This window comes from Micrasema longulum, unplaced genomic scaffold, assembly GCF_059751315.1.
Source record: "Micrasema longulum isolate JH-2025_06_02 unplaced genomic scaffold, ASM5975131v1 h1tg001783l, whole genome shotgun sequence".
In the NCBI taxonomy this organism is placed as follows: Eukaryota; Metazoa; Arthropoda; class Insecta; order Trichoptera; family Brachycentridae; genus Micrasema; species Micrasema longulum.
The window spans coordinates 1-111623 of NW_028278958.1; the positions used below are offsets into that span (position 1 = coordinate 1).

Genomic DNA, 111623 nt, shown 5'->3' on the forward strand with positions numbered 1-111623 from the left:
ACGGAGGTTTGACTAAGCTACAAGCAGCCGCTTTCATGCATTTTGGAACAGCTCATGTACTTAGTCAGCTTCTAAGGTTATTCTTGAGAGATATTCAAGTAATGAGTAGCATAATACTCACTAAGCAATTGCTACGAATGTGCGCTTTTATTTGAGCCCTTCCGTACTTGATTTGCTAGGAAGTTTTATCAACCATTCCTAAGAAGCCAGTGCCCGAGCATAATCTTAACACCAGATGTTTGTCCCTTTGTCGAAGTCCGGTGCGCGGTCGTAAATCTTATCCATCAAGTGTAAACAGAATTCCGGTGATTCTCAATCAGTGAACCCCGCGAATGTCAAACTGTGTTAGTAATTATTTTTTGTGATTTAATTAGATCATCGCTGTTTTGCCGAATTACTGAACAATTAATTATCGAACCTATGTACAATTTTCTTAAATATAAAATAAACATTGAATGACAATTGTGTTTGCTCCATATGTGTTTTTAAAAATAAATCAATTTTACTAATGTAATGAAGCCTTTTTCTTTCATCAATTCAATTGAAAAATTGTAAAAATGAAATAACTTAAGGAAAGGGGTATTAAATACGCACACCAACCCATATTGTGAAAAAATATTACTAATAAATTGAATTTTAAGTAGTTGATAAAACGTAATTAAACCTTTGTTTAGAGCGTTTCATTTTGACATTTGAGATTTCATTTTTTTTTTTTTCGATTTATGGCTGTCGAGCTTCTTCTTCTTCTTAAGAAGAGATTTCATTTTTTTTTTTTGATTTATGGCTGTCGAGTTTGAGTTTTTTTTTTTTTTTGACAGACATTAGAGTGAAATGGCGCGAAAATGTAAGAAATAATGTCAGAGAAAAAACATTTTCATACAAAGATTATAATTTGTGGTCAGTTCTTCTCGAAAATTCGATCGCGCCGCACGCGTGTAAAAATACTTTGCAAAGGTTTTTTAACAAAAAGTTGGTGGTTTAGCTAATATTTTTTTTATTCATTTAATAATAATAAGCATATGGTTGCTGATGTTCGTATAAAAAGTGGTGTACTGGGGTGGCAATTTTTCTCTTTAAAAATAATTTTACTATTAAAATCCAGCGTAATAATCCTACGGTTTAAAAATGTTTTTTTTTTTGTGTTAGTAAGTGAAGTGAGAAGTGTCGTGTTAGTAAAAGAATCGGGAATCGAACCCCGAATACACAAACGTGAATGAGGCATCGTCTTGGCCGTTAGACCACGTTATCCGCCAAACCGGCGATTTTGTTATTTTATTTATTTATTTACGTACATAAGTATTGTACATTATTTGAGACATAAGTCCCAACTCCGCGGGACTAACAGTCCTGTGTCGAGATGGGCCGAATTGGAACTTGTCCAATATCGAGTGTAACAAAGTGTAATTAATAGTAAAACAAACTTAAATCGGTTTAATCAGTAAAAATAAAAATAATTGCCCCCTCGCGTTTTCTAAAAATGTGGTTTTAAAAATAGAGTACATTTATTTTCGGGAGCGGTTTGTAAATGCAAACACCCAGGCTTAAAGAAATGTAATTGTGACCTGGCTCGAAATCGGACCCGAAAATTCAGTACGTTAAGCAAACGTCTTAGCCATTCACCACATGGCCTGCCAAAGATAATTCTGGCGTTTTTTAAAAATTATTTTTGCATAATAATTATTTTTAAATCTCGGGAGTGTTCAAATTGAGTGTTGGTTGGATTTGATTGAAATTAAAAATCATAATGTCGGTCTAATAAAAGTGACGGTAAAAATAATTACCTATTGCTATTTTTGATTAATTTGTGTTATAAAAATAATTATTAATTTATTCCGGGCGCGATTTATTAAAAATAGTTACTAAAGAAAGTGAGTGGGTGCATCGCATCATCAGGGATGGCGAAATCAATTACAGACAAGCAGAAGGCAGCAGTATGTCAGAACTTTAAATTATTATTAGATTTAAGGGATTATTGACATTTTTTTTGTGCTTTTCTTGTCTTTTTTTTATGTGAATATTTTAAACAGTTTTTTCACGTTTTCGATAAATGCTTTATTTGATTCAACAATATACATCGTAAATCACTGATTAATTTGTCATTTTTTTTCATAGATTGTTTATTATTAAAAATAATTATTGAAAACTTGGAAAATAATTCATTTAGCAATATTTTATTTTCAATTAAAGTACATAAAATAATTAATAACTTTTGCACAACTCTGCGCAAGTTTTTAATACCAATTAAAAAGCAAGATTAGTGTAGAAGACCGCGTTTATTTTATTACCACGATTTTAAAACTCATAGCACAGCAACATAAATATTTGAACGCATTGAATATTCCAGGCAAAACTGACTTAAAGATCAGAACCTAAATTTATTCAAGATTACCAAGTTTATAATATATGTAAAAATAAAAATTACGTAGTGCAGTAAATAAAACATGATAGTTTCACAAAAAAACAGTTTCTTGTATGTTTCTTATATTCTTGTATATTCTTTGTGTATGTGTGTATATATTATTCTATAGTATTATTTTATTGCCCTTGTTTGTCTTTGCAACGTAGTTTAATGTTATTTTTGTTCAGTTTCTTGTATGTATGTTTGTTCATGTAAGTATTGTAATCGGCCCAGGCCAAATATATAACATTTGGGGTGATATACTCTGTGTTAACTATAGTCCTTAAAATAAAGCTTGATTAGAGTGACATTTGTCAGCAAAAGTGACGACATAACTTTGTAGCAACATCTAAGAAGTTATTTATATTGACATACCAATTAAAAAGCAAGATTAGTGTAGAAGACCGCGTTTATTTTATTACCACGATTTTAAAACTCATAGCACAGCAACATAAATATTTGAACGCATTGAATATTCCAGGCAAAACTGACTTAAAGATCAGAACCTAAATTTATTCAAGATTACCAAGTTTATAATATATGTAAAAATAAAAATTACGTAGTGCAGTAAATAAAACATGATAGTTTCACAAAAAAACAGTTTCTTGTATGTTTCTTATATTCTTGTATATTCTTTGTGTATGTGTGTATATATTATTCTATAGTATTATTTTATTGCCCTTGTTTGTCTTTGCAACGTAGTTTAATGTTATTTTTGTTCAGTTTCTTGTATGTATGTTTGTTCATGTAAGTATTGTAATCGGCCCAGGCCAAATATATAACATTTGGGGTGATATACTCTGTGTTAACTATAGTCCTTAAAATAAAGCTTGATTAGAGTGACATTTGTCAGCAAAAGTGACGACATAACTTTGTAGCAACATCTAAGAAGTTATTTATATTGACATACGAAAAATCATTCGTATCTGGCGTGTTAATATATATTTTTAATACAATGCTTGACACATAAATCAACATAAATGTATAAAATCAGCTTTAAAACTAAAATAAAACTAATTATTAACGACGTTCTTACAAGGTTACATCATTTTGCAAAAACGTTAGAGATGGACAAATTGATCGAATAAAAAAATAATTCATTTGACATTGTTGTTTATGAAATAAGTATAAATGTCTTATTGGTGAATAATTGTTTTAAATACACTATAATAGGCTTGTCTTTGCGTTTTTATATCAATTTTCGGAAACAGAGTTTCATGATTGCATGAAAAAACTGATAAAATTGATTTGATCGCTATACGATCAGTGATCAGTAATTTCCCATCACTATTGATATTAGTTTGGCAGCTGTCATTTTAATCAAGCTTTAAGGACATTAGGATATAATATCTAATTTTAAGGAATCTGTTAAAGAGAGTAAAAATTAAATATAGTACGATATATATTTGCATATAAATAAAAATAAAGGTAAAATGAACTCTTTCACTCTGAACACGAGTTTTCACTCTATTAGAGGTAGAAACGTTACCTATTATTGACTATGTATGTACAAACCATTTGTAATTTTATACTTGTTTTGTCAACAATTTTTTTCAATACATAAATGAATAAAGTGATTATTTTTATTCCAGTAAATAAATTAATTAAGTATGATTATTTCATCATTTAAATTTAATTGATTGGGAACGTTACATTTTTTTTTATATATTGTGTAGGGATATATTAATACATTTATTTTACATAAAATAAAATTACAAATTTACAGTTATAAAAAATTAAGATTAACAAATTACAACAGGGATGGAGAATACATTAAATAAGGGAATATGGAAGTCTAGGCATTTACAGGCCTTATGACCTGTCATTGGCTGGTTTAAGTGGCCACTTTACGCACTGTGTAACATTCACCATTTTGCCCTTATTTAATGTATTCTCCATCCCTGTTGTAATTTGTTAATCTTAATGACACCCGAGAGGGTGAAACCCAGTCTTTTGTCTATAAACATTTGGATAAATATTACAAACTCAAATATTGTGATAAATAATTAAGTTTTTAATTTTTTTTTTAATATTGAGCAGAGGTGAATTAACGAGATTCAACTTTTAAATAAAAAATTTCAAGCGTTGCCTAGTAGTATGTGGATGAGATAATTAAATCAAATGAATCTCACACGCATAAATAAAGTCATCAACGCTCTAACTTCACAAATATCAACAGATGAAAGAATTGAAGGAATATAGATGTTCAAATATGGGCAGAATGCTGAATGTTACACAGTGTGTAAAGCGGCAACTTAAACCAGCCTAGACCTCTATATTACCTTCTCTCAAATGTTTTTCATCTCTGTTGTGATATGTTGATAATAACATTTTTCTATACGCGGTTCGTCGAAAATATTTCGGTTTTCAAAACTCGGTCGCGGTTAATTTTATCGAAGGCGAACGATATTCGCGTTTTCTTATTCAACGCAACAGTGTACTACAAGAAATCAATATTGCTGAGCGCAATATGAGAGATACAGATCCAAGAGTATTTCTTTGAATACTGAATTTGTCGAGGATAACGCAAGGTAAGTTTTTTTTTATACTAATAAACATTAATTGCAGATATGATAAATAAATAAAAGGACACAGATTAAAGGAACCGACGAAAAAAAACTGTTTTAAAAAATAAGATAAACAAAAATATTATTTTTAAATGAGAAAGTATTATGTTGTGTGAGCGAGAAAATAATAAAGACTTGGTGATCAAAGTCAACCCTTTGGAGTGGGGTTACTTTGATACATCATGATTTTATGTGCCATTGGCTGGATTAAGTGGCCCTTTTACAGCAAACGACAGGTCATAAGCCGTGCGAATGCCTAGACGTACCGTGTTAACATTTTCTGCCCTTAAATGGCAGGTAGAAGCCCCGTAAATGCCTAGACTCACACATCCCTTGTCGAAAATGTTATTTATATCTGGTGCAATAAATTTAGATCTGTCGGTCTATAAACATTTGGACATGCTCAAATATTGTTGATGTTCGGTTGCGTCAATTTTTTTCCTAATTTAGAGAACGAGAGGTCAAATTACAAAAAAATAGTCCAGTGGTTCTAAACCTTTTTGATGTCAAGGAGCACTTTTGATCGTAAGGAAATTCACGGTACACCAAAACTAAAGATAACTTTTATTACCGGTGATGTATTCAAATTATTAGGTTTTGTCACTAAAATGTTTAAAGATATAAATACCCTAAAAATTTATAAAACACTTATGTATGGAAGTGAAACATGGAGCTGGCAGAGGAAGGATGAAAGCCGAGTGAACGCGGTTGAAATGCGATCTCTTAGACGAATGTGTGGGAAATCAATGTATGACAGGGTTACGAATTATGAAATCAGGCGAGAGTGTAAATCTTAGTCAAGTATAATTGATAAGATTAAGAAAGGGTCTCTGAGATTGTTTGGTCACGTAGAACGAATGGACGACGAAAGAATGGTAAAACAAGTATATATGGCGAAAACATTGATGGCGAGGCATTGAGGGGATCCTGAGGGGTGGGGACGACGTGTTGGCCTCTGTCCATACATCCTCCTCCCCCCTCCTCAATCTGCATAGAGTTTGTATTCCTTAGGAATATTTGTAACAACTTTCCTCTATGCGCAGCTGACAGAGTCCCCCAGGACTCTATAACAGCTGCGGGTGGATGGTGGGCTTAAGGATCTCAACGTGGCTCTCCATAAAGGCCAATGTTGGCAAAATTATCATACTTATTGAGTTGTTTGAAATAAATATGAGAAGTTTCAATTGATTTAACCCGTCATTTTCATAATTATGACCCTTTTAAGAAACCCTTCACAAAGCATACAATTTCACAAAAATGGGCCGGGCACAGGGTAAATTCTATGTGTATTCGGCCGGTGCTCAAAGTGTTAATATTTCTATTTAAGCTTTTAAATGGTTATACTGACTGCCCCAATTTACTAAGTTAAATTAATTTCCATCTCCCTTTTAAACGTACCCGTCACACCAAATTATTTTATTGCATCAATGTAAACACTAATGCAGCAAAAAAAAAATGCGTTTATAGAATACGAGCTGAACCCGGCAATGCTTTGCTATTGCTAGATTTGAGTTCTTGCTAAGTAGATTAAATGATCACAATCGAATGTTTGATATCAATTATTGTACAGTGAAACCTCTATCTATCGTTTTTAAAGGGACTTATTGAAATAAACTATGAATGCGGGAATCAGAGGTCAATACACAAGGAGATAAGATCGGGTAAAGATACCGCCCTGGCAATCTGCATTACCATTGGCAAGTTCAAATTCTAAAAAATATACAAGTTTCAGATGTATTTAAATAAAATTAGAAAGCAGAACTAAAACAAAAAAGTTTATTGCATTGGAAATAATCTTTCACTGAAGTTTGCTCTTTTACTGTTTTATTCCCGTAAGTCAACATTATATTTTCGGCTTTGCAAATAATATTTTTTTCGGCATCAGTTATTGAATGTGAGTAGCAAAAGGTTTTTAATCTTTCGAAGATAGTGCATGCTTCTGAAAATGAAGGTACAGGCGTCACACAAGCTTTCGATAGTTTCTATCCCATACGTTGGGATATTGTCGTCAAATGTAATAAAATTGTTGAAATTCGTCTGTGTATCAAGTCTTAGCCAATCATCTTCAGAAACATCTTTCTCTCTCGAATGTTCTGCGCACTAGAACATTTACAAAATATTAAAATATGTCAAATACGCATTGTAATTCAAACGATGAATGCGGTAAATTGGTGGATAGAGAAACGATCGATGCGATCAATTTTTGTATGTTTTATATGAAGTTATTTCAGAGTTGGAAGAAATAAATGACACGTCCGAGTAAACGATTATTCGAGGAACGATAGATGGAGGTTTCACTGTATTTGGTCCAAATTAGATATGTACGTTTTCATTATTATTTTTGTTTAAATAAATTGTAATAAACTGAGAAATTTTATAAATAGGTGTTCGAACATTGTTTTCCTGTCACTGTCTCGCAGATGCCTCCTCAATGCTGTGCGAAAAAGACAACTGCATGTCGGACTTTTTGTTAGAATAGACAAAAATCGACATTTCGCTGTACCGTTTTCCGCACCTCAAAACTGAACCGATTTTGTTATTTTTTATTTTCTGTTTCGGTATGTTTTGCGTTTTTCAAAAATAATTCTACTTGTATTCCGTGTGCCCGAAGACAGCAGACTGTGCTTTTAACGGGTTTTGATGGTTCGAGTTCCCATAGTAAACCATTTAAAAAAAAACAAAGTAATATAAGGACACGCCAATGGTAAATATCTATAATGTGTAAAAAAGAGCTCTGCGCTGGTTTGAACCCGTAGAGCGAATGGACAACAAAATAAAGGCTAAAAATATTTACAATGCAAATGTTTATGGATGCAGAAATAGAGGAAGACCGAGAAAGACATGGCATGACCAAATCCAAAAAATACATGGTTAAAGTCGTAATATTCGGCACGCGTTCATGAGAAGATCTATGAATGTAGAGGAAGCGAGATCGGAATGCAAAGATAGAGTGATGTGGCGTTCTATCCTCTCTTCCTATCCTTACGGGGAAACGGCGTGATAGTTTGTTGTTGTTGTTATTGAAAAAAAAAAACATTTCTCTAATGCCATTATTCAGAGAGAAATAATAGATCCTCTAATTACCGATGAAAGTAGTCGAATAAAAGTAGTCGACTACATTCGATGGGTAAATGTAGTCGACTGAAAGCCCGAATGCAGTAATGTAGTCGAATGAATTCACTCAGAATATTGGGTAGCCTCCTCCCAAGCCAAGGGTAAACATCTTTTCCAACTGAAACTAAATGTAACAGAAAAGCCTTGGTTTTCCAAAGTGATTCTGAACAAGTTTGAGACATCCTCCATATGCAGAATGCGCATTGGGCACTGCTGCATTTGTTCTCACCTGTTCAGAATCCATGTCCGGGACTCTGCCATGTGCTAATGTCAGCTTGAGGAGGAAGATCTAAATCATGTTTTGTTTGGATCCTCCATTAATGATTGTCATCCTGAGTTCCTATCCGACCTCTCCGATATCAACGACCCGTTCCCTATTCATATTCTTACTCTCCTTTTCCCTGCTCAATAAACGTGTATTTAAAATTGTATGTAAATATCTAGTTATAAATGGTGTTAAGCTGTAAATATGTTGTATTATTATATGTATACATTATATTAAATACTAACATACTAACTTGTACATAATATATTACTAACACATGTGTATATATGTAAAAAAAATAAAAAAATACTCGATACTGGCCAGAACACCCAAGTTGAGATGTGAAAAGGCCATGAAAATACGAAGAAGAAGAAGAATGAATTCACTCGACTACAAATAGACCAATGGGCGAGCTTTACGCCGACTATCGAATGAATTAGTAATTTCCAAACTAATGAATTCATTCGACTACAAATAGACCAAACGGCGTGCGTTAAATTCACGTCCCGGCTTTCAAGAAATAAAATCCGTATTAGAACGTGACTTCTGTTTTTCATATAATATTATTAGTTTAAGTAAAATGAAAATTCAAAACATTTGAAAATATTCTAGAATGTAACCAACTCTAAGTTTTCATACAATCTAGGTATCGTTTTTTGCTTGTGTTCATATTGTTATTCCTTTATATTTGTGTTGTTTTTAATTTTAATTTGTAAATCTATGTCACTTGTTTAAGGCCGATGTTATCACATTTTGGTAGAAGGCTCTTTTTCTTATAAAGGAAAAAAAAGTACCTAACATTCCCATGCACATTTCTCCCGAAAAACGGAGTTTGTCTTTGAATAAATTTGTGTCTATTGTCTATGGTATACCGGAAATAAATGATTCATTCGAATAATTAATTCGATTATTTCCTTCATTCGATTAGTCAATTTAGTCGATTATTTTCATCTAATTTTAACTCATTTTGAGTTTTTTTTTAGTCAAGCCGTTTTCGTCCTAAAGGTGCGTATATGAGCAAGTTATGGTCGCTGAGAGGATCATCATATTTGAGATAACGCCGGATACGTTTTTTGTATTTGATATAATGTGATCAATCAAAGAGGAGCAGTTTTGCGTTATTCTCGTGGGAAATGTCATGTTGCAAATACGAAAAACGTAGAATTGCAATGTGCATATGGAATTCCTTGCGCTTTTCGCATTTGTATCCGTTTTTTGTAGATTTTTTTCTATTAATTTTAAGGGGTACTGAGGGCCATAAAGAAAAGAAAGCTTAAGGACTCTGGGCATGCGATGAGAGGCGAAAAATATAACATTTTACAAGTCATTCTACAAGGAAGGATTGAAGAAAGACATAGTGTTGCAGTAACTCAGGCCTGAGTTACTGCAACACGAGTGCTAGTATAGAAGTCTTCAGGGTGCTATTCTGAACCGCTCTTGCGGCGCGAGAAAACAGTTTTTCTCGTGTATTGTGTGTGTTAATACGCGAGATAATACGGCGTCAGCGTTTGGAATACCACCCCAAGGCAGCTGCCAACAAAGTGATAATTATTGCGATGATTTCCAACCTCTATCGGTGAGAGGAAATAAATGTAAAGTTTGAGCACCAGACGATACATTGCTTTGAAAAGCAATTTATCAGGACTTGCATATCATATTTTTTATAAAAGTAAAACTCTGTAAATATGCTATTTTCAAACTCCGTAAAAAAATACTGAAACAAGTCTGTACAGTTTTCATCATATTTTACACGGTTTTTCAGGGCCAGACCACGAAACTTCAGAGAAATATTCCTCATGGTAACCTTTAAAAAATCCTGAGTCATAAAAAAAAAAAAATAGTAATCTCAAAATGTAGTAAATCCTCATTTCTCGGACAAGCAGTCCCTTCACAAACCCCTACCCCTCTCCTACCCAGCCACTTCCCTTGTCCGCGTCTGGTGATGCTTGTACGAGAAATGAACAATTTACTTTATTTTGAGATCATGAAAAAAAAAAAATTTTTTTTAATGACTTTTTGGAAAAAAATTATTAGGATTTTTTAAAAGCTTATCATGAGGAATGTTCCTTTAAAGTTTCGCGGTCTGGCCCTGAAAAAAGCGTATATATAACCTTTTGGCCAAGTATTTATACTTGAACAACTTCACTCTTGACTTGTATACAGTCCATTGATAAAATTGGTGGCACATGTGAGTTTATTTGACTGGAAAATGATTTGGACGTACTCAAAACATTGGCAGATATTTTTATTAAACATACAAATAAGTCTTAAGCAATAAAACAATTAAAATATTTACAAGTCAGCATTTTGGCTATGAGAATCAACATTTGAATTAAAATTAAATTTGAAAGTAGCTCCAGAGAATTCCAAAGGTTTATTCAATGTCTTAGTTTGGCTATTGAGACTTGGATTTAAATTGGATTTCAATGTATCTCCATTTGAATCCGAGGACCTGTCCAGTGTTCCGATGCTTGAAATATTCTCAGGATTTTCATTAGAGTCTCCGATGGTCATCTGGTTCAAGGAAGGCTTGAAATTAAACCTGAAAGAGTTATCGCCGGTGCTCAAGAAAACAGATTTCCTTAAAAACATTGACTTTTCGCTTGTTGAAGCTTTGTTTGTAAATGTTATTCTGCTGTTAACTGCAAATAAAATATTTTTTTAAATCATGACAATAAACACAAAATAAATAAAAAAACAACTGAATGGTTTGGGTAAGTAGGAAGAAATTGCCTTAAAGCAATATGCCACACTCACACCGTGGACTCTGAACTATGTTAATTTTAAACAAGTGGCTGTTAGCGCAGCAGTGTCCCATTCTTAACCTGCAAATGTTTGATACTAATCTTTTAGACAATTTTGCAGACTTAAACCAGGGTTGAGAAGGGATTTTTCTGATTCTCAAACCATCTGATAAAATAATAATAATTTAAATGCTACGCTTCCCACCCTTACAAGACAAAAATACTTAATTTATTAGCGCCATAAACATTATAAAATAAAATAGGATAATATTTGAGTTTATCCAAATGTTCGTAGACAAAAGACTGGATTTCACCCCCTCGGGAGTCATTAAGATTAAAAAATAACAACAGGGATGGAGAATACCTTAAATAAGGGAATATAGAAGTCTAGGCATTTACAGGGCTTATGACCTGTCATTGGCTGGTTTATTCCCTTATTTAAGGAATTCTCCATCCCTGTTGTTATTTGTTAATCTTAATGACTCCCGAGGGGGTGAAATCCAGTCTTTTGTCTACGAACATTTGGACAAACTCAAATATTGTAATGATATTGTAATCTTAATGACTCCCGAGGGGGTGAAATCCAGTATTTGGTCTACGAACATTTGGATAAACTCAATTATTATCCGATTTTATTTTCTTATGTGTATGGCGCTAATAAATTAAGTATTTTTGTCTTTTTATTATATAAATAAAACACGAGTGATACTTTAATCCACAAATTTGGAATATCTAGTGACCGGTTTCATCGCTTTCGCGACATCTTCGAGACTGGTATATTTATTAAAAAGTTAAATGTATTTATACATAACAGAGGTAAGGATACATATGTATTTATACATAACAGAGGTAAGGATACAGATGTCGCTAAAGCGATGAAACCGGTCACTGGATATTCCAAATTTGTGGATTAAAGTATCACTCGTGTTTTATTTATATAATAAATTACAATGAACTTCCATCAAGAATTTTCACTTACAAACTTAAATGTTTTATTTTTGTCTTGTAAGGGTGGGAAGCGTAGCATTAAAATTATGATTATTTTATCAGATAGTTTGCGAATCAGAAAAATTATTATTATTTAGACACCTTATATGTTCTCTTACTTTAATATTAAAGTTTATTTTAGTTTTTCCAATGTAAATTGATACATCTCATATTACGCTTATACCACAATCTTAACAATCATATTATTTGAATTTTTTTAATAACAAAAGACAAAATTACCTTTTTTAGCTTTCTTTTCTTCTGCAGCCATTTTTGAGCGATAGTCTCCAAAATGCGATCGCATCAATTGTCGCTTTCGAACAACGGGCTGAGAACTACTTTTCAGTATATTTAATGTCTTAACTGATTCCTCGACTGTAAAAGAAATAAACACATACCATTGTTTATTTATGCAGCATATTGACTTATTAAATACAGTCGGCTGTCGCTGACTGTTACATGCTAGAGAATTTGGCCCTTCAGACCTCATCGGTTTCACTGGCCCTCAGACCTTAGATGATCGGCCCTTTCGGCCTTGGTTGATTTGGTTCTCAGACACCTAGAATTATTGCCGCTTTGGGCCTCACAATTTACTGCTGTTCGGAGGAATCAAAATGTAATAAAGAAGAATCATTATTCATTATTCCCTTTCCGCATCTAATGGTGCATAGGGCACTGCATTGGTACACCAACCGCAGCGAATCTTAATCATTTTTGTTACATGATAGCAAGATGATCATACTTACGCTTCAGGTACCAGTCCAGGGACTATGAAATATTCTAGTGTAAAAACACCTTTTAAATAAATATTTCATGTCTAACATGTCGGGAATCGAACCCGAGACCTCTCTCGCGGTAGGCAAATGCGCTGACCCCTACACCACGAGGCCAACTGACTCCAATTTTTTATAGTGAGTTATTTATTTAAAAAGGCTAAAATATGCATAAAAAATGCTTTAAATATGCAATTGTGAAAATATGCAACATCAAATATAAAAAAGATTAAGGTAATTATTTTTTTTATTAGTGTACACAAATGCCTTTTACAAACATAAACATTAAGAAGGTTAAAATGATAATAGTAAAAACTAAAAATAAATTTATTTAAAAAATAAAGTTGCAAGAATCTAGAAAGATTATATGCAAATGCATATAATCTGGTCTCCACTAATGACACAACACGGGTGGCAACTTATGAGTTTGAGATGAGGATACTTTTAGATCGTGTTAAGAGAGAAAGTCGGGCACTCGGTTAGAGTATCAACCAAAGTAAGGCCAAATTAATGGTGATCGATAGAGCCCATAAACTTCCTTCATCAAACATACTAAACCATCTTAAAAATATTTATGCATACTTAATTAATCTTGCAAAAACCCATGTACTGTGTAACACTTCATGCCTTGATGCCCAAAATCCCTGACTGTCAAACCAAATCAAAAGGGGCGAGAGTTTCAAATACCTGGGAGTATATGTTAGGGAAAATGGCAGCTTTCAAAAATAACTGAGAGTGCGGTTAGGAATAGCAGGCGCTACATTCAACAGTACGAAGGCTGTCTGGAGATTGGATATTTACTCAGTGAAAACCAAATGCCGCCTATATAACGCCTGCATAACACCTATTCTCCTCTACGGATGCGAATCGTGGCACATCACTAGGGCCCAAAACAGCAAAATTCTGGGTTTTGAGAATAGGTGTCTCAGAAGAATCTTGGGGGTGCGGTGGTTTGACTTTATGCGGAATGCAGCAAACTCCGGTGACAACTGTTATCAAGCAGAGGCGATACGGTCGGCTTAGCCATGTGCTGCGGATGCCTCCTGAGAGCCTCAACCACGCTTGCCTACGTTACAAGGCATCAGGTTCTCGACGCCCTGGACGTCCACTGCTGACTTTTCGTAGGCAGTTTGTGTCAGAACTACGGGATGCGAACCTTACTTGGGAGGATTCACAGGCAGCCGACAGAGATGCTTGGAGGATCTTTGTGGACACCATATGCTCTAACCAGGGAGCGGACATGGAATAATGAATGAACTTACTCGTATACTTATTTGTTAACTTAGTGACGAGAAGGTCCAACACAAATTTTTAAGATTTATAAATTTCAAATTAAACATTCCAATTGAAGAGCTTAACTATAAATGTTTAATGAAGCAGTTAAAATTAATATGTATTAGTGATAAGAGGGAAAATTCACATTTAGGGCTGTTTTTCAAGTTATTAAATAATGTTCTTGACAGTCCCGAACTTTTAAATTGTGTGAATTTTTATTTGAGACAGCGTGGGACGAGACAAAATACTTCTTTTGCTGTTGATTTGCATAGTTCAAACTATGCTAAATACTCACCTATTCCACAGCTCCACATGTTAGCGAACAAACATGGAAACTTAGATATATTTCATTAATCTTTATACCAATTAAAATCATTACTTTTTAATCACTTCTTTTCTAAATTATAAAAATGTACTAAGTGTCATACTTGTTTTACTGTTTATGCTATGATACATCGCCTCTGTTACTTCAATACTTTTTTTATTTAAACACTTTATTTATTGTTAGTTTGCTATTGTTAGTACCTATGTTATAATTAAATATTTAATTTTTCTTTGTTATTTCCTTATTTTCTGCTGATTTTATTTAATGTATCTATATTTTTTATACTGTGTTCAGGTGTTTTGTTTTATTATAATTGTTTTTCAATATTATTTTATACTTTGTTAAAGGCGTAAGCCGTCGAAATAAATAAATAGGCAGTAGCCACTGTATTAAAAAAAACTCTTATAACGAGTATTCGGCATTCGTCGGTCCCGTCTTCTTTGTAATAACCAAGTTTTACTGTATTTGTATATTGTTTTTTTCTTACCGATTTTAGGATTCAAATTTCTGTTCTCTAGAGACAGCTCTAATTGCTGAACACACCAGCAAAGTTCCACTTCAAATTTTCTATCATTTTCTAAAGTAGTGTCGACTGTTGAGTTACTGGACGAAGCAGGTTGCTCGGGAATAGGAGTAACTATTTTCTTAGGAAAACTCTTCGTTTTTCCATTTCGACTGTGTAATTTAGCTTTGGGAGGCATTTGAAAAGGTTTCCAGATAATTTGATTATATTACTTTTAAAAAATTGAACGAAAGCAAAGTTTTTTAGCATAAAATTGATGATATTTTGAAAATTGACAATACTTCCGATTTCTGACTTTTGACAGGAGACAAAGAGAAGACATGTGTTATGTGTGCCATAGACCAAAAATATCATCACCATCATTATCTTTGCCGCACCCAGTGATGCATAGGGCACTGTATTGGTAAACCAAATGCAGCGTATTTCAATAATCTGTTGCAAGAAGTGAAGATGATCAGTCCTACGCTTCAGGTAGTAATAAAATATTGCAGTTTAAGCAACCTTTAATATCATTATTGAACATTCACCCTGTTAGGAATTGAACCCAGGATCTCAAGAATCGTAAACAAATTCACCAACCACTCCACCACGAGGCGGACTTACCTTTCTTTACTACTTTTTGGTTTTCTGTTTTCGCTATTATCAAGTAAAAATCATTTTCCAGGGATCCGGTTTTATTTTATTATTACAGTTATGAGTAACTTATAAAACAGCATTTAAGTATTATCATACCTTAAGGACACTGTACAACCTCATTACATGAATATTTATTTAACGGCAAGAAATATGGTACTCTAGGTATTTTCAAATCTTACGCCCAGTCATAAGCTTGTTTAAGTGGCCCACGAGAGGTCATAAGCCCTGTAAATGAGTTTCATATTTCCCTCTCTAAAATTATTCTATCTCCGTTGTAGTAATATGACTAACTAACTAACTAACCATCACGCCATTTCCCCGGAGGGGTAGGCAGAGAGGATAGAACGCCACAACACTCTGTCCTGGCACACTTCCTTTGCTTCCTTCACATTCATACATCTTCTCATGCACGCACGTCGATTATTCCGACTTTTCACATGACCACTTTCAAGAATTTGTTGTACTTGATCATGCCATGTCTTTCTCGGCCTTCCTCGACTTCTACAACCAGACACATTCGCATCATAAATCTTTTTAGCCGTTCTTTCATCGTTCATTCGCTCCACATGACCGAACCATCGCAAAAGACCTTTCTTAATTTTGTCGATAATGCTTAACTCAGCCTTGCATTCTGCTCTAATTTCGACATTAGTAATATGTTATCTCATAATTGGATTAAAACCCATCTTTGTTTGTAAACATTTGGACAAACTCAAAATATTTATTTTGTAATCATGTGCTATGGATTTATTAAAATGATTTGAAACACAGAACTGTATTTATCACCCGCTTGGACGCAGATACAAAAACTGAATATACATTTTTTTTCATTCTCTTAACCAAAAACCCTTAACACATTGCTTCTGGTACTAAATAAATCAGGTTAGGCAACTAGAAAAATAAGACGGAATTTAGCATTTAGTCTGTGACTGATTTCGAAATTCGACTGATCGGAGTACAATTTGTGACTGAACCTAACCTACAAATAATAAATAATATAGCGTTTTTGAATAGGACGTGCTCATGTTTATAATGTTTAATAAGTAGATGTAACAGTATGCAAAACTTTCAAAAGATTTGGATTTGTTGGTGGGTATAAAGTAGTAGAAAATACGCTAATATTACATCACTACGCTAGTTTGACATGTTTTGTGACGTGATGTAACAGCGCGCAGTTTGCCGTGGATTTTGAATTTTTAGGATTATCGATAAATATTTTATTTTAGGTCTGTTTTAACTGTGTTAGGAGTATCTGGATTCGCCTACACGAAGAATCAGGTTATCAGTAACCGAGCGGAGGCTATGAAAGTGAGGGAACGCATGCGTCAAAGTAATATCGGGGAATACGAGCCTAGCTACAGGAAATTTTAGGTAATTTCTTCATTTTACTCAATAATAATAATTTCATTTCCATCTATCGTCGGTATACTGATAGAACCCTCTTGAGAGGAAACGCGGTCTGACCTTTCTTCATACAACTACCATTAATTGATGCCGCCTTTCAATTGATAAATGCGTTTGTAGTATCTAGAGTCGATTATTGTAATGGTATCTACGCAGGTCTACCAATAAATATAATGACTCGCCTACAGTCTGTATTGAATGCCGCAGCGAGACTTATTTTTGGAATCTCTGAGTTCAGTCATATCACTCCTCTACTTCGGGAATTACACTGGCTACGTTTTCTACAGAGGGTGGAATACAAACTCAGTTGACTCATGTTCATATAAATCACTGCACAACTCTGCTCCAGAATATCTAAGGAAACTCTGCATTCCAGATAAACTAGCTGCTATCAGCCATACCTCTTATGCTTAGATCAGCTACATCTACGTCGAGAAAAAAAGTTAATATACCTCGACCCAAACACGCACAATTCAGCAAACCCGCATTTGCGGTCACAGGCCCTACTGCATGGAATGCTCTCCCAGCAGAGGTACGAAACTGTGAGAGTGAAGTGATGTTTTGGAAAAAACTTAAAACCCACTTGTTCTCCCAATCATTTAAATAAATCCGTAGCATGTGATAACAAAGTAAGAGATTTTTTCATCTGAAAAATCCAATCATATACGACTACTCACTGAACGATGAAATATTATCATCTGTGTCTAGTATACGAGATTTGGGTATTATACTTGACACTAAACTTTCTTTTACAATTCATATTGAACATGTTATCAATAAATCCTTAAAACTTCTTGGGTTTATTAACAGAAGCACAGCTGACTTCAAAAATATCAATACCCTTAAAACTCTCTTCTGTTCCCTAGTTCGCCGGCACCTAGAGTATTCCTCTGTTATCTGGTCTCCATATTATGATGTTCACATCAAGAATATTGAATCAGTTCAATATCGATTTTTAAGAAAGATAGGCTGGAGGTTGGGCTTATCCAGAGACCTATATACATATAATGAGTTAGAAACTACTTTGAATATATCTTCTCTTCAATACCGTCGAAATAAATCTGACCTTATAGTCCTATTTAAAATTCTCAGCTTATTCTTTGATGCGCCTGAACTACTGAGCTTAGTAAAATTAAATATCCCAACTAGAAACCTCAGACAAAACTTACTCTTTCATACCGATAACCATAGGACTAACTATGGTTTTCATTCCCCTATGCCCAGAATTCTTAGGTCTGCCAACAAACATACCAGTCTTGATTTATTTGATAACAAGTTGTCTTCTTTCAAACAATCACTGAATCAAATTCCATTATAAACACCTCTCTCCCGCTTTCACTCCCACAAAGTCTACTATAAACCATCGAGTCTTTCTAATTTTGTTATAATAATCTTCTATGTATAAATGCGTCCATAAAAATGCCCATTGGGCGTATATATAAATAAATAAATTACAAATTTAAAAACTTGAAATTAAATTTATATCTTTATATAATCACTTTGTAAAGCACCCTTGAGGTATTATATTACGAAAATGGCGCCATATAAGTTTTCCATAATAATAACAAAAACATGTTCCTTTTATTCCCTGGCTTATGACACTAGAGCAGTGATATTTTTACACACTATAGATATTTACCATTGGCGTATCCCCATAGTTTTGTTTTTTGATAAATGAGGAACAGCCCTACGAAAAATGTTATCTTAGGCGTGGTAAAAATAAAACCATTAAATCTGTACGTCAGAGGCAGACATGCAAATCCAGAATCTGATGTATTAAGATACTGAAAATACAAATGAACACTTTCCAGGCCATGCCCGGACACATTTCGGTATGAATTTCTCCCCCTGTTGGTCGGCCCTCATCCGCCGATCACGAACTGTGTTCGAGTTCGGTTTACATATTTTTCCTATCGAAATCATGTATCCTGTTTGTGATTTGATAAGTTTAGTCGAGTGGTATTCATAGGTATTATAGTCGGCCTTGTGGTGTAATGGTCAGCGCATTTGCCTACCATGCAAGATGTCTCAGGTTCGATTCCCGGCATGGTTGAAATGAAATATCATTTAAAAGGGTGTATTTACACTAGAATATTTCATAGTCTCTAGACTGGTACCTGAAGCATAAGACTGATCACCTTACTTTCATGTAACAAAAAATGATCAAGATACGCTGCGATTAATGTACCAATGCAGTGCCCTATGCACCATCAGGTGCGGAAAGGGAATGATGATGGAATAATGATGAATTTATAGAGTACACACACAATAATCTTGAGTTTAATAATTTTAACATTTTGAGAGGGAAGGATATATTAACATAAGTGCTTCAAATATGAAATTTTGTTTTGTATGGTAGAATTGGCTCTGGATTATGTAGCCATTTTACTGAATAGAAAAAAAAATATACAGCATTAAAATTGTAAAAATTCTCTCTTAATATTCAATGTATTTTTAACGTTATTCCTGATTTGTGAATATACCCTTTTAATGAAAATGATGCTATAAATTACTCGTTTAAAAATCCGTGCAATTATTTACAGACTAGACAGACTCAAGTGAAGAATCAAAACGAAGCTGATAATTATAAAGTAATTAATTTGGTAGCAGCGATATAAGTCAAGATGGCTGTTTCTCCCTTACTGGACCCCACCAAGTTGCAGCTGGTACAAGAGTTGGAGATAGAGATGATGTCAGACATGTACAATCGGCTCACTGCGGCCTGTCACAAGAAGTGCATACCACCCAAGTATGCGGAAGTCGAGTTAGGTAATTGGATTTATTTTTTTTATTTTTCATTCACACGATACCTAAAATATATTTATTTTAAGGATCCACTCAATTGACACTCTTTCCTCATAGGACCCACTTAGTGGACACTTTTTTTCTCACAGGACCCACTCAGTGAACTTGGACTTCTCACTTTTTTTATCATAGAAACCTGGCAGAGTAGACATGAAGTATTGTTTTTTTTCCACATCCACTCCTTGCTGAACCATGGGGACATCATTAGACGCCTCCAGGAGACCCTATTGCAAGTCGGCACTCTCGCCTCTTTCCGCATCCATTAGTTCCGCCGAATAAAGACGAAAGATCATCATCAGTGGCCTTCCAGGATGGTGGGAGCTCGAAGGTGTAAAACACTGGCAATTTGGGTTTAGGTTCTCTCGAGGCAAGCGCAGCACGTGTCAAAGAAAGGTCCACTGCCGCATCCTCAAAACGCTCGTTAATCGAGGGTGCTGCGTCCTTTCCCGGACTTAAATGTTATCTATAAATCTTCTCCTCGTTCTAAATATTTATTTATTTATTTTATTTACGGACATTGTCCGTTTATACAGTTCATAGGGATAAATATTACAAATGTTAACACACAATTAACAACAAATGTTAAGAAAATGATTCAACTTCTAGATATCATGACAATTGATCAAAGAATCAAATTCAATGTTGCCAATGAAATAAACAAAATTATTAAAGGAATAGTTCCGAGATATTTTCAAAATAAACTAAAAAATAATGAGTTCTTTCATAGAAACTATGCAACAAGAGGATCTAAAAATATAAGACTGGAAAAGAAATCAAAAGCAATTTCCCAGAACTGCCTTATGTACAAGGGAATAAAACTATTTGAAGAAATGCCAGAAAGCATAAAAAATTAAATTAATGTAAATATATTTAAAATTAAATGTAAAAAGTATATATGTGAAAAATATTAGGTAGTAAATAGTGAATATAATTAATGAAAATGTACATATGAAACAGTTAATATTATAAATTAGGATACTAATTGTATAATAGTGATAAATAATGTTAGAATAAGTATAGATGTAAATATGGTGTTGTAAATATATATTAAACTATGTAAATACATAGAACTAAATAAATAAATAATAAAAAAAAAATAAGAACAGTAAAAATCGATGATTTTACTTTTTAATAAAAAAGAAGAAAAGAAGCGTTGACAAACATAAGGGACATCGAGACAAGATATGGACTATTTATTTAGTGCTCGTTTAAATTGTTGTAAACATAAACCAAAACGTCCAGATCCTGTATCGAGTTAACAATACCACAAAGACAAATCATTGGAGAATTAAGGCCATAGTTTGTTCTATGCTGATCGATGAACGGTATTTCATTGTTTCTTAACCTACGAGTCGGAATATGGAATTTTACTTGTCCCAGTAATGATGGAACATCGATTATACCATTTAGTATGCCGAACATATATATGGAGTCAATATTAGTTCTACGTTTTTGTAGACTAGAAATATTGAACATTGACTATATATCAGCAAACGAATAATTACCTCTCTCTAGTCCAAGCACCCACGCTACTTTTTGAAGCAAGCGATGTTCTATATATTGTTTAAACTACAATATTTCATTGTTCCCGGTTTGGCATTTGAAGCGTAGGACTGATCATCTTACGTCCACATAACAGATGATCAAAATACGTCGCATAAGGTTTACAGATTCAGTTCCCTATGCACCATTGGATGTTGAAAGGGGATAATGGTGCAGTACCGTACTGAAAAAAAATGATAATCTTGTTTTTCTCTTTTTTAGGAAAAGGTGAATCAGTCTGCCTAGATCGGTGCGTAGCCAAATACCTGGACATCCACGAGAGAATAGGAAAGAAGTTGTCTTCAATGTCGATGCAGGACGCCGCGGAAACCGGGTTAAAGGCGACATAAAGGCCAACCGATAGTTTTATTAATGTTCGTCGTCTCGGTGGCAAAACAAACTGAGCCGTTATATTATCATAGTTTGCAAAAAATGATTTTATTAACAAAAATTACATCAAAACTGGTATCAAAATGAGAACAGCATATTTTCAAAGATCACACCCTTTTAAGTAAATATTTTATATCAACCATGTCGGGAATCGAACCCGAGACCTTTTGCACGGTAGGCAAATGCGCTGACCATTGCGCCACGAGGCCGATGTGCACATTGTTTTAATTTGAAAAAATCAGTAGTCCTAAATACGCTTTTTTAATATGTACCTTTATTATCAAAATAAACAATATTTTACATAGGAAGTTCTTTGTTACACTGAAATTATCTCATTTAGCACAATCACAAAATCTTGTGTCCTGAACATTTCATTCAATGTGACTCCGGAGTCCGGAGGTTTATCCATAAACTATCGCCAATTGAAATCTAATATCTAATTCCTCTTCAATAAATTAAGCAGTTTTTATCTCCGCCCTGTAAAAAGAACAAAAATACATTTGCGGTGTTGTTACATAAGGGACGACATATACCTTGGAACTAAATTTTCGAGAATGTCGTCGACCCATCTTTTTTGTGGCCTGCCGACACCTCTTTTCGATCGTTCTGGGCGGCCCACCTGTCGTCGTTTTGTCTCGCCGAGCGTCCTGCCCAGTGCCATTTTAATTTTGCCGAAGATCCATGTTATCTACGACTCCAGTTTGGCTCCTGATTTCTTCATGTCTCTTAGACATAAAAAAGCCTCAACAATGTTTCGAGTATGTCCAAATGCTTGCAGACTGGCTGGATTTTCTCCCTAAGGAGTTGTTCATATTTAAATTTGTTGCAACAGAGAGGGAAAACATTTTTGAGAAGGAGTCTAGGCATTACAGGGCTTACGATCTGTGATTGGCTGGTTTAAGTGGCCACGTTACACACTGCGTTACATTCACCATTTTGACTATGTTTGAACATCCACATTTCCTCAACTCTTCCATCTGTTGACTTTTGTGAAGTGAAAGAGCTGAAGCCTTTATCACGTGGGTGAGATTCATCCGGCTGAACCAATTCGCCTACTAGGTTAACGCCTGAAAATAATTTTCCAATTTTTTATACTTCTTCTTTTCATCATCATCATCGTTCCCTTTCCGCACCTAATGGCGCATAGGGCACTGCATTGGTACACCAATCGCAGTGTATCTTGATCATTTTTGTTACATGAAGGTAAGATGATCAGGCTTACGCTTCAGGTATCAGCCCAGGGTCTATGAAATATTCTGGTGTGAAAACACCCATTCAAATAAATATGTCACATCAACCGGGTCGTCGGGATTTGAACCTGAGACCTCTTGCATGGCAGACTAACGCACTGACCATTACACTACGAGGCCGACACGCTTCTTCTTTTACCAGGTAGTTAATTCAACAATGTTTTAAGTATGTCCAAATGCTTGCAGACTGGCTGGATTTTCTCCCTAAGGGGTTCCCTTCTCAAAAATGTGTTCTCTCTCCGTTGCAACAAATTAAAATAAAAATGTTTTTATAAGGATATCGAGTATTTTTCATTTGGGTTTTTTCTCCACTAAGATGACAAGTTATGAATGTTATTTGTAGATATTCTTAGTAAAAAAAAAAATTATGTATAATTTTGATGCAAGGTATCATTTAAAGTCTTTTGTTTTTTTTTATATTTTAATATTCATACGTACAGAATATAGTTAAATAGAAATGAAATCCTGGACGAGGTCTCAGGTTCAATTCCTGGTAACAAATGATATGATTTGAAATATTTACATACTTCAAAATACTCATATTCCAAAATACGTCTCCCATTCGGAATGTTTTGGAATGCACCCGAAGTGGCTTTATAAATAGCAGACGTGTCGGATGAAGACGCCTGACACGTTATCCACCCCAGTAATAACCGAAACACACCAAATTATTTTATGAGACATTTATGGCGTAGCAGAGATACTACAATGAAAATTAGAATTTACAAATTACAACAGGGATGGAGAACATTTTAGAGAAGGAAATATGGAAGTCTAGGCATTTACAGGGCCTATAACCTGTAATTGGCTGGTTTAAGTGGCCGCTTTACACACTGAAACATTTTCTATTTTGCCCATGTTTGAACATCCATATTTCTTCAATTCTTCCATCTGTTGATTTTAGTGAAGATAAAGAGCTGAAACCTTTATTGTTGTGAAAAGATTCATCTGTTTGAATTATTTCACATACTGGGACAGCGATCAGAGGGATCTAGGGGGTGAAATCCAGTCTTTTGTCTACAAACTTTTGGACAAACTCAAAATATTGTCATGAAAATTAGAATCTTTATGTTGAGTGACATTAGCAGGCGCTACTCAAGGTCAATTTTGTGGCGTTACGAAATTGAACAGTGCTAATGAATAACGAGCGCCCAGAGTGATTCCGAAACATCCGAACGGGATACGTATTTCCGAGTGAAACTGAAGTATTTTTAAATATGCTCCCTAGACTGGCACAAGCATTCTGTCTTTGTAACATAGGATCGAGTTACACTGCGACTGGCGTACCAATGCAGTGCCCTATGCACCATTGGGTGCAGATAAAGGCGTGGTCAATGAAGAATGTTTCATTGATACTTTGTTTCAAAATTATTATCACATGTGACATTAATTTTTGCAGATCAAAACTCCAGTAAAAATATATGTAATATTTTATTGAATAATGGGCCTTACTTATAATAAACTTGGTATAAAGTTACGCCTAGGCATAGTGAGAATGGTGTTTTATTATTTTATCTAGGCGTAACTTTATGCCAAGTTTATGAGTAAGACCAAATATGTTCCGGATGTTTTAATTTTTCAAGAAATGTTTTGCCAGATTTTTGTAAATCAATAAATACATAATTATATTAAAGTTTTATATTTTACTTAGTTTTAGCGTTTGTTTTATATGAGGTTGCTATTGTTAATTATGACATCAGCAATAATGAGTTGAATATGTTTTAATTTATATTCAAATAAAATGATGTTTTGTTATCGAGATTTTTCATTCCTATGATGTCCCTAGTGTCGCACATAAAAAATCTTTCGGAAACTAAATAATATTGCGAACTAATTGGCGAGTATTCTGGACGAGAAATTCTGTTGAAATTTCAATGGTCCATTGAAATTGTATGTAGGAACATGTACAGCTTGCCCACCACCTACCGCACACCACATCTGAGGACATAAATCTCCTTGGCGGTGCCCACGTACATGGAAAATTTGCTCATTGTCAAACGAGAAAAGCTGCCCGAAGGAGCTCTCTGAAATCTGGTAGCCTTAGCCATGCACATTATCTCATCTTAATTCTCCCTTCCCGGTGATGTGTAGCCAGGGTTGCCAGACTGGATCAAGCGAAAATAGGTAGATTCAGAAAAATAAATCGGTAGATTCGGGGTGCGAGGAGGGGGGCAAAAATAAATTTGAAGGTTGTTCAAATTTTAAGCGCCGTTTCGTCTAAGGCCGTTGCTTTAAATAGTCAAAAACGCATGATAAATGAACAATTGAAAACCAAAAGGACTGCAATATGTGAATCACAAAAATATATTGATTCCGGCTTGCAAAACCGGCCCAAAATACAGGTAAATCTTATTTTATTACTTTGAGGTTATGTTGATATTTTAATATCTATTTTAACAATACTGTATTTTGTGTAACCATACAAATTCTTCAAGGGTTTAAGGCATAAATATTTTGATTGAAGTGTATGTTGCTAAATAAATTAATGAAATCACACTAAGTTACCTATGTACGTATTTTTTTATGCACAAAGGTACACGGTTGAATGTATTTTCATAAGTGTAAGTCTTCATAGATTTAAAAATTCACTAAGATGGACTGGATCTTGTCTTGAGGTAGACATTTTTTGTCCTAGCTTTAATTTTATTTGTGCTTGTATTTATTATAAGAAATTGTATTTACCATTGTTAGAATGGACTGCATAAGTCCAACAAATAAATAAATAAATAAAATATATTCAATGATGTATATTACTACCAGTTCTGTGGAAATTCTAGTATTGTGTATTGTAAGCTTGTCAATGACTCGGTATAAATAGTTTTTTTTGCAGGTAGAAGCGTCTTGCAGCACAGAGGCCCTGAAATTGATGGGTCTTCTCTATCTCTACTACCTGGTTATTTTTACAATCATCAGTCAAACTTTGTTGTCAAACAAAGAAATAATTAATATTTTAAAGTTCTTTAAATGTAAAAACTGTTAACTGCTGAAGTACTGAAAACATTGCTTAAAACAATGATTCAACTAAATGTAAATAGATAATTAACTGAAGAAAAACCATTTCTATCATTTTTATATGAAAGGTGATCTCCTTTCATTTCTCCTTTTGAGATAAACAACGATATATATGAATTTTTCAATAATGTCATGAAATTCTATGGTCATGATTTAAAATAACCGGGAATCACCATTCACCAATACTAACCAATTCATTTCATGAATATATAATTCATTATATACTTATGTATAAGGAGTTTTTTTAACAATCAACGTAAGTGGAAACCTAAGTGAGCAAAGAAACAATAAATTATTATAACACGTATTCGTTTTATTTGTATTGAAATTTTGTTCTATGAAAAAAAACGAAGAAATATATAGAAATCGGTAGAATTTCAATAGAATTCGGTAGTTCAAGTCGTTGGAACAATAGGCATAATCCCCCAGTCTACACACGTGCGTTTCCAGAAATTTTCCAGCAGCCTAGTGGACCACATGGTGACGATATCTACCTACTGTCTACAAAAGATTCTCTTCGGACATCTATCTCCCTTTGTTAACCATGGAGTTGATACAGTGCTTTATTTATTTAGTTTTTTATTGCTTAGTTCTTGGCATGAACACTTGACAAACTTACTACTATGCTCTGTTTTTTATAAATTTATTGATATCATTCTAACTTTGCTGGAATTCCACTCGTCCATGCGCTTTGTAGCTGCACGATGATTGGTTATCTAGCTTTCATATACCAACTTAAAAATACCTAAATTTTATAAATGGGGTCTAGAATTCCAATCGTCTATGCGCTTAGTAGCTGCAAGACGTGTTGTAATCTTACTCCTTTTTATTATTCATGTTATTTTTATTTTTTTTTTAGTATCATTAATACACTAAATTTATTTGTCAATTTTCAAAATGTGTAAATGGGAGCTAAATTTCTAACTGTCTATGCGCTCTGTAGCTGCAAGACGTCCTGTAATCTAGCTCCTATCTGTTATAATTTTTTATTCATCTTAATTGAAAACGAGGAACTAGAATCCCAACCGTCCATGCGCTCTGTAGCTGCAAGACGTACTGGGATATTTATTAATTGTACAGCGCCCTTGAGGTGATTTTCACAAAAATGGCGCTATATATATTATCCAACTATATATATAGATCTACCGAAAAATCTGTAGTAATGGCAACGCTGTGTGTAGCTAGTACACATTGCATCTAAATAACTTTAATATATATGTATACAGCGGAACTTTGGAACAACTACACGCAAGGAGCGTGGAATAAATTAAGGATCACGTGTAACAACTCATACAGACAATTATTCGGATTGCCTAGGTACTGCAGTGCCTCTGAAATGTTTACAGCTGGACGAATAAACACCTTCGCTGCCCTGCTTCGCCAAAGAGCCTGGAGCCTATGGGAACGCCTAAAAAACTCTAATAATGAAATTCTCCAAGCCACCCCAGGGTGGATCCATTCACCGTTGTTCAAGCGATGGCGCGATATGTTAAGACCACCATAAGTGCTGCAATATAAAATTTTATTTTATGTTTATATTTATGTTTATTGTTATATTTTTGTTTATATTTATAATTATGTTCATGTTTATATGGTAGAATTGGCTCTGCACTTTATAGCCATTTTACTGGAATAAAAATTTTAAAAAATATCTCCATTAATATAATAAATGATGGGTTGAGATTTTCCATATTCCTTTGTTATACATTTACTTATCGGTAAAAACGTTTTTTTTATTAAATAATTAATGCTTATTGGGAACATAAAAAGCGTTTTTTCAAAAATCTGAGATATCACCAATACAATAGAAAGTTTACCAATGTGTCACATGTTGCGTTCGTAGTAAAAGAGTAATTCTAATATATAATTGTCTCGCACACTCTTTACGTCTCACTCTCGATAATACGGGTATATTTGGGAGCAAGAGAGACAAGTTTTATGCGTCACACGCGCGAACAGCAGTACTTCTCCCTGACACCCGTTAGCTGCATTATTATTAATTTCAAGCGAGCAGCTTAAAGCTGATATGGTTAAATCTATTTCAACTAAAGTTAGTTGTTGGCGCAATTTAATTTTTCCGGAAACAAATCTAGTCCATGTTTGAACCCATTGAGATAAGCTCTCGTGGCAGCTTATTCCAACCATCAACAACCCTATTAATCGAGAAATGCTTCCGTGGATTTGGATTGAATCTCGTTATCTCCAGCCTGAGGCTGGCCTCGAAGACGGGCATCTTGTTAAGCTCGAACATGGAATCGATAAAAATGTGTAGTCAAATACACATTCCTTCTAGTCTCTAAACTGTTGAAGCCAAGCATACCATGAAGAAACTCGGTCGGGTAGAGCCAAGAATAATACCCGCGCTCTCTCTTGTAGAGACATGTAAGAAACTTTTTTTGGATTTTCTCTATCATAAGAGAGTACTTCAGCTCATGTGGCCCCCAAATCATCGCACCTATTGAAGCTAAATTACTAATGTCTTGCAACTACTAAGTGCATGGACGAGTGAAATTTTAGCAACTTAAAATTAGCAATAAATTTACAAAAATAAACATCGAGCATAACAGTACAACGATGGGAACCCCGTCGACGGCGGCCTCCGTGGTGTAGTGGTCAAGACGCTTGACTCACGCACGGAAGGTTCCGGGTTCGATTCCCGGTGAGAACACAAAAATTTAAAATGTGATTTTTCCCAAGCCTGGGTGCTCTGTGATGTAATTCACCACTGTAATTAGGCCTCCTGGCCTGTTGTGGTGCAAAAAAAAATGTAAAAAATGTCAGGATGGCAACACTTAGACACTTCCGCACTGAAGCTTTACCCTCTCTCTCTCCTGCAGAACTCACCGCGTACGCATCATTGTCGTGTTGCTCCGTCCATCATTTCTCTTATTGAAATAAACTGTGTTGTAAGAACTGTGAGTTTTATTAAATGCGATAGATCCTCCTTTTCAACAATGTTTGATTATGTCCAAATGCTTGCAGACTGGCTGGATTTCCTCCCTAGGGAGTTGTTCATATTTAAATTTATTTCAACAGAGAGGGAAAAATTTTGAGAAGGTGATAAAGGTTTCAGCTCTTTTACTTCACAAAAGTCAACAGATGGAAGAGTTGAGGAAATGTGGATGTTCAAACATGGGCAGAATGGTGAATGTTACACAGTGTGTAAAGTGGCCACTTAAACTAGCCAATGACAGGTCATAAGCCCTGTGAATGCCTAGACTTCCATATACCCTTCTCAAAATTTTTCCCTCTCTGTTGAAATAAATTTAAATATGAACAACTCCCTAGGGAGGAAATCCAGCCAGTCTGCAAGCATTTGGACATAATCAAACATTGTTGAATTACTACCTGGTAAAAGAAGAAGTATAAAAATTGAAAAATTGTTTTCAGGCGTTGCCTAGTAGGCGATTTGGTTCAGCCGGATGAATCTCACCCACGTGATAAAGGTTTCAGCTCTTTTACTTCACAAAAGTCAACAGATGGAAGAGTTGAGGAAATGTGGATGTTCAAACATGGGCAGAATGGTGAATGTTACACAGTGTGTAAAGTGGCCACATAAACCAGCCAATGACAGGTCATAAGCCCTGTGAATGCCTAGACTTCCATATTCCCTTCTCAAAAATTTTCCCTCTCTGTTGAAATAAATTTAAATAGATCCTCCTTTTGTTTACTATAGTAAATTTGTAAAGTGTTCGTGCTAAAAAGTAAACAATAAAAAAAACTAAACAGACAAAGTACCATTTATAATACCCTCAATTATTTAACCACTACAAATGAAACACAATTTATGAATTATCACACTTATATAATATAATAGTGAAATATTTACAGATATTTTGCTAATGTAATGAATGAAATACATTGATTAATGAGATATTAAAATTACAATTACAGAATATGAATATTAATCTTAGAAATAGACATTTTGTAGAATTGACTTTTGAAGACAGGTGTTATTTTAAAACACACTACACTGAAGAAAAACCTCCATGTAGATTGTACGTTTTGGCCATTGATAAATTAGACATTGAAATATATTTAATGCTACTTAAATTTAACTTGCGTAGAACATGTAGAAGGTGAGAGGAAAGAGGAAGGAACGGAATGTTCTACGGGACTTAAAAATAATCATTTTGTTCTGTTCTGGTATTTTCTCCGAACGGGCAGTTTTCGTGAATCTCGGTACATTCAGAATCCTGTATAACTCGTTGGTCCAAAGCGGGCTTGATAGTGCTTCGGTGATATTGAGTCTCACGTTGAAGATTCAGAAAAAAAATCCGAGGAATCTACATGAAGGAGTATGGTAGTTATCCGTGACTATCGCACCGCATTCTCGCATGGGACCAACAGTTTGCAACTGAGAAGGAATGGGTTCACCATAGAATTAAGAATAGTCCAGAAACCGCATACGCGCATTAAACAGAAGGCGACTAAACTACTCTTTAAATAGTAGTTTTACGTTTTGACCCATTACTTTCTTTGTAGACATCGCTCAGTACGCAACTCCCGATTTGAACTCAACTATGCCGTGTTGTGTCATTTTAAAATGTAGAAATACTGCTGGGATCTTTAAGAAACACGATGAGATCACATTTCATGTGTAATTAGCAAATGCATGTGTAAGTAGCAAATGCATTACTTAAAAATTTAATTATTTTTCCATCTGTCAGATTGTCAAAGAAAACAAAATGGACACTTCGTTAGTGTTGCCACGGTAGTAATTTTTTTTACCCTACTTTGCTCATCTAATGAGAGAACTAATGAAAATTGGATCTCGGAATAAACAACGCCGTGGTGAACATTTGACCGACATTATCTTTAAACCATCAAATATTATTTAACATGATACAAAAATATCCATTTTATGTAAAATAAAATTTGTTTTATATTTTAAGTTCAAAGTTCATTAATTCAATTACTCTTATTAATGACCCTTTACTTATTTAAAGAAAAAATTTTAGAGAAATTAACAGATTGCTTTTTTTACCTTACATTTGTGTTATGATTATGTTTTTCCCATCTGGCAACATTACGCGGCGACTTCACGAATGCGCGCGGCGAAAGTCGGGCGATGTGGGGAGATTTTCGGAAACAGTTCGATGTATTCAAATATGATTCTACGCTCCTTCTAAAATATTCTTAATTCTATGGGGTTCACACTGACCCATTTTTCAGGCTGATAATTTATTTATTAATGGACAATGTCCATTTATACAATTTAAAGGGTTTAAATATTACAATAAAAGAATAGTTAAAAACATTTTTAAAAAAAGAAAATAAGCATTGACAAACATAAGGGACATCGAAACAAGATCTGGACTATTTATTTGGTGCTCGTTTAAATCGCTGTAAATTTCATTTCACTTGAGGTTTCAGCTCTTTTACTTCACAAAAGTCAACAGATGGAAGAGTTGAGGAAATGTGGATGTTCAAACATGGGCAGAATGGTGAATGTTACAGTGTGTAAAGTGGCCACTCAAACCAGCCAATGACAGGTCATAAGCCCTGCCTAGAATTCCATATTCCCTTATCAAAAATGTTTTCCCTCTCTGTTAGAATAAATTTAAATAATCCAACTTTACACCAAATGCAAATAGATCAATCGGCAATTGACAAATTGCTCAAACTTCACATGGAATGTATTCAAGCAATATTGATCATTTGATTATTAAATTATTTATATCATGTTTGGTTTAAGGGCCAGTCGATTGGGATAAAATTTAGTCAAAGAAAACATATTATTTTGTGAAAATCAATTGCTTTAGCTAAAAAATTTTCATGCTAAGCATTTTGGTAATTTCGATGACAAAGTTATTTCTCTCAATGCAACCGGCTTTAAAGTCGGAACAGATAACAATACCAGTCAATTTGGCGACAGTTTAGTTTGTTGATGGTCCAGTGAGTCCATTCCTCCATCTTTCCAAGTATTATACGGTGGTTGACATACATAAACATTATCACATATTAATATTAGTCGATAACATAAATATGATTTTTGTAATCTTTTGAGTGCAGAATAATTTGGACGTTTTGTACACAGGATTGCTTAACTAATTCTATTTACGCTGGGTTTATTTTAGCCACACGAGGCCTATATATGGATTAATTCAATTTAAGGATTTGAAACAGAGAGTTGGTTGGGTTAGGTTAAAGAAGAAAGGAGTTGGTGGAGGAGATTTGGCAACAGGGTAAGAACTAATTTACGGGGATCTGTCACAATAGATCTACGCGGGTCACAATGATGTCGGGAGCTTATTTAGCACTAATCATTAGAGACCGAGAGATGGTTAGGTTAGGTTAGGTTAGAGAGATGGTTAGGTTAGGTTAGAAAGATGGGTTAGGTTAGGTTAGAGAGCTGGTTAGGTTAGGTTAGAGAGATGGTTAGGTTAGGTTAGAGAGATGGTTAGGTTAGGTTAGAGCAGTGGTCGGCAAACTTATTAGTCAAACGAGCCAAATATCAGCGGTACAAAAATTAAAATTTATTTTTGGAGACAAATTTATTTTCATTTAAAAAGTAGAAGGTTTGCATATTCATCTCTCTATTTCAACTAAAATTTGTATTGACAATCTTGATTACCAATTCCAAAATATTGAATTGAATCTTCCACAAATGTCTTCGCACAAAGCGCTTCTTGGTGAATGATGCAATGATAAACAAATATTTGCCTTCAAAATAGAAACTAAACCTTTCTCTCTCCGGTCACACTTTTTGTCCCATCTGTTGAAATTGAAAAAAATTTATCGAGTGTAAGATGCTGTTTCTCTGTCCGTTTAACGACAGCGTTTGCAATATCCTCGCCACATGTTTGACCTTTCAGTGGCAATAATCCTAAAAGTTCTTTGTTGAAACCTATTGACAAAATAAGCGAAGAGTGAAACATAGGTTTTGCGAGCCGCACTCGCCTCATGCGGCTCGCGAGCCGTGGTTTGCCGACCACTGGGTTAGAGAGATGGGTTAGGTTAGATTAGAGAGATGGTACGGTTAGGTTAGGATAAAGAAATCAAAACGGGGGTGATAGCTAAACAGGATTCTAGACATATTGTAGTAAAAAGTATTATATTTTACGGGGTGTTTCTATTTGAAAGCGTTACTTTTAATGGGGCAGTTGAAGAAATCATTCGATTTCCTTTTTCCACATCTAATCCCCCAAGTGGAGCATGTGCCAGCACTCTCACCTCCTCTCATGTCCCTTAGTTCCGCCGAATAAAGTCAAAAGATCGCCATCGACAGTCTTCCGTCCTCAGGGTGAACTCCTAAGTATATAAAGCTCTCAACTTTCTCGATCCTCTGCCCATTATTATAGAGGGTGATCAGGGTCGGGACAGGATTTGTCGCACGTAATCTGGGTCTTTTTGGTATTAAAAGAAGAGATCAAAAGAGAGTTAGAAAATGTATAAGTCTATTCACAATTTTAAAAAAAGATTTCTGAATTTCGTTGTTTTTTTTCCATATTTCTGGCGAGCAGGGATCACCAAAGCATGGCAATTTTCCCCACATAATTATTTAAGTACCTTAATTCCTGACGATGTACGCACAGCGAAGTCACCTGTTCATGGGACCAAAAGTCTTCAACAGTTCAACGCAGAAGTCCAGGGAAACAAAAAATATAATAATAAAATGGATTACGAATCGACTGTAGCAGTTGCGAAAGATATTATTTATGGAGTATTTATTGTATTAAAATACCGACTGATTGAACAAAAAAATACTTCCCTCACCAAACATAAGAACTTGGCAATAGTGGCGAATCGTATGCGCGGTGGACTCAAACATATGGTAAACAAGTGTAGTGTTCATAGTGAGCGCGCAGGAGTGGCAAGGCGCCGCGTACTGCGCTTGCACCACGCCGCAAACGCTCGCCACAGTAGCCACACACTAAGAGTATCACTTTTTTGGTGGGGCAGAATGTTGTAAATAATTTAACATTCTTGAAGATGAGCTTAGAGAAAAGTGCTCGATGGCTAATAAAACAAATCAAAACTAAACCTTTCACTTCTGTGCTGATGTTTTTCTGGGTTATTTTACTTCTTTTACCGACATTTCGGAATCACAGCACCTGACCAGGTGTTGCCAGAGCGTTATGCTCTGCTTTCGGGCCCACGACCAAAGTTTATTACGAGGAGCACATTTGGGTAACCACAGTAGGGCTCTGGGCCTATTGGGGCATTCTCAGCTCCCAGCCCCGCCAATACATCAGCTAGCATCGATATTTAAGTGTCCAGGTTTTAGTTTACATTCAAATCTGGTTGTGGTATTAACTACTTCAGAGCCCTGATAATTTTACATAACACCTGCCCCTTACCTACATTGTTTTTGAATCGATGCAAAATAAAAAATATTGAGCTAAGTTTTCATTTTTTACCGTGAGCAAGCATGGAGTAAAACTTCGATATATTCCGATTAAAAATGTGACATTTAATGACTAGTATAAAACTCAATTAGATATACAAAAATATATATGTTCATGTTATGTAATGTTACATAGCTGATGTATTTTTATTTTCTGTATGAAATAAATAAATGTATTAAAATAAGTACGTCGCTATTTTTGTTGCATAAACTTAATGTTTTGGAATGTTTCTTTGTGAATATTTATATATTTTTTAATGGCGGTTATTTCATTCGCTGTCTCGGTCATCGGAAACGATTCTCGCAACCAAAATGGTCTCCTCTTCTTCTTCGTAACCGGGCGTGTAGGATCTGACGATGATGACGATGATGTAAAGGTGGGCCATGAAGAACATCAAGCTCTCCAGCCAGAGCTGGAGGAACGAATTCTTCCCGCGGAACTCCAGAGCGTAGGCGGAAAACAGCCACGCCGCCTGCGTGGCCAACCAGACGCAGCAGAGGAAGATCCCGCGCGTGCGTTTGATGTTGATGTCGGAAATGCACAGCGGCAAAAGGGATAAATACCAGATGAAGTACTGCGATGTGAGAACAGAATTATACGCGACTAATATCGTCACTTCTAGGAACAGGGCGAAGTTCAGTGTTTTCATTCTTCCATACCGAACGCCGATGTGCGTGATCAGCAGAATCAAAGGGACCGTGCGATGCCAGTAATGGGCGTCGTCGTCCGTCAAATACTGAAGATAGAAATACACAGAGAAGTTGTGCCGCGTGTCTTTTCTGAAAATGTGGTAAAGATAGCTCTCGAACAAGAATTCGTATCCGTACCAGCGATAGAACGTAATGGTGAGAAACATGAGCGAGAAGATGCAGCCGGCCACCAAGTTGATCTGTCGCCAGTTCGGGATGAGCTGATACAGGTCCGAGAACAGTGTCGTCGATCGAAAGATCTTGTAGTCGGCGATTGCGAAAAACATGGGTACGGTGAAGATGATCGGATACAAACGGAAGTGTATAGCCAAGCCGAGGAAAATTCCGGAAAGGAAGTATTTCTTCGTGCCTTCGACGAAGTCCGTCTCGTGGAAGACTAGAGACATGATCACGAGGAACGACGCTATGGTGTCGGCGTTACCGCGCGTCGCTATTACAATGGCCAATGGATTGTACAGCCAGCAGAGGGCGCAGTGCGACGCGGTTCGACTGGCCGCGAGCAGATCGATCTCTTTGCCGTCTGCCAGGAGTTTTTTGTTTTCTATAACTAGTTTCTTAATGGCGACTCCTACCAGTATATCTACGAGGGAAAATAAGATCTTACCGAAGTTTTGATTGAACAAAACGTTCGGCACCATCATCATGGCGATGAGGGGGGAGTACCGATATGTATGTCTCTTGTACGGTGACTCTTCGTTCACAATGTGTCTCGCTGCGTCGGTGAACACTCTATAGTCGACGTCCGTGTAGGGAATCACAGACACCTGGTCGTGAAACTGCCCGTACAGTATGAGAAACAGTCGTATGATCGTCGCGATGACCAGATGGGTCCCGAACGGAAGATTCACAAACTTCTTAAACACGCCCATCTTAAAGACTTTAATACTGAATTTGTGCGTAGTATATAATACGGTACTAAGATTAGTTTTAATATTATTTTAACTGTTAGTGTAATAAAAAACTTAGCTATCTAATTAGAGTTTAATCGATTCTACAAAGTACAAATCACTCACTTAAGCTAATTGCTACGATTATACCTGTCTTCGTGTATCACTCTTCACAACCGTGCATTCGTGTGTAAAACGACGACAATTCTAGAAGGTCGCCGGAATAATTTACAACTTGGTTTTCAGTTCGTTAGCCGCTTGGATGATGCAGTTTTTCAGCTGAAGAAATTCTTTCAGGCACTCGTCCTTACCGATCTTGGCGTCCTTGAGGGTCGCGCATTTGGCGTACGTAGACGTCGCCTTTCCGCATTTCCCCAACATGTACGGGTACAATTTCAATCTCAACTGCGCCCGCTTCACCGGATCCATTATTACACCGCAGACACTGTTCCGCGCGCGACACCCAATCGACGAGCCGTATTTTGGTTTAGGAAAGTCTCTTGCGGGTCGGCGGTTCTGAGAAGTCGAGCTGGGGCACGTCGGCGAAGAAGATGTCGTAGATGGGCTTCGAGAAGAAAACACCCAAACAGATCGTGGAAAAAACAAGCTGAAAGGTTCCCGGGTATCGGTATATGATACTTCGCTCGCCGAGAGTCAATTTCCGTTGGTAGTTATGTGGTTTAGTGTACTTAGGCATAGCTGACGCATGCGTTGCGAGATCTTTGCACTATTTTCGGTTTTCTGCCTTGGACGAGGAGTGAGAATCTTTGTTTCTCGGTTCCAAGCTGATTCCGTTACAGACAAATGAGTCCGTCTGCCACTTGATGCAGCACTGTCGCATTTCCTCTAGCACACCTTCGCACCGAGACTCTTGGAAGTGGTTTTCTGAAATCAAATGAAAAGATAAATTAAAAATTAACTCGCTTAATTCCAGTTCCAGCCTATTTGAGTAAGAAAAGAAGGTGACCTCAATTCCCCACTTAGGGTTAACAGTTCATAATCGATGACACACAAGCACTTAAACGTTTCGCCTGAAATAGTGCAATGACCAAAGAAAGCAATGTCATCATTTTCTATAGAATCCAATACAACATATTTTATTTTATTTGGGAAACCAGCAGTTCTACATACATATTTATAGTAAACAAACAGTTATAGTGTATAAACTCAGAACCAATAACAGATTTACACAAAGTTAGTAAAGACAATATATTACATATTATATAAAAATGTTATTTATTTTTTAATAATCAAAGAAAATATTTTTATTTTTTATTTTAAAGAACAGTAAGTTATTGTAAATTGGAAGGGAAATGTACATATTTATTATTACAAATTTAAAAAAATATATTAGTTCATAATGGATATATACAGTACGGATTCTGTATTACGAAATAATTACACGTGGAAGCATCAACATAGTTTTCTTCCGTCATCTCCAACTGGTGTAGGACCTCTCTGCATCAACAAGCGGAATCCGACACAACTATAATTTCAAGAAAATATACAAAAATTGAACACGGCCCATCCTGATATACATACGTTTTGTAGAGTAAAAACAGACAAATTAATAGTTTTTATTCATTCCAAATATAATTATGAGATAAAACCTTATCAAACAACAAACGATAACAAACTGCCTTCCGAAAAATACAAATATATCGTATTACAATTTAACAACAACGATTTTATTTTTTAATATCGAGGATACAGCGCCATTTTCGTGAAGATCACCTCAAGGGGGGTGTATATCAAAAATCTGATAAGTGTTAAATAAACATTTTCATAAGTTTATTACTAAAAATAAGGGTAGAACAAAGCTGCTATTTAAAATAAAAACAGAATCCCAAAATTGCATTATGTATAAAGGTTTAAAAATGTTTCAAGAGATGCCTGAATGTATGAAAAGAGTTTGAATGAATTTAAAAATAAATTTTAGAGAAGGGAGTATGGAAGTCTAGGCATTTACAGGGCTTATGACCTGTCATTGGCTGATTTACACGCTGTGTAACATTCACCGTTCTGCCAGTGTTTAAACATCCACATTTCATCAACTCTTCCATCTTTTTGTTTTTATTGAAAAAATAAATGTTTTCGTTCTTATAATTTACAATTTAATTTTGAGGGCCATTTTCAACGAGTTGTAAATAACTCACTATTAGGAAATGGAATCAAGTTGGGGTAGAGTGGGATTCGAACCACGGACCTTTGGTCCGTGAGACCGAGACACTAGCCACGGGACCACAACCCTGTTGACTTTAGTGAAGTAAAAGAGCTGAAACCTTTACCACGCAGGTGAGATTCATCCGGCTGAACCAATTCACCTACTAGGCAACGCCTGAGCACAGTTGGTTAATTTGGGTAAATCATGAATCAGAATGTAAATATTTATATTTTAAAAAAATAAATAAATTATAATCCTTAAATTTCTCCATCTGTTGGTGAATTTAAATTTAAATAACACCCTAGGGAGGAAGTCACGCCTGTCTACAAGCATTTGAACATACTGAAAACATTGTTGATCAAATTAGCTGGTATAAGAAGTATTAACATTAGGATATTATTTTTGAGTTGAGTAAATGTGGCTGTTTAATCATGGGCAGAAATGAATGACAGGTCATAAGCCCTGTAGATGCCTTCTTCTTCACCTCTGTAGTAATATGTTAGTAGGGAAGTACTTAAAATTGTGTTATCAGTTTTTTAGGCCAAATCAATAACCCAACTTGTATGGTTTCATAGCGCAAGTGTCTATTTGAGCAAAACTGTGAAGTCACCGAGCTGACAGAATCAACCATTATTGTTAATCTTTTCAGCACGGGTGTTCATTCAAATATGAATAATAAATATTTGCATTCTGATGATTTATTCATATTGTATAAAATCATAAGACTTAATATCATATCCATATCTCTTGGAGCGTATTTCAATCAATTGTCCCGTAAAGTCAACACGACAAGTTCATTTTTTTAATAATTTATTGCCCAAAAAAAATGATGTTCAAAACTCGTTTATTTATAGTAGCTGCTCCAAATTTAATTTAATTTTAATTGAATACAAAATTTTCAAAAACTTAAAAAAAAAACTATTTGAAACACTGTAAAATAAAACATTGGTCAGTGTGTAATAAGTTTATGTTCCTTTAATTATGTTTATTTTATTATAATATCAAAATTTTGAATTGGTCAAATATATTATGAAAATCCCTCTCCTCCACTCTATTTCCTCATCCCTTAACCTTCTTACGAGCTCTTTTTTTTTCTCTCATGTCTTATATAATATAATATTTTTCTACAATGTTTGATTATGTCCAAATGCTTGCAGACTGGCTGGATTTCCTCCCTAGGGAGTTGTTCATCCAGCCAGTCTGCAAGCATTTGGACATAATCAAACATTGTTGAATTACTACCTGGTAAAAGAAGAAGTATAAAAATTGGAAAATTGTTTCCAGGCGTTGCCTAGTAGGTGATTTGGTTCAGCCGGATGAATCTCACCCACGTGATAAAGGTTTCAGCTCTTTCACTTCACAAAAGTCAACAGATGGAAGAGTTGAGGAAATGTGGATGTTCAAACATGGGCAGAATGGTGAATGTTACATAGTGTGTAAAGTGGCCACTTAAACCAGCCAATGACAGGTCATAAGCCCTGTAAATGCCTAGACTTCCAAATTTCTTCTCGAAAACTTATTCCCTCTCTGTTGAAATAAATTTAAATAATATTTTTCTCTTTACAGAGAGTTTGCAAGTGTAACATGTTCTCTCATTATATAAGTGAAAAACTTTAACTGGATGTATGTACTATTTTTTACATTTTGTATTCTTATATAACTGTTGTTTTTCCTTAATAAATAAAATTAAAATAAATATGTCTATTAGGGTGAGACGATATTTTTTTTCTACGACTTTTGAAATGAAAGAGGTCTAAAAAGTTGCATTTTGGATACTTCGGAATGCAAAAAATATTTGATACTGCTTTTGGCCCACAAGAAAAAGTCAATTTTTTGCGCTAAACCGGCTGTCATTTCGTATTGAAGTCAGAAAATCAGGCAACAACAAACCATCACGCCGTTTCCCCGTAGGGTTGGCAGAGAGGATAGAACGCCATAACACTCTATCTTGGCATACAGACCTCGCTTCCTCTACATTCATACATCTTCTCATGCACGCACGTCGATTATTCCTACTTTTGACATGTCCATCTTCAAGTATTTGATGGACTTGATCGTGCCATGTCTTTCTCGTTTTCTGCATCCATCAACATTTGCATTGTAGATCCTTTTAGCCGTTCTTTCGCTGTCCATGCGCTCTACATGTCCAAATCAACGCAGCACCCCTTTCTTGATTCTGTCAATAATGCATGTCTCAGCCTTACAATCAGCCTTAATATCAGGCCAATTAAATTTTATAATGTGCATTATTAAATAAGCATTTAAGGGGGTGAGTTGCACTTTGTTTTGTAATAAATGGGTAGCATTATTTTATTGCGCCATTGTTTTCCTCAATATTAGCCAGACGCTCGACAGAATCAGTTCAGCGGAATGCAAACTTTTTGCATTTCGGTAGTTTTAAAACGTGTTCGAATTTGTAATGTGATTAAGTTAAATCATTACTACCAAAAAAATATTTTATTAATATGGATAATTAACAAAATATTCAGACAGTTATAAACTTCAAACCTCTGTTGAGGGCAAAAGTAGTATGGAATATTTTTTTGAATAATTTTTACGTTCAATGTGATTCAAAATGCAACTTTTTAGAGCACTTTCAATTTTCTAAAACTGAACGGCTTGGGTAGGTAGGAAGAAATTGCCTTAAGCAATATGCCCGCCCTTATATGTATATATATTGTATATATTATGTATATAAAGTGTTAAATAAATAAATACATTGTACTTTTACCGAATTGTAATGTAGTTTATCAATAGTGTTGAAAGATCAATTATTGTATGTTCAGTATTCAATCAATTCTCATCTGTCTCAATTGGACGATTACATAAAGCATTCTCACAATCAACAAAGCATCACCAAGTAGGTACAGAATGAATTATTGTTGCATTGAATTGGTTCTTTATTTAGATGTAAAAAAAATGACATATTTATTAACAAATAAAAAGTTAATACATGGTGTTTGCGGAAAATAATGTCAGTGAGTCGATTACAAATAATTTATTAAACTTTTAGTTAAAACATGTCAAAATTCTTCGGCTTTAGCGATTTTTCCAGGCATCGAATGTGCCACCCTCCTCTCGAATGCTCCTCAAGGCCGCGGTACAAGCTGCTTGGATTCCTCGATAGTCTTGAAATGCTTTCCTTTCACGGGTCCTTTCAGGCGTGTAAGCAAAAAGAAGTCGGGGGAAGCCGGGTCCGGACTGCAGGGGGGCTAGGGAATTGTTGGAACCCCTGCTTTGCCCGGGTAGCCGGTGACGAGGAAGGCACTGTGGGCTGGCGCGTTGTCGTGATGCAACTTTCGGTCGTCTGCGATGTCCGGCCGGATGGGTTGAATACTGTGTTTCAGTCTTTTTAGCACATCGATGTAAAATTTAGCGTTCACAGTTGTACCAGGTGGTACATACTCGCGATGGACCAGTCCTTTGTAAATACAAATTAGTGCTTATCTAAACAATATATCATCTTTTAAAGTGCAGACAACTGTATACTTTATCCTGCATGGTAAAAAAAAGGTAAATGACTGATGAATTATAAATAAATTCCAAAACCATGCATGCAGGTAAGACTGGGTACTCGCAAAGGTTTCCTTTCAAGTGAGGGTTATCACTAGAGCCCTTACAGGGCACTGCAGATTGAATAAACAGACAACTTGTTAGAATGAACTTTCCTGAAACTCCTGGATGTAGATTCTACAGTGAAGATGATGAAACACCTGTACACACATCGATGTGAATATGATAGTTAGACCTGAGGATGTTAGAGCGCTTCCCCCTACCGAACAGCCCGATACTTTAAGAACTTGGACTGGTCTAAGCGTAAGACATCTGTCGGCTAGTTTATCTGTAATGCATAGTCCCTTTGTGGGGTACATAGTTCATAATCGATGACACACTCGTGCTAAAACGTTTCGCCTGAATAGTGTGATGACCAAAGAAAGCAATGTCATAATTTTCTATAGAATCCAATACAACATATAATGCAACTCTAACAGTATTGCACATAAATCGGGGGGGAATCGTTCTGCAGTACATTCACATTGTCCCTACCATGAAGAAACGAACTACAAAGGAATGTCGCCTATAAAGAGACTACAGGGCGTGGCAACGCCAGTCAGTCAGCCCAACAAGTTCAGTTCAGTCAGTCAGTCCAGCTAGGCGAAGTCACTCGGTTCCTGCATGTAGTTCAAATGCAGTTACTTCAACTCTTAATCGCCGTAACACTCGCCCGACATAATTCATTGTTTATTCGCCATGTAATAAATAAACATCAAACAGAAACCTCGTGTGTTCTCTGTCAACCTCTAACTGGGGTAGGAGCTCTAACCTTGCAGTGCCTTATTCATAAGCCAACAGAGTTTGTATTCCCTCCTCTGTGGTGTGCGTAGTCAGTGTGATTCCCGAAGTAGCAGAGTGATACGATTGAATGTCTGGCAAGGTCTTGGCTCGTACTTCCAAAATGAAGCTGGCTCCGTCATAACTGTCAACGGCGAGCAGTACAGATCGATTATAACCAATTTTTTTGTGGCCTAAATTAAAAGATATACATTTCAACATGTGGTTCCAACAAGATATACAGTGCATGCAACAATTCATCTTCTGCATGACAAATTCAACGGTATGGTTATCTCGCATTTGGGCGACATCAACCAGCTTGCAGACTTTCATCAGTCTTATTATTGCCTTTAAAGTCAATATAAACAATGATAATATTGAGCCTGATTTATTCAGTAGAGATATCGAAAATTGGACCTCTCGTTTATGAGTCATTGGGCAAAGTCGCAGCGGCCATTTGACCAATACAATATTCCATTCATAATGTAATCAGATACTCTTTCAAATAGAAAAAAAAAATTAATAATATCTCATATGCAAACTGTTTTATACTGGTGTTCTTTAAACCCTGTCACATCCGAAACCACGATGATCAGCGTGGGCAAGAAGACATATTAGCATATTTAAAAAAATATTTAGAATAAAAAAAATTTAAAAAAATAAAATATTTAAAAAAAAAAATAGTTGCTTACTTCTGCGGGGGAGAAGTGAGGGGAGCGCGGTGCAGTATCAGACTCCCCCCTCCTCGTTTCTCCCCTGTAGAAGTAAGCAACCATTTGCTTTTTTCCATATTTTATTTTTTTTATATTTTATTCGTTCTAAAAAATTATTTTAATGTGCCAATATGTCTTCTTGGTCATGCTGATCATCGTGGTTTCGGATGTGACAGGGTTTAATGCACACCCTGTATAAATTTAAAGTTCGAGCGCTCTCTATATTGTCCTTAAAAATGCCCACGGGGAGTGTACATAAATAAATAAATGATGAAATAAAGAATCAAGAAATGAAATAGTTTTTTATTTAAGTGTATTTATTTTATTTATATATCAAATATTAAACAATTCATTTTTAATTAATAAATCACCTATAACGAGAACACAAAAAATTATATTATCTTTTTACGACAAGGCCAAAGTCACAAATCTGCACAAAGTAAAATATTTTTTTATTATGCGAGTTGGCTGTAAATAGAACTCACATCGCTACAAAAGCGGGAACACAAAATTATGTAAAAGGACTGAATCTTTCACTTTTATGTAGATGTACAGTTCCGAGTATCGAATAGATCACAAAACAGAATTCGGAATCCAGGGATGAACGTTTTACACTCAATGGCTACTCGTGGATAAGCATCCAGAAAAGATAAAAAAAATCCAGTGGATATTAGTCCGATTCGTGATGTACTGGTTGGCGCATTTGTCTACCAATTCCTGAGGTCCTGAGTGCCGATTCTCAATGTTATATCCTTTACGGACCCTCGAACAGATCTGAAGCTCGCTCTACGTGCCACTGTATGTGGATAGGGAATCGATGATGATGACCTACTAATACAATTGTAATGATACGGGCCTGTACTATAATGGGAATTTGACATTTATCTTCAATTTTATCAGCAAAGTAAAATTGAGTTTTTTAAATGAAAAACAGAATGTGTATGCATTCATTTTCTAAGCATGTTAAATTGCAGGTTGCCGACGAAGATACTTAAAATTTTCATAAAAATATACACATTTTCGTACAGATAATTTCGTCAGGATCGTAGAACAACGACATATGTGATTTTCTTCAACTTAACATGAGAGTGAGTGAAACTTTTTTTTGACACTGTCAAGATTTGATAAGTACAAAAGTATACCATTTGATTCTTGGGTTAGTTATGTATAAATATTTTTTTTCAAACCTGGATAAAAAAGCCTTTATATAACTTTTTCACTATCAAATATAAAAGAATGTCTATAAAGTCATCCATTCTACGATCCCGACGATTTGATTTTATTTTATTTTATGGACAATTGAAGATAATTTAGATAATTCCCCATTGTAATCACGGCCCAGTTAGTTACACAATATAAAATATTTTTTGTTGCAGATTTGTGATTTTGGCGCTGACCTGGCAATATTATTTTATAAACCATAGATTAATAATTACAAATTAAATACAAAAATTATTGAAACATTGGATGGAAAAATGGCACCTTTGTAGTACATTGTATTATTTTTTAAAAATTAAAAAGCAGTTTTGTTTTTCAAAGACCACAAAAATAGAAGAAAAAAAATAATACAGTGTACAATCACGACTAAAGTTATAGGTGTATAGGGCACTGCACTAGTAGACCAATAGAAACGCTTCTCAATTAGCAAAAATAAACAGTTTGAATACCCATTTTCAAAGTTCATCTTGTATCCATTTTTTTTAAAAAGAAAAAAAAACACAAATTTAATTGAATTAAATAAGTAGTGTAAACAAAAAAAAAATCTAGAATTTTCCTATAATATTTTGAGTTCGTCCGGATGTTTGTAGACAAATGACTGGTTTTGACCCCCTAGGGAGTCAATAAGATCAAATTACGGCAGATACCATTTTAGAGAAGGAAATATGGAAGCCCAGACATTTACTGGTCTTATGACCTGTCATTGGCTGGTTTAAATGGCCTACTTTATGATTCCAATTCCCTGTATGATTTTAAAAGCTATATAAAAAAAAGTGACCATAGAGTAAATCCGGATTTCTGCATACCCAGATAACATCTGGCATCCATTTTATTCGGATAATTGGAGTTCTACCGTAAATAATATACAACTATTAAAACATAATCTTTAAAATAAAAAAAATGCAATATTAAAATAACGCACATTTGTAAAACACATTTTTCCACACAATGGATCAATTAAAATAATTATTATTTTTTGCATTTCATTAATTAGGAGACAAATAGTTACATCTCCCATATATGTATAAATTATTAAATATTTTGTGTTTTGGTCTATATTCTCATTCCCTTTTATCTGATTTGAACAAACAAACATTATTTTTGTAGGTAGACATTTTGTATACAAAACAAAAGATTGTCCAAAAGGACATTAGAAAAAATTGAATAATTCAGTTTAAATAGCTTCAAAATGTAGCTTTTTTATATACACATAATAATAGCTTTCCTATTTACAAAATATTACAACAGATTCTGAAGTTAAATAAATTTGTCAAACAATTCATTAATATTTTTGTCATAGTACGTTTTACCTACATAATTATAATGCAACAATTAAATGTTCCACAATATACCTAATTCAAAGCGATATTTCTCAATGGAATGATTTTGGTGACATGGCAATCTTATTAAATCATATTAAGCTTAATTACTAAAAATAAACATGAAGACTTCATTAAAAATAATCTTGCAGAGTGAAGAATGGTATGCACCTAAAAACAAGTGAAAAACAAACTTGATTCGCTATCTCTTTCATGTTCAAAAAGAACGAAAGAGATGCATTGTAAATTATTTTAAATAAGTTTGAAAAAAGAAAATGAAAACAGTATGTATAAAAATCACGAGGCTATTGAATTTTATTTGAATGTGGCCAGCTTGTTTTTAACAGTATTATCTCCACAGTTCTGGCAATTATAATAAGCTTGCCCCGCGAAAAGTAACAGCTATTGTTCCACGGAATCATCCGGAGTAACAATTTTACTAGCGGGAACACTTTCCTTTTCACCCTGATTGAACTTAACATTTTTTGTTGTTTTACTGTTTTCAACGAAATTTTCAATGACCGGCTTGGGCGGGATGGGTCCGGGGCCCTTGACGCTCAAAGGATTGGTTATTTCTTCGTTTTTTATCGTGTTTTCCGACGTTTTATGTCCCTGCGGTTCGGATAGAGGGTTCGTCTCGTCTTGCTGTTCCATCTGTTTCAGCGGGTCCAAGTTCGGCGGACTGGTGGGCGAGGGTCTCTGCTGCGTGGCCCCCACCAGATGCTGGGGATTGCCGGAGTTGAGCAGACGCGCGCGATCACTTCGGCGCCACAGAGTGACTTCCTGCTGCTTGAAGTAGCGCCGATCTTCCGTATCCATGAGCACCAGATTCAAGTAATAGCGGACCGAGAACTTGTTGTTGATGTCGCGCATCGTCGGAGTTAAATCGTATCCGGCGAGAAACACTCGGATAGGGATGCTCTCCCCGCGAACCGGGGCCCCGTCCATTATTTCGTATTTCGCGACGGTTTCGTTTTCCGTAAACGTGTTCGGACTGGCGCCCGTAATCTCTCTCTTGATGATCGATATCTCCATGTGTTTGATCTTGATGCGGACGAGAAGGAAGTATATTTTCCCCACGATCACGTCTTTGAGGTGATACTTGGATTTGTTGTATTCGAATTCGATGTGAAGGCAGTCTTCGATTCCGACTTCCATCTTTATGGAGTTGTGCACGTCCGGGTAGCTGCACAGCGTGTGGACGCCGATGTCCACTTCCTTGACTACGTCCGTGAGCCGCCGGATGACGGTCGCGCGCACGAAGTACCGCAATCTGACGTTCGAGCCGTAATAGACTTCGTAAGGTTTTTCGACGTTCGCGAACTCGAACGCGTACGACGTGTGCTGCAGCAGGTCGCCCGGCCGCGCGAGCTCCTTCACCAAAGATATGAACTCGTGATGGTTGCCCCTGTCGTAGAACAGTTCGATCTGTCCGACGAGTTCGACCTTGATTCCCTGGTGCTCCAGCTTCGTGCCCGGCCGCCGGACCGTCACGTTGACTCTTCCGGACACGGATTCTCCGTCGTAGAACAACAGTTGCTTCTCCTTCTTCCCGTCTTCGGAGTTTTTCACCTCCACGACTTTCCGCCTCTCGGCGTCGTCGAATACGATCTCGATGTCCGCCGTCTGCCCGAAACCGAAAAAACTCATTTTGGCGGCGGGCGGCTCGGCCGATCTCGCTACGAGGGTGTCGGGGAGGCGTACGCGATCAAAAATCGGCGAAATAGACCGCGCGAAACATTAAAAGCTAAGTCAAACGCCCGCAAACGGGCCAAGTGGCGGTTCGACAGCTCGCAAAGATGGCGACTGACGTTGTGTCAGATGTTATGTGATCGGCCGGCCGAGAAAAAATGAATAAGTGAAAATGAGAAACTGACCTGAGAGACACTTCTGAATTTTGCAGGCGTTCGCCTTGCAGGGGTCCTTCATAAACGAGGGATTTTTCTTATCAAATTTGACTGGAAAAAACAATTTTCCGTGAAAATCTCGAAGGATTCCGGCGCAGGCAGGCAAACCAAAGATCTTCTAGAATTTTTCTTAACCATAAAACTCGCAGCGTACCTACTCGCCCATTAAACAACTTATTCTCTATGATCATTATGCTTTTTTTTAATTGTAGAGTAGCCAAAAATTAAAAAGGAATGTTTTCAGTTGAAGGTCGGAAATTGTCTGTGGTACCTGGAGGAAACGAGGGTTGAGGAGTTGGAAAGCGAAATTCATCAGATTTTAAATTTGAACCACAAAATAATGTTGGATTTATCCAGGACGTCCTTTGGAATAGCCGCTGGAGTTGCTGGAACTTTATTTTTAGGATACTGTATATACTTCGACCAAAAGAGACGTAAAGATCCCGATTTCAAGAAGAAACTAAGGGAGCGTAAGTCCATTATATTTTCATTATTTACTACCGCATGTTCACTAATACGACTAACTAATTACTACCATAACGTGTTTAAAGACTCTAATGACCAATTTTGCTGTGGTAGTATTGATTAACCCCATTGTTGTATCGGTTTTGTAACATGACGTTTGATCCCGTATAATTTTTCGGGTCAAGGACTAGAAAATACGAAAATTCTTGACACAAAACCAACCCCTGAACCAGCAATAACTTGCTTTATCATTTTCTACATAAATAAATGCTCTCTCTCAAATGTTTCAATCACTGTTACAATATTTACATTCAAAGAGAAAGCTCTAAATAGCGAATCAAAGCGATGCCGAATGAAATTCATAAAAAGTGTCATTTGTAATTTAACATAGCGAATTCTTAGTGTCATTGTACTCGGTCCAAATTTCTCAACTCTAAATCATTTTAGGTTAGGTATTCCAACAGAATGAGGAAGGATAGTGGTTTTTTTAATGTTTTTTATTAGTTAAACTTATTTCGAATTCGATTGTTCGGTTCGAGAAGAACTAGAACAAGAGCACAAAAATAGAACTCAAGGAAGACAGAGACGCTGTTCTGTTGCCGGTGTTTGTGTGAAAGAGATTCAGTCGGTTATTGGCAGTCATGGGGATGCACGCATGTAAGATGATCGGCGTATTTATGATTTTTAATTTATTTTGCTGTAACAGGGCTAAATTATATATATTTTTTTTTAATTATGGAAAATTAATTATTAAACAGTATGTCTCCATGTTTTCTTTCAAATGTCTGAACTTAAGAATATTTCGTCTTGCTTGTGGTTACATGATGTTACGTCACCGCTCGCAAAGGAATTATTTACCACAGCCTTTTAAGAGTTAACACACTTATGTGGAAAAGGTAGTTTTACCCATGCGCCTGACTGGTGCTTATCGGCGGGAAGGATAGAAATACCCCAGTGCCTCGATTATGAACGCTATCTTCATCTGTATATATTGAGGCGGTATATTTAACTTCTGTACTATCTGTATCTTACCTCGGATTGTTCTACCCACTTGTCATATCGACATCATATGATCGAAACAAGCCAATGGAATGACTGGCAAAAAATCGGCGTTTACTATAAAAAAGATTGCATTTGCAAAATAGTAAGGAGTATCTGATACAAAAAAGTGAAAATTAAATTACAATTACTATGGTGACTGCTTTTCTTGACATTTGGCTTGCCAACCGCTGGCTTAATGCAAAAAATAGCATGATAAATAATAAATAAATAAATAAAAATAGCAGTTTTGGAATATTTTCTATATTTACACCGGTGAAATTCAAATATCTGATTGCGCATCGGGATTATACATCGCGAAACATATAGTATTTTGACATTTAATATAAAGTGTTCACGGATGTTCCATTGTGATCGCAAATATGATAAACAACCATGGTGAGAAATTTTTATCACGTTGCTTATTAGAACGTCGATAGTTATTTGTGATTGAGCTATAGGGCGGTGCGGAAACATTTATTTAGAATTTTGAAAAAAATATGTATTTTTTTAAATTTTATAACTATCATTTTCTATAATTTCAGCACAAAATTTGAAGAAAAATTGCCATGATTGGGCTAAGCGGTCGTCATATGTTTTATTCCTTAGAGAAACAACCACCTTAGTTGCCTTCCTCTGGACTTGAAATGAAAATGAAAAAATGATGTTTGTTTTTTTTTCAGGACGCAAGTTCAACCGAAGCTCCAAGAAAACTGGTCGCGTAAATGCTTCCGAACTTCCGAATCCCTTGGACCATCAAGCCGTTCAAGAATACTTCCTGCAACAGGTCAGTTCATCATCATCTCTGATACGATTTCAACCAATACGTAAATGTATAACAGAAATATCGAACCCAGTATATATTATATTTATAGAAATATTAAAGTTATAATTAGAAATCAAACACTGATTTGAGTCTACTGAACACTTTATTTTATTTTTACAAATATAAACATATAAAAATAAAAACTTCGTGACAATTGTTTCGCCTTATTAGGGCATTTTCAAACGAATGTCACTGGAATTAAGTTGACAATGATTTAAACGAGCACTAAATAAATAGTCCAGATCTTGTCTCGATGTCCCTTATGTTTGTCAATGCTTCTTTTATTTATATTTTAAACTATTCTTTTATTGTAATATTTAAACCCTATAAATTGTATACATGGACAATGTCCGTTAATAAATAAATAAATAAATAAGAGGTCTCGGGTTCGATTCCCGACATGGTTGACAAGAAATATTTTTTTTTAAATGTGACTGGTACCTGAAGCGTAAGACTGATCATCATCTCGCAACAAAAATGATCAAGATACACTGCGATTGGTGTACCAACGCAGTGACCTATGCACCATTAGGTGCGTAATGGGAATGATGATGTGTACTGGCTGCGCATCACGGGGAAGAAAAAGTTGACAATAATCAAAAATATTTAAATTTAATTTCAGATCCAACTAGGAGAGGAATTGCTTGTAAAAGGAAATCTGGATGAAGGAATCGAGCACTTCGGAAGGGCCATCGCCTTCTGTGGGCAACCCAACAAGCTTCTCGAGGTTATTATCGTCAATTTTCATATTTAATTTTTTGGGGTTAAAAATCCTGAGAATGATATCGAATGCAGGGTGAGTGCCGGGAACAGGGTGAACGGTGCGCTTAAGTTAACCTCGGTCAATAAATATCTGTCGCGGAAACCGAAATTAATTATTATAGTCCTTAAAATATAGCTTTATTAAAATGACAGTTGTCAGCAAAAGTGATGACGTAACTTTGTAGTAACGTCTAAGGAGTGATTTATATTGACACACGAAAAATCATTAATATCTGGCATGTTAATTTATTTTTTTAATACTCTTATACCCCATGGTGGTATATAAATATCAATAATAAGACTTATTGTAGTTGACTGTGGTTTATTCTGAATGGTTATTATATTGTGGTAAGAGAGCGACTGTTTGCTGGGAGAGACAAATCTAGAATGACTTGCCGAGCTGTGTGGGTATGCAGACGACTGTAGATATATTGTTGTCACCAACAATATACCTACATTCCTTACAGTATCCTCCTATGGTGGTATGTGAAGTTCAATAATAAGACTTATTGTAGTTGACTGTGGTTTATTCTGAATGATTATTATATTGTGGTAAGAGAGCGACTGTATGCTGGGAGAGACAAATCTAGAATGACTTGCCGAGCTGTGTGGGTATGCAGACGACTGTAGATATATTGTTGTCACCAACAATATACCTACATTCCTTACAGTATCCTCCTATGGTGGTATGTGAAGTTCAATAATAAGACTTATTGTAGTTGACTGTGGTTTATTCTGAATGGTTATTATATTGTGGTAAGAGAGCGACTGTATGCTGGGAGAGACAAATCTAGAATGACTTGCCGAGCTGTGTGGGTATGCAGACGACTGTAGATATATTGTTGTCACCAACAACAGAAAAAAGAAATATTTGCGTTCTTACGATTTACCCAAATATTTAATTTTTAGGGCCATTTTCCACGAGTTGTAAATAACTCACTATTAGAAAATGGGAGTAAAGTTGGAGTAGAGTGGGATTCGAACCACGGACCACAACCCGATTCAAACTGTTTGCTTATAAAACCCTCAAACGTTAGTTCATACTTGTACTTACCTAATAGCGACTAACTCCATGGGACTAAAAGTCCTGTGTTGAGATGGGACGAGCAATTAGTTGACTCAGACACATGAATATATCACCACAAATATTATATAGGATCAGAAACACAAAAAATAATTTAAAAAAACATATATATGGCACATCAATATGGTAAACTGTAAACTCAAACATTCGGAAAATCATCAAGGAGTTTCACACTCAAATACCTCCCACTAAGGAAAATCCAGTCCTTAACTCCTCTCTTGAAAATAGTTTTTGTCCTTGAGAGCTTAATACGCTCTTCCAAAATATTGAACACTCTCGGTGCGACAAATGAGAGATGTCTCCAAGCAAAAGTCATACGGGTTTTGGGTGTGACATAATTTGTGCTCCGGGAAAACCGGGAATTTATATTTTGCGAGATTTGCGATTTTTTTAACAGGACTCACCGAGCTAATTAATATGGCTTGTCGGTGAAGATCCTCTACATGAAAACATATGATAACACTACATAGTTGTATAAAAATAATTACTACTAATTTAAATATTAGGAGTGAAAAAAAGAAGTACATATAATTTATGTTTTCAAATAATATTTAGAAGAATGTAAAAAGAAAGCAAAAAATAAGTAAATGGTATCGCAATTATAAGATAAAAAATAAATACAAAACCGGAGTACCAAAATTTAAAACAGAAGTGTGTACACATTTTATTTCATTACAGTAATCTAGACGCTAAACAACATGACATTTTGCCTTTCCTGTTCTGAAGTACTGCTCATCGATCAGCATATAACAAACTATAGCCCCTAATTCTCCAATGACCCGTCTTTGTCATATTGTTAACTCAAGACAAAAACTGGACTTTTTTGGTTTAAGTTTACAGCGATTTCAACAAGCACTAAATAAATAGTCCAGATCGATGTCCCTTATGTTTGTCAATGCTTCTTTTCTTTTTTTAAAAATGTTTTTAACTATTCTTTTACTGTAATATTTAAACCCTATAAATTGTGTAAATGGACAATGTTTGTTAATAAATAAATAAATTTCCTGATAAGTTCGAGCAGTCTATACCTTCCCCACGTCCGATGTACCCCAAGTATCCTATTTTACGTCGTGCTTATTTTAGATTGCTCTCGTTGTAGGTTCTCCAGCAGAGCATGCCCGCCACCGTGTTCCGTCTGCTGCTGCAGAGGCTCCCGGAGATCATGCAGAACTGCGGCCCCCAGAGGGCCCCCGCTGTGCAGGACGATGAGCTGGAATAGGCTCCGCGTGAGTACACAACCTCAATCTGTTAGTTCTTCCCGAAACTAGTCGTCGCCATCATCATTCCCCTATTCGCACCTAGCGTTGAATAGGGCATTGCTTTGGACTGTGAAATATTATTAAAAAGAAAAGATTTCGTGTCAACGCACCAACCACTACACGGGTATAAAGGTCCATACCATCTATCCGAGACATAAAGGTGAAGAAATAAATATGAGCTAAAGAAATATGTGTATTTCTTTTTCATTTAAATGTTTTCATGTGTAACGAGATTTTCTATCTATTTTTTCAAATTATTAAGAGCAATGCAATATTCCCTCTATTTTAGATTTTTTTTTTTCGTAGAGTCTTTATTCAATAAAATTTACACATCATTACAATATTAATACATTATCAAGAAAACAAAGTATTAAAATATATTTTGTCCCGATAAACTATTCAATAATAGTTTGTCATCGGGTGCTCAGACATTAGTTTTAATTAATAATCAAATAAAAAGAGTACAGACATAATACTGTATACATATTAAATAATAAACATAAAAAATAGTTAAAGAAATATTTTTTTTTTTTAAAGTAAGAAAATAAAGTAAAATAATACAATTAAAATTAAAGAATAGCAATTTACTTGAATATTTTTTAAATATAAGAAAAAAATTAAACACATAAAAATAGTGTGTGCTCATAAATGTAATCAAAACAAGATAAAAAATAAAACAAAGTAAATCGAAAATTTCAATTCATATTCATAGAAAAAAAATAATAAGAAAATTAAAAGTACCTATTAAAATTCAGATCTAAAAAATGTTAATGAAATAAGAAAGATTTAAAAGAAAAAGTTAACCTAAGAAAATAACAAAAATGTATTCAATGAGAGATAAGAAAAAAATGTTTTACATAAATAATAAATCAATATAGGAACGTTCTGTCTACTAACCACTTACGTAAAAAAAACATAATTTTATTTTTACTATGACATGTTTTCATTTTTCATGTCAAGTGGCAACATATTAAAGATTTTTGGAACAATATAATCCAACGTACGTTGTCCATATTTATTTTGAAGTTTTGGTACAACAAGGCCATCAACAGATGTAAATCTTGTTAGATAGCTGTGTTCTAGTTTATTTTAATATATCGAGCTGAACATCTGATAATATTTTTTTCTGGATAAAAATTTTGCTTCATAAATACTCTTAACTGGTAAAACATTTAATTAATTATACATAAATGGAGTATTATTTCTCTGATTGTATACATAATTGGGTGCAATCAATTTGACAAGTGCATTTTGAATGAAAGAATGTCCCCAAGCGGTGATCCCGTATCTTATTATGGATTCTCCCAGAGACAAATATACTAATCTAAGTAATGTAGTTAGTAAAGGAATAATATGTCAATACTGCTCACAATGTTTTTCGTTCATTTATTTTTTGTGCGATGAGGAAATTTAGCCGTACAAGAAATTGGATACAATAAATGTTTTCTTGTGCACGGTAAAAATTGGACCATTAAATTGTACGGCAAAGTTTCCTGAAAATTTACAAAAAAAAAATTAAACAAACTACTTTGAACGACGTCACTGGTTCATATGAATCAATCGATGATAAAAGAATTATGGAAGATTTCCGGTTTGCTCGCCGTCAATGGGCCGATGGGCGGAACTGATCGAGAATAAGCAGAAGAGAACGTCTGACGTCATACGCGGAGTTATTTTAGAAATAACAAAACTTTGAAAAATCACAGCTCTGATAATATGATATATAAAATTGAAAAAAACAATTGGCTTTTAACAAATAATATTTTTAAAAATACGGAATTTCCTCATTCATTAATATTTCTGTTTTAATGGCTTATTAATTTATTTTTTTACAGAAATACCAAATTCAGTGACGCCAGAATGGACTCCTTTTTTCTACAGATCCTGTTCAGAAAGAAGAAAAAAGAGTTATCATCAGTCCACTGTAACATCATCAAGAAAAAACTAGTTTTTTCGATAATCCACACACAAAATTATACATGAACTTTCTGTATAATGCATTTTGGCATTGATGTCGTCTGTCGCTTTTCTTTTGTTTTCAAGATTTGAAAAAAAAAACAATTGAATGAGCGTTTAGATATTTTTTTTGAAATTTCGAAATTCTCCCGTTGTTTTAAGTTACGTTTTGTTATCTTTTGATGTGCATCTAAATAGCTGTTAGTCTAGTTGTAATTAAAAATTTTACTTATAATTTTTTGTGCGTCTAAATAGGTGTTAGTCTAGTTGTAATTAAAATTTTTACTTACAATTTAACGCAATGTGTATGGATTTATTTCTTTATATTACATAATATAAACTTGTTGATAAAATATTTTTTTGATTTTTATTACGATGTGAGGGAACGAACATTTGTCTTCAAATGTTTCTTTTATATTTTTTTTCAATATTTGACATTTAAACACCACTAGGCTGTCTTTTGGAGCTTCAGGGATATTTAAATGAAGGTGATACGGTATTTATCCTATTAATCCTGGCTTATTTTTCATAGAATATTTGAAAAATCTCAAGCATTTTCTTATAAAAACACCCAGTTAATATTTTATTTGTTATCGAAATTACTTTTGAGTTTTGATTCGCAAATTGTCACTTAATATTACCTTGGAATAAGCATGTTATCACTGAATATTACCTTGAAATTAGTATGTTATCACTTAATATTACCTTGAAAATAATATGTTTTCACTGAATATTACCTTGAAATTAGCATGTTATCACTGAATATTACCTTGAAATTAGCATGTTATCACTTAATATTACCTTGAAAATAATATGTTCTCACTAAATATTACCTTGAAATCAGCAAGTTATAATTAAATACAACCTTGAAATTAGCATGTTGTCACTGAATATTATTTTGGAATTAACAATGTATCCTTGAATATTTCATTTAAGTTTAACTTTTTGCTGTTAAATTAAATTTACTTTTTAAAAATATTATGGTAAAAATAAAGTTTTCAAACAACTTTTTTATAGCTGTTTTCATATAAAAATGACACAACTTTAAACTATTGCAAAATAATGCTGTCAAATAAATGAAAAGCACAATAACATATACTTAAACCCTTTTTTTACTGCAGCTGCTGTAAGTACACTTTTTTTGCATTTTCAGCTGAGAGAACATGCTTCGTATAATATGTATTTATTTATCAGTATGTTAACGCACAATTTAAGCATTATTATTTATGGATTGTTGCTTAGAAATGTTGAATCAATAAACAAAATTTTTGTAGGGTGATAAAAAGTAAGGAAATCATGCAATTTTGCCATTTCAAAGCGTTTTCTTTAAAAATTGCGGCATAAAAAAATAAATATTAGATAAACATTTCAAGAGGCGATCTCGGCAGAACGCTCGTACGAGGTTTTCCTGCAATTTGAATTATTTAATACCAAAAACACATACGACTCCCTCAGAGAAATTTCTCTTTTTGGCCCCAAGAGTATTCAATGTCCTGGAAGAACATATTAAGTTCTCCAAAACGAAAGCCATTTTCAGCAGAAGAGATCATTGCAGGAGACTGCTGCGAGACATTGCATAGATTGTAGTGTCTAGAGTCGATTATTGTAATGGTATCTATGCAGGTCTACCAATGAACAAAATGACTCGCCTACAATCTGTATTGAATGCCGCAGCGAGACTTATTTTCGGAATCTCTAAGTTCAGTCATATCACTCCACTACTTCGGGGACTACACTGGCTACGTTTTCCACAGAGGGTCGAATACAAACTCTGTTGGCTTATGTATAAGTCACTGCACAACTCTGCTCCGGAATATCGAACTCTGCATTCCAGATGAACTAGCTGACAGGCGTCTCACGCTCAGATCAGCTACGTCTACGGCGAGAGGAAAAGTTATCATACCTCTACGCTAACAGCGCACTAAATTTAGTGAACGCGCATTTGCGGTCGCAGGCCCCATGGCATGGAATGCTCTCCCAGCAGAGGTGCGAGGCTGTGAAAGTGAAGTGATGTTTCGGAAAAAAACTTAAAACCCACTTGTTCTCTAAATCATTTGAATAAATCCGTAGCACGTGACAACAAAATAAATTGTTTTAATTAAATTACAAATTTAAAAGCTTCAATTAAATTAATTTAACAATAGAATCACTATGTAAAGCGCCATTGAGGTATTTTATTACGAAAATGGCGCAGTATAAGTTATCCATAATAATAATAATAATTTATATATGGTACTATTAAGCGTGTTGTCCATGTGTTAATTGAAATTTATGCTAATGTAATAATTTTTATTTTTGGTATTCTTTGATAATATGCATTCTTCCACTTTCCATGCAACTCAACACGGCTCTTGGCCTCATAGAGTTAGGGATACCTTACTATTTATTTTTTTCAAATGTATGTATATATGAATAAATAAATACAATAATTTTCAAAGATATTTCTGATAATCTAAGATATTTTCAACCGGCAGATTACGCCTCTTGAAATTTAGACTTAACTTAGATACATCAGTACTCATATTAAGACGGATTATTATTTGCATAAAATTTATTCCAATGATTTGAAGATAATGAATTGAACGGGTAAGTTATTAAAGAAAAAAATACAATTTTGGTTTTTAAATTGAAATATACGCATTTTAAATTCGACAAACTTTCTGATCTTTTTCTTAAGTTTAAAGTTAAATTATGCCTTCAATAATTGTTAGTTCAAACTGTTTTTTATGAAATCATGTTTTTCATCTTTTTTTAAGAAGATTTTTTTATTTTTATATTTCATTTCTGTCGGTCTCGTGGTGTACTGGTCAGCTCGTATGCCTACCATGCAAGAGGTCTCAGGTTTGATTACCTATAAAGTTGAGGTGAAACATTTTTTTTGCTCCACTACAGGCCAGAAGGCCTAATTACAGTGGTGAATTACAACACAGAACACCTAGGCTTGAGAAAAATATCGTAGAAAAGAATCGAACCCGGAATCTTCCGTGCTTGAGTCAAGTGTCTTAACCATTAAACTACGGAGGACGCCTTTTAAATATTTTTTTTGTTTTTTTTTTTATGAAAATATTCCGGATGTTTGAATTCCGGTTTTCCGGATCCAGCTGTTTTTACGCTAGAAAATTTCATAGTCCCTGGACTGGCACCCGAAGCGTAAGACTGATCACCTTACCTTCATGTAACAAAAATGATAAAAATACGCTGCGATTGGTGTTCTAATGCAGTGCCCTATGCACCATTAGAAGTGGAAAATAATGATAATTCAATTTCTACAGTATAAGCAAAATTTATAATTCATATCGGTCATTCCACGGTATTAAATTTTGCTATGATTTCCTTACTTTTTGTGAGTTCGTACGTTCATAAATAAAATTTAAAAATGTGTTTCAAAACCTAGCACATTCATTTAAAATTTTGATGTTGTAATGTGTTCTATACTAGAATAAGCAGTTCATATTTATAAATATAATATAGTTATAATAAATAAAAATATATTTTTTATCTTAGGCACATTTGGAATTTCTTAATCGTCACAGAAAGCGCTTGCCTAGCAATTTTACTTTGATATTTAAAAAAAAAGTTATATTCAACGTTGATTGGTGTTTATTTTATTTTAAGAAAATGTATACTGCGGAATCCGGCTATTAAAATCACAGATAATGTTATTTTATTGTTTGATACTTATTGTTCAACGATGTAGTTCTTATACAAATTGTACGTAAATGGATTTTTACCCGAAGACTATCTTTATATATATAATTCTTCAGTACGTGTGATGTCACTGAACTTCAGGAAGGAAGAGTCAAGGAAAGGAGCACGGAAATGGACCTACCTTTGATGCTATGAGGATTTTCTTCTATTTTGGGCACTGGATGATGAAAGTTCACTATGAATCGTAATATTAAACGATTTGTTATAATAACTTTCCCAAAGACGCGCAACTATTCCAAATATTCTGTCAAGTAAAAAAAAATTTTTTACTACCAGTATCATAAAAAATAATCTTTAAATTTTTTATTCGAAAACGGTCCATTGCATTGGCTACGCCCCTAATATGTCACTATTCATGTAAATTTTGAACTTCGCGATCTTTTAAATTTAAATAGAACATCACGAATCTTGACGTCACAATTACGTAGGTCGCATTTTTGTAGGGACATAACATATTATGTTTTAATAATTTATTTTTTAAAGTTATGTGTGAAAACATTACTTCACAATATCCATATTGATTTTAGAATACAATTCGATGGCTCAGTTCTTTATAGAAATATTAAAAAAATTATGTCTTAAGTTACTATTCATTATATTAAAAAAACACCGTTTTTCAATTCTACAAAGGTCTAACTCTTAAAAACTATTGATTTTCTCATAAAATACTAAGGTTTTCATATGGAAATAAATGAACTTGACAATCTTTCAGCTCCATAACTAATTAAAACGTTGTGATAATTTGTATAACACCTTTAATCCTAAAACTTGTAACCACTGTGTACATATTTTACATAAATATATTCATATTTACTACACTTCAGGCAGTGGCGGCGTAGCGTGGATTGGCATCCGGGGCGGTTTTCAAATGAGCACCTTCCAAAATAAAACAACAAATACTCACTAAACTTACGCGATTTTATTTTACTAAAATATTCAATAACATGGTCAAAGTTGACTTTTCTTTCCCTTTCAATTGACAAAATAGAGGGCAATAACCTAGCAATAATAATGCTGATTGGGAGGGCGGTGCCCAATCACACGTCCTTGTGTATTGACCTCAAATTCCCGCAATTATTGATATAGCTGTACTCCCAGTTAGCAAACTCATTCTGGCACAGTTACAATTAATTAGATTAAGGCTTAATCAGATACATTATAGAGTTATACAATTCAATATAGTCACGCTTGGCTCATAGTTGATCTTAAATACGATTTAATTAACTTTAATTTTGAAAAGCTTCTTTCACACGAAGCCACCGAAATGCAAATAGATAGCTAGATTCTGAACGGACTCAGAATAGTCCCATTTACCATGAATCTCAGAACCCGCAGGGTAGTCCACTGGACTGCCACTTGGCAAGAAATCCTGGCGGCTTATGTAACAGTTTGAGTAGATATTGATATATTTAATGGTTTCAAAAACATAATAAACGAAGAACATATTTATGTTGTTAGCTATATTAACGATTTCATGCATGTACTAAACATACGACAATAACTTACGATCGCGCTTCAAAAATATACAAATTTGTGTCTTATTCAGATAAGTGAATGCCCCCCGCGTTTACCCCGTTTGTCGCGCGTGCTCGTGGTTGTGCGAGTATTTTTTCTGAGCTGCACTGTGGACGATGTCACCCCTTGGTGCTGGGCACCCAGGGAGCACCCCCTTTTATGCCGCCACTGACTTCAGGTGATGTAAATAATTGTTTGTTACAAATCAATTTAGGCCTGCCAAAACTTTGGTCAGCCATTAATCAAAACAAGTAATTTCTAGTTATCTCCGTATGGAACTGAGCCATCAAATTAAATGTTCTAAATCCATTTCATATATTTTTATCGGTATTAGTAGTATGTGCTATTGTGCATTTTCATAAGTGGGTTTTGATCGGATTGTATTTGATTATACAAATAAAAATGCTAGTGAATATTTTTCGGTGCTGTATGTGAGCTTTGTACTAAATTACTCGCCATTTTATTATTTTTTTTAAATAAGGGAAAATATATCAAGTAACATTTTCTCGCCAAGCATAAAAATCCGTACCCTAAACTTGGACTAAAATCTGTGAATTTTTTAATGCGGCAACTTGTGAATTCAATTAATTTATTTAAATATAACATATACATTACAAACATACATTTAATACGTACATGTTATAAAAAAATACATGAAAGAGATTCATGTCAAAGTAGTAGGAGAATCCTGCTCCGGAAAACCCCTTCGGATACATGGAACAGATCAATATCCAGAGCTATGTTGTTCAGCATAGCGGTAGCTCTTCCAACAGCCATAACCATCGGCAGGTTGGTACTGTATATCCCGTGTATACCTGTGAAGTACTGTATTAGCCCGAATATAACGCGAGCTATATATTTGGAGCAGGAATGAAAGCAAAAATTCAAGTATAAAACTTTAACTAATTAGATCAAATGTATTGTGAAAAATTAAGATTTAGGCGGGGGGGGGGGGGGGTCCAGGGCGCCTCTTCTGCCCCCAGATCTCACCAACGCAACCAGCGCACGCATAAACTGTGTGCGAAGGCGAAAAGGCTCGGCTGTGTGAACACAGGTACATCATTTGGACACACTCGAAACATTGTTAAATGAAATATATGTATTTTTGTATACAATTACAGAAAAAAATAAACCAAAATTGTCTTCTTTATATTTAAAAAAAACTCTTCTTGAACTGACAAAAATTAGCTTGTTACAGCAATTGTCACATTTTGACTGTTTTTTTGTCAGCCGTGACCCTACATTTATTTCCTACATTTTTTAAGGGGGAGCCACATTTTGTTGTTTTTGAATTTTCTGTTTTATTGGACTCATTAAAAAAAAAAATGCTATGATACCGTTTTAGTATGTATCCTTTAATTCTTTTATGTAGAAAATCAGAAAGTTAGTGCTTCAAATATCTGTACCTTAATGCTGAAATGCTGGAAGTCACATTTAGTCAATTGTTCAGGAAGGCGGTTTGAAGTTGTAAAACTGTTTTTTGGATTTATAGGCTTTTGATATTTAAGAAAAAAACATTTAAAATATGGATCATCAAATAACTATGGGACTTCAATGTTTTTTGTTCTAACCGCCCGACCTGCGCCCTAATTCCCTCTCGGACTTTAGTTTAAAAAGTAATGTAGAATATTGAATGAAAAACAATTTATTTATAAAACTTTCTTTTGGCAAAAACATTAAACTACGTGTCATTGATTCAAACATGAATTATTTATGAAAATAACACGTAAATACAAATTTAATGAAATGATATTAATAGCAATAAAACAGTAATTGAAAGTAAACAGTATGTTGAATAAATCAAAGTAAAATAATGAAATTAACGGCAAAAAAATTACATATTGGTTAAGTATGGTTAAGATAAGAACAATAAGACTTAATCTTGTGCAAAATCTCTCGCTGAGTCAGAGGTAGTTTGTTATAAAAATTGTGGAATTTATTCGGTATCCACTGCTTTAATACCAGCAAACCGTTGAATTTTGTTGAAAGCTTGAGTATTGTTATTATTTTTTATTTGTTTATTTTTGCATACATATATTATTTACATAGAAATATAATTACAAAAATACACTTCAGAAAAATACATCTTAAAATTAAGCTATAACATAAATTGCAAAAAATGCCCACAAAGACTTCAGCATCTGAGCGTGGGCCATTCCTTTTTTAATTATTAAAAAGTTTATAGCATATAAATATGGTATGACATGACCATGAAAAGAAAAGAAAAATCAAATTAACAAATGCTGATATTACAAAAACATGATTTATTTACAGTATGCATTTATTTTTTATTTTAATTATTTTTTTTATTACTGCACACTGGTGTTTTAGAACAAGCTATTTCAGTAGTGGTATACCGGAGGACTCCAATTTTTTTTAGCATTAATAGAATCTGAATATATGAACGAAATGACATTCATAACTCAATTTTGCAAAAATGTGACTTTCCGATTTAAGATACAGACATAAATATTATATATAAGTATAGTATTTCCTGTATGCGTCACATGAACAATTACGTTTTGTGTAATTGTAATTTATGTACGCGTCTCGAATTAGAGTTGTAATGTACGCCTAGGGAAAATTGTTGTAGTAGAGAAATGTAAAATTATGCAATATTTATTTTCATTACAAACTGTTGGAATGGGATGAAGTGTTATGTAATATTATTGAAATTTATTTATCACAAAACTGTCTTTTATTTCTTGAATTTTTCCTGTTTGAGGATTGGAACATTGCTGTAAGATTCCACATGTAAAATTGAGGTTAGGTGACACCCAAACATGCAACAAATATGGCAAAAGAACATAAAAATATTTCATTTCAATTTTGGTAACTTTTATTTCAGGCTGTAGTCGGGTAAAACGCACGAAAAATGAGGAAATCATACGATTTTGCCATTCTAAAACAAATGTTTTTCAAAAATCGCGCAAAAATAAAATATAAATTAGATAAAAGCAATAATTGTTAAAGGTATTTCTATTAAAAAATATACTTAAAAGTTTTATATAACTAAAATATGATTACTTTTCGACTGGCAGATTACGCCATTTCAAATTTAAACTAAACTTTGGTATTTCGATTATCGATCATATAAAGACTAAGTATTGAACTAAAATTTATTCTAACGATTTGAAGATAATAAATTGAACATTAAACAGCGGAAGCAAAATCATATTTTTTGTTTATGAAAAGAAATACAAGCATTTTAAATCACATAAATTTTGAGACATTTTTCTTTTTTCTATGTAAAATTATGCCTCCGGTTAATACTTTGAAAAAAAATAGTTTTTGAAATATTTTAGTTTATAACTTTTTTAATAGAATTGTTCTCCTTTTTTTAAGAAAATTTTTGTTGTAATATTTAATTTCTAACAATATCTTAATTACATTTTTATTACCATAGTGGATCTTATGAGAAAAAACGTTTCCATTGAGTGGTGGATCCTATAAGAAAAAAGTATTGGCGAATGTGTTGATAGATAAAAATAAAAATTAAAAACAGTCTCCCACAAAATATGACCTTTATTATTTATAAACAATATATCCATACACTATATATTATATATTAAACAGTAATTATGCAGTAGATCAGTTCATTTAAAGTATGAAATAATGGTAACAGTTCTCAACATTTACAAATATCTTCGATACACATTTTATATTTTAAGACGTAAATAAACAACCATATAAACTACACAATATATTATTATCTATAAACATTGTTAAGAATTTTTTTTTACTATAAAACAACATATTACTACAAAGATGAAGAACATTTGAGAGAGGGCAATATGGTTTAAATTTTGATAGATGTTTGAATCAAAATGTCATCAAGTATATCACCACAAATATAGGATCAGAAACATAAAAAATAATTTTAATAAAACATATATGGCACATCAATATGGTAAACAGTAAACTCGAGCGTTTGGAAAATCATCAAGGAGTTTCCCACTCAAATCCCTCCCACTAAGGAAAATCCAGTCCTTAACACCTCTCTTGAAAATGGTTTTTGTCCTTGAGAGCTTAATACGCTCTTCCTAAATATTGAACACTCTCGGTGCGATAAATGAGAGATGTCTCTGAGCGAAACGCGTACGGGTTTTGGGTATGACATAATTCGTGCTCAGGGAAAACCTCGTACGAACATTTTGCTGAGACCTTTCCTTATTGTTCGACCAGAAGTGTGCAAGTGCTTCTTTTAGGTACAGTTGTCTCATATCCAGCACCTTCATGTATTGGAACAACTGTTCTGACAGGTATGTTTGGAGGGCACCGGAATATATATTCTATATTCCCTTATCTAAAATGTTCTCCATCTTTGTTGCGATATATTAATCTTAATAACTCCCCAGTGGGTGAAATCCAGTTCTTGTCCACAAAAAATAGGGCATACTCAAAACATTATCAAAGTTTATTATAAATAAGGAAATTCGTCATATTTCTAAAGCATTTTTAGGCTCTTTCAGCGCCGATTAATATTATATTTTAATAATAAATTATACATAACTAAATCTGAGTTACTTTACTATTTATTTCAATAGTAAACACTTACTAGGAATATAATTAACTTAAGACAAACACAGTATTATAAATGTACGAGGTGTGTTCAGAAAATAACGGGAATTTTTAAATTTCGCGGGTTTGGAGAGTCGGACTGTCAATTTTTTATTTCATTATGTTGGTATGCATGCCTCTGAAGTATACCAAAATTTTCAGCTGTATAATTTTTTACTTTGTCTGTGGTAGCCACTAAGGATAGACGTGATTTTATGAGCTCGGCAATTTCGTTTATTAAAAAAAATGGATAAAAGAATTAGTATCAAATTTTGTGTAAAAAATTAAATGAAATGTAACAAAGTGTGTGAAATGTCAACAAAGGCCTATGGTGAGTCTGCTATGAGTAAAACAAGAGTTTACAAGTGGTAAAAGCGTTTCCAAGATGGCCGTGAAGATGTTGAAGATGACGAACGGCCCGGACGCCCCAGCACATCAACAACTGATGAAAATGTGGAAAAAGCTAATGAAATGGTTTTGAACGATCGCCGAATCACAATCAGAGACGTCACAGATGATGTTGGTATATCAATTGGCTCATGCCATGAAATTTTTTCGAGTGTTTCGGGTATGAAACGCGAGGCAGCAAAATTTGTTCCAAAATTGTTGAATTTTGAACAAAAACAGCGGCGAATGGAAGTTGCTCAGGTATCACTAAATGAAGTCAACGACGATGCAGAATTGCTGAAACGTGTTATAGCAGGTGACGAAACATGGGTTTATGGATGTGACGTCGAAACTAAGGCTCAATCTTCCCAGTGGAGGCATTCTGGATCGCCAAGACGAAAATTGCAGAGCACGCCGAAAACGTCTAACCTTAGCGGCTGCCACAGACAAAGTAAACAATGAATACAGCTGAAAATTTTAGCGTACTTCAGGGGCAAGTATACCAACATAAAAAAATTACAATCAGACTCTCCAAACCCGCGAAGTTTAAAAATGTACGTTATTTTCTGAACACACCTCATAGTCATAAAAATAATAGTATTTTTCATTACCATACATATTTGCATTTCCTATAACTAATTGGTCTTTTACAATGAAGATATTTGACTGGGCTAACGGAGACATTTAAATGTAGCCATAGAAGACATTTAACTGCTCGAACGCAAGAGCGTAGATCTCGGCTCTCGATTTCGGTACCGGTTGAGTGCCAGAGCTCTGCTCCTCAAAATCTTCAAGCCGGATTCGCCCTATTTTCCTTGAAATTGTGGACTTGGTGCCTAAAACGGATTTCTCGTACTGCTTTTGTACAAATAAATTAATATGGTCATCAAACAACGTCGTTGGCGTCATAACAGTGCCAAAATCGGCATTCAACGGATCGCAATTTTGACGTTTAGTGTTTCAGTTTTGTGAAATATTTTTTTTCAGGATGAAAATGATAAATGTAAGTATTTGTTCATAATTTATTGTATTTAGGGATAGATCTTAGTAATAAAATCGCCACCATTGTCAGTATTTTGATAATTATAATGATAATTGTCAGTATTTTGATAATTATAATGATAAAATGACGGTTCGCGGAATAAATTCAATGTGGGCTTTTTGTACAAAAATATTTAACAGTCAAAACATTTATTTACTTATAAATTTGTTTAAACCACTTTAACTTTAGAGTTATACCTCGACCGGTTTCGAGGTTATTTCCTCATCATGAGGACTTAGAATTAAACAACTAACTTAGAATTCAATTAGTTGTAACAGAGGGAAAACATTTTTAAGAAGGGAATATGAAAGTCTGGGCTTATGACCTGTCGTTGGCTGGTTTAAGTGGCCACTTTACACAATTTTAAACATTCACTATTCTGCCCATGTTAAACATCCACGTTTCCCCAACTTTTCCATCTGTCGACTTTTGTGAAGTAAAGGAGCCGAAACATGCGAGTGAGATTCATCCGGCTGAACCAATTCACCTACTAGGCAGGTTGCAGTGAGTGTCCTGACGAAACCGGTAGAAATAAAAAGTCGGTAAGTGATAATATACTATAGTCCTTAAAATATAGCTTGATTAAAATGACAGCTGTCAAACTGATGTCAATAGTGATGGGAAATAAATGATCACTGATCATGTACCGATCAAATCGATTATATCAGTTTTTTCATGCAAACATGAGTCTCTGTTTCCGAAAATTGATATAAAAACGTAAAAACAAGCCTATTATAGTATGTTTAAGACAATTATTTACTAAAAAAATAAGACATTAAATACTTTTTTTCATGAATAACAACAAATTAATAATTTTTTTATTCGATCGATTTACATTGACCAATTTGTTTCATCTCTAACATTTTTGCAAAATGACGTAACCTTGTAAGAACATCGTTAATAATTAGGTTTATTTTAGTTTTAAAGCTAATTTTATATAATTATGTTGATTAATATGTCAAGCATTGTATCAAAAAAATAAATTAATATGCCAGATACAAATCGTTTTTCACGTGTCAATATAAATCTTTTTTGCTGACAACTGTCATTCTAATCAAGCTATATTTTAAGGACTATAATGTTTACTAATATTAGTTAAAATGTTTGGCCACAAGGTGTGTATTTTTAACGTCTATTTCCCTCGAGTAATATTCAAATACTAAATAAAATTGTGATATTTTCAAACCCTGATTTGAGACAGTGAATTTTTTTTTTATATTTGCAAGAACAAATATACAAAAGTGAACTAAAAATAATAAATTCGTTGAGAAAAGAACAAAGAATTTTCAATACATACATTTTTAAATGTCATACATATTTGTATATACGAATAACAACCGTAGCATTTTCACATTTAAGGCAATACAGAAAATAAACGTAACAATTAATCAACAGCAAAATATTGCATCATCAATATTCAATAGAATATGTTACTAAAAATATTTGTAAAAATACGATTGCACCATTTAAAAACTAAAATAAATATTCCTAACTATTTAGCTACGTTGGAATTGGTAGGGATAGAATTTCGAATGAAATTCTGCGCGAGCTGCATCACCTTTAAGGCGTCCCGTTCGATCAATTTATTAGCCAAATCTACGCCCAGTTTTTCGCACCGGTCCAACACGTCTTCAGAAATATTAAAATGCTTCGTCAACCCGCAGAACAGCTTGATATCTCCAGGGTCTTGGGTATTATTCTCGCTTAAAGTTTCCAGTTTGAGAAACGGGCAGTTTTTGGCCTTGGGCTTGTTTTCAATGTCGTACGCCGCGATCGATGATTGCGATTCCGTCAAATTGCTCATCTCCATCTGCGAATTGATCGCGACGACTTGATTCGCCATGAACGGGCATTTTTTGATGTCGTAGCTCGGTCGACGCGGGTGCATTTTGACGAGCGTGTCGCTCAAATACTGACTTGTGCAGTCGTCCGATCGGCTGCTCGGATATTCGACGGGACAGACGCGATTTGCTTCGGAGAACGGACAAAATTTAAACAGCTTCCCGTGGATGTTTATTAAATTCTCAATATCGACTGGTTCTGCGTTGTTTACGGCCGAATTCATAGTTTTCATGCGACAACAATTAACGATGTTTTCGCTACTTTGTTCTCTGTGACAGAGACTCTCCGAGCTTTTGAAAACCTTGGATTCCGGTTCTTCCGTGTCGTTTGAGCTTTCATTTTCTGCCATTTTGTGTTTTCCCGATTTGATTTTTGCCTCGTACGGACAGCCGGTCGGTTTGTTTGTCTGCTTAGCGATGTCTATGACTTCCACGAGGGATTCTTCGATCTTCGTATCTCCGTTGAGACTCCAAACTGCGCCGGTAATTTCTAATTTCTTGAGGGAAGATTTTGATTGGTCCTCTTTTAAATAAGTGGCTACGGCAACGGGGGCGCTGCATCCACCACCTGAGCCAATAAACAAATATTATTATAAGTACGTAAGAAGTAGCAAACATACCACGATAATTCAGTCGTTGATAATTTACTTAAGCTTCATATTTTTGCTTTGTAATTAATATGCGTAGTACATAAATGGTACTGACAATACTGTTTACTCTTTATAAATGATTGTTTAAATATTTTTAATGATAAAATAAATACATATCTTATGTTTAAATATGATGCAATAGAAACTTGTTAAAAACTTATACTCTGAGAAAATATGTCCTGCTATTACTACTATTTTTGTAGACAAGGACTGGATTCAACTCCCCGGGGAGCTGTTCATAACATATTACAACAGAGATGAAGAACATTCAAGAAGAACATTTAAAAAATAATATTTTCAGGCGTTGCCTAGTATGTAGGTGAAATAATTCAATTAGATGAATCTCACCCGCATAAATAAAGGTTTCAGCTCTTTAACTTCACAAACATCAACAGATGAAAGAATTGAAGGAATACAGATGTTCAAATATGGGCAGAATGGTGAATGTTACACAGTGTGTAAAATGGACACTTAAACCAGCCCTTGACAGGTCATAAGCCCTGTAGATGCCTAGACTTCTATATTACCTTCTCTTAAATGTTCTTCATCTCTGTTGTAATATGTTAAGTTGAAATATACATTTAAAAATGAAGTTGCTATAAGCATTAAAACAAAAAAAAAGAGAAAAAAAGGTTAATTTACTAACCTAAGGTTCTGGTAAAACTCAAAAGATTAACGATTACTAACTTATTTATTTATTTATTTAAATATGTATTAGGGCGGGCATATTGCTTTAAAGCAATTTCTTCCTACCTACCCAAACCGTTATATGAACATATTGTTGGTATATTTTCAAAACATTGATACGTACATATTATATACTTTTTTAAAGAAATTAAAATTGACTAAATATCTACACTGTACTATGAAGAGAGGCGGGGGTAAAGAGGGGAGGAAAGAGGGAAACTTGTGTTCTGGGAATACTCAAAAGATTAATGATTACTAACCCAGTGTCTTTAAGAAGCTTCTTTCGGCCAGGATCCGGCAGTAGGTATCTTCGTGGTTGAGTTTGGCGAGCATGCTCAGTACCTCCGCATTGTCGGCCATACACTCTATGGCCAGCGCCCCCTGTCCCACAGCGTACAGCACCTCTTTACTCGGAAGCACCTGATTAGACAATTCAAAACATTAAAACTATTTTTTTTTAAATTTATTTTTTATTTATTCAATTTTACGTTGGAGTTTTATCTTTTTTAAAAACAGAGAAATATCACATAATACGAAAACCAATAAAAACATGTGAAATGGATTTAGAAAAATTAATTGTACTTTCAAAATCAATATGGATATTGTGGAGAAATGTTTTCATACATAACTTCTAAAATAAAATTGTTAAAAAATATGTCTACCAAAATGCGACATATTTGGCCTTGACAATTGAACGCAGTTATGCAGAAAGCAGCCAGTTGGTGCAGTAAGGTAGATTCTATGTTCTGCTAAAAACAGCCAGACCGCTTAATTTAAATAAAAAAACTATATAAAAAACTCATTAAAACTGGTCAAATACATACTTAGATTGTTGTTTGTAATTTAGTAAAAAAACTCTTGTATTAAACTTCTTAGATTTTCACGGCCGTTAAGATGCACAATAAGTTTTTCTGGGTTATTATGCCGTGTGTCGTTCGTACTCTCTACCGACGTTTCGGATCGCGTTACAGCGTCCATCATCAGGGTTGATGTTATTTGTGTATGAATATGTGTTACGTTAGGTACTTAGAATTTTTACCGTGTCGTAGTCGTTTTTGTGTGATGTTATGTATTTGGGACTTGTACCGTGTCGTAGTCGTTTAGATTAATGTGTACCATTATGTACTTAGGATCTATACCGTATCACAAATCTGTGTTACATTGCAATCTTCTTAAATCAATCTGTTTAAACAGAGATGATGGGATGCGATTAAAAACATCCTGGTACCCAGTCATAAAGAAATCGCATAAAGATTGCAATGTAACACAGATTGGTGATACGGTATAGATCCTAAGTACATAATGGTACACATTAATCTAAACGACTACGACACGGTACAAGTCCCAAATACATAACATCACACAAAAACGACTACGACACGGTAAAAATTCTAAGTACCTAACGTAACACATATTCATACACAAATAACATCAACCCTGATGATGGACGCTGTAACGCGATCCGAAACGTCGGTAGAGAGTACGAACGACACACGGCATAATAACCCAGAAAAACTTATTGTGCAACTCTTGTATTCATTGTTTATCATTTGTCGAAGTCAAAAACATCCGAACTGTTGGGTAAATTCGATTATTGATTCATTCTTTTCTTTTTGGGAGTAAGTGTTCAGTTGTCATTAAATAGCAAGTGGGATCGTATCACAACCAGAAAGAATGAGTCTTAATTTATTTTGAAATAAATTAAGGAGTATGTAAAATGTATCAATAGATGAAAAAAAGCGTTATAGTTAGAGCAAGAACAAACAAACCCTAAAAGGTAATGTCAAAAATCAAAATTATTTAATTTGCTGTTACAATGTTTTTTCATACCTGCGATATTCTATCCTTCCATCCCATTCTTTCGAGTCCGGCTTGTGCCAATATCAGGGCAACGTAGTTAGGAACCTCCGCTTTGCTCTTCACATCCGCAGCGCCACTTTCACTTCCGTTGGAAGCCGAAGAAGCCCCGCTGCCGGAATCGGCACCATTCAAATTGCCATTCACGGCGTCCAGAGAACCGTTTGCGCAGTTCGGGTTCGAACTTGGGACGTTCGAATTAGAATTTAGAATGTTTGAGTTCAAATTTGTGCAGATCGGGTTCAAACGTGGTATGTTTGGGCTTGAATTTGTGCAGTTTGGGGCGTTTGAGGCGGATTCGTTTGCGTTGGTTGCCGAGCAGTTTCTATCCAGTTTCTGAAGTCTTGTATTGAGATTACCGCGTATATCGACGACCCGGAGGTGCGGATGACTTCGCGATATTTGAGCGGTTCGACGCAGGGAAGAGGTTCCTAAAACAAAATAAAAATATAATGTAAAACATTGTTAACTCAACTGATTGGAATAAAAAGCATAAAAATTTTAAAGTATTTTCAGGCTCTGCCTAGAAGGTGAAATAATTCAGCCAGATGAATATCACACCCGTCAATAAAGGTTTCAGCTCTATTACTTCACAAAAGTCGATAGATGGAAGAGTTACGGAAATGAATGAAATTTAAACATAGGCAGAATGGTGAATGTTACACAGTGTGTAATGACAGGTCACAAGCCCTGTAAATGCCTAGACTTCCGCATTTCCTTATCAAAAATGTTTTTTTTTTTTTACATTATTTTTTTTTTGCACCACAACAGGCCAGGAGGCCTAATTACAGTGGTGAATTACATCACAGAGCACCCAGGCTTGAGAAAAATCACATTTTAATTTTTGTGTTCTCACCGGGAATTGAACCCAGAACCTTCCGTGCGTGAATCAAGCGTCTTGACCACTACACCACGGAGGCCGCCAGATGTTTTCCCTCTCCTGTTTGCTGTTTGAAACCTGTTTGAATAAAATTAAAAATTTCACCAACATATTTATTTTGGAACTTATTATAAACCGAATTCCCTTTGACAGGGCCTTACTTATTAGATTTCCTTATACCAGGTTTATATTACGAAATAACTATACCCGGTTTAACTATTTATAACCGATATTAAAAAAAGCTTACTTATAAAAATATTTATTACCTAGAATAACAATTCACAGGTTATTTCATGCTTAATTTTTTTAAACAGTCAACACTGATATGTGCGAGTGCGCAGTTACTTTTATAACAACACAGACAAACGTCAAAGTCGAATCGAGACTACTATCAGTGTAATGGAGAACATGGAGAAAGCCGTCAGAAAAAGAAATCAAAATTAGGAAGAAGAGAAGTTAAAAACGAGTTCTTCAGTTTATTCGTGTTTCTTTTTTATCACAATTAATGTAAACACATACAAACATATAACATTTCAGATATTATTTAAACAAATAACTAAAAACTATTAAAAATAATATATCAATAAATAAATTTAAAATTAATCTAAAGAAATTTTTTGAACTAGTGTAAAAACAACATTAAATTTTAATTAGTATGAATTTATTATTGTTTTATGTTTATTCTTTATATATCCTATGTTTTTATTTTTCTTTTCATGTACTCGTATTAAACTTATATAAACTCTTATAAATAAACAACTAAAACAGTGTAAGTCACTCTCCAAGCACAAGAGTTAGTCTCTTTTTTTGGAGAGTTACAATGATAAAATTTACTAGATGTGTAAAAGTAGTTATGTTTAGAATTTTAAAAAAACTTGTACTTTTTATGAAATTTATGAATGAAAAAAAATTAAAAATCACTTGAATCGCATTGAGAAGGTCGCAGGACTTCAAAATTATTTAAAATTGAAAAAAAAACTGATAAACTATCCATTTTGATTACCGAAAAATATTACTTTTGACAGATCGCGTGCTTATTCCAGCGTTATACCACATAATGTGCAGGTATAAGTTTCTATGGTGGCTATCCCAGATTTAAACTGAGTTTGACTCGCATAAGTAATGATTTTGCTATACCATCATTATTCTACTACTATTCTCAAGCTGAACTTTATACCCGATTTGTAAGTAAGGCCCACAGTGTATAGCGGCCATGTTGGTGAAGCTACAGCTTTTGAATTTGGAAGTCGTGACGGTTGTTCAACTGCGTTGTTTAATGGCCAGGTAGTCCCATACCGGCATGATACACGAGTAGATTGGTCAGCATTAAATAGTCGCCATAAGAGAAATTAATTTACCTATAATGGATCCGGGCGGTAACGAAGCGAGGGTGTGTCCCTTGAAGTCTTCACGCAGTACTAAGGCATCGCGGGGGTCCTCTCTGTAACAACAGAATAAGATATAATATTATATCCCCCATCTGTACTCTAATTTTTTAAGTTTGTATTCTGGTTTGTGGATCATTTTACAGATCATCAAAGATCACACATATTTACATAATACCAAGAATTATACTGTAACGAGCGAGAGAAATATGCTTGTGTATTTGATTAATGGATGCATTAAGAAAATAGGAAACTGGATCGCTGAAAATAGACTAACACTTAACCCATCTAAAACGGAACAACTATGGATGGCTTTAGCCAGACGACAGAATTCGATTCAGGATACGGCACTACCCGATGTAAGGAGTACCGCTTTACCCACCGTTAAACTACTGGGAGTCTTCCTTCATTCTGACCTTTCTCTTGACGCTCAAATTAGTAGAACGATGAGTTCATGTTTTTACCAGCTGAGACAGATTAAATGCATACGCAAAAATTTGCCAGTTGATGGCGCCCATCAATTAATAAATGCGTTTGTAGTGTCTAGAGTCGATTATTGTAATGGTATCTACGCAGGTCTACCGATGAATAAAATTACTCGCCTACAGTCTGTATTGAATGCCGCAGCGAGACATATTTTTGGAATCTCTAAGTTCAGCCATATCACTCCACTACTTCGGAAATTACACTGGATTCGTTTTCCACAGAGGGTGGAATACAAACTCTGTTGGCTTATGTACAAGTCGCTGCACAACTCTGCCCCAGAATATCTTAGGGAGCTCTGCATTCCAGATGAACTAGCTGACAGACATCTTACGCTTAGATCAGCTACATCTACGTCGAAAGGAAAAGTTATTATACCTCTACGCAAACAGCGCACTAAATTCAGCGAATGCGCATTTGCGGTCGCAGGCCCTACGTCATGGAATGCTCTCCCAGCAGAGGTGCGAAACTGTGAGAGTGAAGTGATGTTTCGGAAGAAACTTAAAACCCACTTGTTCTCTAAATCATTTGAATAAATCCTTAGCGTGTGGTGACAAAGTACATTAATTAATTTTGAAGGGCGAAATTGAGGGTCACAGAGGGGCTGGAAGAAGACATATGTCTTGGCTGCGTAATATACGAGACTGGACTGGACTGCAGAGTGATTGCCAACGTTGAGGATACCTAACAGGGCACTAAGAGAAGAAGTATGTATACTTAACCATAAAGTATCAAAATTATGTTATAGAGAACAGTTGATTGCAAATTATGTGGGCATGCATTGGTCAAGTATTCTCACAACTTCTACATCTTTTTTACTCACAACCACTGCTCACTTCCCACCACGGTATCCTTTGATCACCAGCCACATTAAGACCTCGTGTCGTACATCGCGCATTTATTTCGTTGAATGTGTGCCGCATTATAAATTTTGTTTCCACCAACCACCAGTGTTGAGCTCCAGATCGGAGCCTTCCCTCATGTTAGTGCCGCTCGCAAGTATCAAGTCGGATCCGGAAAGTCCATCAGACCAGAGGATAAAGTTAGTGGCATCCCTTCCTAATCCATCTTATCTGCTGGGTTTGTGACCGATTGAAACTTCATACCGCATAGCGAGGATACTCACTTATTTTCATTAAATTTAATTACAGTCCACTCCGCTCAATAATATCGTAGAAGCCCTAGGTAAGATTTGTCTAGTGTTTTCGTTTTTTACTGTAGATTGAGAAATGCCGTTTTTATGATAAACACTATACTTCAGAAGGTGAGTATTACAGTTTTTTGTAAGAAAGCGGCCGGGCCGTTTTTAGCAGAACATAGAATTGACCTTACTGCACCTGATAACACCAATATCTAATTTTGTCTTGTTACGAGTGCCAATCTATATTCAGTCTAAATTTCAAGTGGCAAAATCTGCCTGTTAATATTTCTTTAAGACGACCTCAGCAACAGATGACAAAGCATCAAAATAATTTGATTTCAAAGGACTTCTACAAAAAACAAATTTTAATTTTGTACTCCGGGTCGTTTAAGTCTACGCCTAGCACAATTGTTACCTTTCCAGCACTGCTCCGATGGCCATGTTGTTCGGAAGGCTCGTGGGCAGGTCCTTGAGCGAGTGGACGAGGAGCTGGACGGCTCCGCAGCGCAGGGCGTCCTCCAGCTCGCGAGTGAACAGCGCCTTCTCCCCGATCTTAGGGAGGGAAATGTCCAGCACCCTGTCGCCTAGAGTGGACATAGTCACTGGAACAAGAAACATCAATAAGTTATTTGGTTCGATGGGTGTCAGTAATGGAAATTATCGCTATTTTTATTGCATTTCATTAACATGCGAAGCATTAATGCATTATCATAACTATAATATTTAGCATTCACATTACTTCTAATGCTTTCATATAAGCATTCCTGTTCTAATACGACAAAATGAATCAACTAATAGAACGATTAGTAATTTTATTAATTTATTAATCGAATGATTAGTAATTTTATTAATTTATGAATCGAATGATTAGTAATTGAATGAACTTACTAATCTAATGATAAGTAATCGAATGAATTTACTAATCGAATGATTAATAATTGAATGAATTACATAATCAAATGAATTAATTTAATGCGATGGGCGTTTCGGTTATTGTGGCCTATGGCCTCAAAAAATTGGTACCCATGGGGGCGGGGGTGGGTCAAATAAAATTTACATCTTGGAGTGGAGGGGTAGAGCTCAAATGCTGAAAAAAAATCGGTTGCTACCCCCACCCCCCAGACCGCCAAAAAGATATTGAATTTTAAAAAATAATCAATTCATTCAATTACTAATTTATTTGAATGAATTACTGCATTCGGACTTTCATTTGAATGAATTTAGTAATCGAATGCATTCGAATAAATCATGTGCACTTGATTATATTAATTTTAATTAATCGAATACATTCGTTTATTTTCACTAGAATAAATTGAATGCATTCGAATGAATCAAATGCATTAGATTATTTTCATTCGAATGAATCAAATGTATTCGATTATTTCCAATCAAATGAATCAAATATATTCGATTATTTTTATTCCTATGAATCAAATGCATTAAATATTTTCATTCGAATGAGTCAAAAGCATTAGATTATTTTCATTCGAATGAATCAATATCATTAGATTACTTTCATTCGAATGAATCAAAAACATTAGATTATTTTCATTCGAATAAATCAAATGTATTCGAGTATTTCCATTCGAATGCACTCCATAATTTTTATTCGAATGCACTCCATTATTTTCATTCGAATAAATCGAATGCGTTTGATTATTTTCATTCGAACAAATCGAATGCCTACAATTGTTTTCAGTCGAATTAATCGAATGGATTAGATTATTTTCATTCGAATGAATCAAATGTATTCGATTATTTTCAATCGAATGAATCAAATGTATTCGATTATTTTTATTCCTATCAATCAAATGCATTAAATATTTTCATTCGAATGAGTCAAAAGCATTAGATTATTTTCATTCGAATGAATCAATATCATTAGATTACTTTCATTCGAATGAATAAAAAACATTAGATTATTTTCATTCGAATAAATCAAATGTATTCGATTATTTCCATTCGAATGCACTCCATAATTTTTATTCGAATGCACTCCATTATTTTCATTCGAATTAATCGAATGCGTTTGATTATTTTCATTCGAATAAATCGAATGCCTACAATTTTTTTCAGTCGAATTAATCGAATGGATTAGATTATTTTCATTCGAATGAATCAAATGTATTCGATTATTTTCAATCGAATGAATCAAATGTTCTCGATTATTTTTATTCCTATCAATCAAATGCATTTAATATTTTCATTCGAATGAGTCAAAAGCATTAGATTATTTTCATTCGAATGAATCAATATCATTAGATTACTTTCATTCTAATGAATCAAAAACATTAGATTATTTTCATTCGAATAAATCAAATGTATTCGATTATTTCCATTCGAATGCACTCCATATTTTTTATTCGAATGCACTCCATTATTTTCATTCGAATTAATCGAATGCGTTTTACTATTTTCATTCGAACAAATCGAATGCCTACAATTTTTTTCAGTCGAATTAATCGAATGGATTAGATAATTTTCATTTGAATGAATCATATCTAGTTCTGCACACTGCTTTGTTTAGTACTACTGCAAACTGTTTCGCACGCTGCTTTAGTTTAGTTCCACTGCAATAAAATAATTAGTTTTGTCCGGGCGTGTGAAGAATACAGTTCTGCGTGAAATAGAACCATAATCCTGGACTTTTGGACTGGAATTTCGACTCGATAGCTGCTCTCGGGTAAAAATCCCGAATAAAGGAATCAAGTGGAGTAGTGGTTGGCGTATTCGCCTACCATTCCCGAGTTCAATTCCTGGCAAGGTTGATATGATATAGCGACCACAGATAATGTATTCGATGTACCAACGCGCCTTATAATGTAAGGGTGTGATTTTGAAGAAAATAACTATTTTCAATTAGTCAATGGTTAATCGGACCCATCCGATCTGTAGTTTTAGTCGGCAATGGACATTTTAAAATGTCAAAAGTTATCAGAAAAAAATTGTCTAATTTAGAATATTTCATTTAATTACTACAGCAATAAAATAACACATCCCACTGAGGCGAAACAGAAGAGTATATCACAGTTATTAAGTTAATTGAGTCACATTAAACACAATTAGAACAACGATATTTTGATTACGTCTAAATACTCGTAGACAAGGCTGGAATACACAGTTATGTGGCTGTGGTGTAAAACGAGTCAACTTAGGATACGAGGCTTGATATATCTCGCGGTCCCTGTCTTTGTTGATAAAAAAATGTTTAAGAAGTTATACTAGAAGTAATTCAAAAGTTCGTAATTTTATTTTTATTTTATTTTTTATTTATTGGGGATATCAACAGTAATACATGTAACAAAAATATAACAAATAAAATATACAGAGAATAAAACCAATGACAGATATCCACAGAAATACATTAAATACACGTACAATACATACTAGTGTGTTTGTGAGAGTGTAAGTGAGTGAGAGGGTGGGTGAATGGGTGTTATATTGGAATGAGGGTGGACATGTGTGTAAATATTGCACAAGTGTCGAAAATATAAATATATATAAAATATTAAGAATTAGAGATAAAATAAGATAAAATAAGACTTTATTATTGAAACTAATTATAAGACAAAAAAAGTATGTTTTAAGAAGCGCATTTTAAATGTTATTTTTTTACAATCAATAGATCAATAAGGGGAAAGTTCAAGTTATATTCACTAGCAAAATAGATTAAATTACACATTGTAATTTACTTGTTACAATGTGTACTTGTTGGTAGTAAACAAATGAATTCAAAAGTGAATTTTTCCACACTTCCTCTTTTCAAAATAGATGGTACAGAAATTCCATTCATGACTTCATTCAAAAACTTAGGTATTATCATTCATAAGCATTTAGGGTGGCAGGATCAGGTTAACGAAGTTAGTCGTAAACTTTATAGCAGTTTGCACTCACTTAAAAGATTACAGAATTTCTTGCCAATTAATGTTAAGCAAACATTAGTCCAGAGCTTACTTCTTCCACTCCTTGACTACGCGGATGTATGTTATCCAGATGCTAACTCTGAGTTGCTTGATAAGTTAGAACGATTTCAGAATATTTGTTTTCGTTATATCTTTAATCTTCGCAAATTTGACCACATAACCGAGTATCGCACGCAACTACACTGGCTCAGTATCAGGCATAGAAGAAACATTCACATTCTATCACTTCTTCACAATATTTTAAATAATCCCAATTCGCCTGTTTATCTGAGAGGGCTCATCCAACCTCTTTCACAACACGGACTATCTCTTCGTTCTAGTAACGAGAGAACCCTTTTAATATCCTGTCATTGCTCTAATTTTTTTGCCTCCTCTTTCACAGTAGTAGCCGCTCGATTGTGGAATAATCTACCCACTAATGTTAGAGACGCCCCCTTCTTTATTTACATTTAAGTCAAGATTGAAATGTCACTATCTAAATATTTAAATTGTTCCTTTATCCTTCTTCTTTCCTTCCCATCCCCTCTCCTCTCTTCATATAATTTTTTGAATATATATATATTTATTTTTGTTAATCTTTGCTTTTAATTTTTGTATAAAATTGTAAGATTCAATATGTCCATGTATTTATAATTTTCTCAAACTGAACGGTTTGGGTAGGTAGGAAGAAATTGCCTTAAGGCAATATGCCCGCCCTTATATGTATATTTATTGTATATGTATATAAAGTGTCAAATAAATAAAAATAAATAATTTAATATATCTAAAAGAGTACAAAAAAATCTTATGAACTATAGCATGTACATTAATCATAATTGAGGGAAAAACCAATGGTTAAGGGTGAGGCTAAGTGTTTAATGGGTAATGGGGAATTTAGGTATTTATATTTGAATTTCGGGGAAAATATAACAAAGATATTTATACATATTTATATATAGAAAAGTTATTTCATCAATATAATAATTTTGTAGCAAGGGAGTGACTAATTTAAACATTAATTTAACTGGTAACTTTTTACATTGTACTTGGCATAATTTTTGATTTAATTAAAGCAGGCGCAGTATTAAATATATCAAAATGATGGTTACATTTATTGGCATTTAGGTGAAATCGAACTGAGCATAGAACTGAGCATAATTTGTTTGGAATGATTTAGTATGAATATATATATTATCAAACCTACGAAGTAAAAACAGACCTAACTTGTGAATTTCTGCTCAGTTTTCCAGGCTGAACTACTCGCAATACGAGAAGCTCTCGAATGGTTATTAAAGAAACCACCAGAGAGATGGGTTATTGCAAAAATATTATCAGATTGTCGTTCGGGCGTTCAAGCTATAACAGATACTCGGTCGGTAAATCCATTCATTGTAGATATTCAGAGTAAAATTAAGCATCTAAAAATGAGAGGGATAACCATTCAAATATGCTGGATAAGAGGACATGCTGGTATCGTAGGAAATGAGAGAGCGGATGAACGAGCAAGAGCCGCAACTTGTAAAAGAACGGCACCTTTCTTCTCAGAATTTCCCCTTAGCTTTGCTAAACGCTGTGTAACAGACGCGGCGGATCACTGCTTCGTCCGTAGCAATCGCGCCCGTCACAAGAACTGTATTTCTATAGGTGCTGGTGTCAAACGCAGAGTGGCCGGGCGTAGGCGGGCCTCGGCCGACGAACGATAAGCTCCGGGGGAGGTATCGTCGCCTAGAGATCCCTTGCGGGGTCGCTAGCGAGTAGCGCTGGCGGCCGCAATCCTGAGTCAGGCAACCGGGTTGTAAGGCCGGTATCTCTCCGTCGGTGGGAACGGCGGGGTGTGTTCCGGGGAAGTATCCAAGGGTCCAAATTATCCGGGGTCCAAAATCCAATCCAAAGAGTATCCGAGTTCCAAGTCCAGGGGGGTAGCGGTGTTCGAATCCAGGTGGCGATGAGGTCCGGTTTGAAGCGAGGTAGGGAGGTGAAGTGGAGAGTAGAAAGCCTTAGTAGTGTGGTGAGATGACTGACTTTATTTTTCCCCGGCGGGGCTATATATACAACATTTTGCCGTGCGGCGGTGGGCTAGGCCAATAGCGGGCGGTGCTAGGTTGACCAATCACGCGGCGAGAGAGATAGCGAGCACATTTGCCGGCTCTATCGGTCTCTCTCGCGCCACGTATAAGGTCCCCACCCTCCCGCTACCGGCCGCAGTTCCCCGCCGACCGCGCGGCGATCAACACTTATACAGAACAACATAAAAACACATTATGGGCATACAAATATTTTCATGAATTCTAATCTATATGTGGGCTTCAGTATGGCGATCACCACCCCCGAAAGTGACAAATACTAGTCTTTATTGAGGAGGTGGTAGATCGCTTACACATACTGAAGCCTCCTATGCTACATTAAAACCCCAGGAAGGGCCGCCAAGTTGGTGCATGTACTTTTACGTCGGCAACACTCCCCCCTGCCGAGGAGGCATCTCTGCGCCGACGTCGTCCTTGATTTGCAACACGGCGAGCTTGACGGCGGGTCGTGTGTAGGTTCCGGTGGCTGTCTGGACCCGGGCGCTCCTGACTTGTCCATCCTTCCCTGGTGTGACTGCTATGACGCGTCCCCGCGGCCATTCATTCCGCGGGAGGGCGGCGTCCGTTATTATGACCAGGTCATCGACCATGATCGGTGTGGCGGCCTGTTGCCACTTCCGTCGCTGTGCCAACGTCGGGAGATATTCCCTCATCCATCTTTTCCAAAATGCGTCGGCTAGTTTCTGCGCCACCCGCCATTGTTTTCTGAGGCACAGTTCGGGCGGCGCGTCTCTGTAATCGGCCAGATGCGGCTGGGCCCCGCTCGACCCGATGAGAAAGTGCATCGGAGTCAGCGGAGCGTCGTCTCGGCTATCAAGCGAGACGTGGGTTAGGGGCCGAGTGTTTACTGTGTACTCGGCCTCCGCTATCGCTGTCATTAGCGTTTCCTCTCGGGGGGCTTGTTCCTTTAGAATCACCATAAGCGCCCCCTTTATCGACCGGACGAGCCGTTCCCAGGCTCCCCCCATGTGTGGCGCCGATGGCGGGTTGAACACCCATTTGATCCCTCTCCTTGTCGCCTCGTTCTGTAGTTCGGGATCGTGGGCTAGTTCCTTCATGGCGGCCGCCATCTCTTTGTCTGCGCCTCTGAAGTTCGTCCCGTTGTCCGAGTAGAGCGTTGTCGGATGTCCTCTGCGGGCCGCCATCCTTCTGAGGGCCTGCACCGTCGAGTCAGTACTCAACGACGGTGTAATCTCAATATGCACGGCCCTCGTAACCATGCACGTAAACAGGGCCCCGTATCGTTTCTCCCGGCGTCTTCCGATAGTTACGTATACGGGCCCGAACATGTCCACCCCACAGTGGGTAAAAGGCCTTACGTGATGATCGAGTCGGCCGGCAGGCAGCTGTCCCATGAGCGGAGGCTGCGGGCGGGCCTTCTGTATTCGACAGTAGCGGCACTCGTATATAATTTTCCTTATATTTGTCCGTAATCGTGTTATAAAGAACTGTTGTCTGAGTTCGCTGAGTGTCCGCTCTGTACTTGCGTGTTGCCGCGACTCGTGATAATGCCTTATCAATAGACGCGTATAGGCGTGCGCTCCGTCCAGTATGACGGGCGCCTTTAGTTGCTCGCTCACCGCGGGGGCTTCCATAATTCGCGTCCCCATTCTGAGGACGCTATCTTTATCGAGGTAGGGAGTGAGGCCCAGCAGGCGGCTGTTCCGCGGGAGGCACTCCCCCCGTCTAATTGCGGCTATCTCGGCGTGGTAACTGTCTGTCTGGCTTATGAGTATCCACGCCCTCTCTGATGCCTTGAGTTCCGGGGCGATGAGTGTCGCGCTTCCTGTATTCTTTTTCCTGCAGCGGTTTATGAAGCGCAACACCCACGCTGTAGTCCTGATCAGTCTCCGCCAGGAGGAAAATCTTCTTTCGTCCGGGAGGGCTGTCATCACGATGGCACTGTTCGCACACTTTATTTCACTGCTTGTATCCGGGGTCGCCGTTATTACCTTGAGCGGCGGCCATTGACTTTTATTTTTCTTTATGAAACTCGGCCCACTGAACCACATGCCGGCCGGGGAGATGTCTGGTATCTCGCCGTCCCGCGTCCCGAGATCAGCGGGGTTCTTCTTTCCTGGTACCCACCGCCACTCTTGAGCGTTCGTTAGCTCATCTATTTCCCCTAGGCGGTGGGCTACAAATGGCGTGAAGATGCGCGAATCACTCTGGACCCAGCACAGCACCGTAGTAGAATCTGTCCAGTAGTAGGTATCGCGTATATTACTTCCGCATTCTTTCTTGATTGTGGCCGCCAGTCGTGCGGCCATGAGCGCGGCTTGTAATTCCAGGCGTGGAATTGATAGCGCTCGTAGCGGGCTAACTCGGCACTTGCTAGCCATGAACGTCGCATTCCTTCCGGCGGCGTTCTCCTCCACGATGTAGGCTACGGCGCAGCTCGCTTGCTCCGAGGCATCGGAAAATACGTGCAGCTCTACTGGCTGGCCATTGGCGCTCGATACGCGCCGCGGTATAGCGCACTCGGTATTGCGTAATATGTCCACCCAAGTGCGCCATTTCTCTGCGTGTTCTTCATTCACTTGTTCGTCCCACTCTATGTGGGAGCGCCACACATCTTGTAGCAGTATTCGCGGGCGTATTGTCAAACACCCTACGAAACCGAGTGGATCGAAAATGCTCATAACTTCACTTAGCATCTGCCGTTTTGTAGGCCTCTCTGTTGGAACCTCCCGTGACACTTTAAATTTAAATTGAAACTCGTCTGTCACCGGGTCCCATTTGATGCCGAGGACCCTCTCTGTCACGGAGGTTCCGCTAATTATTTCGCGTGCGCTTTTCCCTCTCAGACTTGAAGGAATCGCTTCCATTACGGAGGGATCATTACTCGCCCAATTCGCGAGGATGAATCCGCCCCGCCGTAGTAGTTCGCTGACATCGTGGCGCAGTTGTATCGCCTCTGTTGCACTGTCTACGGCATCCATATAGTCGTCCATGTAGAATTTATTTCGCACAGCATCCCTTATCCCTGGCGGCGGCCATCTCTTGCCCGTGATCTTCTGCGACTTGATTTCTCACGTCTGTGCGCTGCTCGGTGAACACGCCGCGCCGAACGTCATCGACGTCATAATCATTTCCCGAATTTCTTCTTCGGGACTATCGCGCCAGAGGAACAGCTGCGCCCTCTGGTCTTCTTTTCTTATTTTAATTTGGAGAAACATCTCCCTTATATCTGCTGCCAGCGCGATCTTTCCCTCGCGAAATCGCATTATATTTCCCATAAGCGATGAGAGAAGGTCCGGGCCGTTGGCCAACATGTCGTTCAATGACTTCCCGTTGCAGCGGCTGGCGGCGTCAAATACTATCCGTATTTTATCCGGTTTATTCACGTTCGTCACTGCGAAATGCGGCAAAAACCAAAGCCCACTCGCAGTGTCTTGTCTTTCAGCCAGCGTCAGTTCCCGGGCATACCCTTGTCTAGATATTCTTTAATCTTTAACTTGTAAGCCGCGGCGAATTCACTGTTTTTACTGAACTTTTTCTCTATGCTTAAAAATCGATTCAGCGCTGTACGGCGATTATCCGGTAAACATATTCGATTGTCTTTCCACAGTAGCCCTGTCTCGTACTGTCCTTGCGGTAGGAAACGTGTCGTGGCTCTCATGGTTTCTGTGGCTCGCGCCTCTGACGCGATATCTTGGCTGTCGAACTTATACCTAACGCGTCGACGGCGTAATTTTGTTTAACTAGATTTTCTAGTCTCTGTTCTGTACTAAGCGCCATTAGTATGCTGGCGTTAGTCTGGCGTGTCCGCCCACCGTGTATCACCTTCCTAAGGCTGTCACTGAGGCGATGTATTCCCCGCATCTCCGTGCCTCTCTCGTCACTATGAGAGAGGCGTTATCTTGGCCGATGAGTAACTGCGGGCACACTTGTCGCATCCTGCCTTCCCTTCAATCACGGGCTGTAGCGGCAGACTCAGCTTCTGTATTGTGTTTGCGCGGAGAGTGAATAAATCTTCCGTAACTCCGCGCACTTTAATTGTGACTTTTCTTGATGCACTATCTGTTACGCACATTCCGCCGGCACCGTGGATTTTTAATCCTCGAGTCTCTCCCGGCGCGCCGATGTCGTTTGCTATTTTTGCGTCAATCAATGTCACGGTTGATCCCTCATCTAGTAACGCGTACGCGTTCACTCGTCCTCGCGGACCACTTAACATGACGGGAATCACTTTTAGGAGGACCGGTTCCTCCCGAGCGTAGGTGCTCGTCACTATATTATTCGTCCGCGAACTGTGGCCGTAATCGTAGTTTCTTTCATTTGAACTCGCGGCGCGGGTTTCGTTCGCGGTCGGTCTGTTTCCCCCGGCGCCCGCCGCTGCAGGCGTGTTGCGGCGGGCATTATTATCTGGCGCTCGTATATCGGCGCTAGACCGAGCTTCACTGATATCGGCACTATTTCTGTCGTGTAATGTCTTGTGATGTGTTCGGCGACATCCATCGAGGCCGCACTTTTTTACATTTCTACACTTTATCGCCCGATGAGTGTTCGATAAACACGAAAAACACAAATTCTTTCGCTTCACTATGTCCCATCTTTCCGGAATACTACACTCTATGTATTCCTGGCACGTTTGTAGTAAATGTCCTCGTCCGCACAAAACACATGACGCTACACTTTTCCCGTTTCCCTCTGTTGAAATCACTGTATGCACTTGTTCTCGCTTCTGTGGCTTCTCGCGTTGTTTTCCGCTGTACACTTGCGGCTCTATTCCGCCGCCTATCATCGAAGATTCCGTTAAATCTTCCAAGAAGAGCGCGAAATCCTTCGCGGAGGGCCTCACCGGTTTCTCTTCTGCTGTACCACCAGAGAGACTTCATGCACAGCGGTAACTTGCTCACTAGTTCACTTAGTAGTTGGTGGCGTAGACATGTAATCGCCACCGAAGCCTTCTAAGGTCGCTATCGCGTTCCGAACTGCGCTAGACAGATCTACTAATGCTTGCGTAGATCCGTCGTTCTGTATGCAGCGGAGCTTCTCACTTTTTCCAACAAGGAAGACGCTACAATGTCCGGCTGGCCGTAGTGTAGCTCCAACGTCTTTCATTATCACCCTCACTTGGCTTGGATCCACTAGTAATGACGACACAGATTCTCTTGCCCGTCCTTTTAACGCACGCTGTAGACGCAGGAGGTTTTCTGGATCCGAAAGGCAGCACATCTCCGTCGACTGAGTGTACTGCGATTTGAAAGTAGCCCATTCCTGCGGCTCTCCGGCGAAGGCGGGTAGGTCCTTGGCAGTAGATTGGCGCGCTATCATGGCGCCGACTCTGCTAACGTCCTCTGGGGCTGAAGTCGGGCTTCTTCCTTGCGAAGCCTCTAGTAGAATCGCCATTTTTGACAGCACCGTCATGATGCCGTCCATATCCGTAGTACGCGGCGCGGGCTCGGGATTCGTCTCCAAGGGCACGCGTCGGTCTTGATCGTGTAGTGAAGCACGGAGCGTTCGAACCTGCGTCCTCAGCCGCTGGACTGTATCTTCGGATGTGTCCGACTCGGCTGAGTCCTGATCTGTAGCAGGGTCTTCTCTCGGTTCCGTGCCTCCTCGACCCGAGCGGAGTGAAGGGGTTCTCGAAGTCATCTCTAGGCGCTCTGCGATGAATATCCGGTTCTTCTCGAAGGACCAACTTGTAACAGACGCGGCGGATCACTGCTTCGTCCGTAGCAATCGCGCCCCGTCACAAGAACTGTATTTCTATAGGTGCTGGTGTCAAACGCAGAGTGGCCGGGCGTAGGCGGGCCTCGGCCGACGAACGATAAGCTCCGGGGGAGGTATCGTCGCCTAGAGATCCCTTGCGGGGTCGCTAGCGAGTAGCGCTGGCGGCCGCAATCCTGAGTCAGGCAACCGGGTTGTAAGGCCGGTATCTCTCCGTCGGTGGGAACGGCGGGGTGTGTTCCGGGGAAGTATCCAAGGGTCCAAATTATCCGGGGTCCAAAATCCAATCCAAAGAGTATCCGAGTTCCAAGTCCAGGGGGGTAGCGGTGTTCGAATCCAGGTGGCGATGAGGTCCGGTTTGAAGCGAGGTAGGGAGGTGAAGTGGAGAGTAGAAAGCCTTAGTAGTGTGGTGAGATGACTGACTTTATTTTTCCCCGGCGGGGCTATATATACAACATTTTGCCGTGCGGCGGTGGGCTAGGCCAATAGCGGGCGGTGCTAGGTTGACCAATCACGCGGCGAGAGAGATAGCGAGCACATTTGCCGGCTCTATCGGTCTCTCTCGCGCCACGTATAAGGTCCCCACCCTCCCGCTACCGGCCGCAGTTCCCCGCCGACCGCGCGGCGATCAACACTTATACAGAACAACATAAAAACACATATGGGCATACAATATTTTCATGAATTCTAATCTATATGTGGGCTTCAGTATGGCGATCACCACCCCCGAAAGTGACAAATACTAGTCTTTATTGAGGAGGTGGTAGATCGCTTACACATACTGAAGCCTCCTATGCTACATTAAAACCCCAGGAAGGGCCGCCAAGTTGGTGCATGTACTTTTACGTCGGCAACACGCTGTATAAAACAAAATACACAGCAGCGTTGGGGGGATCATTACCGCGCTTCTTCTGCAGGTAAAATCACTAAAATGTTTTTCCCAACGCTGGCTGATGCAGCAAACTTCCGTTATCATCACCAAAGTACTTTCGAAACGACCAAATTTTTACCGGACACGGAGCCATGAGAAGTTATCTATATAGGTTTAAATTAAGGAATGATGACTATTGTCCATGCGATGATATTTCTTCACAGAGTATAGAACATCTGTTATTTCAGTGCCCATTTTTCAGTTTGCAACGCCATAATCTTGAAGCAGAATGCAGGAAAGATGGAATATCCTTAACAGCTATCCACACTGTAGTAAAAAGTAGTTATCACGCGCCATTGTTCTTGAACTTTGCAACAACGGTGATTGGACTCATAAAGGTAATAAACCAAAATCAGTGATCGAACATCCCATTTCCAAGACAAACAAAAACTTTTTTTTTTCCGAGTACCTTAGCCTTGTACATGACACGTAAGGCTACTAAATACAGGGGTCCAAATATATTTTTTTAAAAACTTGTGAATAAAATGACAAAATGTCCAAGTATTCAGTGATAAATAAATAATGACGATTAAATAATTAGTGAGGTTACATAAGAGATAAGTCTCATTAGCGGAGAATTTGGTTTTGTTTTAACGATGTTTATTATTTGGTAGTGAACGTCAAATGACCCCGTGATAATATTTCTGTAATGTGTTAACTTCAATACAAAATAATCACTTTGTGCTAGTATTAAATGACTTCGAAGGAAGATTGAAATCAGAACAATTATTATTGATTTTTGGTCGGCCTCGTGGTGCAATGGTCAGCGCATTTGCCTACCACGCAAGAGGCCTCGGGTTCGATTCCCGACATGGTTGATATGGAATATTTATTTGAAAGGGTGTTTTTACACTAGAATATTTCATAGTCCGCTGGACTGGCACCTGAAGCGCAAGACCGATCATCTTACCTTGATTCAACAAAAATGATCAAGATACGCTGCGATTGGTGTACCAATGCAGTGCCCTATGCACCATAAGGCGTGGAAAGAGCATTAAGATTATGATTGATTTTTTATGGTAATTTTCTGTTTTCTATTTTTCTTTCGAAAATATTTACACAATAATCTTCAAATCAAAGTCCTGCCGATTTGTAAGCATACGTTTGTTGCAACAGAGAGGGAAAACATTTTCGAGAAGGGAATATGGAAGTCTAGGCGTTTACAGGGCTTACGACCTGTCATTGGCTTTAGATCTAAATAACTCCCTAGGGAGGAAATCCAGCCAGTCTGCAAACATTTGGACATACGCGAAACATTGTTGAATCAACTGGCTGGTATAAGATGAAGTATAAAACTTGGAAAATTATTTTCAGGCGTTGCCTAGTAGGTGAATTGGTTCAGCCGGATGAATCTCACCCGCATGATAAAGGTTTCAGCTCTGTTACTTCGCAAAAGTCAACAGAGGGAAGAGTTGAGAAAATGTGGATGTTTAAACATGGGCGGAATGGTGAATGTTACACAGTGTATACTATTTGCAAAATCCATATTTTTTTTTATTTTTAGCAAATCATAAAAAACTGATACAGTAATAATTCAACTTCAACTTTAACCTATTTTTATATTTAAATTTTTTAGTACAAGTTAATAATTTATACGTAACTAGTGATGATGAAATAATTGTGATTATGGCCAGAAATAATTAATTTAATTTTGAAGATAGCCAACTTTGCAATGCAAGCAAGATGCTTGGATTTGTACTTTGAAACTCAGATATTTCAATAATACTACTGCAATTTGCACATTATACGATACACTTGTCGCAGCACACTAGAATACTGTTTCATAATGTACCATTTCAAATCATGTATACTGCCAGTGACCTACATATGCATTAGAGATCATGGCCCTCACATAAAGAAATGTAGAAAAGCTTAAATGCACACAGCGGTCCATGGAAAGATCCATGCTTGGTATAAGCATAAGAGATAAAATAAGGAATGAAGAAATTAGGAACAGAACCAGAATAACGGATATCATGGATCGCGTAGCAGGACTGAAGTGGCAAGACATGCTGCGAGACAAGACCCCACAAGATGGACCCCTAAAATTTTAAGATGGAGACCTTGGGAGAATAAGTGAGGCGTCGGAAGACCTCAAAAAAGATGGTCCGACGACATAGCTGCCGTAGGGGGTAAAAATTGGCTGCAAGCAGCAACCGACCGAGAAAATGGAAGAGGCCCACATCCAACAGTGTAGGACAGAAGGCTGAAGAAGAAGAAGAATGTACCATTTGGGACCCTTGTAAATCAAACCGCATCCTTGAAATAGAGAAGGTTCAAAATCTATTTTTGCGATACTTATATGTTGAAGAAAATAATAATTAATTTGTATCCATCATCATTTCTAGCAGAGACGCTGGATTAAAACACCCGCGAATCTCGCAGTCAAATTATTCTTGGAAAACATTTCTATTAGCTGATTTCTGGAGGCACATTTTTTATTTTTTATTATTTGAAAATTTATTTATTAACCCTTACAGGTTATTACATTTACAAAAATTATACATAAATTTTTGTTGATAATAATATTTTTTACATCTTTTGAAAAGTTTGTCCGAGTCTTTTGTTTATTTTTGTCTGGTAGTTTATTGTATAATTTCAGTCCCCGATTTATTAGTCTCGATTGTCCTTGTCTCGTTTTGGAATGTTGTATGTGATATTGTTCTGATATTCTTGTATTATGTCCATGTTTATTACATCATTTTTTTAGTTTTAGTTCTTTGTCTACAATGACATCAGTGGCTAACTTATGAATAAATTTTAAAGATTCCAGTTTAAAAAGTTCATTAACATTTAATTGATTAGTTTTTTCAAAGAATTCTTTAGTTGGAGTTAGATAAGGGAGGTCATATACTAGTTTCAATATTTTATTTTGCTGTCGTTGTAGTCTGTTTGTCATTTTGGCTTCCTGTTCCCCATAGTTGTTGAACCAGAAATTCAGTCTGTATAATATACTCCATATAAAGGTCTATTTATTTTTATCTTTGCTGAATTTGTGTGCCTATGTAAGATTTACAAACCTAAAATGCATCTCTTTTTTACGACTTTTCTTCTATACTTCACTGTTTTACTATAATATAAATCTTTTATTATTTTTTTACTGTATGTTACTTTTATAGAGTTTAACCATAACAAATAACTATGTTTTCTTTCTTTTGTATAGGTTTGTATTTAACTTTAATTTTGTACAAATTGACTACGGCAGTTATTTATAATAATAAATAAATAAATATCATATTTTAGATTTGACACAGGCTTTATACATAAGATTTTTTCCATTTTTGAAACAAAGTTTTTGATTTTTGAAAAAAGTTTTGTTATTACGCTAATTATATTATTGATGTGAGTTATCCATGTCAATTGTCTGTCTATTGTTAGTCCTAAATATTTAAAACATTTAAGTTTGTAAGTGAAAATTCTTGATGGAAGTTCGTTGTAATTTATTACATAAATAAAACACGAGTGATACTTTAATTCAGTTAGTCTAGTCAATTAATTTAGTCTCGAAGATGTCGCGAAAGCGATGAAACCGGTCCTGGATATTCCAAATTTGTGGATTAAAGTATCACTCGTGTTTTATTTATATAATAAACTAAATATTTAACATGTTAAATTTTAATTAGTCGTTCTTCGTTTATGTAAGCATTTATTTTATGTCATTTTTTTCTAGATTCAAAATTTATAATATTACATTTTTCTTTCTTCGAAACAAGGTAATTTATTTGTGGTAAAACTCACCAATTTCAAACACCTTTTCCGGGTACAGTTGTTCTAGTAGAGAAATCACATAGCGTGTTTGTATAAGAGCCAACTGCAAAGAAAAATAATAACATATTATGAATATTTGATGCATTAACTTTGTGGTCAACATGCTATTGTTTATTTTGTATGAAAATGTCTGCCTTAAAACAGGTTGTACCTAGTTAGGCAGACTAGACATAATCCAGAGAAATCTATTACCTAAGTATGTATGTATGTAGTAGATAAGGGAATTGTAATTTTTGTTAATAAACTGTGATTATTATTATTATTATTCTAGGTATTAATACAGAAAAACTTATAATTAGAAATCAAACATTGATTTGAGTCTACTGAACACTTTATTTTATTTTTACAAATATAAACATATAAAAATAAAAACTTCGTGACAATTGTTTCGCCTTATTAGGGCATTTTCAAACGAATGTGAAGATTATTTGGATTGAATGTCCTTATATAGTTATATAATTCAAGGTACTTAAGAAGAAAATAAAAATAATCTTATGAACTATAGCATGTACATTAATCATAATTGAGGGAAAAACCAATGGTTAAGGGTGAGGCTAAGTGTTTAATAGGTAATGGGGAATTTAGGTATTTATATTTGAATTTCGGGGAAAATATAACAAAGTAAGTATTTATTGACATACAAGTATGTATTGGAGATAATTAATGAAGCTTTATAGTTTTGTAAATTTAGATAATTGTTGTCGGAAAAATATCGATAATATTATAATAGGTTGCTGTTCATTTTAATTTTAAAACATGATTGAAATATTATGAGGAAATTTATATAAACATAAATGTATTACTATACAATATTTCTATTTTTAAGAATTTCTATCAAAATATATAAATGCAATTGTTACATGATTCATCTATTAATTACGCGACAAATAAGCGTGTACAAAAAGGAACAAAGTGAAGAATAACAGTCTATTTAAATATGTTTAATAGTGGTGAAGATATGAGGTTGGTTTGTTCATTTATTATTTTAAATCTAGGATTATTTAGATATTTATTAATTTCCAATTGTTCAAGTATATTAAGTTTACACCCTTTGCTTTCAACGTGCAATGGAATTGGTTTTGTGTTTGATTGGGGGAGTTGGGGGAGGGATTGAGTGTTTGAATGGGATTGGTGTTTGATTTCTAATTATAAGTTTAAATATGGAGTTCTAAAAAATAAACACCAAATCAATCAATTAATACAGAATCTTATAATTTGAAACAAAAATAAACTAAAAATCTATATATTTGTATAAACCACTTAATTCTTTTTAATTACACTTCGACCAGTTTCGAGGTTACTACCTCATCGTCAGGAATTTAACTAACTTATAATTACACGCGTTGCTATTTATATAATAAAATATTATATAAAAAAGAGACAGAAAATTGAAAGAAAGAGAGAGAAAGAAGATAAAATAAATCATAACGGGAATAGTTTTAAAAGAGGACTCGAAGTTAAATTTCATTGATTATTTATTATTTAAAGTTTTTGATTAATGGCTTTACTAATTTCTAATCGTTCTAAATTATCTAAACGAAAACCATTTTTATTGACATGCAAAATTTCTACACACGTTTCTTGATTAAATTCATGGTTTTCGGATATAAGATGATTTGCGAATTCTAAAAATTATTATTACTCAGACATCTTATATGTTCTTTGATTCTAACTTTAAATTTACGTGAAGTTTTTCCAATATAGAAATTTGACCAATTTAAACAATTTAATTTATAAATTCCCGAATGATTTAATTTATCATCCTTATCTTTACAATTTGTTAATATTTTACCTATGTTATTATTAGTATAAAAAGCTGGCCTAATATTGTTAGGGAAAATTTGTGCTATATTATTAGAAAATGAATTAATGTACAAAATTCTACGCCAGTTCTCATTTTTATTGGAAATATTTTGGGAACTGTATAAGTATTTTTTCCTATAGTTTAATTTAAGTTTTTTATTCAAAATATTGTCAATTAAATTGAGTTCATAGCCATTATTGAAACTTCAAATAATAAATAATCAATGAAATTTAACTTCGAGTCCTCTTTTAAAACTATTCCCGTTATGATTTATTTTATCTTCTTTCTCTCTCTTTCTTTCAATTTTCTGTCTCTTTCATACAATATTTTATTATATAAATAGCAACGTGTGTAATTAAAAGTTAGTTAAATTCCTGACGATGAGGTAGTAAACTCGAAACCGGTCAAAGTGTAATTTTAAAAAATTAAGTGGTTTATACAAATTTATAAACAAATAAGTGTAAAATGTCATACCACAAAGTAAAAAATGTTTTTGATAACAATAATATAAAAATCTATACTCTACTACAAAGAGTAATAAATAAAATATGAATACCATCAAAACGTTTTACTGCTCACTGTTCGACCCCAAATGTTTCTCCAATTTGTTCTCTATTCTATAGGACTCATATTGATTATATCAAGGCTGTCCAACACCGTTTTCTAAGAAAGGTGGCATGGTTACTCGGATAACAAAGGGGTAAATATTCCTATTTTAGAAATGAGATGGACGTTATATGCATTTTCAAAATACTTAATATGCTATAAGTGATGTCCCATCTCTGTTACAATCAATTTCTTTTCATGTTCCTAACCATGTCACCAGGAGTCAAAATCTGCTATTTATCAAATCTTCTAAGAGCAACTTTTTTTATGCCCCAATTTCCAGAAGTGTAGACACAACTTGGAATTCTTTGGGATAAATGTTCAGGATTTAAAAAGATATCTTAAATCATCCAATTGCCCATAAACATTCCGCATTCCATTCAATGATACATGGGTTAATTAACGTTCCACTAGATGATGCTAATTTTAAAAAAGAACTTAATACAATAAAACAGATTGCTAATAATAATGGATATAATGAGAACTTAATTGATAAAATATTAAATCAAAAACAAAAACGCAAACTTATAAATAAATATTGATATTCTACTCTCACAGTAAATAAAGCAAACCCACCTAAACAATGGAGGCTTATTCTTTTTATAAATGTAATTTTTTCAAAACAATTATCTAACTCCCTACCATCAAACATTAAACCTGCTTTCTAAACAACTAATAATATAGGAACATTGTTAAAAAAAACCACAAAGACAAAGTCCATAAATATAATAAATCTGGGATATACCATTTAAATGGTAATGATTACGATTCAATCTACATTGGAAAAACTAAAAGAAACTTTAATATTAGAGTAAAAGAACACTTAAGATGCTTAAATAATAATATTTTTTCTGAATTCGCAAATCATCTGATAGAAAATATTCATAACTTCAATAAAGACACTGGATTTGAAGTACTTCATGTTGAAAATAAAATATTAAAATTAGACAACTTAGAAATTAAAAAAGCGATTCATAATAAGAAAAAAAAAATTAACAACCAAATGAACAATATTTCTTTTAGTCCTCTCCTGTCTAGCTTCGAAAATATTGATATCAAATTACCACCCTTGTAAGGAAAAAAAGACTGGATTTATTGGGTCCACGTATAGTATTTAGTTGACATGATAAAAATATTTAGAACGAAGAAAAAAATTTAAATTAAAATATTTAAAAAAAAACAAATGGTTGCTTACTTCTGCAGGGGAGAAGCGAGGGGGGCGCGGCCGTGCAGTCGACAGTGTATCAGGCTCCCCCCTCCCCTCTCCTCGTTTCTTCCCAGCAGGAGTAAGCAACCATTTGTTTTTTATTTTTTAAGATTTTGGTCGTTCTAAAAATTTATTTTAATGTGCCAATATGTCTTCTTGCTCATACTGATCGTCGTGGTTTCGGATGTGACAGGGTCTAAAGAACACCCTGTATAACCACTAACCGACTTTTCTACTTCTACCGGTTTTGAGACGTACCTGTCTTTTCGTCAGGACACCAATTAAACAAACATGCAAACCCCCTAACACACCTTCACCATAGTTGTTGCACAAAAATATAAAACCAACACGACATGCATAAGCACATGCACTGATTAGGACAAACATGCACTCATTAAATTATGAAAATATTCTATGTTGTTTGAGAAATAAATGAAAAAAGTAGAGGGGATGGAGGGAGGGGGTAAGCTTAATATGTTTAATAGGGTGACCATTACAGTGGAACATCGTATAAAGGACTATATTGAAAGTTTGTTTGATTATTAATCAAAGGAACTTATAGATGCCCGTGATATCCTTGCTCAGATAAACCTTAATGTACCTCGCAGTAACTTGCGTACCAATCCTGTCTTAGCTGTAGAAAATAATAAAACTAACATCGGATTATTTTCCCCTTTGCCAAGGATCCTAAGAACAGTGAACGAAATCTCACTAAACGGTACTGTCGATGTGTTCCTACAGCAAGGGCAAGCATTCAAAAAGCAAGCGGTGCTGTCACTCCTGCTTCGCAATGACACACTTGCCACGTCCGCCTAGATTATCCCATAATGATACCTTTGTAAATTTAAAATTGTTTAGACTAAGTGTTACTTTATAATAAATACTCAATAATGCCAATCTATTAAGGCTTTCATAAGCCTGATGATTGGCTCAAAAAAAAAAGCTATCTGCTTTCTATTCATTAACTTCTAACTTATATTTGCAGTCTGCATTACATGATAGGTTTAACAGTCCGTAAAGTAATGCAGACTACAATTTGCCAAATAAATAAATAAAGTAAATGGCGAAACAATAAATATTATAACATGTAATATATAACAAGAGCCCCTCTCTAATTAGATCACTCGCTGCATACATTATTTGTAGTAATGACCAATTAGAACAACAAAATGCAAATATAAAATGTAAACATGTGATTTTGAAATTCAGCGGTGAGTAATTTATTTATTTATATATTTATTTATTTTAAAGAAACAAACAGCCGACAATGAAATAATAACATTTTTTTTTAAATATGGTTTAAAGACAGACAAGCAAAGTTTCAAAATAAAAATCGTACATATATCTATCATACAGGATTATAATTATTTAAAAATAGTGTAGTGCAAACTTTTGAATAAAACTCCCGTTGATCCCCTTTTCTCTTATATCACTTCAAATTACATACATTAATATTATTATTATAAATCAAATTTCTCTTTTGAAATTTGTATTACTACTAAAATCTTCTCCTTATATTGCTTTTTCAAATTTTAAAGATTACTTGCTATACTTGTTATTCTTTCTTTTTTCTCTGCTGCATTGGCATGTTTTTATACTTTCAAACTACTTTTAATTACTTATATTATATATGTAAATAAAATCAATATATTGGTGCTCTTACTATAATGTGTCATTAATTTTGAAGATGTTTTTTAAATTGACTTAAATTTATCGTCTTATATTTCACTTAAAGATTCTTCTCATCGTTTCTTTGAATCCCTCAAAATATGTATGTGTATATTTATGTTTTTCCTTTTTTTTTTTAAATGTTATTACTATTTTATTTTATTTTTACATCTGAGCATGTTTTTCATTCTTTTTTTTTCATTTTTAATATTATTTCCATTTGTAAATACTCACTACAAACAAAAAACTTTAAAATATCTTTTTTTTTATATAAAGTTTATATTTGAAGCGCTAACTTTGTGGTTATTCACTATAATAAATTAATAAAACAACTTTGTTTTTAACCACTAATTTTTATTTTTTACCGACCAGTTTCAAAGCAAACAAGCTTCTTTGTCAAGGTTTACGTAACTAAGGAATTGGTTCCTTTTTATTTTATTTCTATCATGTTCACTAAATATTACAAATGATATCAAATTACCACTCGTGTAAGAACAAACCACTTGATTTATTGGGTCCACGTGTAGTGCTAAAAGAGTCTACTTTATTATTTAATAATTTATGTAAATAGCATAATTCAGATACAGTGCGTCTATTTTCAAGGGTAAAAAATCCATTTTGTTTGGCAGATTGGCTGAAAGTACTAAGCGTTTTATTGTTTTTATAATCTGAGTATTTTAATGAATAACAACTCCCTGTTATTACAATAGTTTGATATTATTATGTCCAAATGTTTGTGGAAAATCATCAGATTGAGGAATAGAAGAAATGTGGATGTTCAAACATAGACAAAATGGTGAATGTAACAACCTTCTCGGGTGGCCACTTAACCTAGAAAACGACAAGTCATAAGCCCTGTAAATGCCTAGACTTTCATATTTCCTTCTCGAAAGTACTTTTTATGTTTATTAAATTCATTTTCCTTAAGAATGTTTCAAACATAATTCATTGGATTGGGGAAAAGACACGATCGATTCGCCGAAATGGTGGATTGAAATGAAAATTCTTTATGGAAGCCACCAGATCTGTATATCTGACAGGACCTATAGCAGGGCCACGGATAGTAGCGAGAAGCTCCATTCATACAGAGAGGGAAAGAGACAAGGCCGCAGGATGTGTTCAAAAGATTGATTAGGATTATCCCGGAAGCCTGAAGGGGAATCAACAATATTAAAAACAAATGATTTGTAATTAAATTACAATGGCCTCGAGAGGGGAGACTACACTTACGGAGAAATGGAGTCAATGTTTAAAATCTCAAGTCTACAAAAACATAGAAATAACATTGACTCCATATTTATGTTTAATTTACTGAATGGCTTTTTTTTTCTTCAAAAATATTTACAAAATAGTCTTAAATTAAAGTCCTGCTGAGTTGCATACATACAACTCGTCAGCAAGTTCTTATAAATTGCTTCAATTATTCATACTTAACGCACATTAAAAATAATTTTACTTGTAAAATATTACATGTTATTACATTATTAAAAATTAAAAACGATCATCAATCCAAAAAACTTTTTTCTATTAACCATAATTTGAGCAAACGTCTCACTCCTTTATTTAACTCAGTATTTTTAATATTGTTTGGTAACATGTTAAATATTTTAGGTATACTGTATTGCAGTGTCCTTTTGCCATATTTATTGCAATATCTAGGAACAGCTAGCTCTAGTACAGCCATACTAGTAAACCTGGTGTTGTAATCATGTACCAACTTGTTTTTATACTCGGAGTGCGACGCATGCTGACAAATTAAGTTGTACCAAAGTAGAGCCCTAACAGATAATTAATTTACAGATTTATACATCAATGATATTGAAATATTGTGTCTCTAGCGGTATACATCTTTGTGTATTAGCAATTTTATCATAGAATTTTGCAAAGTTTGAATAAAATTAATATTAGTTTCACTTGATAACCCCCAGGAAGTTATAGCGTATCGTATAATTGATTCAGAGAGAGATAAATAAATAATTCGTAAAGTATTAACAGGGACATAATATGTTAATATATACATTCTATTGTATATATGTATATAATTGATGTACCATCATTACTGGAACAAGTGGCATTTGATGTTCCGATCCGTCGGTTGCGAAATAATAATGTGCTGTTCCTCGATTAACACAGCACAAACTATGGCTCGCATGCACCAATGTCCCGATTGTGTCGCATTGTAAACTCGAGACAAGATCTGGACTTTTTTGATGCGAGTCTTTATAGATTGAAAAAATCACTAAGATAGACCGGATCTTGTCTGGAGGTAGTATTTTTTTTTGTCCTAGCTTTAATTTTATTTAGTTGTGTTTTATTTGATTAGTACCTGTATTTATTATAAGAAATTGTATTTACCATTGTTGGAAAGGACTGCATAAGTCTGTCAATAAATAAATAAAAACTGGGTAGCCAAGTGATCAGGGGTGGTATTCTGAATGCAAAAGCGCGCGTAGAAAACGCATTTTAAGACGTATTTACGTATTAAATACATACACGCTGAAAGAGCGATCTCTCACGCGCAATTCCGTTCAGAATACCAGCCCAGGGATAACCCGAGGAGACTTTAAGCGTTGACGGGTAGAGGGGAAACAAATATTAAAGGTTTTCCCTTACCCTCCAACAAGGGGTAGATTCCCATTAAGAAATTATTGTTTTAATCTAATGAATGTCAACTTTTTTTTTTATTGCGCGATTTTGTAGAAACAGAGTTTTAAAAAGCCTAAATTATATGATTTCAGACTACAGCCTTAACTCCTGTATCTTTATTTAAGTTACGATTTAAATAATTTAGGGTGTTTTGCAAATTAGGTACGTCTCAAAACCAGTAAACAAAGAAAAGATATTTACTAACATATTCCTAACGCTCCTATATACCTCTGTGAAAAATTTCAACGCTTATCAGTTCATGGTTTACCTCTTCGTTCTAATTCTCAAGGCACTCTCTTAATACCCATCCACAATTCCTCTTTCTTCTCTAACTCATATAGTGTCCATGCGGCTCGACTGTGGAATCATCTCCCATCCACCATCAAAGATGTTACTACAGTATCTCTGTTCAAATCATGTCTGAAGATCTCATTTCTCTTCCTTAATCTCGCCTACTTTCCTGTTTCCCCTTTTTCCCATTGAGTAATGGTATTGATTTAAGATCATTTATACACAAATACATTTATTTCTATTTTTATATATCTTTGGCTTTTCTATTTTTATTTTCTATTCAATATGTTTTGTAACTTGAATTATAAAAATAAAAGTTTTATTTTATTGGTTGGTTGGAAGAAATGGCCTTTTGGCAATAAGTCCGCCAATGTACAATTAACATTATGTACAAAAAGTTGAATGAAAAATAATTTAGTGACTTTGGATACATTTTTTAAGTTAATTTGTTCTACTGGTATACTAAATTTGAAATTTGCTCTTTATTTATTGCGAGGAATTTTGATTCCTGGGTTTTCCCAAGACTTGATGAACGGAAGCAGGAGTTTTCCACTGCACTGCAAGGCAGACATGCACAGTGATACAACTTGACAAAAAATACAGGTTTTAAGGTGTTTTAAAAATTAAAGTAAACATGAAACAGGTCTTGTAAAAATACAAGGAAAAATTTTCATCAAATTGGCAATATTAAAAAAAAAAACAAATTCACCACATGTCTTTGTTAAATTCTTTGAATTTACCTTCTCTGGAGGATCACAGGACAATAACTGAATTAATATTTTTATATAAAATCATTAATTCACTTTTAAACATTAAGATAGCTATTTTAAACAAGTATTGATTAAGATAAAAACATTGCTTACCGATGAAAGATTATACCATCGCTTTTTCTATATTTTCCAGAGCGATTTGTGCAGTATCTTAGAGTACATTTAGGCAATTTAGTCATTTCGAGAAGAAAAGTAGCTAAGGTGGGCTCGCAACAGACTAAAGTCTGATCTATCAAACATATCGATGCTGGAAAAGCTATTTACTTTGAGCGACATTTTGCAAACTTTACAGGAGAGCCATTGAAAAATTAAAAAAAATTATATCTCATAAATTATACCACCGTTCAGAACATCGCCATCTCCGACAGATCAAATCCGTGCGGAGAAATATTCCTATAGACGCAACTAAAGCTCTTGTAAATGCTTATGTCGTTTAGCGTTTAGATTACTGTAATGGAATATACGCAAATCTCCCAAAATATCAAACTAATCAACTTCAATCTGTTTTCAATGCAGCAGCGAGGCTTATTACGGGAGTAAAAAAATATTCTCACATCTCACAACATCTTCGAGATTCGCACTGGTTAAAAAGCCCAGAGAGAATAAAATACAAGCTGTGCTGGACAGTATTCAAATCCCTTCATGAAATGGCTCCAAAATACCTATCGGACCTTTGTATTAGGGAAAATAACAAAACAACACAACATTTCAAAGAAAGCGTCCAAAATCTGTGGATTTATTTTGCGACTATCTAAGCCATTCAATAGCCCGAAAATTGCAATTACATTGTATAAACCATTTGTTCGTAGTTTGCTTGAATTTAATTCTATAATATGGTCTCCTAATTATAATATTCATATAACGCGGATTGAACCGGAGCAACATAAATTTATAAAATCGGATCAAATACTTTCATAATCAACTATTATGATCGTCTAGAGTACTTTCACATCTTTAGTTTAGAATTCAGAAGGATTTTGGCTGGTTTGATATTCTTGCACAAATTAATATCTAACTGTATGGATGCCCATGATATCCTTGCTCGGATAAACCTTAATGTACCTCGCTGTAACTTGCGTACCAATCCTGTCTTTGCTGTGGGAAATTATAAAACTAACATCGGGTTCTTTTCCCCTTTTTCGTCTGCTGAGGATCCTCAGAACAGTGAACGAAATCTCAGTAAACGGTACTGTCGATGTGTTCCTACAGCAAGGGCAGGCATTTAAAAAGCAAGCGGTGTTGTCTCTCCTGACTCGCGATGTCACACTTGCCATTTCCGCCTAGATGACGCTATATACGTACCTTTTGTTAATAATACACTTTGTTAATTTAAGTAGATTTTAGGAATGTTCAGATTAAGCACTACTCATTAATGCCAATCTATTAGGGCTTACTTAAGCCTGGTGATTGGCTTAAAAAAGTAAATAAAAAAAAAACACAAAGAGTTAGTCAGGTTTCAATAAATAACTACACATTCCAAAAATAATCAAATAAACTAACACAAATAAAATAATACTATTAGTTCCATATGCTGCTATCTTCCATGTACTCATTAAATTCTCCAATGACCCGCCTTTGTCGTATTGTTAACTCAAGACAAGATCTGGACTTTTTTGGTTTAAGTTTACAATGATTTAAACGAGCACTAAATAAATAGTCCAGATCTTGTCTCAATGTCCCTTATGTTTGTCAATGCTTCTTTCTTTTTTTTTAAATGTTTTAAACTATTCTTTTATTGTAATATTTAAACCTTATAAATTGTATACATGGACAGTGTCCGTTAATAAATAAATAAATAAGTCCATAATAGGCCTTTTTTAGGAGTACGCTTTTTATGAAAATGTTGAATTTATTATCAGTCATAATTGGGACATTGTCGGGTATTCTATTGTAGAAGCGTGCGCAGTGCCCCACAAACGACGTGGTTACCTTGCTTAGCTTTGATTTCGGGATTACTAATGTGTCTTTACTTCTAGGATTGTGATTAAGTTTGTAGCTATTTTTTTTAAAGAGATGTATATTTTTACGCACATACATAATATTCTCATAAATATATTGACTATATACCGTCATAATGTTAATTTCTTTAAAAATATTTCTTGAAGAATTGCGAAAATTTAAGTTGTAAATACCTCTCACTGCCCTCTTTTGCAATACAAAAACTGCGGAAATAGAGGCATATAGTCAGATATCCCACACTAAAATGCCAGAAGACATAATAGTGTGAAAGTAGCTAAAATAGACTATTCTCGCTGTAGCTACATCCGTTATTAGTCGGATCTTTCTGCCGGCGTATGCTGCTGCGCTAAGTCTTGCCGCTGAAGCTTTTATATGAGGGGCCCACTGTAGGGTAGAATCTATTGTCAGACCTAAGAAAACTGTGCTTTTAACAAAATCTAGCCTGTTGTTGTCTAGAATTATATGACAGAGGAATTTGTGTATCTGGGAAGTATATCCAATAGGGATGGAATGACTGAGAAAGATATTGAAAGGAGGGTGAGTGCCGGGAACAGTGAACGGTGCACTTAAATCGACCTTGGCAAATAAATGCTTGTCACAAGAGGCAAAATTGGCAGTTCGCAACGGAGTCCCGGTCCCGTCCCTGATGTATGGGAGCGAAGTATGGACTTGGAAAAACAGGGATGAAAGTAGGCTGAATGCTGTCGAAATGCGATCTCTCGGGCGAATGTGTGGTAAAACTATGTACGATAGATGCACAAATGTTGAGATCCGTACAATTTTTAAGGCTGAGACAAGCATCATCGACAAAATCAAGAAAGGAGCTCTGCGCTGGTTTGGACATGTAGAACGAATGGACAGCGAGAGAACGGCTAAGAATATCTACAATGCGAATGTTGATGGATGCAGAAATAGAGGAAGACCGAGAAAGACATGGCATGATCAAATCCAACAAATACTTAAAAATGGACATGTCAAAAGTCGGAATAATCAAAGATAGAGTGTTGTGGCGTTCTATCCTCTCTGCCTACCCTTACAGAGAAACGGCGTGATGGTTTGTTTGTTTTGTTTGTTTGTAGGTAAAGCAAATTTAATACATTTTGTTTATTTTGCATGTGCACTAAAATCTACTTTGGCAAACAAATGTTTATTGCAGGAGGCTAAACTAGCAGTTCACAACGGAGTTCTAGTCCCAACTCTAATGTATGGGAGCAAAGTATGGAATTGGAAAAATGATGATGAAAGTAGGTTGAATGCTGTCGAAATGCGATCCCTCAGGCGAATGTGTGGTAAAACGATGTATGATAGGTGCACAAATGTCGAGATCCGTGAAGTGTGTAAGGCTGAGACATGCATTATTGACAGAATCAAGAAAGGGGTGCTGCGTTGGTTTGGACATGTAGAGCGAATGGACAGCGAAAGAACGGCTAAAAGGATCTACGATGCAAATGTTGATGGATGCAGAAAACGAGGAAGACCGAGAAAGACATGGCACGATCAAGTCCATCAAATACTTGAAGATGGACATGACAAAAGTAGAAATAATCGGCGTGCGTGCATGATAAGATGTATGAATGTAGAGGAAGCGAGGTCTGTATGCCAAGATAGAGTGTTATGGCGTTCTATCCTCTCTGCCAACCCCTACGGAGAAACGGCGTGATGGTTTGTTTATTTGCATTAAACCATTTTAGAATTCTCAAAAGAGTGTCATTTACTTCAATAAAATCATAAACTTTTCTATTTATTTTAATTTAATCTAATTCTTGATATAACTAATCTGTACCTATGATTGCAGGTATTGCGGTATTTTAATTAAATATAAAATGAAGGCTAGCTAAGTACGATATATTCGTTAATAGCCAATGGCATATTCAGTGGGGACACATCAAGGTTTATTTGAGAACCATACAGGATTGAAACAATCTCTTTATGCAACATGTACTATAGGAACATATCCATTAGTACAAATAAACAGGTCAATGGAATAATATTTGATACACATTTAAATAAGCGAAAATCCAATAACGAACGTAGAACTTTATTCTGCCAATTCATTATAAGTCGTTCCTCAATGACACAGCGGCATACAAAGTCACAGTCTTGCATAATCTCGAAAGCAAAATATGATATTTAACAGGTGAAAAAACACAATATATTAATTACCTGGCTCTTTCTGGATCCCACTCTCACAACATTATCTTCCACAGCACTCATCTCGGTTGGTTAAGTCACCTTTGAACACAGAAATCGGATTATCTAACGAAAACGCACGCGAATTCAAGGCGCAAACAGGTTAAGTTGAAATTGTGTAACTCATTTACGCGTTGACACGATAAGGTGATTTTCGCGAATGGTGGAGGAGAGGTTTCTGTTGAATTTCGCGCAGTCACTAACACTGTAGAGCACTGCGCCCGATCAAACGGAGAATTAAACTGAAGAAACAAATGACAAGACGGCTAACTCGCCATATTGAAAATCGACTATCAAATCAAACGTCAGAAATCAAAGGACACAGCTGAGCGGCGTCAGTGCGCATGTCAAAAATTATCACGATGATATACTGAAATAAATTTGAATTATGAAGTATTTTCACAATGTCAGATTAGGTACTAGTAGGTACTCTTATCAAAAAAATAAAACTAACGCTTTCTCAGGAATTTATCATGTATATATGCCCGTTCGTAATTCTAACACAAACTGCCGACGAATAGTCAGCAACGGACCGCTCTCGCGGCCGTAATAAACACTTTTACCTAGTGTATTTACATACAACATACGCGAGATAAAAGTGTTTTCTACGGCCGCGAGAGCGGTTCAAAATAGCACCCCAGGACGTCGAGAACCTGCGATTCACCTGATTCCCGATAAAGCGTGGTTAAGTATGTAGATCGGTGTTGGGTTAAGACTCTGCAGTATATGGCTCAGTCAACCGTATCGCCTCCGGTTAATGACAGCTGTCACCGGAGTTTACTGCGTCCGTTCTCTTATTACTTCATTCCTCACAAAGTACCAAGATTATTCTGGTACACCTATTCTTAAAACTCAGTAGGTAGGTATTTTGTTGATTTGGGCCCTAGTGAGGTGAGGTCCCACGATTCGCATCCGGAGAGGAGAATAGGTGTTATGTAGGCTTTATATAGGCGGCATTTGATATTTACGGATTCAATTTTAATATCCGATCCGATCTCCAGACAGCCTACATACTTTTGAAGTTTTTTCGAGGATTTAGAGTGTATTTCATTAATTAAACGAATATTCCTACTCCTACGTGTGTTATCAAATATATAATTTCTCAAATAACCACGTAGATGTGGAGAAAAATACTTGTTTCGAATTTGTAACAAAGCACGTTTAAATAATTGTCGTATTTTTTACTTTTTATATAAGTTATTGTGTTTATATTTTCTTGGTGCGATTTACGAGAGAAAGTTACAAAATTTACGTCAGAAGGTAACTATACTCATGAGCGGGCATCCGGATGTCTGGCAAATAAAACTCACGAATTCATCAAAAAGTTGGTTCGAAAAGTGCCGGCGATTTCTTTTGCGCACCGTTTATTTTAAGTTTTTTCAAACATTCACGGATCGGGCATTCACGGAAAATATCTTAATTTTTCATGCGTATTTTTAGTAAGAACCTTGTTCGAGTTTCCATACAATATAATAAGTGCATGTAACTCTAAGAAGGACCTATCACACTGAATATGGACATTACATTGAATAAGTATACATAATAAGCTATCTGTATTATAAAACTAAAAATACAATACAAGCTTGTGTTTGTATGTTTGTTTGTCCGTCACAGTCACAGGAACTCTTCTGAAACAGTAAGTAATAGCGACCTGAAATTTGGAAACGTCGTTTCTAGGTCAACAGTGCTGTTTTCGAACCAAAATTTTCTCCGACTTCCTTGATACAGAATCGTACTTTTAAGCGGCAAACTGTAGCGACGTGAAATTTAGAATCAATAACTTTTCGACTATTTTGTTGAATCCCAACTCAACACAGGGCTCTTGGCCTCATAGAGTTAGGGATACGTTATTTTTTTTGTAATATTTAATTTATATGAATAAATAAATAAAAATATAAAATGTCCTTTCTAGATCAAAAGTTTACAAACAGTGTAACATTCACCATTCTGCCTATGTTTTAACATCCACATTTCCTCAACTCTTCCATCTGTTGACTTTTGTGAAGTAAAAGAGCTTAACCTTTATCGCGTGGGTGAGATTCATCCGGCTTAACCAATTCACCTACTAGACGACTATGTTTATAACATAGGCAGAATAGTGAATGCTACAGTATGTAAATTGGCCACATAAACCAGCCAATGACAGGTCATCCCTGTAAATGCCCAGACTTCCATATTCCCTACTCAAAAATGTTGCAACAAATTTAGATCTAAATAACTCCCTAGGGAGGAAATCCAGCCAGTTTGTAAACATTTGGACATACTCAAAACATTGTTGAATTAACTAAACGGTAAAGGAAGAAGTATAAAAATTGGAAAATTGTTTTCAGGTGTGGCCTAGTGGGCAAATTGGTTCAACAGGATGAATCTCACCCACATGATAAAGGTTTCAACTCTTTTACTTCACAAAAGTCAACAGATGGAAGAGTTGAGGAAATGTGGATGTTAAAACATAGGCAGAATGATGAATGTTACACAGTGTGTAAAGTGGCCACTTAAACCAGTCAATGACAGGTCATATGCCCTGTAAATGCCTTGACTTTCATATTTCCTTTTCAAAAATGTTACTCTCCGATGCAACAAATTTGGATCTAAATATCTCTCTAGGGAGGAAATCCAGCCAGTCTGCAAACATTTGGACATACTCAAATAATTGTATTTTATGCTTATATTGAATGCTGATGTGTCAAAAAATAAATTTTGCAGGAGTCAATCAAGATACTTTTTTATTTTGTATCAATTCTATTTTATTTAATTTGTCATTACCGAATTTGTCATTACCGAGAAGACGTCTCTGGCGCTCTGTAGCGGCCTGACGTGTTTTTACTCGCTCCTCAAAAAACAATATTTTTTCTAAAGAAATCTGACTTTCTAAAATCCGTATTCTGTATCAAATAATTTATTAGCATTATTACCTCAGTTTAAGTGAATAAAATAGTTTATTTTGTTTGTACATCCGCGTATTTTGACTAAATTATAAAGTAATTTTCTATCGCTAGTGTTAGTTCAGTTGAGTTTTGTGCGTACTAAACCATCGGACTCGTGAGCCACCGGAACCTAAGACGAGCACGTGGACGGGGATAGCGGACAGAGAACTGCCACATGTTCATCACTCCGCCACTCCGTACCCTTGAGGGAAGTTACAAATACCCTTACTTGATTTATGATATGTCGACAAAATTGTTAACAATTTGTCGATTCTCTAAAGTTAAGGCATGTGCAAAGGAGTCTCTTCATTACCTTACATTACCTACACAACAGACTCATTGCTTCAGTTTAAAAATGTAAAAGAACGCTTAGATCAGCATGTTATCGATATAGTATATAAATATAATTTAATTTCTTCAGGACAAGTTTCAAATCTATTTAAGAAATATAGAGGATGTCGTGGGGGAAGAAAAATAAAAAATAAAAATAAAACAAACACAGTTGATAACACAAATAACACTTTTATTAATCAGATTTCTAAGTCACAAGTCACATATTTAAATAAAGATAAAAATCAACCAAAAACAATTAAACACGTAAAAATAAATAGAAACGCAAACACACCTTGTCCTCTTTCACTTGGTACATGGAATGTACGTTCAATCAGAAATAAAATTGATGATATCCCCAACATAATTAACGATAATAATCTAGACGTTCTTGCATTAACGGAAACTTGGCATGAAGACCATAATTCTGTTACCATTAATCTACTTCGTAGTAAGGGTTTCAATGTTATTGAAGAGGCACGGAAACCATCCATTGAAACCGTTCATAAGAAAAATAATATAACATGGACGAACCACGGTGGAATTATTGTACTAACAAAAAATCAGCTTAAATTAACAAAAATTAAAATACCACTCTACACAACTTTTGAATGCATTGGCTGTAGGGTTAGCGCAGGCAGCAACCATTTTACCTTAATCACAATTTATAGACCAGGTTCTAAAGCACCACCTCGGAAATTTTATTCGGAAATAAAATCTTTACTTGAATGGGCCATCACTCGTACAGAAGTAACATACGTAACTGGAGATCTGAACATTCGTTTCGACCGCAAGACGGATTCAGAATCGGTTCGTTTTAATGCACTTTTAAGTGATTTCGATTGTTCACAAGAAGTAAATACCCCTACACATGATGCGGGAGGTACACTTGATGTTATAATACGACGGAATTGTGATAAAAAAATCACAGTTTTTGTAACAGACATCGGACTTTCAGACCACAGATTAGTGCACTGTAAAATTAATATCCAAAAACCAACACCAACTTACAAAACACTCGCATCAAGGCCATGGAGAAAATTAAATTTAGAACATTTTAAATCCGAACTTCTGACATCGTTGATTGGTCCGGACATTGACCGTCGCTCAAACAACGTCGATCAATTGGTTGGGTTGTACAATGAGGTACTATCTAACCTGATAGACAAACATGCACCATTTACTACGAAAACTATTCGAAAAAGGAAATCTGATGCATGGTTTGACGAAAATTGTCGACTCAAAAAGAAAGAGCTAAGACGTCTAGAACGCAAATACAGAAACACACTGTCAACTTTGGACCGATCAATATGGTTAGATATGCAAGCCTCTTATAGGACATTTATAAAAGAAATAAAATCTAGTTTCTGGTGTACAAAAATCACTGAACAGAAAAAGTCTCCAAAACAACTCTGGCGAAGCCTTCAATCTGTTCGTGGTGACTGTATAGCAGAGACATCTAACACAAGCGCTACTGCCACTGATTTTGCCGACTTTTTTACAAATAAAGTCGAAAAAATCAGACTGGCGTGTAGTTCAGCGAAAAAACCTGTAATTTTAGATAATGCCCTTCAAAAATTCAGTAAATTTGAACCAACGTCTATAAATGAGGTTAAAAAAATTGTTGCGGCATTACCCAACAAACAATGTATATTAGATCCGATGCCAACATGGCTTTTGAAAAAATGCATTAACGTATTAGCTCCATTTTTAACAGATTTATTTAATACATCCATGGAGCGCAGCATTGTTCCGAGAGCCATAAAAAAAGCAAATGTAACTCCACTTTTAAAAAATTCCCAACTAGATGTGGAAGATCTTTCCAGTTTTCGCCCTATTTCAAATCTTCCCATCGTATCAAAAATACTAGAAAAAATAGTTTCTCACAGGCTCGTTAACTATATCGAGCGGAATTCTTTATTTTCGGTAAGGCAATCGGCATACCGACGTTTTCATTCCACGGAGACGGGAGTGATAAGAGTACTGTCTGACATTATAACGTCGGTGGACTCTGGTAATCTGGTGTTGATGGCTCTTCTGGACATGAGTGCTGCATTTGATACTGTAGACCATTGTTGCCGACGTAAAAGTACATGCACCAACTTGGCGGCCCTTCCTGGGGCTTTAATGTAGCATAGGAGGCTTCAGTATGTGTAAGCGATCTACCACCTCCTCAATAAAGACTAGTATTTGTCACTTTCGGGGGTGGTGATCGCCATACTGAAGCCCACATATAGATTAGAATTCATGAAAATATTTGTATGCCCATAATGTGTTTTTATGTTGTTCTGTATACGTGTTGATCGCCGCGCGGTCGGCGGGGAACTGCGGCCGGTAGCGGGAGGGTGGGGACCTTATACGTGGCGCGAGAGAGACCGATAGAGCCGGCAAATGTGCTCGCTATCTCTCTCGCCGCGTGATTGGTCAACCTAGCACCGCCCGCTATTGGCCTAGCCCACCGCCGCACGGCAAAATGTTGTATATATAGCCCCGCCGGGGAAAAATAAAGTCAGTCATCTCACCACACTACTAAGGCTTTCTACTCTCCACTTCACCTCCCTACCTCGCTTCAAACCGGACCTCATCGCCACCTGGATTCGAACACCGCTACCCCCCTGGACTTGGAACTCGGATACTCTTTGGATTGGATTTTGGACCCCGGATAATTTGGACCCTTGGATACTTCCCCGGAACACACCCCGCCGTTCCCACCGACGGAGAGATACCGGCCTTACAACCCGGTTGCCTGACTCAGGATTGCGGCCGCCAGCGCTACTCGCTAGCGACCCCGCAAGGGATCTCTAGGCGACGATACCTCCCCCGGAGCTTATCGTTCGTCGGCCGAGGCCCGCCTACGCCCGGCCACTCTGCGTTTGACACCAGCACCTATAGAAATACAGTTCTTGTGACGGGCGCGATTGCTACGGACGAAGCAGTGATCCGCCGCGTCTGTTACAAGTTGGTCCTTCGAGAAGAACCGGATATTCATCGCAGAGCGCCTAGAGATGACTTCGAGAACCCCTTCACTCCGCTCGGGTCGAGGAGGCACGGAACCGAGAGAAGACCCTGCTACAGATCAGGACTCAGCCGAGTCGGACACATCCGAAGATACAGTCCAGCGGCTGAGGACGCAGGTTCGAACGCTCCGTGCTTCACTACACGATCAAGACCGACGCGTGCCCTTGGAGACGAATCCCGAGCCCGCGCCGCGTACTACGGATATGGACGGCATCATGACGGTGCTGTCAAAAATGGCGATTCTACTAGAGGCTTCGCAAGGAAGAAGCCCGACTTCAGCCCCAGAGGACGTTAGCAGAGTCGGCGCCATGATAGCGCGCCAATCTACTGCCAAGGACCTACCCGCCTTCGCCGGAGAGCCGCAGGAATGGGCTACTTTCAAATCTCAGTACACTCAGTCGACGGAGATGTGCTGCCTTTCGGATCCAGAAAACCTCCTGCGTCTACAGCGTGCGTTAAAAGGACGGGCAAGAGAATCTGTGTCGTCATTACTAGTGGATCCAAGCCAAGTGAGGGTGATAATGAAGACGTTGGAGCTACACTACGGCCAGCCGGACATTGTAGCGTCTTCCTTGTTGGAAAAAGTGAGAAGGCTCCGCTGCATACAGAACGACGGATCTACGCAAGCATTAGTAGATCTGTCTAGCGCAGTTCGGAACGCGATAGCGACCTTAGAAGGCTTCGGTGGCGATTACATGTCTACGCCACA

The 111623-nt window shown here is 35.8% G+C and overlaps 9 protein-coding genes across 10 annotated transcripts; 3 read left to right on the forward strand and 6 right to left on the reverse strand.

The window, feature by feature from the left end:
- Window positions 1–10576: 10576 nt before the first annotated feature.
- On the reverse strand, window positions 10577–15304 carry LOC148273985 (UPF0488 protein CG14286). The gene is made up of 3 exons (XM_088237784.1): window positions 14936–15304; window positions 12316–12450; window positions 10577–10986 (listed from the first exon to the last, which is right to left on the reverse strand). Exons 1-3 carry the CDS (start codon window positions 15147–15149, stop codon window positions 10637–10639), a joined length of 699 nt encoding a protein of 232 aa, XP_088093910.1. The 5' UTR covers window positions 15150–15304; the 3' UTR covers window positions 10577–10636.
- A 1220-nt stretch (window positions 15305–16524) lies between these two features.
- On the forward strand, window positions 16525–16978 carry LOC148273986 (uncharacterized). The gene is made up of 2 exons (XM_088237771.1): window positions 16525–16696; window positions 16834–16978. The coding sequence occupies exons 1-2, from the start codon at window positions 16665–16667 to the stop codon at window positions 16976–16978; spliced, it is 177 nt and encodes a 58-aa protein (XP_088093897.1). The 5' UTR covers window positions 16525–16664.
- Window positions 16979–19635: 2657 nt separating this feature from the next.
- Window positions 19636–24753, forward strand: Tim10 (translocase of inner membrane 10). 2 transcript variants are annotated; one of them, XR_015824406.1, is made up of 3 exons: window positions 19636–19780; window positions 21581–22866; window positions 24294–24753. XR_015824406.1 is itself a non-coding variant. In XM_088237770.1 (2 exons), the coding sequence occupies exons 1-2, from the start codon at window positions 19636–19638 to the stop codon at window positions 21706–21708; spliced, it is 273 nt and encodes a 90-aa protein (XP_088093896.1). In that variant the 3' UTR covers window positions 21709–24753. The 2 variants fall into 2 exon arrangements, 1 of the variants encoding a protein (XP_088093896.1); XM_088237770.1 differs by having other exon boundaries at window positions 21581–24753.
- Window positions 24754–34556: 9803 nt separating this feature from the next.
- Window positions 34557–35940, reverse strand: PIG-M (Phosphatidylinositol glycan anchor biosynthesis class M). The gene has a single exon (XM_088237778.1). The coding sequence runs from the start codon at window positions 35938–35940 to the stop codon at window positions 34630–34632; it is 1311 nt and encodes a 436-aa protein (XP_088093904.1). The 3' UTR covers window positions 34557–34629.
- Window positions 35941–36038: 98 nt separating this feature from the next.
- LOC148273990 (NADH dehydrogenase [ubiquinone] 1 alpha subcomplex assembly factor 8) lies at window positions 36039–36387 on the reverse strand. The gene has a single exon (XM_088237782.1). The coding sequence runs from the start codon at window positions 36385–36387 to the stop codon at window positions 36187–36189; it is 201 nt and encodes a 66-aa protein (XP_088093908.1). The 3' UTR covers window positions 36039–36186.
- LOC148273989 (cx9C motif-containing protein 4) lies at window positions 36039–47802 on the reverse strand. The gene is made up of 2 exons (XM_088237781.1): window positions 47582–47802; window positions 36039–36843 (listed from the first exon to the last, which is right to left on the reverse strand). Exons 1-2 carry the CDS (start codon window positions 47631–47633, stop codon window positions 36686–36688), a joined length of 210 nt encoding a protein of 69 aa, XP_088093907.1. The 5' UTR covers window positions 47634–47802; the 3' UTR covers window positions 36039–36685.
- On the reverse strand, window positions 45425–47528 carry Vps26 (vacuolar protein sorting 26). Its single transcript, XM_088237779.1, has one exon. It carries the CDS (start codon window positions 47352–47354, stop codon window positions 46107–46109), a length of 1248 nt encoding a protein of 415 aa, XP_088093905.1. The 5' UTR covers window positions 47355–47528; the 3' UTR covers window positions 45425–46106.
- A 51-nt stretch (window positions 47803–47853) lies between the features above and the next one.
- LOC148273992 (mitochondrial import receptor subunit TOM20 homolog) lies at window positions 47854–55354 on the forward strand. The gene is made up of 5 exons (XM_088237780.1): window positions 47854–48081; window positions 49798–49901; window positions 50563–50667; window positions 52886–53012; window positions 54881–55354. Exons 1-4 carry the CDS (start codon window positions 47952–47954, stop codon window positions 53003–53005), a joined length of 459 nt encoding a protein of 152 aa, XP_088093906.1. The 5' UTR covers window positions 47854–47951; the 3' UTR covers window positions 53006–53012; window positions 54881–55354.
- A 12140-nt stretch (window positions 55355–67494) lies between these two features.
- Hmbs (porphobilinogen deaminase-like protein l(3)02640) lies at window positions 67495–105015 on the reverse strand. Its single transcript, XM_088237777.1, has 7 exons — window positions 104613–105015; window positions 91469–91541; window positions 75553–75739; window positions 73487–73569; window positions 71222–71679; window positions 69652–69811; window positions 67495–68622 (listed from the first exon to the last, which is right to left on the reverse strand). The coding sequence occupies exons 1-7, from the start codon at window positions 104661–104663 to the stop codon at window positions 67706–67708; spliced, it is 1929 nt and encodes a 642-aa protein (XP_088093903.1). The 5' UTR covers window positions 104664–105015; the 3' UTR covers window positions 67495–67705.
- Window positions 105016–111623: the final 6608 nt, after the last annotated feature.

What these genes read in the sequence shown, in the direction of transcription:
- LOC148273989 (XM_088237781.1), bottom strand. Translation starts at nt 47,633, where the DNA reads ATGAAGGACCCCTGCAAGGCGAACGCCTGCAAAATTCAGAAGTGTCTC. An exon ending in AATTCAGAAGTGTCTCTCAG is followed by an intron (nt 36,844 to 47,581) that starts GTCAGTTTCTCA and finishes ATTTGATTTCAG; the next exon opens with AAAACCACTTCCAAGAGTCT.
- LOC148273990 (XM_088237782.1), bottom strand. Translation starts at nt 36,387, where the DNA reads ATGGATCCGGTGAAGCGGGCGCAGTTGAGATTGAAATTGTACCCGTAC.
- Tim10 (XM_088237770.1), top strand. Translation starts at nt 19,636, where the DNA reads ATGGCTGTTTCTCCCTTACTGGACCCCACCAAGTTGCAGCTGGTACAA. An exon ending in GTATGCGGAAGTCGAGTTAG is followed by an intron (nt 19,781 to 21,580) that starts GTAATTGGATTT and finishes TCTCTTTTTTAG; the next exon opens with GAAAAGGTGAATCAGTCTGC.
- PIG-M (XM_088237778.1), bottom strand. Translation starts at nt 35,940, where the DNA reads ATGGGCGTGTTTAAGAAGTTTGTGAATCTTCCGTTCGGGACCCATCTG.
- Hmbs (XM_088237777.1), bottom strand. Translation starts at nt 104,663, where the DNA reads ATGAGTGCTGTGGAAGATAATGTTGTGAGAGTGGGATCCAGAAAGAGC. An exon ending in GGAAAAGGTGTTTGAAATTG is followed by an intron (nt 75,740 to 91,468) that starts GTGAGTTTTACC and finishes TTCTTGTTCCAG; the next exon opens with TGACTATGTCCACTCTAGGC. An exon ending in AAGCTTCTTAAAGACACTGG is followed by an intron (nt 68,623 to 69,651) that starts GTTAGTAATCAT and finishes TTATTGGCTCAG; the next exon opens with GTGGTGGATGCAGCGCCCCC.
- LOC148273985 (XM_088237784.1), bottom strand. Translation starts at nt 15,149, where the DNA reads ATGCCTCCCAAAGCTAAATTACACAGTCGAAATGGAAAAACGAAGAGT. An exon ending in AAATTTGAATCCTAAAATCG is followed by an intron (nt 12,451 to 14,935) that starts GTAAGAAAAAAA and finishes TTTCTTTTACAG; the next exon opens with TCGAGGAATCAGTTAAGACA. An exon ending in AGAAAAGAAAGCTAAAAAAG is followed by an intron (nt 10,987 to 12,315) that starts GTAATTTTGTCT and finishes TTTTATTTGCAG; the next exon opens with TTAACAGCAGAATAACATTT.
- LOC148273992 (XM_088237780.1), top strand. Translation starts at nt 47,952, where the DNA reads ATGTTGGATTTATCCAGGACGTCCTTTGGAATAGCCGCTGGAGTTGCT. An exon ending in CAAGAAGAAACTAAGGGAGC is followed by an intron (nt 48,082 to 49,797) that starts GTAAGTCCATTA and finishes TTTTTTTTTCAG; the next exon opens with GACGCAAGTTCAACCGAAGC. An exon ending in AAGAATACTTCCTGCAACAG is followed by an intron (nt 49,902 to 50,562) that starts GTCAGTTCATCA and finishes ATTTAATTTCAG; the next exon opens with ATCCAACTAGGAGAGGAATT.
- LOC148273986 (XM_088237771.1), top strand. Translation starts at nt 16,665, where the DNA reads ATGCAAAACTTTCAAAAGATTTGGATTTGTTG. An exon ending in CAAAAGATTTGGATTTGTTG is followed by an intron (nt 16,697 to 16,833) that starts GTGGGTATAAAG and finishes ATTTTATTTTAG; the next exon opens with GTCTGTTTTAACTGTGTTAG.
- Vps26 (XM_088237779.1), bottom strand. Translation starts at nt 47,354, where the DNA reads ATGAGTTTTTTCGGTTTCGGGCAGACGGCGGACATCGAGATCGTATTC.